Genomic DNA, 142,788 nt, shown 5'->3' on the forward strand with positions numbered 1-142,788 from the left:
ACATACTTGTTTTTCTCCCTGTAGATATTTGACTGTTTAAGGAGCCAGCGCAAGTGAACATGGACTCTGCATCGAGAGCTCAGAGGAGAAGGATAACCATGGCGGCAGCTGCAGCCCCCGACGGCGGCTACGCCTGGTTCATCCTGCTCTCCTGCTTTCTAGTTTTTGGTCTGACCTTTGGGGTCATTAAAGCATTTGGTGTATTCTACGTTGAGATACATCGATACTTTGAAACCACAGCAACAGGTACATCGTGGATCACCTCTATTGCGGTGGCTACCATTCACATTGTAGGTAACTATCAGCAAGTTTTTAATCTTAAGCATGTCTGTATTTAATACAAGCGTATGGAAGCGAGTGTGGTGAGAGTAGACATCGGAGCATCCCGACACATTTTCCTATTTTGACAGTATTATCTCGATGCGTTTACCCTTTAAATGCCCTCCACTTTTTAAGTTATGGCCACCAGGTGTCGCACTTCTACAATTTAAAAAATGGTTAAACATTTGACACCCGGTTCTTTTCATGCTGAATGAATTCTACTGCATTAATCACAAAACTACCAGGAGAGTACTCAAAATAATAAGATATAATTTTGAACCCAACTGTTAGGATAGTTTGGTTATATAAATTATATAGCTGGACAATAAAGGACACTCTTAAGTCGACGATTAAAATTCTAAGCAAGTTACAGAACAGATTAAAAAGCATCTGTTATACTATGAAGTGTGTAAATGTTGTTATGGAATCAGTTATATGAGTATGTCCTATGTGTCCATTTGCAGCTCCAGTGGCATCTGCACTCAGCGCACGATTCAGCCATCGTGCTGTAGTGATAACAGGGGGTCTGATGTGCAGCTTAGGAGTTGTATTTGGGGCTTTTGCCAATAACCTCACTGAACTCTACTTAACAGTAGGGTTTCTAAATGGTAGGTGATACAATGCACACAAAACCAACCGAAAACACAACACAGAAAATATCATATTTGCTGTTTTTCTTTGCTGCAGGATTTGGCTACGCTTTAACGTGGACGCCCACAGTGACCATGCTGGGCTATTACTTTGAGAAGAGGCTCCCGGTGGCAAATGCCTTATCCAGCTCAGGAGAATGCATTTTTACCTTTGTCCTCACCCCTTTATTTCAGCTGCTGATTGACAGCTTCTCTTGGAGAGGTGCTCTGCTGATCTTAGGGGGTCTGCAGCTTAACCTGTGCGTAAGTGGGATGTTGTTGAGGCCCCTGAAAGCCACCAAAGATCCTACTAATGGCAGTGAGATAAAAGCTGCAGAAGAAAGCTTGGAAATCAGATCAGTCTCTAAAGAGGACTTGGATGAGGTCAAGTCCAGCTGCCATGTAGGGAAAGAGCTGGAGGATGCTGATGAGTGGAGAGTGGAACTATGTTTTGAAGATCCCAGTGACAAACATGATATGACTGAAGAATCAACCAGCAGAACTAAGTGGACTGAACTAAAGAACAAAATTCTTCTGTATGTAGATTATACCCTCATTACAAATGCTCAGTTCATGGTCTACTCTATGTTTGGGGTGTTTGCTGCTCTGGGTTTCTTTGCCCCAGCTCTGTTCCTGGTTCCCTATGCCCGCAGTAAAGGGATCGAGGAGTACCAGGCAGCTGCTCTTATGTCCATCTCTGCAGTGCTGGACCTCTTTGGAAGAGTGTTTTTTGGCTGGGTGGCAAACCTGAGACTGACAGAGACGGTGCGTTCAATGTAATAATGAACCAGACCTAGAACCATACTTTGAAAATCACATGATAGCAAAGTGCTTCTTATTAACAGTATTACAGATCAAACAGATATGCCTGTTGAGAAAGAAATATTGTAGGTGATGGGTGAAACAATAAGTAAATCATTACAACTTAATATCTACGGAAAGGTAAATAATGCATCGATACTTGGGATGTTCCCGGCGACTCATTGAGAAAAAAAATGTAACTAGCCCTCTAGTCTGAAACTAAGAAACACTCTAATGCACTGTTTCCCATTTCCAGGTGCAGCAGCTGACGGCTACAGTGATTCTGCTGGGTACAGTGTTACTGCTATGCCCGTTGGCTACCTCGTTTTCAGAGCTGGTTGCTTTTAGTGCAGTTTACGGGCTGGTGTATGGTGCAACGGTTGCCATTCACATCACTGTGCTGGCTGAGGTTGTGGGCATCCAGAGGCTCGGAAGTGCACTGGGGTTCTTCATGCTTATACGCAGCAGCGGAGGCCTGCTTGGACCACCTATTGCTGGTGAGTTTTTATAGTGAACACTAAAAACAACAGACATGTTAAACCTTCTGTGAATATCACAAAAGAAATGGATTTTTAACTTTATGTTGTTGCTGTGAAACTCATCCATTTAGGTGTTGTGACTGCAAACTAAAAGGTATAATTATTGAATTGTTGCTTTATATTAACATTTCTATTTGCAAAGCTTTAGAAACATTTCAAGGTCGCAGTGTCCCCTCACATTATCCAATACATAAAGTCTTACACAGTGGTTGTGCTTATGCATTTTTCTACGATGTAACTGCAGCGCACTGAAGCTCAGTGGAATCAAATGAGATTTTGATACCTTGCTTACATTCAGTACTGCTTTACAATTAATAATGGATTTCATCAAATGTCCATCTGACAGAATCCTTGTTATTCTATTTACACTTTCTTTTGTATTTAGAGGGCAAGTGGGTAAAAATCACATTATGATGCTACTTTATGTTTATTTTACAGCTGATCGCTTCCAAATATGTCTTTTTCTTGTTAAAGAGAGGCTCTTTCCCACTGATTTTTCCTTCTGTTACACTGCATTGCAACAGCAGCTGCAGTAACTATGCATGCAACGCAGAAAAAAAGAGCAAAGAGATGACAAATGGCAAATAGACGCCTAACTGGAAGTGCATGTGTCCTTTTTTCAGCTATTTCATCTCACCACCTTGCCAAGATATATTTAAACGAGTTGCAAATATGCCATCATACATCTCCAGTAATCTGTCTGCGAATTTAATTAAAAAGGCATTTCTTGAACTAAATTACAGTAAAATGTTTTTCTGCTCCTCTCCTCTCTCTGTGCAAACCAACACATACCATGAGCCCCGCCTCCCAAATCAGCGAGGATTTAACCTGATTATGGAGGTTGTGACTCACATTCACACACAACACTAAAGAAAAGCAGTTAATAGAGATTAGAAAACATCCGGTGTGATTTGGCATGCAGACAGACAGATACGCTGCCTTTGGTGGAAGATTTATGGTTATTTGATTTTTCTTTAAACAAAAGAAAATGTTGCATAGAAAAATATCAACAAATACTTTTCAGTCCTCCCCCAGTTTCTTACTTTCCTGCTGACATTTAAAGAATCTTTTTATTTATTTAACTCCCTAAAAATCTCTTAATTTGGATAAAAGTGACACCCCCCACATTTAAATGTTGAATTAAAGAACACGCTCAAGGCTGAAACTGACCTCAAATATAGTTAAATGCTCATTGAAGTGAAGTAGATGCAAATATAGCCAGTGGTGTCCTATTTTTAACTTAACATGGTTCCTCTGACACAGAGGCTATTTCTAACTACTTCTACTACTTTGATGACCAGAGACTTGATGGATTTTGAGGATGCATCAAAGATTCTATTTATGTTTCCTTCATGTGCGTCGCTGGCTTCATTGCCTTAGGATGAACCTAATGTTAGTGCAATCCAATTTCTGCCTCAGTCTTTTGCTTGTTCATGAACAATAACATAGCTTAAACATTGTTGTGTTTGTTGGTTTTTTGACAGCGCAGGTGAATTCCAGTGATGAATAGATGTTGTCCACCTTCTACTTTTCCTTTTAGGATTCTTCATTGACAAGATGAGTGATTATGGGACAGGTTTCCTCATGGCAGGGGTGTCTCTCATTGTCTCTGCCTTGTTCCTGCTCCTCCTCCACATAACGAACCGAAGAGGTCAGGGCACAGCTAACAAGAGCCAGAGTACACACAAGGACAACAAAGGACAAAGTCTAGGAGGGGAAGAAAAAGAGGAGCAGGACATGACATGATATTCTGCAGTTGGTGAGTTTAAAATGGTGACTGAGCCAAAGATTGCCATCAAAAAAGGAAAAAGAAGAAAGCAAGGACTGGCAAGTTAAACGTCAAAAACTGTCACCCTGCCATATGTTGCTTTTACGTACACAAACGTCACACAAAATTTCCACTGGAAATAAAGAAATTGTCATTTTGTCATTTTGATATAAACACTTCGCAACCCTCTGTTTACTTTTCACAAAGCACAATTTTACAAAGCGATCTGTCTCGTTTTTGTTATTTTCAGTGTTAGCAGTGTCAGTCCTGCAGGCGTGTTTGCAGTCAGTGGATAGGAACAAATATATTGGGGTTTTTTAAAGATGCATTTGAGATTAATTTCAAGAAAGAGCAAGTAGAAACACATGAAAGGGCTAACCGTTTTTAACTGAATGCTCAATGCTTTTTGTACCAATAGACTGACGAGCATTTTGTACGCTCCCCGAAGCACTGGTAGAAAACACTGGGCTGACTCGTCTGCACAAAGCTGTAGTAATGATAAGATTTGACCTGACCGTTCACAAGGTCATTCTCATATGTTAATAAATACAACTTTGTTACTGAACGTCTTTAATCCTTGTATGGATGATGTGTCTGCATGGACGAGTGCGGAGCCGCTACTTTTAAAATGCAACTATGGCTCCCTCCAGTGACAAGATACTGCTATTGCATTTGCAGCCTTCCTAACTGCAGCACTGAGCTGAAAATGCTGATACATACAGATCACAGAGAGGATTACAGACTATTGGGGGGGGGGAAAAATTAGTTGCAGTTAGTTATATGAAATCCTAAACTGTGTGAAGCATCCTCTCCTTTACTTTCAGGCCCCTTGTAAACAGCCCAGACGTTATCTGAACTATTCAAAGCTTCAACATTGGAGTTTGAAACCCACCGGGATTTTTTCCTGTCCTATGCTGTACAATTTTTGGTACATGCAAACCCTGCAGTAATGCAAACACACAGTAACGAGTGTAAATAAATACATCCCTCTTCATAAACCTGTAATAACGAGATCCAAAGTGAGGTTTACAAGCAGTGGCCCACACTGGAATGCCCCCACACTAAGAGGCACAAGATATGCAGACTCACACAGGCCAACACACACAGCAAAGGCAAAAGGCTACAGAAATGAAAACTCGCCACAACAAGAGAGCTGCTCTCAGAATACCACAAAGCTTTGATCTACCAGACAGGAACAAAGACCTAATCCATGTTTCATAGGAGCTCTACATGAAAACCAAACACACACATTCATTCACACACACTCGCAGGCACACAGTACGCCGTGGTTGAGTGCCAAGAGACGGATGCGACTACCTATCGTCAGGAAACGGTTGTTTTCTGAACTGAACAAATGTGCATTTTCAGACCAGTAAAATCAGAAACTAGGGCGGGTTATGCAGTTTTCATTTTCAGTGTAAGGACTGGTTTATTGAACCAGTGATTTGCAGACCATATGAGAGCCATGCAGTTACACGTTGTTCCAAATTTTCACCAGCTCATCGTTGTGGCTGTGAAAACCTCATTCTGTCCCCCGTCCTATTTTGACACTTGTGCACGGAGCACAACAGACAAAAGTCCTTCCAATGTCCGTCAGAGCCCAGCAGAAAGTTTCTCTCGCTCTGCTGGCATCCGCCCACAGGCTGCCTCATTTTTACAACCAATCAAAAACAACAAAGCAAAAGCCTGTGACAGTGATACTGTGAAAGAAATGTTTTTCTGCAGGATTATCTCTACGTAGTTTGAATAATTCGAGTTTACCAGTGTGGATGATTTGAGCTTCGTGATCAGCTTTTGGAATATAAATGATGTTTAGTCAATACCGAGGACCCACAGTGTACCAAGAGAAGAACATGACCCAGCAGCATGTTGGTAATTTGACTATGATTTGCAATCAGACATCTTATCCAGATAAAATATCCAGACTTATTCATTACATGAGATAGGATATTAGTTACAGAGGTCATATAGACTTTGCAGCTTCTTCAGAACTATGGACCAGATGTGGTGTAAAGTGCACTGCAACCTAATAAGTCGACTTTTACATTTAAACAATTCAGTCACAATAAATACGGTGTTTTCTTCATGTATATGAGGGAAAGACCTCGTCGGTGGGATGTGTGTAAAAAGAGAAAGAGAGAGTGTGCGAGGCGGAGAGCAGTGACCTGAGGCAGCCTAAATCTGACCCTTTCAGCATCATCTCCTATAAAGACGGAAGCACACGAAGAGCTTTGAAGTCTAACATGAGTTACTGAAGCACCTCCTGGACACTTTGACCCCACAGTAGAACGTCTGAGCTGTGAGTTGCTATAGAAACTGAATGAGTTTCTTTCTTCTTCTTTTTCGACCTGTAGGTCACGGTGAGGAATTCTGCACAGCTATCCGAGTTCAAAGTTTTTAGTTGCAGGATGAGAAGAGCTGTGAGGCAAGAGGGAGGGAAAAAAGACAACTGTATCTGAGAGATGAGAAACTAATTTGGACAAAAAGAGAAACTTAAAACTAAGGTGGAGCACATGAGGTAGAGCAGTAGGCAATCAACCATAAATAAACGACAAGAGGAAGCAGAAAGACAGAAAAGAACCAATTACTGTATGCCGGGGGAAGCTCTCAGACTGAGCTCACACATCAGACTTTTTGCAGGTTGGAGCTGTTAGAGCAGGGGTGCCCAATCCCGGTCCTCGAGAGCTACCGTCCTGCAGCTTTTAGATGCATCCCTACTCCAACACAGCTGAATCAAATGAATGGCTTGTTATCAGGCCATTTGATTCAGCTGTGTTGGAGTAGGGATGCATCTAAAAGCTGCAGGATAGTAGCTCTCGGGGACCGGGATTGGGCACCCCTGTGTTAGAGGATACAGTATCGTGATATTTTAGTGAACAGAAGGAAATCGAGCAGAATCACATCAGTGAGAAAGTCGTCCTGATAATGAGAAATTAATGAAACAGCTAAAAAGGGTTTAGATTAATTAAGATTTATAGCAAACAGAAGCTCACAGTGTGCACAGAAATCATTACTAAAACATATCAAAGCTGTACACATGAGCAGATTTTTGATTTTAGTTGATTTGAGATGTCACAAGATATCTGTAGTACTTTCAGGGGAATGTTCTAGACTACAACAGACTTAAAAAACCAAACACACAGCCTAGAAGTTTGAATAACGAACACACGTGAATTTGGAGTTTGTTTGACGCGCTCCCTGCCTTGAATAAACGTTCAGTTTGCAGGCGATTAAATCTTTTGTAAATAAAAACAGCCTTTTTCTGATTTTAAGGTTACTGACAGTACTGAAGGGGAGTAACTGTTTGGGCGTCATGAATGCCTTTTTGTCTGTCATCTATCACAAACCCTTCCTCTCCTTTTATCTGCAGCTCTTCCGCCCCGCACCCTCTTTTTATCTTTCCACCTTGATCTTCTTCCTGCGCTAACCCACAGTATTAAACAGCTGCCATGCTTTAAATCATCAGTGTGTTGCTGTATCTCTAACACTCTTAAATAGTAAACCTTTAAGTGCCATACAAAGGAAGCAAGATTTTATTTATAACATGCACCGACCCGATACTTCATCAAAATGCTAATACTGGGTTAGACCCGCTTTTGCATTCAGAACTACTCTAATTCCTCATGGCGTGGATTCAACAAGGTGCTGGAAACATTCCTGACTCTGTGGTCCATACTGACATGGCAGGTTCACACAGCTGCTGCAGATTTGTTGGCTGCACATCCATGATGTAAGCTCAGCTCATTTCAGTTTTATTTATCTGGTGCCAAATCTCAACACTCACTTTATATTGTAAGTTAAAGACAATAACGGAGCGAAAACCCCAATAACCAAACCACCTGTGAGCATGCATTCAGTGACACTAGCAGGGAAGAACTCCCGGCAGAAGCAGGCTCAGTGAGGCCATCTCCAACGACCGGTTAGGGATGACGGGAGGAAGACGGGGAGTTTATGAATAACTAATGATTACATGCACACTGAGTGTGAAAAGAGGTGAAGGGAGAAGCAGAGAAAGGTGACTGCTCTCCCATTCTTCCATTAAACACCCTATAAACCACATGTAAACCAGCAGTCTGAGAGCAAAGTGCTCCATCGTGGTGATATGCTGCTATGAGGTCCTTAAGATAAGATATGGCCTGACTGAGATATAAAGATAAGCAAGTATCTGTGCCTTTGACTGTTTGTTAATGTTAATGCTCCCTTTAACGAGTGGCATCATGTGGACTTGGACAAAGAGCTACGATATACCTGGGAGCTCATGTTTTTTCTACCATGTAATTATGATCATTGCAAAGTTGGCATTTTAAAATTGAATTACATCTCCTGTCATTTGTGTCAGACTTTAGTTACTGGAGCTCATCAGTGGCTCGTTTAGCAAATTAGAAGGAATGCCACTGCAATCCCACAAGTGAGCCTCTGTTTCCTGTTCTTAGCTGACGGGAGCGGCATCCAGTGTGGTCTTCTACTGTTGCCCAACTGCTTCAAGATTAGATGTGCTGCATACCTTGGCTTTAATCAGAGGTTAATTGAGTTAGCGATCTTCAAGCAGCCTGGCCATTCTAATCTGACCTCTTAAATCACCTTTCTCCCCATTCTGATGCTCAGTTTGAACTTCAGCTGCTCGTCCTTATCCCGACTACATGTTTAAATACACTTAATAATAATAAATTGTGTGTGTGTGCGTGCATATGTGTGTGTATGTGCGTTATAGTAGATAAAGATCACGCACATCAAAGGCCAATCTTTGCATGTAGTATAATATTTGCTTCATTTGCTAAAGTTCAGTTTTCAAACTAGAAAACAAAAAAGCAAACACATGAGAACAATCAGTAAAATTGCAATTAAGTCACAGATTTGTGTAACTGATCCCAACTGGTTCCTCAGAGTTTACATTCTGTCAGACACATTAAAACCAAATGCTGGGAAGCAGCGAAAGCCTGCTGGACCTTTTTCAATGTGACTTAGTGAAAAATAAAACAAGGTGGACTTTTATTGCCGTTTGATGTACACAACATCAAAAGGAGTTAAAGTGCTGTAAAAACTTGCCCTCTGCTCTGTACAAGTGCAACAAAGCTCGGGTATCCTTCTGTCACTTCTGGCACAGCATTGCAGGATGAAATCATGTAGCGTGATCATCTAATTACCAAACACACAATTTATTATCAGAATTTTCCGCTAATTGTTGTCATATGTACTGCGTGTGTCAGGGGGTTAAAGCTCATCCAAGTGGAACTTTGACTCCTGTCCACATTCAGCAGCCGAGTTCAAACTAACCAATCGCAGCTGACCTGTGACCTCTTGCGTTGACCCTCTGACCCCAACTGACAGGCCTGATTAGAAATGAATAATCTGACAAGTTTCAGCTTCAGGCTTCAGCTCACTGATACAAACGCAGCCCACACAAAAAGCTAATAAACATTAAAAGCCACACCAAAAAGATAAATGATCTATTCACTCGCAAAGCTGGTTTCACCCCTGCATAACTCCACAAATGGCATGTTGTCTGTCAGTTTATTTGTCACTAAACTATTTCAGAAATGTTTTAATAATTACATTTTCAGCCATTCTGGTTCCAACATCCATGTTTTTTCCAACATAGAACGTAAATGATCAATTGGACCATCTTCAGGTGAAACAAATGTGTCCATTACTTTGTCTTACTTGTTACTGTTCTATGACCAAATTAATGCAATACGTTGTTCAAAGATTCATTTCAATTCAATTTTATTTATATAGCGCCAAATCACAACAAGTCGCCTCAAGGCGCTTCATAGATACAGAGAAAAACCCAACAATCATATGACCCCCTATGAGCAGCACTTTGGTGACAGTGGGAAGGAAAAACTCCCTTTTAACAGGAAGAAACCTCCAGCAGAACCAGGCTCAGGGAGGGGCGGGGCCATCTGCTGTGATTGGTTGGGGTGAAAGAAGGAAGACAGGATAAAGACATGCTGTGGAAGAGAGACAGAGGTTAATAACAGATATGATTTAATGCAGAGAGGTCTGTTAACACATAGTGAGTGAAGAAGAAACACCCAGTGCATCATGGGAATCCCCAGCAGCCTACGTCTATTGCAGCATAACTAAGGGAGGATTCAGGGTCACCTGGTCCAGCCCTAACTATATGCTTTAGCAAAAGATGCACATTTAACATTAAAGTCACATTAAAGAACAATCTTCAGAACAAATTTTAAATATATTTTCTTCTTCCACATATCACTTTAGCACATGTTCACAAAATCTGGTAAATCTTTGGTTTTGGTTCATTTAAATGTTGCCGTGCATTTCGTCCTCCTTACATTGACGCTAATGCACAGAGTCAGCAATAAAGTCTCTGTGGACTGAATCTGCAGAAGCTCATTCCTTTATTGCTAAGATCATGGTAACAAAACATTAGACGTCAGGGTTGGTCCATGTGATTGGAGTAGGTTTACTAGCTGTTGTTGTACTGCTTAATGTTTCTGTAGTACCTCAGTGATTGGTTCATATTATCCCTAGAAGCCTTTGGCAATGTGTTAAAGACCGTCAGCACTAAATAACTCCTCTCCTGCAGTCTCTAAGATTAACAGCATGAGGAATGAACATTTTATCCCATTATTTACTGCAAAAAATCCCAGTATCAACAAGAAATATGATGAATTATATAGGGAAACTCAAGCATCTGTGGTATGAATGCATGGTGTGTGTACATGTTTGGCTACAGTAGACCCCAACCACAAAGCTTACTGGTACTATTTAAATGTAACCTCTGTTGAAACTCACAGATTCTGTCCAGATGCACAAGCTGGCCTTCGCTGTGAAACACATGTCACACATTTACCTCTTTGGCTTCTATGAAATCACACTCTCTGCTCGTGTACAAACATGAAAAAGAGGGGCTGCTCTGTCCGCTGAGCCACATCTGTCTTTGGAGAGCTACCAAACATTACAGCATGAATCAGGCTAGAATTAATCAGAATCAGAGAGGATTTAATATGGAGTCCCCAGAGATTTGCAGACACTCCATCCTCCCAGAAACAACTACAATGCATCTTTTTCTCCAGAGAACAGCTGTCAGATGAAAGGATTTTTTTTTTTTGCCTTTCAAGAGGAGCCTGTCTCTAAACAGACTGCAATCAAAGATTTTCTTTTAGGTGTCCAGCCCCTTATCTTTCTAATTTCTGTCTTATATAGATGACACACATATAACATTGTTTCCAAAATAGTTCAGATGCTGTTCCCTGTAACAGAAATGCAGACAGAAAATGCAAGTATGAATGGATGAATTTAATTTAAAAAGTACTTGGAAATTTCATCATATGTGTGAAAGAAAATCATGGACACTGGTTATCAACCAAAAGTATCCAGAATAATATAGAGCTGGGACTTATTTGGAGCAACATATGCATGCATTTAACTGATGTTGTTTTCCAGGAAAGGCCTTACACGCTTCGGCAATGCCAGCAAGGCTACAGGTGCTCAGCTGGCCACCCTGTAGTCCGGACCTGTTGTGCATTTAAAGCACTTGGGGTGTTGCTAAAAAGAAAAGAGCAACTGAAATTCAAAATCAAACAAATAGGGGGAAAATGTTTTGCTTTCAAAACCACAGTAACTGATCTTTTTGATTCCCAGTGTAGATAAAAGTAGATGCAATAGACTCTTTTTTTGCCACAGACCAGCAGTTTTATTACTTAACTGTATTCAGAGCGATATGTTCTTATATCTTGTAGCTGCTGGCTGGATTGTTTCAACCGTATCCTGATCTCGTCTTGTTTGGTTATACTCGTTTATACTGTAAATTCCACCTTTAGAAAGAAGGGCAGGATGTAGATGTGAGAACATGTCTGGGAAGCACTGCTGTAAACGGGACAGCTGAATTCCACTCCAGCATTCCAGGAGTGTAATTATAACTTAGCATAAATATGGAAGGTAAATGAAACAAATCATTCATTAAATTCCACTATCGTCATATCTTATTGTCCGTGTCGTCCACCCCTTACCCTTTGCATTTTCATTTTTTTCTCCCTTGCTTTTGCTTTACTTTGTCTTTTGTGTAAGTGAGCCCAGGGGCCTCTCTCTCAGTGACACCGGCTCTGCTTCTGTAAAACTAATAATGACTGAGATTTGTGCCGGCTTAGCATTCTTTCTCCCTTTCAGTGCAAGACGCAAAGAATGGGGAGAAAGGTCCGGTGGTAAGGTGGTGGGGTGAGTCGGGGGAAGTGGGGGGTGGGGTTGAGATGAAGGGCGTCCTAGTTTAGGGGGGGGGGGGGATGACGGAGAAAAAGACAGAGAGGCCCCTTTCCCTGGAATACACCACATGCTTTTATTGTGCATGGATCAATGCCACTGAAATCACTGTGAGTGCTCTGCCAGCAAACATTAGCTTGTATTTATTCACACTTGGACACTCATTCAGACAGCTAGGTGTATTTGTGCAATTTCAGACACCTTGCCATATGAATCAGGTGTGTCCTAACTCTGTTGTAATTCAATCTTGGACTGTTAATAGTTAAAAAGCATGTATGAACTCCAGGCTAGCAGTGAAGTCTTTTTAAACCCCGTGCAAAGAAACGAGATAAAATAAAATAAGTCACAAATGCACGCTGACAAAATGCTGTCAAATTTACATAAAGATCACCAGATGTGCTACAAGATGCAACGAGGGGCCAAGGGGCGGTCTCACACTCACTGCCCTCTCCAACAGTCCTCCCTCCCTCCTTTCACCTCCCCTTCTCTCTTCCAGAGACATGTGCACACGCTGTGCCAGCAGACAGTTTCAGCTCTCGGTAACTGATGCACAGACTGCTGCTGTTTCTCCCTTCCCCTCTTTACTCCCCCTAACAATTCTCCTTCCTTTCCTGTACTGCCTCTATTCATCCCCTCTGTACTTTCCTCTACTTTTTCTCTACTCTGTCATTCTGCCCGTCACTTTTCCTCAGCCGGATATAAAGGCAGGACCTGTTGGAGGGAGAGCGCTTGTGTAATTTCTGGCTGCACTTGAGCACCCAGAGTTGTTGCTTCAGCTGGAAAGGCAACAAACCAGAGGACCTACAAACAGCTACAGGACAAACTCCGAGTAAATCTCTGTAATAAAGAGGAAGAAGGAATACTTCTGAGAAAATAAAGGAGAAGAAGGAGGGGGATGTGCAGAACACAGACCATGCCAGGCTCTTTGCTGGTGCTCCTGTCCCTGTTGGTCCTGTCCACAGGAAGTGATGCCAGAAGAATCAGGAAAAGAGGACTCAACCATAAGGTGGGGCACATAACCTCACCTTTCTACTGTACATACGAGTGTGTGTATTTCTCTGTCTCGGGGTTGTTTAGAGAATCTTTTAAAGTGGAAGTCGGTGAAAGCTCACAGCACTGTAGTACAATGTCTGCTCGGTTACAGGGAGGCACTTTGAGCTGTCAGGGCAGTTTTGTGTCTGAGGTGAGAGGTGTTCGAGTAGGCCTGAGGGCTGTGATTAAAATGACCGATAGTGTTGTGGCATAGTACAAAACACATTTACAGAAAAAGTGCATTTACTCAGGTTTTATACTCAAAGGAAGAAATAGATATTTTTACTCTACAATCACCAGCTGGATATTTTAAATCAGATTAAATTGGTAAATAAAGTTATATATTATATCTTGTTTTATATCAATTCCAAAGTCGTGGAGGAAAAACAACAAATTGCAGCTCTGAAAGTTAATTCAGGACTTTTCCAAACCCAGGAGCGTGAAATTAGATTTGTGGCACCCCACATGTCCCAGCTATGCTAACTGTGGCTAGGTAATGACCATGATTTTGATTAAATAGGCCCAATCCACACGATGCTAGCTTTTTTTATATGATCACTTATTATCATCGGGAAATATTGTAGCTTTTAACGGAAACTGTATGAGATAGGCATGCTTGTTAGTTTTCAGATGAAACATTGAAACAAATACATTTTAAAAAATGCTAAAAATCAGATCAACAAAAATGTAACAGAGTAAGTACGTAGTTCAGTCTGGAGAAGAGTCGGTGTTTTGCTTGAGAGAACTTTAACATTTCTTTCACCGTTGCGAAACAACGGTTTGAGAGCAGATGTGCTTTGATTTATAGATGCATGAAAAATCCACTCAGACAGGCGAGTTTTGAAGAGTAACAGAGAGTGTGCAACAGGTTGGAATAAGTAATGATTCTATAGGAGCAGTGGGGGGTATATGGGATGTTCAGCATTAGTTGGTGTGTGTGTGTGTGTGTGTGTGTGTGTGTGTGTGTGTGTGTGTGTAGTGGATTATTAGGGCAGGAACTGAATTTGCAGGCCAGGCCCCCGCTTGTTAACTCAGCTCAGTGTAGCTGATTGATCATCTCTAACAAGGGCTCACTGTAGCGTGCTGCCTTTCCTCTCTGTAACCTTTCATGCTTCAGTGTTCTCACCTTCTGACTTGTTTGTGGCCTCTGTCTCTCATTTTCAGCCTTTCTCTAATACTGTATGTAACTGTTACCATTCCACCCTCGTTCTGACCCGATTTCTCTTCCCCGCTGACCGTGTGCTTCTCTCAGTACACCACCCTCCGTTTTCCCTCAAATATCTTTCTCTGGTCTCCTCCTGCTCTCAGGATGGGCCAAAAGAACTGTCCGTCTGGACTCTGCCTCAAAGCTGCAGTAATTGGAACATGCTGAGACAGCTCTATAGACAGAGTTTGCCTTTTACTCCTTGAACCTTTTCATCTCGGTATCTTGCAATCTTTCTTTTTTTTAAATCTCCCACATACACACACTCAGCCTCATTCATAACGCCAAGGCCATACAGAAAGACAAATTATAGTCACGCAGTATTTAACATACACACTCCACAGAAGGATATTTTGTCTCGAAAGGAAAATTGGTAAATTTGAAATCAACACAAGACCACCAACATGCTCAGTTTTGCCTTTTGAAGCCTTTTCTTGAGATTGTATAATAAGCTTTAAACCATAACAATATGAATACACGATCCGTTTAGATTAACCAAAATTTTTACATGCAAGTAGGTTCGTATATTAATACAGGAGAGGAGGTCAGATTTTGGCAGATGTTTGTTTTAACCTTAAAGAATGTATTTTGGTCAGTAATGGATAGAACACGCTGACATTTTCCCAAAACCAAAGTATCACTTGGATTTAAGAGAAGTGCTACATGCACTGTGTACACCAAGAGTTGATCACTTGTATTTTTATTTTTTATTCCTATTTATTCTATTTATCCCCTTTGTATATTTTATTTATATTTGTCTCTGTATTTATATATATGTGTGTGTGTGTGTGTGTGTGTGTGTGTGTGTGTGTGTGTGTGTGTGTGTGTGTGTGTGTGTGTATATATATATATATATATATAGGGGGGAGATATCATCACCCCCACCCGAGATTGGGTACATAGCCCCAAGTGTGATAGGAGAAGGATCGTTGAGTGCGAGAGGAACTGACCTGAAAAATAGGATCATGGCCAAGCTTGAAACCTGGATCCCCCGTAGCCGGTTACCAAGATTACGTGAAGTACCCTCAGAAGGTCTGCTAGATGATGTTAATGCAGCACTACGGGCAATACCTACAACCACGATTACCGACACTAACAAGCTGATCTACAATACGGCAGCAGTGATCAGTGAGATGCTTGGCTACAAGTTGAACAGCCACAAGGGGCAGTACCCTCCATGGAGAAGGAGGCTAGAGGGCAAGATCAAAGTAGCACGGAGGGAGGTTAGCCAACTAACAGAGTTGCAGAAAGGTGCGACAAATAAGGTGCCTAAGAAATACAGCAAGCTGTCCATACCTGAGGCCTTGGAAACTGCCAAGCAAAGACTCACAGCCTTGGCCAGCCGCTTGAGGAGGTACACCAGAGAGATAGAAGGCAGGAGAATAAACCAGCTGTTCTCCACAGAACCAGCAAAGGTGTACTCTCAGTGGCAAGGGAACAATAAGAGAACAGCACCACCAAGGCTGGAGACGGAGCAATACTGGAAGAGCATATGGGAGAAGGATGCAACCCATAACGGCAATGCTCAGTGGCTAGTGGATCTGAGGGCAGACCACAGCGACCTCCCTGAACAGGGTCCAGTAACCATCACAGTGGCAGATATCCAAGAAAGGGTCTCCAGTATGAAGAGTTGGACAGCACCAGGGCCCGACATGGTTCACGCCTACTGGCTGAAGAAGCTGACTGCACTCCACGAGCGTCTGGCAGCACAAATGAACCAGCTGCTAGTTAACGAGAGACACCCGGAATGGCTAACTGAAGGCCGGACGGTCCTGATCCCCAAGGACCCCAAGAAGGGACCGGTCCCCTCCAACTACCGACCAATAACCTGCCTCAGTACTACATGGAAGCTCCTGTCAGGCATCATATCGGCTAAGATGAACAGGCACATGGGTCAATACATGAGCGGGACACAGAAAGGAATTGGCAAGAATACCAGAGGCGCAAAACACCAGCTACTGGTAGACAGAACAATCAGCCGAGACTGCAAGACCAGACTGACCAACCTGTGCACTGCCTGGATTGATTACAAGAAGGCCTATGACTCAATGCCCCACAGCTGGATACTGGAATGCCTAGAATTGTACAAGATCAATGGGACCCTAAGAGCCTTCATCAGGAACTCAATGGGGATGTGGCGTACAACACTAGAGGCCAACTCCAAGCCCATAGCACAAGTTACCATCAAGTGCGGGATCTACCAAGGAGATGCTCTGTCCCCACTGCTGTTCTGCATAGGCCTGAACCCCCTCAGTGAGATCATTAACAAGACTGGCTACGGATACCGACTACGGAACGGAGCAGTTGTCAGCCACCTCCTGTACATGGATGACATCAAGCTGTATGCCAAGAGTGAACGAGACATCAATTCACTGATCCACACTACCAGGCTATACAGCAATGACATTGGAATGTCGTTCGGACTGGAGAAGTGTAGTCGGATGGTAACAAAGAGAGGGAAGGTAGTCAGAACTGAGGGGATTGAACTACCAGAAGGCAACATTGCAGACATAGAGGACAGTTACAAGTACCTGGGGATCCCGCAGGCAAATGGGAACCATGAAGAGGCCGCTAGAAAGGCTGCAACCACCAAGTACCTGCAGAGGGTCAGGCAAGTCCTGAGGAGTCAGCTGAATGGTAAGAACAAGATCCGGGCCATCAACACATACGCCCTGCCCGTGATCAGGTACCCTGCTGGGGTAATAGGCTGGCCAAAGGAGGAGATAGAAGCCACTGACATAAAGACAAGAAAGCTCCTGACCATGCATGGAGGGTTTCACCCCAAGTCCAGCACCCTGAGGCTGTACGCTAAGCGGAAGGAAGGGGGCCGGGGACTGGTGAGTGTCAGCACCACAGTCCAGGATGAGACAAGGAACATCCAAGAATACATTGGGAAGATGGCCCCAACTGACCGAGTGCTCAGTGAATACCTCAGGCAGCAGAAACCCAAGAAAGAGGAGGGAGACGAGGAACCATCATGGAAGGACAGGCCCCTGCACGGTATGTACCACCGGCAGATAGAGGAGGTGGCTGATATCCAGAAATCCTACCAGTGGCTGGACAAAGCTGGACTGAAAGACAGCACAGAGGCACTAATCATGGCAGCACAAGAACAAGCTCTGAGTACAAGATCCATAGAGGCTGGGGTCTATCACACCAGGCAAGACCCCAGGTGCAGGCTGTGTAAAGATGCCCCAGAGACAATCCAGCACATAACAGCAGGGTGCAAGATGCTAGCAGGCAAGGCATACATGGAACGCCATAACCAAGTGGCCGGCATAGTGTACAGGAACATCTGTGCCGAGTATAACCTAGAAGTCCCGAGGTCAAAATGGGAGATGCCCCCAAGGGTGGTGGAGAATGACCGAGCTAAGATCCTGTGGGACTTCCAGATACAGACGGACAAAATGGTGGTGGCTAACCAACCGGACATAGTGGTGGTAGACAAACAGAAGAAGACGGCCGTAGTGATCGATGTAGCGGTTCCGAATGACAGCAATATCAGGAAGAAGGAACACGAGAAGCTGGAGAAATACCAAGGGCTCAGAGAAGAGCTCGAGAGGATGTGGAGGGTGAAGGTAACGGTGGTCCCCGTGGTAATCGGAGCACTAGGTGCGGTGACTCCCAAGCTAGGCGAGTGGCTCCAGCAGATCCCGGGAATAACATCGGAGATCTCTGTCCAGAAGAGCGCAGTCCTGGGAACAGCTAAGATACTGCGCAGGACCCTCAAGCTCCCAGGCCTCTGGTAGAGGACCCGAGCTAGAAGGATAAACCGCCCGCAGGGGCGTGCTGGGTGTTTTTATATATATAACAATTCTGTAACTGTAACTTCGGTCGTTGCTGTGCTTTTTTTTTGGAAGTCGAATTTCCCAGAGGAACCCACCCGAGGGATTAATAAAGTTCTATCTTATCTTATCTTATCTTATCTTATCTTATCTTATCTTATCTTATCTTATCTTATCTTATCTTATCTTATCATTTAGTATACTTGTAAATCTTTTGAAAGAAAGGTGTTTGCATGACAGTCTTTCCATGTTCCATCTCTGCGCTTCAATAGAAACATGCCGGTCTAAGAATGATTTACATGTAATCAGGGTATTTAGGTAAGAAATGGGCCTAAAGGCTGCAATGGTCAGAGTGATAGAGATGCTAATAGAATTAGGCCAGTTTTCAGTACCTGTCTAATCAGGCTGGAGATTGCCTGTTCTGTTTAAGCGCTTAAAAGGAACAAAAAGGAAATGGACCCACTCTTATGTCTGAGATAAATACCTCAGCAGCGCCTCAGTTTGAAAGTTTTGGATCTATAAGTTTCCCCCTCTTACCAAATCATTGCCCAGATTTTCAGATTCCAGATTTGCTTTGCACACACCCACCACTCAACCAGATTGTTTAGTCTCATATAGCCATAACACAGTCTGGCTCAGACATCTGCCTGGGCATGCCCGTGTGCAAAGCAGTGTCTCACAGTAGCATTATAAATCTTTAGTTTCATCTAAGTGAAGTGATGTGGGCCCTTCTGACAGTATCTGCTATTAAGCAGAACGTGAAACACTTGGGCTTCCTGGCGTTTGTCTGGTCATGTGTTTGAAGGATAAGCATGCAACTGCTGCCTGATCTTTGAGAGATTTGTGGACATTTGTGGCGTAAATGTTGCAGACTGGTGGTGATGGCTTGTCTTGTAATGCAAACAGTTTCAGAGCTAAAGTTTGAACACTTTAATGCAAGGAATATTGTTTCCAGCTGTATGCAATTGCTCTAAGCTCAAAACTCATCTGTTTAAAACTACTTTCCCCCTGTGATCACATGTGCACTGTCTACTTCTAACTTCTTTATTTTTAGTGCTCTTTTACTTGGTTTTTGTTCATTTACTGTACAGGGCCCCTGAGTGTTTTGAAAGGTGCTTGTAAATGAAGTGCAATATTATTATTGTTTATTATTAGGTAAAAGGGGAAAAGTCTGTAAGCCTGGGATTTATAAATGCATGGAAGGCGCTGACTGTAGAAAGACCAGGCCACGTTTGTAGCTGTGAAGTTTTAAATATGGTGACTTTAAACATGTAGATTTGCTTTGTGGAGGCTCAGAGCTCTGAGAGGACAGAGTGTCAATATGAAGGAAACTACTGCAGCCATTGGTCATTAGCTATAAACCATCAGTTATATCATAGTAGTGTAACACTATTCTCGCTTAGAATCTACAATTTGGGATAATTTTTCTGTTATTATTAATATATTCTAATGAATATATTTGTTTTCTTTTCTGAGACATGACCTGTCAGCTATTTAACTCTGCAGCTCAAAGCAGGATTAATTCCAGTTAGATCTGAGTCTGGTGGTCAGCAGCACATTACTGGACATAACACTGGAGCAGATTATTGCTCAGTACCACAAACCTCAAATATAAACTCCCGTCCAAATCATCCCAAACATTCCTTCTGTTGTAAGAACGTTGTGTAAACCAACATGATGTCTGTCAACATGATTTCCCATCATTCATTAAAGCTCTCATGTCTTACTGATTTACAGTTTGTCTGTTTTCCTCACAACTTAGCCTGCTGCATTTGCTCTTCTGTCTTTCTGTCAAACTGACAGCTGCTCTAGAAGCAGGAAATTGGGTCTCACAACACAAAATCTAACCAGATGTGTGCTGTGAGTTTCTTCATTTAGTAAAAGCTGAAGATCTTCCAGATTTAAAATGAAACCTTGAAACCTAACCAAAAGACCAAACACGTTTACCTGTGTGTACACCATGGAAATATATACAACAATCTTTATTTATAGAGCACATTTAAAAACCAACGACATGCCAAAGCGCTTAACATAAAACAAATTAACACAAGTATAAACAGAGTCATAAAAAAATAGAAGTGTAAAATTATGTTCACAGGAAAAGCCACCAATAGAAAAAATATAACTATAGCACAATATAACTATGCCATCAAAACACAATGGCGACAAGACACACACAGCGGAAATAAAAGCATGATAGGAAAATTAAAAGAATAAATAAATCTCTGCAAACAAGGCCAGCATTTAGCCGGTAGAAAAAGCAAGATTAAACAAATACGTTTTAAGCCGTGATTTAAAAGATTGAATAGAGTCAGACGCCCGGATGCTAATCGGAAGGTTGCACAACTCTGGTGCAGCCAGAGCAAACGCTCGATCACCTCTAGATTTCAACCGAGAGATCTAGGCTGCACCAGCAGCCTATATATATTCTTTGGTTTGTTTGTAGATCCAAGTTTCTGTGCATGTGTGTGCTCGTGCACTTGCATCCTTGCACAGACGAAGCAGAAAATGTTAGTATCTGTCTCCGATTTTGTTTTGTCCTTACTTCAAATGGTCAGATTTCAGTTCAGTTAAGGAGCCAGGCGTGGTGGCTTCTCCTCATCACCTCTCTGTGAGAAATTGGAACGAGTGAAAGAATCAGCAACTGAGATCAGACTTTAAAGCTACCGTCGTGTTGCTTTTCGACACCAACAGCAGGGGAAGAAAGAAAATGAAAGCATCAAAGAGTGAGCGAGATGGAGTACAGACAGTGACAGATAGATAGATGGAGGGGAAAATATTCCCACAGATATTCATGAACATCACACACAAGCCTGCTGGCAGTTTCTTTATTGGGGAGAAGCAGCAGACAGGAGTGTAAATAAACACTGTGGAACATCTGAGAGATGTGTGTGAGATTTTATGATAGACTTCAAGAAACAGAGCATGACAGCCCTTCTGGCGTACAGCAGTGGAAAAATCATGAGATGACAACTGAGAACAAAGTGGTTAAAGTAAAAGAAGAGTAACAGATATTTAACCAAAGCACAGTCCGAACCAGCATGGGTGATGGTAGCGTTCTCGGGGAGCTGTAATAAATCAGTGAATGGCTCCTGCAGTGTGCACTTTTGCCTGTATGGTATAATTAAGAGCAAGTTCAAACTACACACACACAAAAGCATGCAGTTGAATAAACAGGAAGGGCACGCTTGAGCTTTTTGTAGGAGAGGTTTGCAGGATACACTGGGAACAGATCGGATATAAGATAAGTTCAGATAGTGTAATAATCATTATGTAATTATCCAGTCTGAGCAAACTTTGTAGTACTCATTCACAGAAGAGATGCTGTGAATGAGTACGGAGCTCCAGTAGACTCCTGTCTGTATGAGGCCAGCATACACATAAAAATTAGAGTGGAATTTAACTAGAAAAGCAATAAAATAATCACTGACCACCGACTAACATCAGAGACAACACCCGCAGCAAACTGACAAACAATATTCTTGTTCTTTGGAGATGAAAAGCTTTACTAAGGTATCCAGTTATTTCCTGTTTCTGTCCATGTGTCAAAACGACTGATGAGAAACAAATTTCAGGCCCAAAGTATCAGGCAAAAGAGGAATCTCATTTCAACTCGGTAAAATAATCGAAATTTCAAATTAACCGAAGAACACAACGTTCTCTCCATCTCGCCGACCTCACCCCGTACACCAAACACCCACCGAGCTCCCAGCTGCCAGAAGAAACGAATTCATTTTTAAAGTGTTTGTGGTGCCACCATGAGTGCCAAACATTTGTCTTTTGTGTTTCACTGGTTGGTTCGGAGGAACAGCCTGCAAACCTGCCAAATAAACAGCACAGTTTTAATGATCGTGTGCCACCCAGAAGCCAATTATCTAATTACAAATCTAGTGTAAGAAGAAACAAAAACAAATTCCTCTTTCTCGCTTTCATCTGCACTCTGGCCCATTCAGAAACGATGCTGCAGTTTCACTTGTTTCTTGCACCGTGTGCTTTCAACATCATGACAAACAGTTTGACAGAGATGCACTACCATGACCAGTTTAGAAAATAAACTCTAGCCAATTAATAAAATATTCCCCAAATATGTTCCTCCGCTCTGGAGGATCCGAGGTTAAACCAAACTGTTCATTTTGATACAGTTAAAAGGAGAGAAAACACTGACGCTTCATCCAGAAAAGTAAATACAGTTCGTGAGAAAATATGAGAGTTGGTGTTTAGTTGATGGCAGCTGTGCTTCTTGGGATTTTGCTATAATAATTTCCATGTGCACAAACCCCCAGAACAATGAATGGTCACTTATTCTGTGGTGCACAACATCAGATATTCAATACCAGCAGTGAACAAAAAAATATAATAAAAAAACAAAACACTTCCCTCCACTTGTTCTTGCCAGAACTGTGTGTGAAGTGGATCTTTGCTCAGCTTCATAGTGGCCTACTTTCTCCCTCTCATTCACCAGGGAAGTAAGTGTTCGGTCCCACACTGAAACACCTGACCAATCCAGGTTAAGGTATTGGTAGGCAGGCATGCATGCAGAAATCAAACCTTCACCGCTCCTGTGCACAGTTCAGCTAAGTGCGTGCTGGATGTGCTCCCTCAGGTGTATTGTCGCCCTCTGCTGGTTGCAATGTGGTCACAGATATTATTACACTGAATGAAACTGTCTCAGTCTAATCTACATACATGCAGCACAGCCAGCACCTATTCTGAAAATACTTCCTGTCTACAGTGAAACTAAGCTTTTACTTCAACTGATCAAACACACACGTCCACACATGTGCAATAGCAATAACACTAAACGCAATACTCTTTTCTGGCATTGTTGTATTATACTTGTATATAGCATTTGTATTCTATTTTATTCGATTGTATATAGTATTTTATTTTTATTTTATTCTATTCTATTGTGTACAGTATCTCATAGATATATTATTCCAGTGTTTTTTCTCTAATTCTTCAATGCAACTTTGCACTGCACTGCTGTAACAAAATAAATTTCCCACACGTGGGACTAAGGTTATCTTATCTTATCTTACTGTGCTTCAACTTTACTAACTGATCAAAGTAAACTTGTATTAGGAGGCCAGTGATTAGCTTTACTTACTTTATTTTGAAATTCATTTATATAACAGCATGTGAAATCCTACAGAGACATCCATAATGTACTTATTATGGTTTTGTTTACAGCGACACCTGCAAAGTTAATGTGACTCCAGACTCCAGAGCTGCATTTTTATGATCTGTTGTCTTTTAACCGTGTTATTAAAAAAATAAAAAGCATATATCTATCTATCTCAATATCTACTAATTCTGAAGTCGGTATCTCTATTTCTTTTTGTGTGTGTTGCCCTCACATTGGCCTCCAGGGTAATATGTTCCAGTACTTTAAATAAAGAAGAGAGGGTATCGTGCATCAAAGTAACAGACCCCATCCATGGTATATTTCAGACATTTATCTGTCTTTCTTTCTCTCTTTCAGGATTACGAGTATCTCAATCATCCCCAGTCCACACAGCACCAAAAGAATGACCGGTGTCCACCGCCGCCCCAGATGTTACCAGAGCGAGCCTGCGAGGTCCCGGGCTGCCGCTCAGACTCAGAATGCGAGCGCCACAAACGCTGCTGCTACAATGGCTGCATCTATGCCTGCCTGGAGTCTGTGCAGCCACCACCAGGTCAGCAGAACCAGCAGACTGGAATTAAAATAGGGCTTCAAATTATATTAAAGTGATTATTGGTTGGCAATATTTTGATGTTCACAGAAATGCAGGAAGTTATATTTTTCCTCGTATTGTTGTTGAGTATTGCAGTAGCTAAGGATGTGTGTGTTTTGAGCAGTTCTGGACTGGCTGGTGCAGCCCAAGCCTCGATGGTTGGGGGGTAACGGTTGGCTGCTAGACGGTCCTGAGGAGGTTTTGCAAGGTGAGGGCACACACCTGAACAGTTAAGGGTAACACACATGTGAGTCCAGAAAATCCATCTGCAGAACATTTTTGAGTTTTCAGTGCAATATTGTGCAGTGATATTTAATCAGAAGTCACTTTCCTCCCTTCCTGTGTGACAATAATAATCACAAACTGTAAAGACATCTTCACTGTAATAGTCCCACCAGTCTCAAATACAACGCTCCACAAATATTAACAGGAGGGCAGACTTGCTGCTCATTTTCCTTTAAAAAAAAAACAACTCTAAAACTTTGAGTTTTTTTCTGAGTTTATATTTGTATGCTGGCATTTCCTGTGGGAAATATTGTTTTTTAATTATTTGAAGGAAAGCCAGAATATAGTGCCACAAAATGACTTTTGCTCTTCTTATTGTCGTTTCCTTGGATACAGAGTGTACAGAGTGTGTTGGTTTTTGTATTTTTTTGCCCACTAGCTGAGGCCTGCAGTACTACTGAGGATGGAGATGAGCCTCTGCACTGTCCTACGGGCTACGAGTGCCACATCATCAATCCAGGAAACCCAGCCTCTGGCATCCCTAACAGGGGACAGTGCATCAAGCAGCGCGGCAACTCTGGTATTATTTTATTTCCCTTGACTTAAATGTTTTAGTGATCGCTCACATGATTGTGATGTGGCTTTAAATGTAGAATTTAACACACATTCTCTCCTATCTATATGTCACTTTCACAACAACCGTCTGATAGAGCTGCTCTCAAAGCTTTGTGCTCTGAAGCGCCACAGGGCAGGATGAGAATGCCAGGCTGTGCCAAGCATTCTGCTCTGGTGTCTCTATCTTGGCAAATGGCACGCTGTTAGATGCCAGGTTTCTCCTTTGAAATAGATCTTGAAATAAACATGCTGGAGTGACCTTGCAAATGAATAGACGGCCACGAGATGAACTGATAACGTGTGATTGAAGCTGTTGGCAGAAATATTAAACCAAGTATTTGACAGAGGGAACTTTATCCATTCATTCAGTTTGTGCATATAACGGTGATTTTAATTACAGATGGACGTAGCTTGAGACACAAATACTTTAAGGACTACAAGGACTACTTAGGTAAGAAGCTCAAGTGAATAAAAGCTTCAAACTGAATATTAAGTAAAGCTAATATGTCTGACATCATTGTGGCTTTTTTATTTGATAGGTACCAGCTCTAACAGTGCAGTGGGCTATGAAAAGCATCACCACAAGCACCTGGGGTGAAGTATGTTCTCAGCCACTCACATAAAAATAAAATCATCCTCATCTGCATTTTCCTGTAAACAGACCCATTTTTTTTTCTCATACCTGCTCAGGTCGACTTGAACTCAGCCTCAGCTTCGAGCATAGCACAACCTCAGACATCAGTCCAGTCCTGTTTGATCCGCTCGCAGCTAAACCGGGATCAGATCTGACCTTTTTTTAAACTACGCCTCCAGCTGCTACCTCCTCTGCGCAATGCCCTGTCTCGCAGCCTCTCGTCAGTCACGTGTCCACAGGGAGACGAGTTTCTCACACTCTCAGCATGCATCCAAAGAAAAAAAGCACTTTTGTCCCTCTGTTTGATGTCAGCAAAAAGGGAGGAGGAGAGGCTTTTGGTGAAGGTAGCGCAAGGTGCAAACTGAAGCTGATTAGCAAAATTGTCTAAGCAACCCCGATTTTTGCAGCCCCCTCCCCCCTCTCTATAATTTGTTCCTATTTTCATCCACTGCCATGCTCTCTATTCTTAAGACTGGTCAGCAGAAAAAATCAAGACCATGTGGGCTTCATTCTTAGCTCTAAATTCCTCTTCTGAAATCTGGAATGTTTTATGGACAAGAGGAAAAAAAATCCAGGTGTAGCCGTGAGTCAGCTAAGAAAATCCAGATGTTTTATATTATGCGCTAATAACTCTTAATTAAAAAATAATACCATGTGAGTATGTGGATCAGTAAATTCAGAACAGCTGCAGGTATGTACAAGCTAACAGATGCTGACTGTGACTTGGAAAGCAAAATAAAGAAAGACAAAACTGTTTATTTAAGAGGCCTATTCGAGATGCTCCCCCTGTGAAAAAGAAAACTTAAATTAACCTACTGAAGGAAAGTGACTCGTTTTGAAAAGACTGATTTCATTTACACTTCTTTGACGACTTATGCAGTAAATATGTACCAGTTCAGAACAGTTATTCATTAACATACTATATGAGAGACAATAATCCCTGCTGCAGTATACACATGATAAAAGAAAGGGATTTTGCTTCCATGTAAATATTTAAATGGTGCTTCGGTAATTGCTGCATATAATAACAGAAGAATAAGCTGGTCACACGTGAAAGAAAACCACTCTGTGCAGAACTAAAGTGATGTCTGAATATTTCCATCTGATTGGTGCTATGTCGCTGCCTTGATTATTCTAAATAAACCACTTTATTTTAAAAAAAGTTGTCCTTTGGTTCTCTTTCCCAAGTCATTTTAAGATGTGTGAAAATACTATTCACATTCTGTCAAGCCAAGAACATTTATGTACATCTGCATGCAGTCAAATTAGCTTTCTGTTCACGATCTAAAAATGAAACGAAAAGGCAAAAATAATATTGCACGGTTCTTTTCCCAAGAGAAACACAGACTTCTTTGTTCTCATTTAGTAGCAGAAACAGCAGAACAGCTTTCAAATGAGCTGCCTCAGTTTGTAGCTGAAATAAGTGCTTTAGACCACATTGCATTTGAAACTGTTTGGAAGTTTGCACAAACAACTTCTGCAAGAATGGCACTGATTTGGTTCCCCATCTTGCTCATGACAGAGAACAGAAATATTTGCATTCTTTAGCACAAAAACATGTAATGTTTGTGCAGTTATACAAATCCACAGTCAGCTTGTAAAAACAAGCTTGAACACTTTCTGACCCAGTGGGTCTTTTTACAAAGCCCCAGTGTTAGGTAGCCAGTGGTAGTGGTGGTTGTGGAGGTGGCCGTTAAGGTCACCACTCCCCCGCTGGACAAACATTTCCTTAAATTAAGACAATTTATATTTAGAGCCTGTGATTTCCATTAATAAACAACACAAGAGAATAAAAGATAAGGCAATATACAGGGAGTGCAGAATTATTAGGCAAATGAGTATTTTGTCCACATCATCCTCTTCATGCATGTTGTCTTACTCCAAGCTGTATAGGCTCGAAAGCCTACTACCAACTAAGCATATTAGGTGATGTGCATCTCTGTAATGAGAAGGGGTGTGGTCTAATGACATCAACACCCTATATCAGGTGTGCATAATTATTAGGCAACGTCCTTTCCTTTGGCAAAATGGGTCAAAAGAAGGACTTGACAGGCTCAGAAAAGTCAAAAATAGTGAGATATCTTGCAGAGGGATGCAGCAGTCTCAAAATTGCAAAGCTTCTGAAGCGTGATCATCGAACAATCAAGCGTTTCATTCAAAATAGTCAACAGGGTCGCAAGAAGCGTGTGGAAAAACCAAGGCGCCAAATAACTGCCCATGAACTGAGAAAAGTCAAGCGTGCAGCTGCCAAGATGCCACTTGCCACCAGTTTGGCCATATTTCAGAGCTGCAACATCACTGGAGTGCCCAAAAGCACAAGGTGTGCAATACTCAGAGACATGGCCAAGGTAAGAAAGGCTGAAAGACGACCACCACTGAACAAGACACACAAGCTGAAACGTCAAGACTGGGCCAAGAAATATCTCAAGACTGATTTTTCTAAGGTTTTATGGACTGATGAAATGAGAGTGAGTCTTGATGGGCCAGATGGATGTGTTAGGATGCCTGGGTCGTTGACCCAGGGTTTTTGAGTTTATTATATTATTTATACTTTCTAGTCTTTGGCTTCTTTGAGTTCTGTCTTATGGTTTATGTCTCTGTCTTCTTTAGTTGCTCTGTCTCCCCTATCACCTGTATCCCCTTGTCTAGTTCGCGTCTCTGTGTATCCTTAGTTCCTATTTCCCCGTGTTCAGTCAGTGTTTGTCTGCCCTGGTCCCACGTCTCTGTTCCCTTTGTTATAGTGCCTGCCTGTGAGTCTGTGTTATGTTTCCTGTTTTACTTTGAAAGTCCATGTCTGATGTTAATGTGTCTGGTTTTGCTTTCCCTTGTCTCGTTAGGCCTGATTTGCCCCAGCTGTGTTTCCCTCCTGTTACCCATTCCCTGATTGCTCCCTCTGTGTATTTAAGCCCTGTGTTTCTTTGTGTCTGTGTCGCGATCTACCGTTTACTTTGCTGTGTGTTTTGTCAATCCGCCGGTGTTAGTTTATTTTTGAGTTTTTCCAGTTATGTTTGCGTTCAGTATTAAAGCTGTTTTGGTTTAAGTTCTGTCTCCGGAGTCTGCACCTTGGGTCCTATTCCTGTTTGCACACAGCCACACCTAACAGGATGGGCCCGTGGCTGGATTGGTAAAGGGCAGAGAGCTCCAGTCCGACTCAGACGCCAGCAAGGTGGAGGTGGAGTACTGGTTTGGGCTGGTATCATCAAAGATGAGCTTGTGGGGCCTTTTCGGGTTGAGGATGGAGTCAAGCTCAACTCCCAGTCCTACTGCCAGTTTCTGGAAGACACCTTCTTCAAGCAGTGGTACAGGAAGAAGTCTGCATCCTTCAAGAAAAACATGATTTTCATGCAGGACAATGCTCCATCACACGCGTCCAAGTACTCCACAGCGTGGCTGGCAAGAAAGGGTATAAAAGAAGAAAAACTAATGACATGGCCTCCTTGTTCACCTGATCTGAACCCCATTGAGAACCTGTGGTCCATCATCAAATGTGAGATTTACAAGGAGGGAAAACAGTACACCTCTCTGAACAGTGTCTGGGAGGCTGTGGTTGCAGCTGCACGCAATGTTGATGGTGAACAGATCAAAACACTGACAGAATCCATGGATGGCAGGCTTTTGAGTGTCCTTGCAAAGAAAGGTGGCTATATTGGTCGCTGATTTGTTTTTGTTTTGTTTTTGAATGTCAGAAATGTATATTTGTGAATGTGGAGATGTTATATTGGTTTCACTGGTAAAAATAAATAATTGAAATGGGTATATATTTGTTTTTTGTTAAGTTGCCTAATAATTATGCACAGTAATAGTCACCTGCACACACAGATATCCCCCTAAAATAGCTAAAACTAAAAACTACTTCCAAAAACATTCAGCTTTGATATTAATGAGTTTTTTGGGTTCATTGAGAACATGGTTGTTGTTCAATATAAAATTATTCCTCAAAAATACAACTTGCCTAATAATTCTGCACTCCCTGTATGCCCGTAAGAAGTAATTTCAAAAATTGTTTTTAATTAAATATATTTCAAGAAAACATGGCATTGCTAGCAAATAAGAATGCTCGATTTTGCCACCAGTCTTCAGTAGACTGGGTGTCTGCATGTTTGTACTGGGCGGCAGGTGTGGGCTTATGCTAGCGCCTGCTTGCTTATTAGAAGTGCTCTGTTTGGACTTTGAATGAAGAGAGTTATTCTGAACTACAGAGACAAATTCTGCATTATTCTTTCTATTTATTTATCACATTACTTAATATTTTAATATTTTATTCAAAGGGCTAAAACGAAACATGGTAACCAGGTTAACATTAGCAGCACTAGTTTCTTTTGAAATTTGGAATCTTTTTAGAAAGAATTTGTATCTTTGTAGAAATATGAAAGTATGCGGGCCCTCCTTTACGCCGTGCTACGTCTCTGTTGCCGGTGTGGTCACTGAGTGCTGCAATATGTGGGAAACGTGTAGCTCAGCGGGTGTCCTCTTCTCCCTTTGTCTCGTGCTCTCTCACACGGGCACACTCGTGCAACTAAGCGCCTACGTCAGAAAAAAGGGAGAACAACACTGTCAGTGAGCACTTGGTGTACAACGGCCATTGTGTTTGGGATAAGCCGGTGGTGGTAACTACGACAGCACGAAGGCTGCCAGCCGTTTGTTATTACCGCCTAAAAACCTGACTAGCGGGCATGCCGCGCATAACCGCTTCATCAACACCACCTTGCTGATCACGTCAACATGAGCGCGCCGAACAAGTCTTCGGAGAAAAGGTTTGTGTGGTCCTCTTTTAGAAGTTTGTGGTATGTAATGCTGTGCACTCTGCATTTAGTGAAATATATAAAGAAGTAAATAAATGCCCATGAAGAGTTAACGTAGACGTTTTTAGTTCGTAATGGGATTTAGAGTCTCTTCTTTACATTCCCTGTTTACCGATAAAGCTATTTAATCCTAGTGACACTTTCAGTTTTATGAATGGACTGGATGAAGAGTTGAATGTGTTTAATAAAAGACAAACTTGTGTCCAGAAGGTGTCAGTGTAGTGTACGCAGTAAGCTGCTGAGGAAGAGTCCGCGTCTGTGTCTGCTGTAAGAAAAAACAAACTTCACAGTATGCAAACATTACATCTGCATGTGGTTTCAGTCTGAAACCGCATGCAGATGTAATGTTGGCAACAAGGATGACAATAATTAGTGCAAGACTTATGCTTCTGAAAGATGAATCAATATGCGTTGGCATAACTGAAGAGTAATTTAATCTGCAGTTGATAAAGCAGCAGGTTTATGTTGTTATACTATTATCTTTTTTTTTCTTTGAACAGAAACGGCCCCAAAAATAAGCTGGATAAGCTTTTAAAGGAGAGAAAATGCACATTTCCCCTTCTGATCAAGGTATGGAAACAGCAATTTGTCTTACCACTGTGCTTTATTATTTCAACTGTATACTAAATCTTGAGAGGGGTTTTTTCTTTTAATTGTGCCATCATGAAAGCTTAATGTATTACATAAGTTAGTGTTGTTGCCAAGGTTTTGTGGGGTGACGGAAGGCCTCCAAGTAACCAAACACCCCGAGTTCATCTGCAGGCCATTAAATAAATGTTATTTGGGTGATTGTGTGCTCTCAGCAGAAGTGATTTATTGGGGAACATGCTCTCCCTTGTAAAGTTCTTGGCCTGCACCATGGAAGCATCTGAGAGATGTGCTCTATTCCCATTTGCTGGGAAGAGCAAAACTACTCGATGGCGAATAGCTATGACGTTACACGCGTCCCATATCTGAAGCTTTCCGCGCGGACACCTGTGTTAACCCCATCATCTCTTCTTCCTGGAAGGTTCCACAGCTTTAAACTGTGCCCTGCAAGGACACATTCATGCAGGGGTGGACTGATTCGCCCACCCCCTCCCTTCTGCATGATGGGATTAGTGTGTTTCAAAGCACCTGAGACCTCCCTCGCTGAGCTCCTATCGGACACTTTTATAGTTACTGTTGATTAAACTTTTAATACAGTTTGGACCTCTTTGCCAATAGTGGACAAAGACCAGTGGAGGAGAAATTACTGCATCCTTTAATGCAACAAAGATCATGCTCACTGTTGTCTTTCTGTAAAGCATCCTGGGTTCAGCGTCATTCAGACTATTTTTAAGTAAAGCAGGGATATTTTGATAAAGAAAATAGATGAGCAAGGTGGAGAAACAAACGAGAGAACATATGAATTTGGGGAATTGGGGACACCAGATTGATATTGCATGTGTGTGTGTTGGGTTTGAGAGAGTGGGAATTTAATGACCTGTGGAGAGGGCCAAATCACAGCAATAAGAAAGCCCATCGTCACTTAAAACAGCACAACCAAGCCAAGCTCGGTTTGTGTCTTCCATGTGGATTACTGCATACTGCAGAATGGGTCAGCTAAACGCATCCTTGTTTAATCCTATCATGGCTCCTCTTATTCTTTGATCCCAACACTTAAAAAAGGCCCTCAAACAGATATCCTTATTAATTAGCAATAGAACTCCCCACAGGTTGTTGAGCTAAAAGATGCCCAACATAAGAAGGCTGAAAAATCTTTGATCATCAGTGAGATATTTGATAGAGTGGTAGCTGAGGCATCATTTGAAGCTGCCATGGATGGTTAGGGTGTCAGTTCAAAAGATTTTTCTGGTTTTCTAAGTTAGGCTATCGATGCGAAGCATTTGCGTCATTGCAAAATACGGACGCAAGCAGCTGCTCTCAACAGATGCTTGCTGAGACTGGAGCAGGCAGTGTCTTTTCAAGTTTGCAGCTTTCGTATATTATGACTCACTGCTCAAGTCCACTTGATCATTTAAGAATGCTTTTTATATCTCACAGTGACTCATGCATGTACTTGGACATATATGACTAGGGTTGCCAACCGTCCCTTAAAATACGGAATCGTCCCGTATTTAGAAACAAAAGTACACGTCCCGTATTGAGCTAATAAGGGACGCACTTTGTCCCGTAATACAGTGAGAATCAAAAGTAGTCTATAAATGTTAATGGAATTAACACTTTGTTGGAAAACATAATTCCCAGCCCCTCTCCTGCTTTGTGACCAATGAGCTGACAGCACACTTATGACAATTCGAGTATGACAATTCAGATTATCTCATTGGTCGAGGAAAGGTCGCTTACAGAGAAAATACCGGAAGACAACAGATGACCACAACAAGAAGCATGGCCAACAGGGAAACAAACGCCGACACTGCGGTGCAAGTCTCGGATGACAGTACACCTAAAGCTGGGCAGACACTGCGCGATTTTCAAACTGCACGATTGACTCGCAGGGGTTAGAAGTTCGTATGTCACGATGCAGGTCTCACACTATACGGCCCGATGCTCTGATGCGACCTGAGTGCTCACACTGTGCCTCCATAAAATGAAGGTTATAACAGAAAATCTGTCGCTCTGTCTTTCACTCACACAGACACACCACCACCATCAACTTTGCTAAATTGCTAATGAAAAACATGATCAGGCAGCTGTGATTGAGCAGCAGTGTAGATCCAACTATTTTCACGGTTGTTGTGGTCGTGATAATTTTGTGATGCCACATCGAAAAGGCTCGGATGAGCTTTCCAAAGTTCTACAAGTTGTGCCTCCATCGCTTGTGTCCAGATCACACGCTGCACAGCCGTGCTGCTCCGTCTTTTTCACCGACGTTTACGTGTTTGCGCGTGCGCAGTGTGAGCGGCTGCGGTGACACCCTCACGAGCGATTGATGATCGGGAGCTGGTCGTGAGGTGTTAATCACTTCTCGTTACCCCACGTATACTACACGACGCACGATGAAGGCCAAAATCGGTCTGATCACCAAATCCGTCGCACGACTCAGAAATCGTCTCAAAATGGGCCAAAAATCGCACAGTGTGAGCCCAGCATTAGAGCAGCAATGTTTGTTCGCTCAGAGAAAGAAAAATAGGCTGCAAAAGCACAGGGAGGAATGGGAAAAGGAAAACACCTGGCTGGAAAAAGTTAATATGGGCATGTGCAGTGAATATCAGCGCTATGTGGCCAGAAGTGTGATAATATAACTTATTTTGTGTAATAAACATCTGCAAGGATAGATGATTACAACAAATAGATCACTAATACATAAAAGTAATACATAGATGAATAATGATGATGAGTTATGATGCGTAATCATGGGAACAAGCGGGTTTACAAACAGGAGCAGCTGATTAGCATTAGAAAAGCTGAAATAATACCTCAACTGAAGCCAATTGTACTAAATGCACTAAATGTGCACAGTTACAAGAATATTTTTCTTTCTATTGTTTTCTATTAATTTATATAATTTTAAGTTAAGCAGGACAGAGTTCTTTTAAAGAAAGATTTACTTATGTTCTCAAAAGTTAAGCATGACAGGCTTCTGTTTAAGAAGGAGACCTGTTTTATGTGTTAATGTTGTCATTTTGAGCTAAAAATAAATGGCTAAATGATCATTAGTTTCCCATGTGTTCATATCACAAAGAATATGCATCTGCTTAAATCAAATTCAAGTCAAATGGTTAAAAAAAATAATTTCACACACAAAAAAAGAGCTACCACACTGGGAAGCATAGCTGGACTGGCCATCGGGCATACCGGGCATTTGCCCGGTGGGCCGCTGGCGATTTTTTGTTTTTATGGGCCGATGGATTTTTTTTAATTTTTTTTAATTTTTATTTTTTTTTAGGAAGGGTATATATAATGAAAGGTGTTGGATTGGCCAATTGGTCATGATCGACTCTGGGCTGGACCAATTACAGCCGAGGAGGCTGGATGCACCCTCCCCCTTGTTTAGCAATCACGTGATTTTCGCGCATTGCATGCCGGGAACTCGTGGCAAAACAATCCAAGTACCGCATCAAATGCAAACATTTGCAGCACCGCAAAACGTTCATTCTCCGGTTCCAATACCTTCTTTTTTTTCTTTGCCGCACAAAAAAGGAATGTACAAAACAAAAGGAGAACAATGCCGGTCCGTACAAAGACAGACTCGACGAAAAGACAAAGAAAAGATACGAGGAAAAAATCAAAGGAGTGAAAGAGTGGACAAAAGACGTCAGCGTGCTGCCCAACTTTCACCACGCTCAGATTTATAATTATACGCTTCTTGGAGTGAGTGCATACACTCATGAACTTTAGTAACTTCAGGTCACTGCAACAAGCCCAGGTACAGTTTACCGACGGATGGGTACAGGACCTTGAAATGCACCGTGTAGAACGAAAGACTATTGTACATATCATAAGTTTACCAGTCTCACAAATCGTCTTCATAAATACACATTCATTAACAGTTTATTAATAGGACCTTTGAGCTCAACGGTAATTAATTAGTAGTGGAAATAATTTCTGGTAGTGTAACAGTGTTTATGTGGTATTATTCCACTTGCCACAAATATCAGTGTAATGGGGAAACAGCGCCCCCCCTCTCGGTGTGGCTGGCTGCAGTAATCGCTGCCAGTCTGCCGTAGCCATACGAGAGGTGAGTTGTATTGTTCCGCACACAATATAGCTAAGTAGTACAGACACATAAAACATGTTTGATTAGCTGACGAGCACCGAGTGTAATAAGTGCTTAGTGGACACATGTCCAACACCAGTTTTATGTACTTTTCATTTGTTTATTAATGTGTGAAACTGCATGCTAAAGCGGAATGCTAATGAGATGTTCTGCCGTAGTGTGCTGTGCGGAGTGGTGTGTGGCGAGCCTGTGCACTGATAATACACCGTTGTTTCCATTCAGGAAATAAAGTGGCAACGATCGATCAGAGACTCCTTGTCTTTTTAAAAACACTACACAACGCAGAGTCGAGGAGTCTGGGCCGAACTGTTGCAGCGGGATGAAGCAGAAACCGGTTACAGTAGCATTACAGAAATGTAGCAGTGACAATAATATTGTATGTTGTAATCGCAATGGACAATTAGTGATACAAAACAACTGTTTTATCTTGTGAATAAAAGTATATGGTTTTGTCAGTGTACCATGGTTATAACAGAAGCGAAACGCAATATTGTGTCAGGACAATTCACTATTTATGCACAATAAACAAAGGAGCATAGCGCGACAATTTCTGTTCAGCGCCAGACTTGCTTGTAATCTATATCACCAATTATGTTAAGAAAAATGACGCATTAACTACTACAAAACTCTGACCTTTGTGGGAATGCTTGGAGCAGACTAACCTGTGAGCTGGAGTGTTCTGGGACGTTATATTTGGTATATCCAGACCATCCGTCGGCTCTTACTTCGGAAACATGGCTTAAAAATTTTCACTTCAACGACGTAATCCGATAAAAAAAAACGATCTCTTTACCCATCGGCTTCCCGTGGCTGTCATGCGACCGGCTATTGCAGTTAATAATACAACAGCTTCTTGCCATTTTTTGGGTTTCTTTTTATCGCTGTGTGACTGAGTTCAATTGAAAGCCTGCGTGCGCTAGTACCTCTTGCCACAAGTTCCCAGAATCCTTTGCGGTTTTATCCCTGAATGACGTCACATTTCAATCTTTATCCTGGTGGGCCGGTCTCTAGTCAAAATGCCCGGGCCGATTTTTTGTCCCAGTCCAGCCTTGCTGGGAAGGGTGAAGACAACTGGGTTGCCCGGCCCTGGCCACGAGGTGTCCCTTATTTATTTTTCAGGGAGTTGGCAACCCTATATATGACTTACATATGGACATTCATCCCGTTACTGAAGCTCAATGTTTGCCTTATACTGGGAGCTTCATGCACGTGCACATCTCTATGTTAAGAGATTTCTTACCCCATGGCTCATGAATTAGCTGAATAAAGTTGTAACATTAAATAGTGTAATTGGAATAGCAGATCTGCAGTTTAAATTTAGCACTGAAATGCCTGCATAAAAGTTTTATAAAAGCTTGTATAAAAACACAGTAGCAGACTACGTTAGATTAAGACCTTGATTATATTTCTTGCACTTCTTGACATGCTTCACTGCATTGCACCTGGTCAGCCACCTCCACAGAATGTGGAATAAGGAGTGTGCCACCCTATTATTCTAATGAACCTTGCCCCTGATAGAGTTTCTCATCACTGCTTTGTTCCTTGATGACACCGGACCCCTGAATAAAAGCCGGTCATTTAGAGAGACATAGGGTTCACCTCTTCTGAATGACAGGCTGATATCGATGTCAGTGAGCACAGAGTTCACACTGTCACTTTACTGCAAAGTTGACTCTGCGCGTAAATTACATCTGAAGTACGATGAGCTTAATTCTAATCATGTCCTAATCAAACGATCGTTTCTTGTTTCTCATTCCGAGCGTGTTTGCGGATCTGCTTTCCTGCACTGTGTTCCCTCGAGTTTATGTTTATGCATGGAAGATGTTGTGTGTGCCAACTGAACGGCCTGCGGCTTGTTTGTCACATGGCTCTCACTCGTGTCAACATGTGAATCTCCATGATCACCAAAATAGTTCCAGCCATAGCAACATTTTCATTTCTGCCAGCGATTGCTATTCCTCCCACTGGTTCCTGCAAGCTGGGCAGGTCTCATACTGCCAAGGTGTGATCCTGGTTAGGCCACCATGTCACGGCTAAATTTCACAATGGTGAGGAGGTGTAGCGATGCTGCCCCGGAGAGGATCAAGAGGCCAGAACACTCCTCGGCCGATAAACATTAATTGGATCTACAAAGAATGCTGTGTAAACAGCCACCCAGGGAGTTTAGTTAATGAGTGTCTGGTTTAGTTGCATGAAGTGTCTGTTTTCCTTTAACAGTGAGTCATGCAGTACCGAGCTGCAGGGTATGCCAACGTCCTCCCCCATCACACCCTTTCGTTCCATCTCCATAGGCTCAGGAGAATTGTTGTGTAATCTGGTCTAATCTAAAATATCGTTATATAAAAGGACACATTTGTTGCGATTGGTTCACTGATTCCTACACAGTTTTACAGTATAATGCAATATCTAAGAATATGAGATGTGACTACTTTAAATCATCTAGTAGTTTTGCACAGTTTTGATTGAAGCAGCAAATTCAAACTTCACTGTTGGCTGAAAATGAAAAGTGTTTTAAAACCCCCCCACTAATAATAAGTATTTGTGTCTTTTACTATGATGATCATTTATGTAATTATAATTGCACTTCCTCTCATGAAAGCTTGTAATTGTATTACATAATCAGGATCACATTAATCAGGATTTACCTTTAAGCCACGCCTGTGCTAGCCAGAGTGTGTCAGTATACACCTGTAGAAATGGGGAAGGACTCAATGAATGTTTCATTCTTCATTGTTTGCATCCATCATGCGAGCCATGAGATTAAATCCTGCAATTTGTGCTAATGATACACTTTGAAGGCTGTATATTGTCTGTCTTTGTCTAGCTCAAACATTGGCTGCTTCGTACCCGGGTGGTGCAAAGGCTTGTTGTGGTAGGTGACAGGAGAGTAAGTACTTTGGGGTCAGAAGTGGACAGTTGATCTTACCTAGGTGATAAGGCTCAACTTTGTCCCACCACTGGGACGCAAAAAGGTTGGCTGGTTGGTGGGTTACCATAACTTAGCTTGCCAACTGATGATTAGAAAGTAAAGGAGGGGATGGTTTCTAGGAAAGCTGAAAATGGAAAATTAAATGCTGTGTTGCCTGGAGATTATAGCTCACTTGGCGCAACATTAGACCCATTTGTAGACAAGGTTTGTGGTCACAGGGCTGCCAGAGATGTCAGGCCATCATCACTCACACAGGTCTGATGGCACAAGCGCGCCGACTCCATCCTCAGGTTCTCAAACCTGGCAGGGCAGAGTCTGGGGCATTTAGGTCAGCGCCCGCACCGCACACGACAGGGGGTAAATCCTGCGGTGTTGTAAACATATTTAGCAGTGAAACATATCACACACACACATTTTGATTATAGAGCTGAACTCTGACACACACATGCACCTGCAAACATTTTACGCCTCAGCTGCCTCACAAGCAGGCCAATTAATTTCATCTTATTGGGTTTATTGAAATAACAGTGCAGCGGTCTGAGCCAGACATGGGGCCCTGGGTCAGGGCTCATTCCAGGGAAGGAATGCCGCAGATCTTAGATGAAAGAATAATTCATGAGGTAAGACTTCCAGCTCTATATTAATTTAGAAAGAATAAGATAAATATAGGCTATGGTGTCTTACTAGAGATTGTATCAGTAGAACTGCTGTAGCGACATCATGACTTTTAACTTGAATGCATTGAATATCTCCAAAATATTTAGTTTTGATGTGAACAGAACAACAGAGCTCGGAGTATCCAAAGCTGGATCCAATCAATGTTGATGAGACTAAACCCAGCCAGGCTATCGACTGTTACTGAGCTAGAATATGTTTTGTGTTTTTATTCTTGTAGTTGTAGGGCATCAGTACAATCGGTTTCCTGGCCTTTTAAAATTTCACAAACAGAAAAGACTTCCAGCGTGTTTTTAATGGTTTTCAGAGAATAGCTGCACAGCGATGCAGTGCGAAGAACAGTTAGACCTGCAGGAGTACTTTTGGCTGTTGACTATGTGTCTCACTGCAGCTCAAAAGATTAAGAGAGGTGAAGAAATAGCAACGCAAAATGTTTAAAAAAGACTATTTTCTGACTGAATCACAGAGCTTTTATGACCACATAACATTTTATTTTAGTTACAGTTAAAATCTTTGGGATTTCTTTCTGTGTTGAGGCATTCAACAAGGGTGCAACGGGTAGCAAGCATTCAGTCTGTATGTTGGATTAATTTCAAACAGTGAGGGGTTTATCTGTCGGTGCCACGATGGGGAAGTATAATAATTCCACCACAGCCCCATCAACCCCCGATCAAGGCCACAGAAAAATGACCTGTGGCCCAATTCTGGTGTTTTCTGTGACAGTCTGTCTGATAAAGGAGGCAGACAGGAAGCTCTTGTATATCTGTTTGTGGTTATTACAGTACATGAAATGGTGAAGATTGTATTATAGTGCATGGGAGGATTATACATGTAGGTGGTCCCGACGGGCCAGCACAGTTGACACAAATATGAAGTAGTAGGTCAGCCTCCACAACCATCGAACACCCCACACAAACATATAAATCACAACAATATAATATTGAAGTAAAATAAATATTATGTGTTTGAAGAGAGTTCAGCAGCTTTTTGTCACAATCTTTCGTTTTTAGAAATCTGACTCATCACACTTTGTTAGCCTCAGATCATATCATGAAATCATATCACATAGTGCCATTTAATTTCATGTTTGTCTTTGATTTTGCTTTTATTTGCTATTTTATGACATACGTTACAACTTAAACATTAGAAAATATTCACTGGTTTGCTTTAAAGGCTTATCCAGTTCAGGGTTTGGAGGAGCTGCGGCGTATCCCAGCTGTCGAGGGGTGAGAGGAGGGGCAGGTAGACAGGTAGCACCTCACACCTTCAGTCTATTTAAAACTGGTAATTAACCGAACCTCTTGTTAGGTGTGGCTGTGTGCAGGCAGGAATAGGACCCAAGGTGCAGACTCCGGAGACAGAACTTAAACCAAAACAGCTTTAATGCTGAACGCAAACATAACATAACTGGAAAAACTCAAAAAAACAAACTAACACCAGCGGATTGACAAAACACACAGCAACATAAACGGTAGATCGCCACACAGAGAAACACAGGGCTTAAATACACAGAGGGAGCAATCAGGGAATGAGTAACAGGAGGGAAACACAGCTGGGACAAATCAGAACTGACGAGACCAAAGAAGCGTAAACTGAACACACTGAGATAAGACAGAGACCTTCAAAGTAAAACAGGAAACACATAACACAGACTCACATGCAGGCACTACAGAGGGAACAGAGACGTGGGACCAGGGCAGACACAAACACTGACTGGATGTGGGGATACAGCAGACAGGGAAGACAGCAACTATGGAACACAGACAGAAAACCAGAACACTAAAACTCTAACCAACCCCACCCAGAGAACCTAAACTAAGAATGATCCTAAAACCCATAAAGCAAAGCTAGAATATAATGAAATAACAAAATCAAAGAACCAAAAACACAAAACACTGGGTCAACGACCCAGGGACCCTAACACCTCTGGGAGAAAGCCAGAAATCCCACTCAGGACAACAAACAAGACTTTGGTCTAAAGCAACAGTGCTAACCACAAAATGTCCCCATTATTGGAAAATATCCTCATTGATATTTTCTTATTATAAATCAATTCATTAATTTATTCATCAGGACAAATCTGCTCAGTTGACTTTGATTGCAGGATGTTTTTGTCAAACAGGGCAGATACTTTTCCAAATTTAGACAATGTTTTACTACAAACGGTGGCTTGTGTTTCTGTTGATGGACACAAGTCGACTTGAGGTTATTTGCCTGTTTTTGTCTCACCGTCTTCACCCTGCTGGAGAGAGCCTCTCCACGTGCCTAATAAGATTTCGCTTGCCTGGGAACTGCTTAATTTTCAGCTTTACTCAAATAAAGAAACACAGACACTAACATAGCAAACATGAATGCAATCACACAGATACAAGCACACAGACCTCCTTATAGAGAATGGGGCTGAGCGGGCTAATATTCAGAATGTGGCTTGATTGTAATTACTTTAATAAAAACAGATTATCAGATGCCCTTTTAATGCAGCGACTCAATGACGACATCGTTATTGTTCTTCAGAAATGAACTCATTTATTTCCACAGTAGGTTTAACAGACTGGGGATCTTAGCCACAACACCTTTGCAAAATTTGCACTTTTGCACAAAAACTGTTTACATATAATGTATGTTACAAGTGAGTTTATAATCACCTGTGTGACTAAAGTGTATGTGGTTGTGCCACCTTGTGAACTTGACCCATATTGCACATGGTGACATGCTGTTACTGAGACGTCTGCTGTGCATTTTAAACTGCAGATGCTGCATTGCACCTGCCAGCCGGGTCACACTACCCACATACCTCTCTGCCATGTGGGAGGGGACACTGACACGGTCTGTTTTGGCCGATAACCCATCTTCTTTCAATTTGCCTGCACCTGGCAGCGATTAGCCAAAGGCCCAACAGCATGTAAGGCACCAGGTTGCAGTCCTCTCAGAGGTGGCAGGTTGGTCATGACTTAACAGACTTACTGTTCGTTCTATCCAGATCAGAGACATTAAAAAGGTATAGCCCAGTTATATGACTGATCCAGCTGGTTGAGGAGCAAATGAATTAAATAATACAGGACAAGAGAATACAGGATGAGAGAAGTGATACAGCAGCTACTGTACCTCAAGTGTCTCAATTGGCTGACTGAGCAGTAATGGAATACAGTACCCTGGTGCTTCATGCTACAGGAATAGCAACATTTTTCCTGTCACCAAAACATGGTGATTTACAGATTTTATTTTTAGTGGAGGGGTGGAACCTGTGTGAGCGCAGCGTGCTTGTGCTTACTGACAGCGTGTCCTTTGGTCTTTGGTATGACTGCAACATTTAATATGAACTGTTGCACTCTTATCTCCCTAATAACTGGACTTTAAATAGAGAGCTCCTCCGATAAATTATTTAATCATCGGCAATAAATTAAAAAGAAATACAGAGAGATAATTACAACACTTGGTTACCCAATGACTATCTGCAGTAAAAAGCTATAGTCAGCATTTGTCTCCTGTCCTGCTGTGGGCTCTGCTGTTTCTGCTGTTGTGTGTAGCAGGCAGGAGGCCAGGGGTAGCTACAGGAGGGTGGGGTGGCTAAGCTGTTTGTTAGCAAGACTGTAGCATCTCACAGGGGTTTGTGCAGCAAGTAAAGCAGCTAAAGAGGTGTAGAAGAGTAGAAGAGATGGAGGGGTGGATAAGGAGAAGCAGGCAGGGGGATATAACATCCCCGTTGTCTTTGTCTCCAGGATACAGTGACAAGTGAGAAGGAAGAGGAAAGTTGCAGGCATCTGTTGAACCACATGGGAGGGCCATTAGAGCTGCACCACCTCCCCATCTGACTTCCCCACGAAGTGCCCACCTGGGAGGATGATGAGCTCTGTACCTGTCTTTTCTCATCTGCCTAGTCCCAGCTCACCACTTCCCACCCCCTGTCCTTCACTCCCAGAGGCCTCTTTTATGGCAAAGTCAGTGCCAGGCCCCTGCTGCTTTGTCTCCGGCTCAGGATGGGTCCCCAGTCAAGTCCCATCCATACGTCACTGGCAGCAGCAGACAGAGAGCACTCCCTCACTCATAATAGCAACCGCACAAAGCAATAGCATCCTCTCAGTGTCTGTCGGCAGTCTGCCTCTCTGTTCTGGATAAAACCTGGGGCAGAGAAAAATACTTTGCAGAAACCTGACAGAGAAGAAACCACAGAGGTTTGGAATATAACCTCGTCTAAATGAATAACTCGATGAAGCAAGGTCCAGATTGTAGAGGAGTACTGTTCAGAGTCACAAGAAGTTTTCAGGGAACTTATCGTTTATGGAAACTTATCATCGCTTAGGTTTGTAGCATCGAGGTTCTGTCAAGTTGGAGAAATTTTTGTTTTTTAACAAATGGAGCTCAACTAGACCAAAAACCTACTGGAAATGCAGGCCTGGTATCATCACTGCAATCATAATCTTTTCATTTGCTCCTCAAACAAGAGGCCATCTGTCGTTACGGCACCTCTGGATGGAAATAGTGTCTAGAGGTTGAGATGTCGTTGAGGCTGCGGCTGTGACAGCATGGAGGAGATGTGCTATGTGGGAAGACGGGACCTCACCTGCCTGCTGTGGTTTTAGCCTCCTCCATGGCTGCTGCTGGGGTAGGAACAGGAGGGTCAACCCAGAGGTATATTTAGCAACAGGACTGCCTAGATGGGACTAAAGGCAATCATTTGTTTCCATTCTCCAGACAGCCACACCCACTTATCTGTTTTTAGTTAGAATTTATTTTTGTTTTTATTGATTTATTTTAAAGAAATGCTCACAGGCTTTACATTTTGTGCTATGACACCCGTCAATAAACTGTGATCCTTTGTTTCTTGATTTTTCTGTTCTCATTGTTTCTATACTCCATATCTGAGTTTTTTACTTCAGGTGCTCTCATGCGGCGTCTAATGTGTTGTCACCTGGGTGACAAAACAGAAGCTGCTTAAATACTCTTCCAGGATAAGTGTGGCAAGGTTTACAGTCCTCTATGTGCAGTCAAGATAGCTGTTTCATCTCGTTTCTAGTCTTTATGCTTGGCTAAGCTGCTTTTATTTTTAGCATGCACATGAGAGAGAAGTCAATATTCTCATCTAACCCCCCTTTTCCAGTCATGCTGCAGTATAGATGCATGGTAATGAGTTTTGTCAATATTAATGAGACTTAAAGGAGTCCTTCCACCTCTGAGAGGACCGCGTGCTCACTGTCACTATGTTCACCTCCCTCTTGGATGGCTTCTCCACCAACAGGGGACAAATACTCTCAGTGGCTCAGCTCTAAACCTTAACTTATCATTGGTAGCACCTTCTTCATATTTGGTCATTGTCCAAAAATAATGCTGCAAGATTATTCAGCATTATTTATCATACAGCTTGATTTCAAAATGAGATGCTAGGTTACTGTCTAAAGTGAAAGGCAGATTGTGAGGATAAGAGCATCTTTCTGTACTGTCTTGCATTACATTTTATTTGAACTACACTCTAGGTATTTGGGAATTTAGTATATTAAATAATTGCTTTATATAGAATTTTAGCTACCTGCTAGTATCGCAGATGCTACCCTGGCTCTTTCATACATAGCCCCTTGTTATTGTTCTTTTATAGACCCAGTCATGTTACTAACCTTCTGCCTAGAAATCTGAATTTGTGAGCTTTGCATTATCTAATTTTCCAATTGTCATTGCCGGCTTAATTTCAAGCATTTAAACGTCTTTGGAAACAGGATTGTATGTCTGACTAAACAAATACAGCAAGAGAAATAAGAGAACAAGAGAACAGATAAGAGTATAATGAGGGTAGTAGCAGCAGCTTCCTCAATAGATGCTCATTCCCAGAGCTGATTACTGAAGTAGCCACTGTTGTTGCATAACTGCTGTCGTCTTATCATATTCATCTCTTGTACTGGTTCCGGGCTAATCAGCACATGGAGCACTGAGTTGTTTCCCTCCTGCAGTGTGGATTAGTCACTGGAAAGCAAATAATCTCGTCTTACATTTGCATCACATGATGCAAATAGGTTTTGTTTTGTTGTAAACAGCAGCCATTTTGACATTTTACAGCAGGGTAAACAAAGGTAATTAAACATTTTAATTGTGTCTTTTTTGGCTCAGTGTAATAAATGATAGTTCCACCTGAGTTTACCTGGCCATAAACTGTCAGAATGGCTGTTGTGAAAGGGCCCCATGCTCTAATATGACTTTGAAGGGTAAGGTGTGTTTCATATGTCAGTCAGGGTTCAAAACACGTAACTGTTGTGTCAAGGTGAAATGAAAGTTCATTGCTATTTCTTCTGGGTTTTATGTAGGGCTGCCACAAACAATTATTTTGATAGTCGACTAGTCACCGATTATTTTTGCGATTAGTCGGCTAATCAGATCATCATCCATTGGACGTAAAACGTACAGCTTATTGCACCAGCAGCATCTGCTCTTATATAACTATCATTAGCTTACAGCTTTAAGTGTTTAAGGTCTGTGCTAACTAAAAATAAAGACAAGATGATAGTTTATTAAATTTTAATGACATTTGCAGATTGTTTCGGTGAAGTTTAATAAACTCCTTGCTATCTAAAATGTAACAGGACACCGGAGTAAATTCTCGAGCATCTCACACTTCTGATAATCAGCTGTCTGCTTGACGTTTATTCAGCTGTGTAAAAACTATAACTTTAATCTCAGCCAAACCGATTTACTCAGGAACAAATGAAAACCATTGGCCGGGAGTCCGGTGTTCTCACCGGCTCTAGTGAGCCTTGAACCCCGGCTAGCTATCGAGCTAGTGGGTAACAGATGTCTCCGAAAACGTCGGAGCGCTTTTGAAAATGTGTATTGATAAACTGAGCAGATATTTGAGGTTTACACAGCTACATTCCCGCCTGAAAATATGTTAAACGTTTATTTTGTGACCCAGGAAGAATAATAAGAGTAACATTAAAACTAACTAGCTGCCGCCATTGTTGGAAACTGAGCTGGGCCGCGCTATGAATTCTGGGATAGGTTGGGCCACGAAGTATTCACCCGACCCATCCTTCAAATCTGGGGAAATGAAGGGCGCATTTGTCTGAGTCTTCGAATTTGGACAGTCTTCGTCGATTCGCTGTAGCGTAATCGGCCTCCAAATGCGGGCACTGTCACTACCCGATCCGTACCACGCACGTGCAAAAAGCCACTACTTCCGCTCGAAGCCTTTTATGATGGTTACGGTCAGATTATCTGTTGAGATGTTAAGAATAATAAGTATCTCTTAAAATGTTTGCAATAATGAAACATTTCAATATAATGTAGACAAAAACGAAAAATAAAAAGATAGTTACGGATCAGGACTCCCCGATCCGTACCGCGCATGTGCAGATGTTCTCTTCTTCTTCTGTTTCGTTTAATGGCAGTTTACTCCCCAGTGTACGGGGATACCGCCACCTGCTGACCGAGCAAATGAACCCTATTGTAAACTGAACTAGTGTCATTACAAACACGTACTCAACTGTGGTTATCGAGTGTTTATGTTTGTCTGTGTGGAGAGGATTGTTGGAATAGTGATGATGATGTCCGCTATAATTGTCAATTGTCAGTAAACACTTAACCTGGCTGATGAATCTTCATGTGACATATTACTAAGTCAGTATTATTAAGTCTATAATTAGGTGCCATTCTTCTTATTTTATGGCACTGTTGTTCAATCGGGGGACGCTCTCTTTTGAGGAGAAAAGCATGAATTTGTTTGTATACGGATTATCCATTGTTTAAATGTCCCGGGCAGTCGAAAAGGAGGCAGAGCTGTTGAGAAATGCTAGGAGCTAACTGGGCGCTAACCGTGTCACTCAAATACATTAGCTGTGTCCCAAAACGTCGGCTGCATCCTTCGGAGGCTGCATTTGAAGGCCGATTACGTCACAGCCAGGCGACGAAGGCTGTCCCAATTCGTCGACTCCTTCAAATGCAGCCGACAAATACGTCCTTCATTTTCCCGAATTTGAAGGATGGGTCGGGTGTTTCCTTCGTGGCCCACCATATCCCAGAATTCATAGTGCGGCCCAGCCAATTTCAGTTTCCAACAATGGCAGCTGCTGCTAAGTTTTAAAATTACTCTTATTAATCTTCCTGTGCCACAAAATAAACTTTTAACATATTTTCAGGTGAGAAAGTAGCTGTGTAAACTTCAAATATCTGCTCAGTTTATCAAGACTCATCCAGGCTGGAGAAACTGATCAGGAAGGCTAGCTCTGTGGTCGGCATGAAGCTGGACACTCTGGTGACAGTGGCAGAGAAAAGGACATTAAAGAAACTGCTGGACATTATGGACAATGCTGGGCATCCTCTGCACACGGCCATAAACAACCAGAAGAGTCTGTTCAGTGACAGGTTGCTTCTCCCCAAGACAAGAACTAACAGACTTAAAAACTCCTTTGTCCCACACGCCATCAGACTGTTTAACTCCTCTCTGGAGGGGAGAGGGAGGGGAAACAGGAGGACAAAGGAGGGGGGAACAACTAAGCTGTAGTGCCTCTGCACCTCACTGTGCAATACCTTGTGCAATACTTTTTGTAAATAGTCAACAGTGCAATAGACTCAATACTTGAAATGTGCAATTCACTTGTATTTTTATTTTTTATTCCTATTTATTCTATTTATCCCCTTTGTATATTTTATTTATATTTGTCTCTGTATTTATATATATGTGTGTGTGTGTGTGTGTGTGTGTGTGTGTATATATATATATATATATAACAATTCTGTAACTATAACTTTGGTCGTTGCTGTGCTTTTTTTGGAAGTCGAATTTCCCAGAGGAACCCACCCGAGGGATTAATAAAGTTCTATCTTATCTTATCTTATCTTAAGACATCGCATCTTTGCTAAAGTGCGCCGACGTTTTTGGAGACGTCTGTTACCCACCCGCTCGATAGCTAGCCGGGGGGTTCAATGGTCACTCGAGCCGGCGAGAGCAGCGGACTCCTGGCTTCATTGTTTTCAGACCCCCGCTGTCTTTCGCTACTAGGGTTAAATATCATATATAAGTCACTCGGATAACATAAAAATGTAATTGTTTGGCTTTTTTCGGTGTTTTATTTGTTCCGGAGTAAATCAGTTTGGCTGAGATCAAAGTTATTAGATTAAATAAAACTTTATTAATCCATCAGGTGGTTTCCTGTGGGATTTTCACACAGCTGAATAAACGTCAAACAGAAAACTGATTAAACAGAAGTGTGAGACGGTCGAGAATTTACGCCAGTGTCCTGTTATATTTTAGTTCGTTTATTAAACTCCACCGACACAGCGGTGACGCAAATCTGAAGGTTAGACCGTCCCATTTGACAAGCCTCACTAGGGATGGGTACCGGTATCCGGTGCCATGATGGCACCAGTTCTGTCATAAACGGTAGTAACCAGACCGAAAAGCAGCGCACATTTCGGTGCTTTTTTTTCCTGAGCTGTGATACACTTTAGATTCTAGCCAATCATTTTACGTTTCCAAGGATAGTAGGCGGGGCCAGGTACGTAGGTTCTTTTAGAGCAGAGCTACAGATTAAAAATGTCCAAGGCGAAGCGGTCAAAGTCTGGCTGTACTTCACAGCAAAAGATGCAAACTCAGCAGCAACAAGTGCTTTAAGCTGATACTGTGATACTGTCAAAGGAGGTAACACCTCAAATCAGATGAAACACCTGGCGACGCATAGCGTTTTTTTTAAAGCCGAGAAATGCACCGTATTTGATAGCTTGCTGCGAGACCTCACACCGAGCACATCTACTGTTATCGGACCCGGAGTTAGCAACATCCCCCGAGAACCAGAAGAGGAGAGTCCTGGCCCCTAGCCCTGCCAGTGTAGCAGAAATGATGAGGATGATGATGCAGCAGCAGCCGTTCTTCTCTGCGTGAGTAGCTTAATGTTGTTCGTGTGTAATTTACGTTGAGTAGGCTAACCACGTTATTACATTAATGCATGTAAGGTGAACTAGCAAACATCATCATAGCTACATGCGGCTGTCTTCTTGTTTGATGGCAGATACTCCCTTCACCCTGGCTAAAAAAGGCTAAAATGACCAAAGAAAAAGTGGAAAACAGTTAAACATGAGAGGTTTTTGGACAAAGTTTGTGTTTTTTTCCATTGTTTAAGCACTGCTTCCAGCCAAGAGTGATGCCATATATGCCCCATAGCTGCAGAAAAGGCTAACATTGTTATCTTTTTACAAAAAACAGCTGAACATGAGAGGTTTTTGGACCAATTTTGTGTTCTCCATTCTTTAAGCACCGGTTTGAGCACCGTTTAAGCACCGGCACCGTTTCAAAAGTACCGATTTGGCACCGGTATCGGATAAAACCTAAACGATACCCATCCCTAAGCCTCACACTTCCGGCCTTCTCGGTCTCGGACTACTAAATTAGTCGTCGACGATTTTGATAGTCGACGTAATCGTGACTAGTCGACTAATCGTGGCAGCCCTAGTTTTATGAAGTTCTTTTAAAGTGTGCTAAGGCTAACAAATGTGTTGAAATGCGTTGAGTGCATTAATCACTGTTTTGACATTCTGTTTTATAGAATACTTCTTATATAGCACTTTTCTGCTCTACTTGAACACTAAAAGGGCTTGGTACAACTCCACTCATTCACCCAAGCCTAATTGCTTCGTATCTATCATTCACACTATGATAATCAGAGAGCAATTTGAGGTTTAGTATCTTGCTCAAGGAGCTGAGATTTTAGTTCATTTTTATCAACTACTTGACCCTGCAGTGCACACACAAATGGCACAGGACTGTAAAACATGGCAGATTTTAGCAGAACTGCTTAATTTTAATTAATGTTGGCAGAAAGACACAAAAGGAATAAGAAAAGTTTTAATCCAGTAAACCTGCTGGATTTATCTGAATGTAGCTACTGTGGAAAACACATCGCGCGTGTGCGTGTCACTTAAAGATGAAGACTCATCTTGAAGAACGACGGTGAGACCGTGCGTTACTTGCGCGCTTTCGACAGCGCAGAGGTTTCTGGACCTCACTTTGAAAATAGTCTACAAAACATTTACAGTACCTGAAGTGAGCTCAAGCATTGTGGCCAGTACGTGCGTGCGTTAGTGTAGCCCTCGCTGCACAGCGTCGGTGTTGGAGAGCGCATCAGTCACACCGCATGGTGTAGGTGGACGACAGCAAACGGATAAAAAAACCAACAAATCTATATCGGGACAGCCCCAGCTGTCAGCGGCAGAAACCTGAACAGGTGGCTCCTCCGGTGTCTTAGCAGAACGCGTCACGGCACAACAGCTTGTCTCGCGGGCTAATCTCCTCTCTGACGACAGTGCATTTACCGTGTGCGCGTAAAACCGGGAGTACGGCAGCTTTGGGTTGCGGGAATCTGATCAGTCATCGGGATTTTCCTCATCAGTGTTGATTCAGTGTTTATCACGAAGTTGGACTTTTGGAAAGTGCGCCTTGTTTTTGAGGTTGGACGGACAGAGTTGGATACAATGACTTGGATTTCGTAATTTCTCCTTTGTTTTTGGATTGTCAAGGCTGATAACACAGCATGCTGCCAGAAATAAATAACAAGGTGAGGAGTTGTTTGTTCGCTGGATACTAGACTGACTGTCTGGTAGCAAAGCAGGAAGTTCTTATTAATCGAATAGGGATCAATATTCCAGTTTACAGGCAGTTCATTGGAAAATTACAAAAACAAATTGACGATACTCATAAAAGTTTCCTGGGATTATTTTATGGGATCATAATGTTGTCTGTGTTATATTGTTATGATACAGACAATATGAATATGTTCTGTGAATATTAATATTATCACTGCTTTATCTCCACTGGCACCAGTGCCAGAGCATGTGTTATCTTCATTTTTAGATGACTTTTGCTCTGACACAGGGCTAACATCCCTGATAATTGTAGGACAGACCTCTAACAGGTAAACTTTTATAATGAAACTATAGTAAAAATCTACCATTTTTATTGTATTCACTTTTTTAAAAACTCATTCCAAGAATATTAAACGTAACTTTGAAATGATTTCCATTTCTCTTTCATAAGCTATCCTACTTGAGTGCTTATTTCGCAGTCCACTCCCTTTCCCCTGAGTGCATGCCAAGTTATGATGAAAAATCTGATCCATTTCTATTTCAGTCGTTGTTTAGCCTACTTACTTCAGTGTTTGTTGTGCTGACAGATTCTGTAAGTCTATATGTGTTCTGGTATATTTTTCACACCTTACATGGGAACTGACATAAATTTAACCTTTGCTGTTTTTGGCACTTTAAAGAATTGTAGCCTTTTTTTTCCTGCATGAGTGAAAAAATGCAAAATTCCTTTTTACAAATTATGTCTAAAACTAAGGACTAGCACTATTTGTGATCACATGGTTTGATGACTATTTACCACCACTTTACATCCATCCTCTTCCTTGTGCTCACATTCAGCATGCGATGTGCAATACAAAATAAATGGAGAGCATGATTAGACATGTCTGACAGATGACAGTGTTCATGAGCAGCAGGTTTTAGTTTGTTGGTGTTTACCTCAATGGCTCCTGGTTTTATTGCTTTGCTTTAACCCTTTAACCAGTTGACCCTAATGGTGGACGGTTTTAAGGTCAACCTGCTCTCATACACCTGTTGAGATGATCCTACATCCAGCTAAGACTTAACCACATCAATAAAGGCATGGCTTTTGCTGTCTTGATTGTAGGTCCATTGTTTATTTGGGATGAGAGCAAATATCCTTTTTGTATATGGTCCCTCCGACCTTCGTGTTAATGGATTATGGATTTACATGGGCAAAGGGAGCACACGTTTATTGCATGTACAATAAAAGTTTGTCCAAGTCTTACAGTGTTACAGTTCATCCACTGTGTTCCAAAAACAGAATTCAATTTATTGTTTTTAAGAAAAAAAAGTGAAAACAAAATGTGCTCATTTACTTATTCAGTGTCAGCTGATGTATATGCATCTATAACAGTGGAATAAAAGGTCACAGGTCACATTTGCCTTATTGTGATGTCACTGGGTTTCCAGTGGCTCAGTACTCATTAGCCAGGCTTACAGCACACCTGTACAGGTGATGTTTAAGAAGTCAACCTGTCACAGTGACCTACATGGCTCCAGCTGTCACTCACTCACAACATTGTAACATGACCACATTATTGTACCCTACTCCTTGTCAGTGTTAACCTGAAGAACTGTATTGATTTTAATGTAAAGGGAGAACCCAGAGAGCGCCTGTATCCAGTTAAGCTTTAACAAAAAGTCGAATCAGCTAGTTGGGTTAATTCACCTTCTTCACTCTGTAGACAGTTCTGTGGTGACGCTGACTTGATGTTGCATTTGCTTCTGAGTCAATGATACAGATTAAGATTGTGATCTGGAAGCTGTTTTCCATCTAGCACCTGCAGACAACAACCCAACCTGGCCTGTGAGTTTAACACATATCCCCGTATGAAGCTAAGCTTTATTTCACCCATATGGTGTCATTCGACACAGTTGTGAGCTCAACCGCTGATTAATAAGGCACGTGTAAGCTGGCTTGGTGATGAAGCGACGCACACAGAATCATCCCAAACGTGTGTGGTACTTTTTTAGAACAGCGTTTATTGCTTCCCTGTAATGCATTCAGTCCAATGATTCTCCTGTGAGGACTGGCTCGGAAGCACGTGCACACCTACTGCAGAGCACATGGATGTGCACATGAGCACATGCTTACACAAACTATGCACAAAGGGAAATTTAAAGTGAGAGGCTTGGTGTTGCTGGGTTTTTGCAGATGTGATCTATTTTAGGATCACAGTGCATTATTTTAGCTCGTCTGGTTTCAGCCCCGCTCAGCTGCCTAGAGGCTGTGTGTTTCTGAAGAGACTGGGGAATCCAGCACAAGTAGACACTTAATTATTATCTTACATGCCTGCTTTAATCTGTCTTTTTTGGTGTAAAGGGATTCCTTAATTTGACTTGGACACGTTGTCCAATTGCATCACGCTGTAAAAATAAGTCACTGCAGGAGAAAAATGTGGTTACCCATTGTATCTATTTTATTTCCAGCTTGTTGGGAATAAAAGGCAGCTATTTCTCACTTTTTGTGTAGGGCATTTTATGAATCATTCTCATTCCTCCCACAGACATCACGGCCAGAGGCCTTTCCTCACCCTCACAGGCTCCCAGCAGAAAGCAACCGTATTGGAACAAATCGGCCCTGCTCACAGGTCAGTGCTTTCCCACCGAATGATGCTTAACAGCTGACCAGAACATGTTCTTTAGCCAAGTCTATCCTCCACTGATGCCAACCTTTTCTTTTTGCATTCAAACTAATGTGCTGTGTCTGACCTACTCTAACAATTTCTACAAGACAAACAAAGAAAAAGATAAACTACAGCCACTACTTTCATCTCTTTTAAATATATATATATATATGTGTGTGTGTGTGTGTGCGTTATTTAAACAACATGGCCCCCCAGTTACGTTCAGGCATGTAACTGTGTTTGCTTCCTTTGCCTGTTGTGGCAGGTGCTTGTGACTATATTTAGCTTATCTCTATGCGTCATAACCAAGTTGGCAGATCTTGCAGCAGGTCTTAACACGTGAGATGAAATATCAGAATTTATGAAAGTGCTTTTTTATGGAATGTTATCAATAATTAATATGTAAGAGTTTAATTTTCATCCATCCATTGCTAAAGGGGATGCAGTATCACTATGGATGTAGGGAATCTCTGTTTTCCGTGACATCTGAGTTCAATACATAAAAACGTGAGAAAAAAAACCCTGTTGTCACAGACGGTTCTGCAGGATGTTCTCAAGAGGACTTGGCAAAGCACAGATGTCTAATTTTGCACCATCACTGCCAGGATTGAGCCTTGCAAGGCAGTGACACATGTAATCATGCTCTCGAAGCAATCAGGGTGGCAGCCTAAGAAAAGCAGGTCAGTGCACCTCACCCTCCTACAAAGCCACCACTGACAGAGTCTGTCAGAGCGCAGACTCATGGGTCTTTGTCCCCCATTTTTCTTTCACCCTGACCGGTAATTCCAGACGCTATCAGCTGGAGGTCCCGGTCACCCAAGCCTCCACCGACAAAATGCATGAAGGGACGATGAAGCAAAACAGATGAGGTGCAGTTTGCACATTCTCATGAAAAAAAATGAAAGGCGCTGCAACAAGCATTTAAAATGAATATTTGGATATCACACTTGCAGCCATATTTTCATCCAATTAATTTGTCGTCTTCTTACAGCTGTCTGTTTAGATGCCTGTGTGTTTCATTCTGTCATATGAAAATGTAGAATGTGTAGAGAAATATCATTTTAGAGGTCCCAGAGCTAGCTTGTTTGTTGACCTAAATTGCCTATTTTATAATAATTTTGTTATTATGTTTTATTTTATTTTTCACTTTCTTCAAAAATCAAGCTTTACGAGTTTGGTAAACTGATCTGATAAAACTTTGCTTTTCTTTTCTAACTCTTATTCCATTTATGTTTCACCTTTTTGTCTTGAATGCACTTACCAAATACACTTCTATAACAATTTATCTGAATCACAGAAGTTCAATTCCAGTGTGGGGACTCTGCCTCAGCTCGAGCCACCAGTGGTCCAGGTGATGGTTAGCAATGCCAAAAACCAGCAGCAGCAGTCAGACAGCATCTTGCCCCAAATTGCCAACAAAGGGGGTCCAAACAACTATCAGACACAATCGGTAAGGCTGTTATTGACTAGGCATCCATAACATGGTGAAGTAGAAGCTGTCTAGTGTGCCGTCAGCTAGTTTATTTAACTCAAAGCTGAGAAATGGCGCTGTAGTTTTAGAATCACTGTGAAAACGTAATGAGGATCCTTCATTACTATTCATCTCCCAAAATGCTAAAAGACTCTTTTATGTGTTACTTAACAGGATGAGAGGCCAAAGCCCGCTCAGCAGTTCACCACACGGTTTGGTACAACAGTCGATAAAGTGGCAGTGTCTCGCAACAGCAGGATTTTCATCAACAAGCTGGAGAAAGAGAAAGCATACGAGGGTCAAAGGTTACCCATGTCACCTGTAGGTATGTTGGTGTCAACCAGAATACAACACAAGTGAATCATAAAGGAAACGTTATTTCATATTTTGAATATATTGTGGGTGTTCCAACAAAAACACGTAACTAATATTTTTCATTGCCTTGATGGAATGAAAATAGCATGCTGGCATTGGAAGGCGATATTTCAGAATCCTCTGCATTTGGCAGATCAACGTGATACTGACTCATCCTGTCTTCCTCCTCATGCTTCCTGTTGCAGAAGCATTGAAGAACTTCCAGGATCGGCTGACAGAGTTTGAAAAGGAAGAAATCATGGATTATTCTGAGATCTGGTTCCTTGGTTTGGGTTCCCAGAAAATCGAGGGTTCCCAAGGAGCTCCACAGAACTCAGGATACGATGATGAACACGGAAGCTACATCAGGGTAATGTTTCAGAGCAAGCATTAGAGTTTTACTGGATTATAACCATCAGGCTTCATCTGTGTTGATGCCGAGGTTTTACAGCCTGCAGGAACTTATATTTTTGACCTAACACAGCAAAGACTGACAGTTAGATTAAATAAACAGGCCTAATGAAGAAATCATATGGTAGCATCTAACAAAAGGTGCAGTCAACACCCGAGTGTAGTTTCTAGAAGTTTCTTTGAAATAGAAAAGGAAAGAAATATTAATTATGATGAGGTCACCATCAGGTTGGGTCAGTTTGTCAAGAGTTTAAGTGACTCCATTCACAAGCACATCCACATATCGTGCGGTTACATTGTAACCGTGGTTCTCTGAGTGAGAGACTATCTCTCCACTCCGTACAAGTGGAGAGATAGTCTCGATATGATAGAGAACCCACATGTAGTATGCAACAGTAGTAGTCGTTATGTAAAAGACATTTGTGCCATTCATTTATGCACCAACAAGCTGGCCAATGAAAACAGTATGTGACCAAACGACCTCCAGCAGCTGCGGGCACCACTCCACCGTTCAATCTGACCATGTATAAATCAGACATGTGATGGACAGTTGTGTGTCAATAGACAATATGCAATGAATGAGCTGTTAAAGGCTGAGTGACTGACCGTTGTTTAGACTCTCATATGTCTGTTGAGGCTCATCTCACTGTTACAGCGCTGACTGACAGTTACAGGAAAGCCACTGTGGCTGATGTGTACAAAGAAGAGAATGCTGCCTGTATTCTAAGACTAATATCACCAAGTTAATATAATGTTACGTTAGTAAATCATGATATTACTTTACATCATTTACTTTTACTGTGATATAAAGATTTGTTTTAGTGCAAGGACAAAGTGCACAGTAGTCTCACATCCTCACTTCTCCTCTCTCTTGCTCTTTCAGGTGTTGCATGACCACATTGCCTACAGGTTTGAAGTGCTGGAAGTGATTGGGAAAGGCTCCTTCGGGCAGGTCCTAAAATGCCTGGATCACAAGAACAATGAACTTGTAGCCATAAAGATAATCCGCAATAAGAAAAGGTATGAGAAATGACAGGAAAATGTAATATGATTTATTTTTTTCTTTTTGTTTGTGATCAATTCACTAAAGAATCAAAAAAGATCCTGAAATTTGTATTTAAAAAAAAGAAAAAAAAAGAAACACTTCCTATCTTCATATACTTCTTGTTTTAAAATTGCAAGTGAAGTAAAGCTTTACAGCTCCCGACCTTTATCCTTGGACTTGCCCTCACACCGCTGTCAGATGGACATTAAACCCCCACTGAACTCATTTCAAACTAAATTTGGTCTATATCTGAATTATTTAGTCTCAACTATTAGCTTAATATTTCACCCACCAGTGCACTACTTTTAGTACCTACTCTGGTATCAGCTATTCTTATTCAGCTACACTAACTGCCAAAAGTATTTGCTCATCTGCCTTAACATGCATATGAACTTGAGTGAAATCCCATTCTTAATCCATAGGGCTACTCACTCACCCATGTTCTTAGGACCTTGCTTTGTACACTGGTGCACAGTCATGTTGGAAGACGAAGGGCCATCCCCAACTGTTCTCCCAAAGTTGGGAGCATGAAATTGCCCGAAGTATCTTGGTATGCTGAAGCATTAAGAGTTTCTTTCACAGGAACTAATGGCCTAAACTCCTGAAAAACAACCACACAGCACAATCCCCCCTCCACCAGACTTTATGCTCGGCACAAACCAGGCAGACAAATACGTTCCGTCCAAACCAGTCTTGTCCATCGGACGGACAAGTGTGATTTGTCACTCCAGAGTAAACCTCTCCACGGCTAGCATCCAGTGGCGGCGTGTTTTACACCACTGCATCCAAGCTTTGCATTAGACCTGGTGATGTGAGGCTTGGATGCAGTTGCTTGGCCATGGAAACAATTTCCATGAAGCTCTCTACACACTGTTCTTGAGCTGATCTGAAGGTCTGCAATTTTATGTGGGTTGCTGACGTTCCCAATCACTCCCACCTTGTTATAATACCACTCAGTCAATTGTGGAATAGTTGTGGAAATTTCACGACTGGACTTGTTGCACCGATGCAATCCACGCTGGAATTCACTGAGCTCCTGAAGCAGTCTGTGTGCCTCTGTGCTTGATTTTATACCTGTGGCCACGAAAGTGATTGGAACACCTGAATGAAATAATATGGATGGATGACTGAATACTTTTGGCAATGTAGTTTTTGTTCACTGACTCCCTATGACAGACCGCCTAATAATTTTAACTGCTTATCTACCTGCCTCAATTGCTTGCCAGTTTTAGCTTTTAATATACTTTTATTACTTCAAATTTCTACTACTTACTTTCAAGTAGTTGTTATCTTTCCTGCTAAAGCCTGTCTACGTCTACTCAATTCTAAATTAAATTGTGTTCGGGTTTTGTCACATTGCCTGTCCAGGTACAACTGGCCCGTGGTCGCTGGGCTACCTCTGGGTGGGAATCACTGCTCTATGGAATAAGTTATTTGTGACATTGAAGAAGTTAACTTTTGTCAGTCATTTGAGATCTCATGCCCCGTTGTCAGTTTTTTTCCCCCACATGTCTGCAACCTGATCACTTTACACTTCAGGACACTGCCAAATAGCTGAGACCTGACTTAGCATGGTAGAAGTCGGCACCCCAATGGTATTATCTTACCTGTCCTTCTTAACTGAGGATCACAGTGGCTGCGGTGCCAGAGTCCTGTAGGTTAGATGCAGGAGCCACTGGGTCCTACCGCTACTTCAATAATGCAGAAAACAAAATAGGTGCAACCTGGCACAGAAGAACTTTAAGCTGTGTCAGATGGCTATCTTAGATCTGATTTCTCTGCAGTGGATATAAAGAAATATCCAGAGATATCAGGAGGCTTTTGTGCTGAAAAGCATCTCAATCAGAGAAATAAAGCTTGTACAAATACAGATCCTCATTTATTTAATGACTCTTCTCCCTTTATAGAAAAGAATATCTTTATTCTGCACTTGTATTATTAAAATATAGAAATGAGTAATGAATCAAATCACTCTTGGTGTGAATTTAAGTGTCAGCTGTAAATTTGTCTGTAGGTTTCATCACCAGGCTCTTGTGGAGCTGAAGATCTTGGATGTGATAAAGAGGAAAGACAAAGACAACCTCCACAACGTCATCCACATGAAGGAGTACTTCTACTTCCGAAATCACCTTTGCATCTCCTTTGAGCTTCTGGGGTTAGTATGTTACCTACATTCAGAAAGCAGGAATGTAAACACACTAAATAATGAAGCGTTTAATCGAGGGGATCCGCCGTCAGTCACCCTTCCCAGGTACAATAGCACGGTGTGAAGACAGTGTAGCTTATCAAAGGCAGTTCTCGCATGTCTCTGGTCTTTACTTCTAAGTAACTGCAATCAATTAGGAGTAAATTGACTACCTGTGTACCTCCAGCCAACCATGTTTTAGTATGGGTCACTACTGATATCTATTTGAGGAGAGAGAACTTTGTGTGTCACTGTGGCTCAATGACCTTTACGGGACGTCTCGAGCTGCTACCTTGTCTAACATTACTGTCACCAAATCCTTTAGTTAAGGCCTTGATTGGGGCCCTATCTCTTACCCCTTCTTGCTTCATGTGTGAAGGATCTGGTTACACAGTCTAAAGAAATTCATGCTCAGAAATAGCAGGGGGATAAAGTTTTTGTATCGGTCTTCCTATGAATGGAGGCACAATCGCAGATTATTTCCAAGTAAGCGCTCAAGACTCAGTGCATGTTTTATTGTAGGTGTCAAGTGACATCAAAATGAGCAGCCTTCTTTTTCGGGGGGTTTATTTGAGGAGCATCTTTTTATAAGTGAATCCACATTGAGTACACTTGGACATGGACAAAGTATTTTCATAAAAACGTTCAGCTAAACGAAGCTTCTTTATGTGTCGTCATCTTGATGAAATAACCAAACGTCACACGTTCTTCCTTCATCTAGGGTGAACTTGTACGAGCTCATAAAAAAAAACAACTTCCAGGGCTTCAGCCTCGCCCTTATCCGGCGTTTCGCTCATGCACTTCTGAGGTGCCTGCAGATGCTGCACAGGGAGAAGATAATCCACTGCGACCTCAAACCGGTACTGACCTGCATCATAAGATAAAAAAATAATATTCGACTGATTGAAACGTAGTGAAGCAATCAAAACTGTACTGCTGTTGATGATTGCTTTGCAAGGATTACTCAGAACAATTTTGCAGATTGTGCTCCACCTTGTGGTGCATCAGAGTATTGCACTGGTACTATAGAAATTGGCGAGTTTTTTGACAGTTTGCTTCTTCTTTTCAACAGGAGAACATCCTTCTCTCTCAAAGAGGGCCAGGCAACATCAAGGTGGTCGACTTTGGCTCAAGCTGCTATGAACAACAAAGAGGTAAGAAGGCAGAAGTGGTTTGATGCACATGTACAATTAAGTAATATCACGCTAGGGAGGTGACAGAAATGTTCTTGTTTCCCTACTCATTCCCCTCTTTTAGTGTACACATATATCCAGAGTCGCTTCTACCGCTCTCCAGAGGTCATCCTGGGTCACCCTTACAGCATGGCCATTGATATGTGGAGCCTGGGCTGCATCCTAGCTGAGCTTTACACAGGCTATCCTCTCTTCCCTGGAGAGAGTGAAGTGGAGCAGATAGCTTGCATAATGGAGGTATGACAAGGAAATAACCTGTTCTGTATACAGAGATTACTGTTCATGCTTTGCAAGTGTAATTGCTTCCTTCTTATTGTGATATTTGACCTGATAGGTCCTTGGAATGCCTCCAAATGATTTTGTTCAGTCAGCATCGAGAAGGAGGTTGTTCTTTGGTGAGATTCTAATAATTTATAATCATTTATATGTTTTATTTTATGTAAAGTATGTGTTTTTAGAACTCTTCAGAGATAGTGATAACTCTGGTAAATCTGTGTGGTATTATCTGTGCAGACTCTAAAGGAAACCCAAGAAATATCACTAACAGCAAGGGGAAGAAACGGAGACCGAGTTCCAAAGAGCTTTCAGCTGTGCTGAAAACGAATGATGCTGTCTTCTTAGACTTCATCAAACGCTGCCTCAGGTACACTTCTGCTTATTTGTTCATAGGTCACATTATGATTCTTTTCTTTGTCTTTCTTAATCGACCACAATTACATTTTGCTTCCTCTGACTTGAGCTGGTAGATCATGACTATTACTTGTACACATAAATGAATTCATCTAAACTGTCTGCGCTTTTCAGCTGGGATCCAAGTAAGCGCATGACTCCTGATGAGGGGTTACAGCATGAGTGGATCCTACAAGGAAATTTCAACAAAGTCCGGAGCAGAACCAAGCCTGCAGCCAAGAAGACATCAGACAGTTCGACCAGCACAGACAAACAAGCTAACAGCTATCCTGGTGAGAATATGATATTTACCACATCGAAATTACTTTACTTGATATCCATGTCACTTTTTAAATTCTTTTGTAATTGCTGCGACCTGACATCTAATGTGCTTTGTTTCTACGGCGCAGCAGAGAAGGTCAGCTCGGAAAGCAACAGCAGCGACAAGCTGAAGAGAGACAGTTCAGAAACCGGAACAAAGATGGCTCCCGCAGAGCGTCTGCGTCCCATTGGGGCCTCGGCAGAAGAGGAGGTGTGTGAACGTGAAGGCAAGCTGTCCACAGATACCAAGCAACAGGAATGCAACGGAGAAAGGCCCATACACATCATCATCAAACCTCAAGAGGAAGATGACACAGAGAGGAAAGATATTCAGGAGCCATCTCAGGATTTGTCACCTGCTGTCTAACAAACGGAGATAAACATGCTACAATCATGACAAATGGGAACAGAGAACATTCAAATAACACGATTGAGAAAGCTGATTTTGAAAACCCTGCACATTCACAAAGTCAGTGAAACGTTACCACTGATAGTAACAGAAATGTGTGATTTACACTCACACACAGAAAACGTCTCCGTTTCCACGTGCCGTGTAGAAAACACTGATGTATGGAGTAGAAACAACAATCAACAGCAAAGACAGACATCGTTTTTATTGTTTAAACTATTCAGTCGTAGTGTATTATCATTTGTTTGGTGAATCTTTGAGTTTTTATGACAGTGAAGTCAATCAACCAGTTGCATTTTTGAATGAAGTTGAGATGCAGTTGTTAGTTTGTCTAAATGTGTCACAAACTGTCTGCCACACAACAATGTACAGATGATACAGCATAAACTCTCTTACTGTTTATGAACCCCAAAAATCTTTGCTGTGCATTGAAAAGATGAGCTGATGTAAAAAGAAAAGAACATTGTAGAAAAAAAGATCTGAAGAACTGTGTGGTGCAATAAAGGCTGAGCCAAATGTTTTCTTTTTTCAGTTGTGATATTCAAGAAATATTTCTCATGTACATTTTAATTATAGTATGAAGTCAATGACATACTGATTATTAATTACTTTATCGCTGTTTATTGTGGAATATATTTGACCCTTTGTTTCATATTTGTTTAACAGTTTAATTCAACAAACATTAAAGATTTGTAACAGAATTTACTGTATATATATATATATATATAAATGTATGTTTCAGCTGTAACTTCTTATACATGTCAACCACAGACCATATTATGAGAAAATATTTCAGATACTTGTGGGGGACTTAGACAAGGTTTTACTTGTTGTCTTGTTACTGTATGAAGAAATTTTGTATGTCTGTGTTATTACCAACATTTTTTATATTAGATACAAAAAGACAATCCTATTATTGATAGTTTGTGCCTTGCAGTATTAGAAATCTTGCACTTTAATATTGTGTGTACACCTGAAATTGCTGAATTCTTACCCGAATTTGATTTAACCTGCCAGGATCCTTTTTATTTTATAAGATCATATATCTTATATAATGTTACAGAAGAAATTGAAAAAAAAACTTGCATTTTATTAGTTTTTTGTTTGTTTGTTTGTTTTGTTTTGGGGTTTTTTAGTCGCCATAAAAGATCTGACATAAATTGCAGATAAGCCCGTGCCCTCGCTTTGTGTTCGCTAAGAAGGCTGAATGCTGAAATAAAGGATTGTAGCTGAAATAAAAGTCCTGATAAATCATTTTTATGACGGAATAAAAGACGAGAAAAAAGCTGTTTCAGAAACCATGTGTTTGATAAATCCTTTTTATTCAACCAGAGATAAAAACGAGGCATGTTCATCACTTTGTGAGCGTCATACAGTTTGGACTACACTACTAGTACAGTAATTAATCTTTTAAGTTAATGTGTTATAGGTGTAATTCGTATTTTCATGATGTAATACTCAGCAAATTAACGTCTTAACGGGTATAATAACCATCAAGTTGGCAGACATGAGGCCACGACGAAACAGCAAATAAATATTTGAATATACAATTAAGTAATAAAACAGAAACGAGACAATACCATTAATCGAAATGTATAATTATATAAGTAGTGTTTTATCAGTTTATGCTAATAAAAAGCTGAAAGTGTGAATAAATTTGTGGTTATTTATTTTAGTGCTTAGTTTTTATTGGCACCAAAATAATAAAAAAGACACAAATAAAGTTATATCAAGTCCAAGCCTGGAAAAGCTAAAATTAAGACAAACTGCCCAGAAAACAAAGGTTCTTTATACAATATACTGTAAAAATATATATACAGTATATTATGGTTTTTACGCCTTCTTCGTGCGGTAGCGCTCGTATTTTGGCCGACAGGGTTTGCCGTAGTTGGGAAGATGGCGACCGTAGTGCTGGTTAGCCGTCCTGCGAGTGTCCTTTCAAAGATTTCAAGTGAGTACCGTTACAATTGTCGCCAGAGCATGTGTAGATGTATGCTTTACAGATTCATATAGCCAATCCCTACATTTGTGCGATTCCATAACAAGATCACACGGAGACGGGACACTCGGCTCGGGTGACCTTGCTAACGGGCTCGGCCGCTAGCAAGAGCTCAAGGTAGCTAGTAGGAAACAAGAACAGTAAAATTAAGTATTTTACCATGAGCTACTGTTGAATCTGGGCGACTGCGTCCCATTGTGGATTAATATATCAAAGACGTGAAGTATGATGTTGGGTCGAGCTGGTTCCTCTGTGCAGCTGTAGCGTATGTTTCGCAGACTGCTAGCATCTCCTGTTTCTCTTTTTGTTTTACTGCAAAATAAAACAACATTTTTGTTGCTTAACAGAATGGATGCTGTCTTTAGACTAACTGCCGAAGTGGGATGATATAATTATATAATTCTGGAAACACTGAACTAGCTTTAGTCCCAAGTCTGCCCTGTAGTTCACATTAGCTGACATTTTTAGTTTCATGCATTTACAAACTGAGAACCAGTGTGAAATCAAGGACAATGTTGTCGCTTCTGTCATCTGCAGCCTCCCCGTATATAGGATTTCCCATTTCCACTCTCTGGTTTGACATTGGTTCAAAATGCAGCTGCTCGGCTCTTAACCGGCACAAAGAGAAGACAGCACGTCACTTCTGTTTTAGCTCCCCTGCTTTGGCTGCCTGTGACGTTTTTAATAAATGTTTCAAAATGTTATTTACTTTTAAAGCCGTCTATGAGTTAGCTTCACAGTAATTTACAGGTCTTTTAATTTCACAATTTGCCTCCAATTCAATGAAGTCATTATTATAACAACATTATAATTATAACATATACATTTCTCTCAATGCCCCTTGTTGCCTAAAAACTAAAGGTGATCAGGATTTGCTATGGAAACGTTTAACAGTGCTTGTAAAGGACTTTGGGCTAAATTCTGTGGTGTTTAAATTAAACTAACTTAACTTTAGTAAAATGCATTACTCTAATATGTAATACCATGCACACTCTATTGTGGCTTTCGGTTGCCAGATGAATGAGGCTAAATTGTAAGCTTTACTACAGTTTTGAAGTGCCAATCATTCAGCTTTATGGTCTTTTCCAATTAAGTCTGTAACTGATTGCATCTCACCTTATGATTAAATCCAACTGCTACTTGCCTTTCTACACCCCCTAGCAGGCAACTCCTACCCTGCCTTGTTGTCAGCTGCATCTGTCACCACAGTCCAGCAGAGGAAGCTGCATCATGCTCTCATCCCTAAAGGGAAAGGAGGACGCTCCTCTTTTAGCGGAATAGCTGCCACGGTGTTTGGTGCCACAGGTTTCCTGGGACGATACGTCGTCAATAGGCTGGGTGAGTTGAGAAAAAGTGGGGAAAATGCTGATATTAATGTGCATTTGCTCATTAGCTAGTACGTATACATACTGCAATGCTGGATTACAGAGTACACACTGTTTAGGGGAAGTTAAAATGTTTTCATGTGGTGTTTTCAGGTCGGATTGGGTCTCAGATTATAATCCCTCATCGCTGTGATCAGTATGACCTCATGCACTTCAGGCCCATGGGTGATCTTGGGCAAATCCTCTTTTTGGTAAGCTGCTTATAGATGCAAATTTCTCTTGAAGAAACTCTTTAAAGTGCATACGGCCATGAATGCAGAACATCAGTGGATATGACAGTCACCTGGTCTTTGTTTATTGTGTTAAAGGAGTGGGATGCCAGGAACAAAGACTCCATTAAACAGGCTATGGAGCACTCAAATGTTGTCATCAATCTGGTGGGCAGAGAGTGGGAGACGAGGTATATTTGCCTGGAAAAAGGCTCTGGTGTTCACATGAAGCTGGTTTGTGCTAAAGTTCCCTTTGAGGTTGGCTATTTAAGGTTTTTCCACCTCTTTCTGTGAAGGAACTTTCGCTTCGAGGATGTGTATGTTACCATCCCACAGCAGATTGCCAGGGCAGCCAGAGAAGCCGGCATCACAAAGTTCGTCCACATGTCGCACCTCAACGCTGACATCCGCAGCCCATCCAAATACCTGAGGAACAAGGTCAGGAACAGCTTCTATACAGACTGGACCTCTTTTTGTCAAAGTCAAACTATGTTTTGAATGGGTTTGTTGAAATTTTAAGCGAATTTTGGTACATTTATATTACAGTTCAGAATTAATGTTTATTAACAGATCTTTGTGTGTCTCATTCTTTAACTGTAGGCTGTGGGAGAGACTGCAGTAAGGGAAGAGTTTCCCGATGCCATCATCATGAAGCCCTCTGAGATGTTTGGGAGGGAGGACAGATTCTTCAACTATTACGCAAGTAAGAAGGCTGTACCTCTGTGTCGTGTAAATGTCAGCAAAAGCTCATTACAGTTTTATAATTGTGGTTTCTTTTGTCCTGCATGTTAGCTACAGTGTTTCCTTTCTTTAATTTCACACAGAGCTGTTGTTCCTCATCTTTGAAGATGAGTGATAATTGGTGTAACTGTGTGATGTAAACCTTCCTCAGATATGCGCTGGTTTGGAAATGCCGTTCCTCTTATTGCCCTCGGGAAAAAGACGGTGAAGCAGCCTGTTCATGTAAGATTTAAAAGCTAAGCAGTGCTTGATTTTATTAACTGCTTTATCTATCAGTTTATTTCCCTTTTAAGATAACACACAAAAAAATTGAACGTTATTGTTTGTATTTTGTTGGAGTGTGGCTAATGGTTTCCATCACATCTGCTGTTTTGTGAGAGCCACACTTGCCACTGCAGCTATGATTAAGTGGCTCCACTGGTTTGATTCATTGTTGCATACCTAATTTATCACTGGGCCATGTGGTTGCAAAACACTGTGGATGACCACACCACTCTTTGACTAAATGCTTCAAAAACTGTAAACAAAATCAACTAAACGCACCGTCTTTCCCCTTCAGGTGGTGGATGTGGCTAAGGCGATCATCAGTGCTATCAGAGACCCTGATGCTAATGGAAAGACATATGCACTTGTTGGGTAAGTGGGCTAATTTGTTAGCAAAGTTAGCATGTTGTAATGTATTTATGCCAGAAAGTTCAACAAATATTGAAATGTTTAAAAGTTCAAATTTATAGCTGCCATTATACCCATTTACACACTTCCTGATTGCTCGCATCAGATTGTTGTTGTTTGTAACGTTTGTTTGTAACACCAGAGTGCCCTCTGGTGGACAAATTGTACAACATCAACAATCATAACATAGCTGTAGGGTGTTTCTTCAAAACCCTACACCCACCCTTTTTCTTCAATGTCTTCTTTAGTTTTTTAATGTACTGTGAAATTGCCAGAAACAGTACGTCAGCAGAAGAACACACGAGGGTTTTAAAGTTCCTAAATGTTGGACTAAAAAATAAAACAGATTTATAATGGAGATGTATAATTTAATGTGATACGTTTTAGGTGGTGTTAAATTCAGTTAAAAAAAACAAAACAAAAAAACCCCACATCAATTCAATGAAAGGATTAGATGTTACAATCCCTGGTAATGCATTGCTTCAAATGGAGAAGGTTATGAGGGATGGCTGCTATGAGGAAGGTGTTCTGCCCTTTATTACAAGCTATTCTGCCATTTTTCCTTTTTTATCTTCCTTGGTTACGTTTAGGGATTAGAGATCTGATCTAGATTATAATATTACGATTTTGGGACACATTGTCAGTAGTCGACCTTGGATTCATCGGGTGTTTCGGCCATCATCACAACATTAACTTAAAGAGCCGGCAACGCCGTTTTACCAATAATGCCAAAGAAACAAAGGAAACACTCGCAGCAACAAAAGACAAGAAGACTACTAAACAAAAAAGGGAGGCACTTCCTACCCTAGTCCTCACCACGGGGAGACACTCTCAGGGCCCACAAGCCCATCTACTCACTAGTCAGAAGGCGGCTGTCTGTCCAAAACCTAACACAAAACCGTGTAGAGCCACAGAGGGAAAAAACACCCTGCTCACAGCTCATCCCCAGTTTAAATAGCCTCATAGGTGATTGCTGACTGGAGTCAGGTGGCAAACGAGGCTAATCAAAAGCAGCTGTGTCCTGGGGAGAGAGGAGAGAGCGAGAGAGAGAGAGAGAGGGGGTAGGAGTGGCAAGAGAGGAGGAGGCGGGGAGAGCGGGCAAACACCCCACCCACACACTCCCACAGCCTCACAGGATGTAACCGTGTGTCTCGCAGTTAGCCGACTGTCTTAGCTGCCCAAGTGATGTCAGCCCTCTTCAGCCATAGCCAGTGATTGGTCCTCTCAGCAGTGTTAGCTAATTCTGTTATAGCCTGCCGTTGCGCCTGTCCTCTGACTCCAATCTAAGCAGTTTTTCTGTTGTATTGGCAACAAAGCCGCTGCACCCCACTTCCACCAGACACGCCTTGATCTTCCAGTCTCTGCCCTCCGCCTCAGCTGCCAAGTTGGCATACCACAGCTTGGTGTAACTGATTCATAACTTATTTAGAAACAGTACTTGTAAAAGCATACTGAAGAAAGATGACTAAGGTTAATTTTGTGCTTAACTTGTCAAATTGAATCAAGTCATTTGTACGATAAGTCTGTTGCAACATGTTTGTCAATGGCTCGAGTCCTGCCTTTGTTACCATGGGTGTGCATGATAAACATTTTTCTCTCGTTCTATCTCTCCTGTTTTCTTTTGTCTAGACCCAATCGTTACCTCCTTCATGACCTGGTGGAGTACATTTACGCCGTGGCGCACAGACCTTTTGTGCCCTACCCTTTGCCTCGCCCACTTTTTCAGTAAGCACCTCATATATTATGTTCAGGGTTCAATATTCTCCTAAAAGAAGTCGTCTTATTTGGGTAAATACTTCAAGGATTCAGTCACGTAAACAGTGGATCCTGAAAAGTATTCATTATTATTCATTATCTAGTAATAACCCAGACTATTTGGAGCACAAAGCAAGATCAGAGTTAGCTTAAAACTGTTTTAAAAAAATATGCAACAAGTGTGATTTATTACTGATCCGCACGCATGCAGAGCTCCTGCTGAGAGCCGCATCTGCATCCAAAGTAGTTTCACTTTTTCTTCTTTTCTTTTTTTTAACAAACACAACAGCAGTCACCTCTGGGGGATTGCACTGCGAGGTAAAGACTATCCATGTCAGGGAGAAAACACAACAATTAGACAAACCCATGGTGTTTGACAACAGTGGCAAAAGCAAACTTTCTAGCAGAACCAGGCTGAGGGAGGGGCAGCCATCTGCTGCAACCAGTTTGGGGTGAGGTGAAAGAGAAAAGGAAGGACAGAAGACACACGATGGAGGACCGAGTTTAATAATTACTAATGAAGAAATACAATATATATGGTTTGGTATTTAAACATATAGATTGTGAAGGAGAAATGTTCAGTGGATCGTAGGAAGTGCCCAGCAGTATAACTGAGGGATGGTTAAGGCTCACCTGATCCCGACTGTGAGCGTTACCAAAAAGAAATTCTTTTTATTAAACTTTTAAAAACTAACCACAAGTAAGATAAGAGTCTGAGAACATATTTGGATATTATCATCTTTAACATATGACAGGACCTGATGATTGTGAATATAACGATTGTGGAAATGAAGGAAAGCTGTACCACATAAATGCTTCGTGCGCATGTTGAATCCATATGGCCAAAAATTGTTCCAAGATTTCTCACAATATTACTGGAGGTCAAAGTAATGCCATCCAGATTAATTTAGGACAATAAAGATACAGAACAACCACTTCATGCTATGTTGAAGTATAGTTATCAAAAGTTGTTTGCTAGTGTTATAAATGATGGTTTGCTCATTTTCCAGCCTGGCTGCCCAGTTGTTTGCAATGAATCCTTTTGAGCCCTGGACAACCCCAGACAAAGTGAATAGGGTAAGACTGCCAAGTATCTGACATTGCCTGAAGGCTGGTGTGAATTCCCCCCTCAGCCTTGTACCAAGGTGCTTTTTCAGGATAATCGATAAGAAAATCCTTTAATGTGCTCTCATTTTCTAGTTTCACACAACAGACATGAAGTACCCGGGACTCCCGGGTCTGGAGGATCTCGGCATCACTGCTTCCAGTGTAGAGCAAAAGGCTATTGAGATTTTGCGTCGCCACCGTCGCTTCCGTTACCTGGAAGCAGAACTGGATGAGACGAAGCCGGCCAAGACCGTCAACTATTAAGGCGACCGATGTGAAATCTTGCTTTGTCTTTAACTGTATTCTGTACATAAATAAAGAATTATCCCCTAATGTGTCTCAAGTTTAGTTTTCTTGGTAAATATTTTCATTAAACAAAGCATGTGTCTGACATGACAATGCTTCTCAAGCGTATTCACCCTTTTTTTTATTTTCATAGACGTTGCGTTACCGTGCTCATGTTTTGGTTGTTGTATTTAATAATAGAAAGTATGACTGTGATGAAGGTGGAGTGTTTTAGTGGCAGTACTCAGAAGGTTTGTTATCAATCCAGACAGCAGGGGGACTAAAAGCAGTGCTACTGCAGTAAATCCCAGTGTTAAAAAAAATACATTTTAGCAGTACTCAGTGTTGGTCAAGTTACTTGAAAAAAGTAATCAGTAACTAATTACTGATTACGTCCCCAAAAAAGTAATCCCGTTACTTTACTGATTACTTATTTTCAAAAGTAATTAGTTACTTAGTTACTTTTTAAAAACACGATTTACAACCTGAATAGGTGATAAAGCGATAGATCTTTCAGCCCAATTCTACTTTTTCTGCATAATCCATCATACAAAATGTAATCAAATGGAAAAGTCTCTTTTTAAAACTTGTTTTATTAGTTTTAATCTTTAACTTTATGCATCAAGCAAAAATGTAATTATCTGCAACATTCTCTGACTGGAAGAAATTAGTTTAACATTTAAACCTATTTTCTGCACATTCCAGCTCATAATTTTTTTTGTGTGTGTATTTACACTCAGTCTTTCAAATAGATGCAAGTAAAACACAGCAGAAAAGAAATAGAGCAACAGGACCGCTAGTCTTTGATTTTATTTTCACCTGTAAAGCAGGAGTGGGGTAGGCGGAGGTTTACCCTGGTGCAGGTGTGCCGCGGTCAGTGGAAGAATCCGCGAGTTTCTCTGTGAGTTTCCCATTACGTCGTAGCTACTCGGTGCTTGCTCGGAAGTTTAGGGATTTTTTCGCTGTAAAAAGAAGTTTTCTTCCCACGCACAGCGGACACTAATGTTTTTGTCACTTTTTATGGAATCAAACTCAAAGTAAGGTCAGTACTTCCACGCTTTATACGCTGCACGCTCATACTCTCTCTGCACTCGATATATGATCCATTGTTGATCTGCACACAGCTGTTGCCACGAACGTCGCACTCGCTTACGTCGCTGTCATGAGACATTCTCGCAAAAAAATCACGGTTTTAGTAACGCAGTGTTCCTACGGGAAAGTAACGGTAATCTAATTACCGTTTTTGCAATAGTAATCCCTTACTTTACTCGTTACTTGAAAAAAGTAATCGGATTACAGTAACGCCCATCTCTGCTCACAAACAGCCAGTGCAACAAAAACAATGTTAGTGTTTCAAGAAGCATAAGCTACAACTAATAGGGAAGTTAAGGCAACACAAGATTAAAAGATGAACTACTAACATACAGAAATGGATAAAAACATTCTCACAGCAGAAAAGTCATTTCATCTGTAGTTTTTATCCCTTGCTGTACACTCCAAAAACTCAAAATCTTACCAAGTATATTTGTCTAATTTCTAGTTGAAATATCTCATCACACTTCGATCAGCTACAGCAGGGCTGCCCAATCCCAGTCCTCAAGAGCTACTATCCTGCAGCTTTTAGATGCATCCCTACTCCAACACAGCTGAATCAAGTGGTTTGATTACCTCTTCAGCATGCCATCATGTTTGGCAAAGGCCTGATAACAAGCCATTCATTTGATTCGGGTGTGTGGGAACAAGGATGCATCTAAGCTGCAGGACGGTAGCTCTCGAGGACCGGGATTGGGCACCCCTGAGCTACAGAGTAACATTCCAGTGAGATATAGGAACTTGTTTTTAGACAGTGAATCTTGGATCTGGGGAATTTTCACTTGTTCCATTGGCAGATTTTTCACTTATTTCAGGCAAAAATCTTGTATTAAGTGAAAAAATCTGCCAATGGAACAAGTGAAAGTTCTGCAGATCCAGGTCCTAGAAATGAGACAAATACACTTTTAAGAGTTCTTGCAGTGGAAAAGGCAGATCGGGTATTGTCGCCACCCTGCATGTTTGTAAATGCGATAACTCGAGAACAAAGTTTCAAATTCATGCCGTGGGTGAAAATCTGAATGCAATAATTTCAGGAAAAAGGTGGATTTTCATGTTGATGCTACAGGTCGGGGGTTGGGAACTCCAGGCCTCGGGGGCCGGTGTCCTGCAGGTTTTAGATCTCACCGTGGGTCAACACACCTGAATCAAATGATTAGTTCATTACCAGGCCTCTGGAGAACTTCATGACATGTTGAGGAGGTCATTTAGCCGTTTAAATCAGCTGTGTTGATTGCCAGCATTTTTAAATCTTTACCTTAAATTGTTTTTATACACAATGCTGTTTTTTTTTTTTACTTCACTGCTAAAGATATTTGTGGTGATGCACTTCTCCTGTTAATGTCACAGATCTCTCAAGTTCCAACATGTCACGGAATTACATCAGTGTTTTCAATCAAAGTGCTTCATATACACATTTTTTAATATATATATATATATATATTATCCCTGCGTTCAGCACTTTGGCCGACACTTGATGTCTTTTAAATGTGCTATATAAATAAAGATAACTTGACATAATTACTCATCGGCCACTTTATTAGTTACACCTTGCAAATATAAGGTTAGACCCACTTTTTTTTTTTTTTTTTTTTTGGCCTGTCCCGTTTGGCTCTTTTGCATCAGAATTGTTGTCTAAAGGCAAAGAAAGATGCCCAACGGATTTACTTTACCAAACTGACCATCCCAGCCTTGCCGTAATGGTCCATTTGATTCACCTTTTATTGTTTATTTTATTTTCACTTACTGAATACGGGACAGACTTGACTGGGGGAAAGAAGGGGAGAAAGAAAGAGGGAAAGAGAAACAGCTGAGAAGAGGGACGGGGGAGAAGGGCAAAAGACAAAAACCAACAGAACGGGCAGAGAAAAAAAAAATGCATATATCAATCACCTGGATCACCTGCTGAGAAAGAAAAAAGAAAGCAAGCAGAAGAGAACAAGAGTAATAGAATAAACAACATCACAATGATATATGGGAATATGACAGTAAATACTAAATATTAAACATTATTGTGCAGCACATAAGATCAACAGAACACAGTGTGCTTTGAGGTAGGAGCCAAAAAGGGTGTAGTTTGTGGGTGTGATCACCCGTGTGTACACCTGTGAGCATGGACACGCTTGTTTTTTGTTTTTTTAAAAGGTTCCTTCATGTAATAATCTGCTAGAGGGTGTGGGGGGGCCACAGCCCCGTCCTCCAGGGCATGAAGCAGGTGTGGAGGAGATCAAAACTCCAGACATCCAGAGGCCCCCAGAACACAAGAGACCAAGGAAGACCAACAGAGGGGCAGCCGCGCCACTGTCCCGGAAAGAGCTGAGGAGAGTCCCAGATGAGGGCTCACTCAGCAGCCGCGGAGCAGAAGCCAGGGGGAGTTGCAGTGACGCGCCCGTGAGCTCCGCCGGCAGCCAGCTGCGCCTGAGTGACCGAGCCCCAGGCCGAGAGGCCGGGGGCACCCCACCTCCGAAGTGGCCCGAGCGAGCCCCAGGCTCCAGGCCCCGATAAGCGGCCGCCAAGGAGTGAGCCGGTGTGTACCTGGACGCCCATCCCCGGACACAAAGAACCACCAACGCACCGACACCTGAGGGGGTCTGCCACTGGCAGGGGAAGTGGTGGTAGGGGGAGATAGGCCTCCATACCTTGGAGGGCCTGAGATGTCCCCAGAGAGGTGGCGCCTGACACCCAACCTGACATATAGACACAGACATACAGGCACACACAGATACAAACATCCATTCCCACCCTCATGCTCTCATATGCACTTACTCCACACTCAACCAACGTGGAGGTTAGACCCACTTTTGCCTCCAGGGCTGCCTCAATTCTTCATGGCATATATTCGGTTAGGTGCTCAAAGCATTCACAGGAGATTTTGCTCCATACTGACATCATAGCATCACACAGTTGCTGCAGATTTGTCAGCTGCACATCCAAATTTCCCCTTCAACCACATCCCAAACGTGCTGTACTGGACTGTGAATGTTGCTGGAGTACAGCATTTTTCCATCGCTCTATTGTCCAGTTTTGGTGAGTGCATGTGAAACAGTTGACAGGTGTGGCACCTGGCGTGGTCTTCTGATGCTGTAGACCATCTGTGTTCCATCTTCAGGTGCTCTTCTGCATGCCTTGTATTCTGGGTTTCCTGTCAGTTTAAAATACTCTGTCTGTTCTCCTGACGTCTGACATCAACGAGATAACTACCTTGATAACTAATAGACACCTTACATATATCCAGACCTGTTGTATTAACTACACATTCATCAGAAACATTAGATGAATGAGTGATGCACACAAAATCAAATTACTGTGTTTTATTTCTGTTCCTGGCACTGATTATTTCAGTGCTGACGCTGTCGTGAGGGAGTCGAGTGGCCATCACGAATAGTTAAATGACAATAAAGGTTTTGACCAGCAGGGGGAGTTTTTCAGTCTGCTCAAACAACCTTTCAGTCACTCTAAGCAAACTTTTATGTTTGTGGTTGTTTTTGTAAAAGCCACAGAATTGATACCTAGAATGTCTTCATCCTGCTTTTGTGTAAAAACATCTATTATGACAGTTAACAGACTAATGTTTGCTTGGTTTGTTCTGTGAAGAGGTTTAAGCTTTATAAGCCTGGTTGATGCTCCTGAGGGAGAGTTCAAATTGCACTGTAGGATTAAAGTGCTGGCTAGTAGACTAAGAGCCACGGGCTTGGCTTTGGCTGTAAGTTTGCTTTTGTATAGTTTTCTTCTTTTGTCATTCATACCACCAACCTGAGCTGCCTTGTTATCTGCGCCTGTAAATAAACCGAGTGAAGAGAAGTCCGGCTTCCAAGTGTTCTTTCTCCACTGAGGCCCTCTTACAATAACCATGTGACTTGAATTTAAATGTTTATTTTCACACGCATTTTATTGCTTTGCTATGTTGAAATTTTGGTTGTATTTAATCATAGAAAGTATGGCCATTATTAAGGTGGCGTGTGATGAGGTAGTACTAACCCCTCAGAACATTCATAATCCGGACAGTAAAAAAATGTATGGTGGGTCTAAATGTCAGTAGACGAAGTAATAAAGTATAAAGCTAAACATCATAAACATCATAAAAGACACCTCACATCCTGGCCACTCCCTGTTCGAACTGTTGCCCTCAGGCAGACGGTACAGGGCAATCAGAGCAAGGACTAATAGACTCAAACACAGCTGTTATCCAACTGCAATAACACATCTGAATACTACAAAAAAATGTCCATCACGCCACTCTTGTGTTAATCTATGCACGGTCTGAAGCATGTGTGTGGGAATGTATGTGAATGTTTTACTGTTATATCTTATTAGTATTTTAAGTATTCTATCTATTTTATTTATTGAATTTTATTGTTTTATTTATATTTTGATATTGCTAGGGATGATGCAATGATCGGGGACCATTCTTAATTTCGTTGTTCTCATGACAATGACAATAAAGTTTCTGATTCTGATTCTGATTCTAATGGGGAGGTTAAGGCGATACAGAAGACCACAAAAAGCATAATCTTATCTGTAATATTTAATGCTTCAAAGCTGTCATTTATCCTAAATGTACTAATATTTTAATATCAATTACAACCACAGTGAACTAATGTAAAACAAAGGAGGCTGAGTAAGTTTTACAAGCACGTGAAATTTACTGTGTGCACTTTGGAACCTTTATTGTTAGCCTGATAACGGTTGTTGGCATCACCTCTGCACCTTTACGTCAGTAAAATGCTATTTAATAGCTGTGTGAGTTTTTTTTCTTTTAGAAATGTTTAAACTTTAAGATAAGATGTGCTTTTATATACAGCTTGAGTTTTAAAGCCTGTTCAAAAGGTTGCAGTGTGTGTGTGTTGTTGTGGGGTTGTGGTGGGGAATCCAAAGGGGAAAGATGCATGCTAGATTTGATCTGTATGACAGGTTTTTGAAGAGCACTTGATAAGTCGAAACAATCCTTCTAGCCAATTTCTTCTTCTTTTGCCCCAACAATGAATAACAATTTTCATCCTTCTGTTTTTCAACCTCCACAAAAGCAAAGCTGATCGAGGTTTTAGGTCAAAAGAATTTCACAAATTCCATTTTACGAAATGTGGACAAAGAAGAAGAGAAGATCGTTATGCCAAAGTTATACCCAAACTCCGTCCTGTTTACCAAGTGGGGCGATGGCCTGACAGAACAAGAGCAGAAGGAAGCTGAAGGTCTGTTTCAAATATATGGATACAATGCCTTCCTGAGTAACCAGCTGCCACTTGGAAGGAAGCATCCAGATACCAGAGACAGCAGGTACATTTTATTAATGAGATCCGTGATCCGCTATTAGTGAGATTTATTTTTTATTTTGTTGCTGTAACTGTCAGTGTTGTCGCCCTTTGTCTTAGAAGTGCAAAGGTTTTCCTCACAGTACATACCAGCTCACAGATGTCTGGCACAGAAATATCCCAAAGACCTGCCGAGCATCAGTGTGATAAATGAAGTTCTGTCATTAGTATTTCTTTGCAACTAAAACTCTGTGCAAACAGTCTTGGTATCAAAATAAAGCTAACGCTTCAACAGAGGTGTAAATATTACAGCAGACGTTACTGTGTCAAAGTAACTGAGTCTGGAACATAGAAAAATACGAAGATTTTTTTTCATCGCCTATTTTTTTTGTATTTTTATCGCATGTAACCCCTTTGAAAATATGGTGCAGTACACAATAAATTTCAGAACAAACGTTCAACAAACGAACATTATCTGTGCAAAAATTGATGCTGCTGAAGTGAAACAGAGCAAAGTTACAGAGGTTTTAGTGAAGACATAGCCAGGTGTTTTGCAATTTGTCACAAATTTCTCACATTTTAGCAGAAATGATTTTAATAATACTTTCTATGGGATATTTTTGGAAGAATTACCCACGCACATGCATAATGGGCCTTGTGTGAAGGTAGAAAATGGTCTCTGGCATTTTAAATTAAGATGATCGTGCTGATGAGGCATTGGGCCCTTTTTATTGACGCAGAGGACCGAACATTGATGTCGATAAATAAAGAAAACTGGCTGAGATGGCGGCCATGGAACGTGAGCACGTGGCGGCCCAGTGTTATGGTACCTGGGTCTGGTGACACAGTGGTTTTGATTTTGTTTGTCTATATTCTGTGACTTAGTGTTTCTATTATTTAGTTTCTGTATTTCTAGCTCCCTTTAGTATCTCCTGATTTCCAATTGTAGGTTTTGTTTATATGCCTTCCCTGTCTCAGTGTTGTTCTGCACCTCTCAAGCAGGTAAAAGACAATAATTTTTCAAAGACCATCAATTCAGGTTTTGTTAATTGAGGTTCTCTCATCCCCGAGTCTGTTTGCTTGAACTGTTTTTCCTCAGACTGCTCGTCACGGTGGAAAAAATTTAAAACCTATCTTAGCTAAGCCTCGTCTAGTAAATTCAGAGATGCGCAGCATCAAATTCAAATAAAATTCAAATTTTATTTATTCATTGACCGCACTCCTAAAAACCTGCTGAAGGAGATAATAATAGTGGACGACAATAGTTCTAATGGTAGGCTGGTTATAAAGAAAGAACATCTGTGACAAAAAAAAGTAATTATAGGGCATGCAGATTATTGTAAGTCAATACAGGCTGTTAACATGTTGTTTTATGTGCACGCCTCTCATTTTCCTTTCCTGTTCACATCTGCCAATTCAAACAAACCATCAAAAGTTGAGTGAAGATCATCATGTCACATGTTTGTGACTAGTTTTCTTGTTTGGACGGCTTATATACATATCTGTGAAAACTGGTGTTCACTCTGTGTTGTAGCATTTTGATGACACCCAGTTTGTGCTCCAGTGGATGATGAGAGTCAAACCTTAAATACTAATCTGTATGCGTAGGTTTACGTCAAAGACTGATTTCTAGAACAACAAAGTGACCAAGTGTTCCAAGCTTTTGCATAATTTAAAAGCTGAACATGGGTGTAGTATTTTAATTGTAAAAGACACCAAGTGCAGGTGACTTCCACTTAATACCAATATTTACCAGCTGCCATTAGGGCTGCCACGATTAGTCGACTAGTCACGATTACGTCAACTATCAAAATCGTCGATGACTAATTTAATAGTCGACACGTCGTTTGACGCTTTGTAAGATCCCAAAAGACGCAGGAATAATAGCAGGATTTAAGAGTGTAATAACGGACTGAAACAGAAGATGGCAGCACAGCATGTACAAGGATGCCAGCTGCCGTTAAACCCCGAAGAAGAAGAAGAAGAAGAAGAAGCTGTATCCCAGAATTCATAGCGCGGCCCAGCTCAGTTTCCAACAATGGCGGTAGCTAGTTAGTTTTAATATTACTCTTATTATTCTTTCTGGGTCACAAAATAAACGTTTAACATATTTTCAGGCGAGAATGTAGCTGTGTAAACCTCAAATATCTGCTCAGTTTATCAAGACACCGCATATTTTCAAAAGCGCTCCGACGTTTTCGGAGACGTCTGTTACCCACTAGCTCGATAGCGAGCCGGGGGCTAGGTCACTAGAGCCGTGAGAACACCGGACTCCCGGCAAATCGTTTTCAAACCCACCGCCGCCTTTCGCTACTCAGGTTAAACATGACATATGAGTCACTTAGATAACTTAAAAATGTTATTGTTTGGCTTTTTTTAGTATTTTATTTGTTCCTGAGTAAATCGGTTTGGCTGAGATTAAAGTTGAAAAGAGATTTAAGATGCTCGAGAATTTACTCCGGTGTCCTGTTATATTTTAGATAGCAAGGAGTTTATTAAACTCCACTGAAACAATCTGCAAATTTCATTTAAATTTGATAAACTATCATCTTGTCTTTATTTTTAGTTAGCACAGACCTTAAACGCTTAAAGCTGTAAGCTAATGATAGTTATATAAGAGCAGATGCTGCTGGTGCAATAAGCTGTACGTTGTACGTCCAATGGATGATGATCTGATTAGTCGACTAATCGCAAAAATAATCGGTGACTAGTCGACTATCAGAATAATCGTTTGTGGCAGCCCTAGCTGCCATCCAGAAGTCACAATCAAGCATCATGACGTGATTGAAAAGTATTGAACAAGACATCTCACCAGCATTTGAGAAAATTTATTGTGTGAAATTGTATGAACCATTTCCTTTTTCCCCCTCCTTCATACAGGGCTGAACCTCTGCTGACACAGATTAAAGCTGACCGAACTGTGGTGGCTTCCCCGGTGTTTGATAGAGTCAACTTTGATGATCTCAAAGTTATTAAATATCATCCCAGTGCACACGCCTTCGACTGGGCTCTGTGGTGCATGTATGAGAGTTTTACACCCGAGTATTACAAACTTAATGACGGTTCACTGCCTGGCAAGTAAGTTCAAGTGAAATCAGCATTTAGCCAATGCAACAGCCTTATTAACTTAATTTTTTTTTCAATCTAACTGGTTTATTAAATATTGTTATATCAGTATACAGCTGTAAAATATGGTTCTCTTCTTTGACTTTAGGAGTCCATCTGTCATGGGGATCCTGGTTGCTGATAGAAAGTTTCTGGGGGAAATTGGAGTCCTTGATGAAGGAATGAAAGTGTATGTTGGAGAAAATGTTGAGCTGGGAATTCGTGTGAGTAAAGATCATAGAGTCATGAAGTTCTCTTTCATGGTAAAGTAACTATGATTTCTGTATTTGTCATCTACTTTTTAAGAAAATGCGTATTGTGGACTATAGTTGTAGTTGCATTTTTTATCCTTGCAAAGTGCAATTTTATAATTTTTAAGTTACACTTTGTTCATGTAGGTATGGACATGTGGAGGCAGTGTTGAAGTTGTTCCATGTTCCAAGATCGCCCACATCGAGAGGGCCCACAAGCCCTACATGCCTGACCTGGGTCCTGCCATGAAGAGAAATGCCCTCAGAGTTGCAGAGATCTGGATGGATGAATACAAGCACAACGTTAACTTGGCTTGGAACATCCCATTTGAGGTGTTTTGTGGCACTGACACAAACAGCAAATGACACTTTCTTTAAGGGATATTTTATTCTTCTATTATTCTGACAACGCCACCTAGGGGAATTTCACCCCCAGGAAATATATATTTAAGAAAAATAGATAAAAGGAATAAAAAGAGGCCGCACACATTCAAGGATGCACACCGAGGCAGGTTGGCTCCAATATTAATACAGTTTTATTTATGGTTAAAATAAATGAAATATTAGAAAGCAAAATGTAGCATCGTTGTTGACAGTGTCCTAAAGTGAAAATAAAACAATCGTGGAACTTGGACTTACCAGCAGCCGTGGACCCAAAAGAAAATCACACAAAAAGAACACAAGCCGGTCTGGCTCCCCACAGGCTGAGATCGGCAACTGAGGCAGTTTAAGGTTCCCAGCACGACACTCGGGCAGAGGATCGCTCCAGCCCGATCACAGAGGCGTGGGTACAAGCAGCAATCCAGAATAAAATAAAACCAGGTGAACCAGAAAAAGGTAAGCCTACTTAATAAAAACAGTTTCACGACAAGACAAGACAAGACAGCAGGCTCCACTGAGGAGGAGCCCTCACAACAGCAGCTGGGAAGGTGTTTCACTCTTCCGATTGAGGTCGGGCAGTTTGCCACAGAGATGTGAAGGCAGCAATCAAACCCTAAAACAACAGATAAATATAACCTTAGCCTCCGGTAATTGTGAATGCTAATAAAAGTAGTTTTAACGGCTTACCCCAGGACCGGAGGCGCTATACTCTCACTGGTGGAGATAACTCGAACACCCCTCTCCGCAACGCCGGGATAAAACAGAAACTACAATAAGCCACAAAAACTATATTACTACAGATTCTAGTACTCGGAAACTTTGAGGCTGTCAGAAAATATGAAATAGAATTACACAGTTGTGAAATCTTAGCAGGGTCTCGCCAAGTATATGTCTTTACTATGGTGGCATGAGTTGCACTGCATTTACCTACAACACCATACCTCATGCAGCCACACATGCACACCCTGTACAACAAATCCATTTTACTTCACATATTCTATCCCGGTGCACATAAAAGTAAAATTCATAGGAAATATGGAAACGTCTTTGCCACGCTTTTCTGCAAAACATCTATTATGACAGTTAACGGATTATTGCTTACTTGGTTTGTTCTGTGAAGAGGTTTAAGTTTTATAAGCCTGGTTGATGATCCTGAGGGAGAGTTTGAGATGGCACTGTAGGATTAAGTGCTGGCTAGTAGACTAAGAGCCATGGAGTTGTAAGTTTGCATTTTGCAGCTTTCTTATTTTGTGGTTCATACCACCAACCTGCCTTGTTGTCAGCATCTGTAAATAAATTGCATGTTGGGTGAAGAGAATTCCTGCTTCCAGGTGTTCGTCCTTCACTGAGGTGCTATTACAATAACCATCTGACCTTTCTTTTTATTTTCACACACATTTTATTGCTTTACTGTGTTCAACTTTTGGTTGAGAGAAAGAAGAGAGAAAAATAGAAATGGACAACAAGCATAATCTTATCTGTAATATTTAATGCTTCAAGGCTGTCATTTATCCTAAATGTGCTAATATTTTTACATCAATTACCAAGCCTCATAGTGCAGGAATATGAGGTGAGGCGCACACTGAGGGCAGTGAACCCCAGGAAGGCCACCGGACCAGATGGGGTAACCGCAAAGGTCCTAAAAGAGTGTGCAGACCCGCTGGCTGGGGTCTTCACTAAGATCTTCAACACTTCACTGTCCCAGTCCTGCATCCCGCCGTGCCTAAAGTCAGCCACAATTGTCCCACTGCCAAAGCGTACTAACATTAGCAGCCTCAACGACTACCGACCAGTTGCTCTAACACCTGTTATAATGAAGTGCTTTGAGAAACTGGTCCGACGTCACATCATGTCCTGCCTGCCACCCACACTCGACCCGCTCCAGTTTGCATACAGAGCTAACAGATCAACTGAAGATGCCATTGCTACAACGCTCCACACCACCATCTCTCACCTGGAAGTGCAGGGCCGTTACGCCAGGCTGCTCTTTGTTGACTTTAGCTCTGCTTTCAATACGATACTCCCGGACAGACTAATAGATAAACTGCTGGAAATTGGACTTCCTTCCACCACCTGCCGCTGGATCAGAGACTTCCTCTCAGACCGTGTACAGAGAGTTAGAGTGGGGCCTCATCTTTCCTCAGCCCTCAGCCTCAACACCGGCTCTCCACAAGGCTGTGTACTGAGTCCCCTACTGTACACTCTGTACACACATGACTGTGTTAGTTCCCACCCAGACAACACAGTCATCAAGTTTGCAGATGATACCACTGTGGTGGGGCTCATCTCAGGGGGAGATGAGACTGCATACAGAGCTGAAGTTCAGAGGCTGTCAGATTGGTGTGCAGACAACAACCTGGACCTCAATACCACCAAAACAAAAGAACTGGTAGTTGACTTCAGAAGGAGGAAGTCCGAGCTGCAGCCTGTCAGCATCAATGGGGAGTGCGTGGAAAGGGTCTCCAGTTTCAAGTTTCTGGGTGTGCACATAGACACAGACCTCCAATGGAGCTCTAACACCTCTGCGGTCTTAAAGAAGGCCCAACAGCGTCTCCACTTTCTGAGAATCCTCAGAAAAATGGACCTGAAGAAGGAGCTGCTGACCGTCTTCTACCGCTGCTCCATTGAAAGTGTGCTGACATATTGCATCGGTGTGTGGTTCTCCAGCTGCACCACAGCACACAGAAAGGCACTCCAGAGGGTCATCAACATGGCCCAAAAAATCATTGGACATCCTCTTCCCTCCCTGAAGGACCTGTACAGCACTCGCTGTCTCAAGAGGGCACGCAGCATCCTACGGGACTGCACACACCCAGGACACCGGGTGTTTAAGCTGCTGCCGTCTGGCAGGAGGTTCAGGCTGCTGAGGTCCCGAACAAATAGACTCAAGGACAGCTGTTACAACAGGGCAATAGCCCTGATCAATGTAAATAGCTGACCTGACTGGATACCTCCCTGGACTTTTTAGGGGGAGGTAACAATGTTTAAAACGATAACAATAATATTTATATTTATAACAAGGTGCAATAATAATTAATGTGCAATAATAACAGTGTGCAATACACATACACTTATTCTTCTTTTTTATACTAAGTTAATATACTGTGTTGTGTTGTTTGTTACGTTGTGATGTGTCATATCGTGCCGTGTTGTGTTATATGTAGTGCCGACGTAGGACAGTTTTTCCAATTTCATTGTACTACTGTACTATGTATGACTGTGCAATGACAATAAAGAGTTATCTTATCTTATCTTATCTTATCTTATCTTAAAAGAAAGGAGGCTGAGTAAGTTTTACAAGCACATGAAATTTACTGTGTGTACTTTGAAACCTTTATTGTTAGCCTGATAACGGTTGTTGGCATCACCTCTGCACCTTTACGTCAGTAAAAGACTATTTAATAGCTGTGTGAGTTTTTTTTCTTTCAGAAATGTTTAAACTTTAAGATAAGATATGATTTATTATACAGCTTGAGTTTTAAAGCCTGTTCAAACGGACACAGAAAGCTGAAATGCTGCAGAGGACATAATTACACTGTGATCCTCTGTGAGAAACCACAATGAAGGTAAACATACGAAGAGTTGGAATAATCGGATCATTTCTGTTGTCACTATACATTTTCATCATCTACACAAATAGAAGTTGTACACCCAGAAAATCTATTCCTGAGGGAGTAGCTGATCAAGAACTTTTAAAGAGAAAACTGGAGAGGATCGAACAGACTCTAAACAAACTGAGTGAGTATCAGTTTCAAAGTTCACATTCTCACACGCTGACTTCTTTTCAACATTATTGATAAAGTTACCCTTCAGTGAAATAGCTTAACCTGTTATTAGCTATCACATTGTAAAAATCCACCATTCACAAGAAATGTATGTGTGTCAAAAGTAAATGTGTACTCCCAATCTCATGGCTCTCTTTTTATGAATAGTTGCTCTGTTAAGTCATGGTGGTGTTGGTTGGTGGTTGGTCTGGAGGATGTGCTTCCAGTGTAGAGCAAAATGCTATTGGGATTCTACATCGCCACCACTGCTACCATTACCTGAAAGCAGAACTGAATGAGACAGAGCAAGCCAAGACTGCTAACTATAAGGGTTGCAACCAATGAGAAATCTCCTTTCAATGCTTTTTCTTTAATGCTATTCATTGCATAAAAAAAGAATTGTCCACTAAGGTTTCCTGTGTATAGTTTTCTTGGCGAATGTTGCTGTTAAACACAGCTTGGTCCATCTCATATGGTCTTCAAGCGTATTCATCCATTTTTCATTTCTATAGACATTGCTTTACCCTGCTCATGTTTTGGTTGTTGTATTTAATCATAACAAATAAGATAAGATAAGATAAAACTTTATTAATCCCTCGGGTGGGTTCCCCTGGGAAATTCGGTAATATAGATATAAATATGGCCATGATGAAGGTGGTGTTGTACATTTTTTTTCTTTTTCAATGTTAGGAACCCAAAGGGGGAAAGATGCATGCTAGATTTGATCTGTGTGACGAATTTTTGAAGAGCACTTGATAAGTCGAAACAATCCTTCTAGCCAATTTCTTCTTTTTTTGCCCCAACCATGAATAACAGTTTTCATCCTTCTGTTTTTTAACCTCCACAAAAGCAAAGCTAACCGAGGTTTTAGGTCAAAAGAATTTCACAAATTCCATTTTACGAAATGTGGACAAAGAAGAAGAGAAGATCGTTATGCCAAAGTTATACCCAAACTCCGTCCTGTTTACCAAGTGGGGCGATGGCCTGACAGAACAAGAGCAGAAGGAAGCTGAAGGTCTGTTTCAGATTTATGGATACAATGCCTTCCTGAGTAACCAGCTGCCACTTGACAGGAAGCTTCAAGACACAAGAGACAGCAGGTACATTTTATTAATGAGATCCATGACGGTCAAGTATTTTTAGTTATTTATTTATTTTCTGCTGCAAATTCCAATGTTGTCATCCTTTGTCCTAGAAGAGCTTAAAACTATCTCACTACTCCCAAGTAAACCTCGAAAAACGGGGCTGGGCTAATGGTCTGTTTGAGCTTACTAAAACATTAATCTAATACACACCATCTCACGCCGTTTAGATGTCTGGCAAAGAAATATCCCAAAGATCTGCCGAGCATCAGTGTGATACTCATCTACATAAATGAGGCCCTGTCTGTCATTAAGAGAGCAATACAAAGTATAATCACCCACACTCCAAAGAAGCTGCTGAAAGAAATCATTCTGGTGGATGACTACAGCAATTACAGTAAGCTTACAAAGATAGTCCTCGCTAATGTCACTCAGTATTTTGAACTACATCAGCTTTGTCACAGATCTCTATTTCAATTCCAGATGACCTTGGAAAACCCTTACAAGACTACATAGATCAAATTAACAAAGAGATGCCCGGATTATTGAAGAAAGTGAGACATACGCAACAAATGGGCTTATCACAGTCCCGGATATCCGGTTGGGAGCATGCCACAGCTGACGTTGTGGCCATTTTAGATGCCCATATTGAAGCCACAGAAGGATGGTAAGTACATGTTTTAACTTTATGGTTTGTTTTTTCCCCCAGGAAAACAAGAGTAAAGTAGGAAGTCGAGGAACACATCCTCCACCAATGAAGTACCTGTTTCCCTCCTTATTTAATGAATTATTTCTTTTGCTAGCGCTTCAAGTTCAGATAAAAACAGTAATTTTGGATGAAATCTTATGAACAGAAAAATGACATACTGGAAACTTCTCTTGGTGTCTTATTTGTTCCTCTTCTGCAGGGCAGAACCTTTGCTGGACAGGATCAAAGCTGACAGGACTGTTGTAGTGTCCCCTGTCTTTGATAAGGTCCATTTTGATGACCTACATGTGGAAAGATATATCCCATTTTCTCATGGCTTTGACTGGGCAATGTGGTGCACATACGAGCACTTTAGCTCTGAGTGGGTAAAGAAGATGGATGAATCACAACCGGGGAAGTACGTGAAGCGTGCAAGCAAAGAGGCGATAGAGACAGCATCACAAAATGTATCTCAAGTGACATTGGATTGCAGACAATATAGGTAGAGAATTGTTGGGGAAAAAAACTCATGTGTTGGTTTTTGCACAGGAGTCCCTCTGTTATGGGAATCTTTGCAGCAGACAGAGCTTTTCTTGGAGAAATTGGTGGGCTGGATGGTGGGATGACAGTTTATGGTGGGGAAAATGTTGAACTTGGAATTCGTGTAAGTTATTAGTAATAATATTATAGTCCACGCTTTTAAACTATTTAAGATTGAAGATTTGCCGATCACGGCCGTCTGATCTGTGTCTACTCAGGTGTGGCTGTGCGGAGGAAGTATAGAGGTTGTGCCCTGCTCGAGGATAGCCCACATCGAGAGGGCCCATAAACCATATGCACCTGATCTCAGCCCTGCCATGAGAAGAAATGCTCTGAGGGTGGCAGATATCTGGTTAGATGAATACAAGAAAAATGTATTTATCGCGTGGAACGTCCCACTGGAGGTTTGTATGATGATTTATAATCTAAAGTTTATGTTTAGTATAGAGATGGACCGATCCGATATTACGTATCGGTATCGGTCCGATACTGACGTAAATTACTGGATCGGAGCGAAATAAAAAATGTAATCCGATCCATTAAATATCAAAAAAGCACCTCACAAAACTTGCGACACGCCGTAACTCGCCTCATAACTGTAGCACTTTGGAGCAGTATGCATCATGTGATAGAGCGGTTGTGGCGTGTGAGACCTGTCGGCGGTCTGGTTGAGTATTTGGAGCTTCGCTACCAAACCAGCATTTCACCTCCGAGGAAGTTACCCCAGAGAGAAGTAAAGCAAATGTGTAAGTTCATCTCTGAATGTTTGTAAAGCATTCCAGCGTTAAGCTTATCAACCGATATATGGAGCGACTGCCTCTCTCTCTCTCTCTCCTGCTGCTACTTCAATCATGAAACTGATCAATGATCAGCTGATCGGCTTTTCTGTCGCGAGTCCATGTCTCTTGTTTGTTTTTGGCCCACTTCGTGCCAGAAAGAGGAAACCAGCGGCTGAACAACAGCAGCACGTTTAAGCTTGATCAGCTGTTGTTAGAATGTATTTAATATTACTTTCTACTCGAGGATCTTTTTCTACGTAGCTGACGGCTGTAACTGTGCAGGGGCGGATCTAGCAAAGTTTAGCCAGGGGGGCCGATAGGGCATTAACAGGGAGAAGGGGGCACAAAGACATACTTTTCTTTCTTATTCTCATTTAAAATGTCGAGCTTTTAATAAATAATTATCTGAATCTTACACCCAAAGTTTTAATCTGATGTAAAATGTATAGAAGTCCATAACTGTATATAGTAACTGTTAAGTCTAATATACCCTAGTACAGTACTTTTTCCTTTGGGAAAGTACCATCTCTGCAGTTCTGTTGAAGAAAGATGTTGAATCTATTTAATTATTCTTGAAAAATAATTGATTTCTGTGCATTGTTTTTCACACTGCATCAAATTAAAGTTGATTACATCGATTAAGCATCATGAGGTGGAGGGGGTTCCCTATTTTTTTTTTGCTGGGAGTTTTAGAGCCCGATTAGTTAGGATGCTTACTCTTTAAAATACCAGAATAGGGAGGATGGAGCAGGTTTAAGTTTATTAGATTGATCAGTTTTGCTGAACTATGAAATTTTTTGGGTGCAGTGTATTTTTTGCATACAGGTATAACAGAATAGCTTTAGTGTTTTGTTTTGTTTTTAACTTGAGTATGAACTTATACAAAAAGCAGCAAGATATTAAAAAACAGTTTTATTGATTAAAAAACACACTATATCGGATTCATATCGGTATCGGCAGATATCCAAATTTGCAATGTTTGTTTCCAGTCTTGTGCTAACATTATGTCAGTTTGGCACAGATTTCCTTATATGGTCACTGCAGACATGAGGAGGCGGGGTTTTCAAGCACTGAGTTCTGATAAGAAAATGGTAGCTAATCAATCGAAAGTGGGCTTTCAGGGAGGGGAGTCTAATGGAAAATATAACATGTTACTTCAGACAAAAGGTGAGGCTGTATAAAGTTATTGGTGGAGTCACCATATAGGACGACACATAGTGTGTAAAAGCCACCAACACTGGTGACTCAGAAACTGGAGAGTTTCAAACCTCATCTGGCATTAAGATCAGTGTGCCACGAGCTTAATGGTATTAGTTTCCATGGTCTGCTGTAGGTGGGGTCTCAAACCCCTACTTGTGGTACTTATAGACGTGAAGAAATATAATGCAATTTGGCCCCTGAAATTTTTTCTTGGATTTGTTTGTTGTTGAGTACAATGTTAAAAATGAGTTAATATGAAGGCAATATGAGCAGAGAAACATGTTGAGGGATTGGCTGTGTTAGTTCAGTGACAGAGTCAAAAACTAATGTGTACACTTATTTCTGCATTTTTATTTTGTTAAATAGAAGCCAAATGATAGCAGAAGTGCTGCTACATGTCTGGCCAGAAAGAGAGGACCAAGTGTTTATTTGCAGGGCTCGCAAAATCGCTAGCCCGACATCCAGGGGCTAGCGATTTTTCTGTTCGGGCTACCAAAATCCATCTCAGCCCTGCCCATCAGGTTGTCATAGGAAGAAAAAAATATGTCAATGCTTTTGCATTCTTTGGCAAACGTAGCTGTCAGTATGTGACATATTGAAATTGCGTTTGAATTTCCGCTTGTTTTTTGCTTCACTTTCACTTTGCGATGGCGCAAACTGTGAATAGAGAGCGGCAGCTACTGACTGGTGAGTGACAGATTAGTTGCGCACCAGTTCCTCTGACATCGTCTTATCACTCATTAGCTTACTATTCAAACGTGACAAGTGAAATCTCCCGCAGCAAGCTTAAACCTGTGATGCAGGTTGATTGCGCAGAGAATCGCTGATCATTATGCAAGTGCCTGTGTAAAAGCAGATGGATTTATGCAGGTATTTTAGTTCTGCAGAGCCAAATAAGACAGGTCAGGGTGAAGAAGGGACCACCAAAGAAAAGCCGATCACAAAACGGAAAAGATATGACAAATCAGGCTATGAGGCAAAAACAAAAGCGCAGCTTTTTTTGGTTTCATGGACAAAAGAATTTCTGTGGCTGGAATATGACGAGCTAAATAACATCATGTTCTGCCGGGTGTGTCTTGTTTCCCTTGATTTCTGAGTCGACAAGCACCTTTGTTACTGGGACCAGTAATTTTAAGAAAGACCCCATTAGAACCCATGAGAAATGCAAGAAATGCATTATTGCTCAGTCTGCAGTATCTTTCCCAGAACAAACGCCAATTGCAAAAAAACTACTAAAAATAAACCAAGCACAACAAGAAGTCCAGAAGAAACGCAGAAGAAAAGGCTGTTTAGAACAGCGCGATGCTGCAAAGAGTGAACTACCTTTGGCACAATTTAGCAGCCTTTGCAAACAAAGCAAATGATCTTGGTTCCACTTACCTCTTACCCGTGACTTCAGTGGAAATGTCAGATTCAGGATCTGACACAGACTGATTCATGTTCTACACAGTTCTTACAAGTTCATAGAAATTTCTGTTCAATTAGAACCAAATATTTGAGTTGATGATTGTATTCTTTTACAGTTGTTGTAATTTGTGTTTTAACAATTTTTTAAGTCAATCAAAAAATTGTCCTCTTTTTTTTCAGGCTACTTAAATTTATTTTGGGCTACCAAAAACTGAAGAGTGTCTGCCCGAAGGGCTACCAGAGATTTTGAAATTTTGCGAGCCCTGATTTGGTACTTCAATGAAAGACTTCAGTTAGTTAAGAGGGAGGGAAAAAAGTTGTGTTCACGTTTGCAATTTTGTCTTGTTATACAGTATTTGAAAGACTACATTTTCAGAAATATTTGTGAGTGTTTTCTTGTTTGTTTGGTTGGGTTTTTTTGTACTACTTGAACACTAAAGTGTCCCTCACATGACATGACAGTGCCAGCAGGGGCCCACAGCTCATTTAAGTTTGAGACCCACACAAACACAAACTGCAAATCTTGCAAGGCTACTCTAACAGAGTCCAAGGATATAGATATGGACCCGAACATAAGAAAAGTAGGTATCCAATAAAGTTTATTTCTATATGGACAGATCTGGATCATCACAGCTGAGTATGTATAGCCTATATCAGGGGTCAGCAACCTTTAACACCCAAAGAGCCACTTGGACCCGGTTTCCAAGCAAAAGAAAACACTGGGAGCCGCAAATACTTTTTGACACCTAAAATGAAGATAACACTGCATATATTGTTTGTTTGTTTTTTACCTTTATGCTTTGTGTGAACAACTAAAGTAAGTAAGTAAAGTTTATTTGTTAAGCGCTTTTAACAGACAGGCAGTCACAAAGCGCTGTACACAAAGATTAAAATAAACAATACAATCAATAGACATTATACGCAATGTAAAAGATCAAATGTAAATAATGTAAAGAATATAAAATACGTGGATCAACAAAAGGCTTGTTTGAAAAGAAAAGTTTTTAACTGCTTTTTAAAAGAATCCACAGAGCAACTAAGGTGTGCTGCTTGTGAAATCCATGAAGTGCTACAGAGAAAATTACATTTTATTTATGTAATTAACACATTTTGAACTCTTAAAGAAATATAACAAAAGGAAAGCTGAACTACAATGATCCAGCAAACAAAAACTGTTGTGAGCCGCCCCCTCATATCGCCTTTGGGCTTTTGGAGCCTTGACCTGACTTTTAAAAAGTAATTGGAAAAAAAGCACCATGCTGCTAAAAAAAATAGATATTTGCAAATTTCTGCCTAAATATGTATTTTACCTGAGATGTTGAAAAGTGTGTTCATGGAAACATCGTCGGGTCTGCTGTGGTATGTTTACAATGGGACTTCTGCTCCTGAACCTCTGCGCACAGCGTCTGCAAATCGGGGCTGTACGAAGTCACTTTCATCTTTACGAAGGACTGTAAGCTGTCATCTGTAAGGTGTGAGCGGTGTTTGTTTTTAACATAGTTCACAGTGGAGAACAGCTGCTGGCATAATGTGGATCCGAAGATCCATAATTGGCCTACCTGGGGTTGAAAGTCTCGATAAATGCACGTTGTTTCGGCGGGTACACCGGCTTCCGCGAGTGTGATGCTTATTTTGAGCGATGAAAAATAATAAAATATAATTTTATTTTTATATTTCAATATCACAATAATCTTCCAATTTAGAGCTACAAGTTAAAAAAGAACTAAAGACAAATAAAATACACTTCAGCTAAATACTTCTAATTTATTTTCCCAAACCACGCGGAGCCACACTATAAGGACTAAAGAGCCGCATGTGGCTCCGGAGCCGCAGGTTGCCGACCCCTGGCCTATATTATAAATTACTTTATAATGCAAATTAGCTTACACTACCAATTACAAGCTTAAACTGAGGAATGTCTTTCTTCAACTTTTTTTGTACCTGGCATACTATTTGTCCTATTTATTCAGGAGAGATGCTTCCTTTTAGTGGTTGGCTGTTTTGTCCCTAAATATATTGTTCTATTTAAAAGTTCACTGTATAAGTCTATACAATACAATAAAGTCTATACAATATTTTCTTCTTATTGATCAGAAATATCATCAGAAATAAGAATGTTACTGTGGAAATCATGCTTTCTGGTGTGACATCTGACACACAGGATCACGTGGTCGATATTGGTGATGTGTCTCAGAGGAAGGAGCTCAGAGAGACGCTTAAATGTAAACCCTTCAAATGGTACTTGGAAAATGTCTACACCAGTCTGTCAACATGGGATAACATGTTGGGTTATGGTGTGGTAAGTGGCTTTTTATTTTGCTTTTTGAGCACTTTGTCACAAGGACAAAAATATCTATTAGAGTAAGTTCAAGATAAGAAATGTGGTTGTGTTAAAAGTTCAGTTGTATTTCAGGAGGATTTCCATGATTTAAGACTCTAAATGTGGTAAATTAAAAAAAAAAAAAGTTTAAAAAAACATGTAGTAGCAAAGCCCAGGAGATTTAAATATATATTTGAGAAACTCTACCCACACAGTGAGTATATGATTCAGTACAAAGCAATTAAGCAATTTTGACACTCCAGTTACGGAACGACCTTCATAAGAGCCACTGTGTGGACCAAGGACCTGTTCCAGGAAATATCCCCATCCTGCATGGATGCAACTTCCAACAACCACAGGTAATGTAGAGTACCAAACTACCAGGATAATAAATATGACTAAAAAATAATCTGAAATTATTACTTTTCCTTTTAACAGCACTGCTACTACAACACAGATGGTGAAATAATCATTGGGGGGATTACATCTCACAATTATAACAGTGATCGCTGCCTGGTTGATCCAGGCTCTGGAAGTTCTCCCACCCTGCAGGAGTGTCCACTGGCAAAAACGAATGAACTACACATGCACTGGGACTTCAAACAAGTAAGATCTTGGTCGATAACAATCATGGTAATGTTTAAATGGCGTCCCTGTATAGTGTCTTTTCAGGTGCCACTGGTGGGAGGTGCTAAAGTCAAAAATGTTCAGATGCTCCTACTGACATACTCCAATGTTTTTTTTTACAAACACTTGTTGTGCACTGTTGCCTCATACTTTCTCTCAAACTGTGGCAGGGCCAAGCAATCATAAACAAAGCAACAAACAGATGCCTTGAAATCGCCCAGGGAGCAAACTTTTACTATGAACTCATCATTCAGCAGTGCAGTGGGCAGAGCTGGAGGATCGAGCATCTCGTCACAAGCTTTTAGTGCCGTTTTTAACATGACCGTCTGTTATATTAAAGTGTGTTCAAACTCGATCTCATTTAAAATACATTTCTTTTTTTTAAAAAAAGGTCAAAACCATTTAAGCGTGTTTTTGCAATGACATCGCTGACTACCCTGGAAAATGTTTGCAATTCTACAGTGCTCACTACAAATAACTAGAGTACACATTTTTCTACCTTTCCTGGAGTTTGAACAGTTATGACATAATAATGAACAGCTAATGTGCAAATTCCAGAAATTGACATTTTGAAAAGAGGTTTATTTGATCCATATGTTGTGATACAATAATTATGATATAGTGTTGTGCAAAATATTGAAAAACACAGGTGTGCAGGTGCAAGCATTCAAGTTCATTAGACTGGTGTGTCATCTCTTTTTACCCCTTCTATTGTGCAAATAGCCACAAGTAAAAATAGCTTTATTGCTCCGGTTAAATGTAGTCACGACCTGTAGTCTTTGTCAAGATAATACCTTTTAAGAATTATCTTTCACAGAACTGACATTGAACAGTTGCAGCAAGAAAAACAGGAATGCATGATGACTGTACGGCTTGGACGTCACCTGTGAGTGAATAAAAGGGCTCTTGGTCCACTTTATGTAAACCTGATTGTGCTGCAATGCTAAACTCCAACTCCATTAACTCTGCATAATTTTACAGATGCAAAAACAATACTTTAATTCATTTAAGATTTAATCTCTTTATTGTATCGTGTTTAGATTTGGAATTTTTAAATCTCTTTTGTATATTTAAAATTTAGTTGAGCTCATTCTTTAGTGTACTTTTTCATTCTGAGATATTTATCTTATTGAGCTAAGCTGTGGGTTTTTTCATGTTTTGACTGGTGTAACAGTAATTTCCCAACTTTAAGGACAAATTAGGTTTTTGTTTTCCTTCTTTTTTGACTGACTATAGATTGACTATAGATTAACGAGCAATTTTAATTTTTTATTTTATTTTAACAAAATTATGAGTGAGGTGATGGTGTGATATGTATCTCAGATGCAGTGGAGGGGTGGTCCAGTGGGTCCTGGTGTGTGGTGTCCTGGCAGGCATTGTGTTATTAAGCCTTCCCTATTTGAGTAACTGCTGGAGCCCAGAGAAGATAGAGAGAACAGGACAGAACTGTTCTAAGCACATATTCAGCTGCAGAGAACAAACAGCTTAAAAAGCAACAGTGAATAAACATGCATTTACCTTGTACTGCTGTGTGCGCCAAATCCTTTGCCACAACAGCCTCACTAAATCAATTAACGTCTGGCTCGAAAGGGAAAAACTATGACCAAAAACAACAATTTGCTGTAAATGTATGCACTCAATTGACTACTAAAAGTCAAATGTAATCTGGAAGGTTTCTAGGTGTGTAGTTGCCATCAAAGTGAAGCCATTGTTTAAAACTTTGTTGGATGTGACTCATAAATACTTGGAAAAAGGTACAGGAAATAGGGATGTGTTCAGCTGGAGCACCTATTTTTGCACACACCTATGCATGTGCCTCCCTGTCTGGCTATGGACAGAATTTCTAAATGGAATAATGTCACACAAACTCAAGATGAAGTTAAGAAACTTTACAGGTATGTCACTGACACGAAATTTACAGCTCAATTGAAAGATATGGGTGGTCTAAGACATGCTGCTGATAAATGTAACCTGTTTCATAATGGAACCGTAACAACCGTGACAACATTATACTTTTAACCTTGGGTGTGTCTGTGGTTTTTGTTCCAAGACATGCAGAGTATGAAAGACCACAAAGGCAGTTTTGAAAACAACATTAATCAATATTTACACTCTTTCACTGTCAAGCTTTTACATATTAGGATTTAATTTTAAAGAAAGAAAGAAGGATAAAAGAAACATAAACAAAATATCATCTGATCTTTAGAAGGTCTGGAGGATTTGGGTGTGTGTCTGGGAAGGGTTACAAGTTTCAAATACTTTGAAGTTCATCATTCCACACCGATAAAGATTATTCACGAGTGGAAAACAATGTCAGACACATGCCAATCTTCCCAGGACTGGACATCTCAGCAACATCACCAGAAGGTCAAACCAGAGGTGTGGACTCGAGTCACATGACTTGGACTCGAGTCAGACTCGAGTCATTAATTTTATGACTTTAGACTTGACTTGAAAAAATGTTCTAAGACTTGTGACTTGACTTGGACTTTTACACCAATGACCTGGGACTTGAATTGGACTTGAACCGGTTTACTTGAAAAGACTTGATATTTCACCCCAAATATAAAACTTAACATGCATATTATATAGAGATTGAAAATGTGATGTCATTCAGGGGTAAAACCGCAAAGGATTCTGGGAACTCGTGGCAAGAGGTACTAGCGCACGCAGGCTTTCAATTGAAATCAGTCACACAGCGATAAAAAGAAACACAAAAATGTCAAGAAGCTGTTGTATTATTAACTGCAATAGCCGGTCGCATGACAGCCACGGGAAGCCGACGGGTAAAGAGATCGGTTGTTATCGGATTACGTCGTTGAAGAGAAATTGTTCGAGCCATGTTTCCGAAGTAACAAAGACGCGACGGATGGCCTGGATTTCAGCCATTCAAAGATCAAATATAACGTCCCAGAACACTCCAGCTCACAGGTTAGTCTGCTCCAAGCATTTACACGAAGGTCAGTGTTTTTTAGTAGTTAATACGTCATTTTCTTAACATAATTGGTGATATAGGTTACAAGCAAGTCTGGCGCTGAACAGAAATTGTCGCGCTATGCTCCTTTATTTATTGTGCATAAATAGTGAATTGTCCTGACACAATATTGCGTTTCGCCTCTGTTATTATGGTACATTGACAAAAACACGTACTTTTATTCACAGGATAAAACAGGTTTTTTGTATCACTAATTGCCCAGTGCGATTACAGCATACAGTATTATTGTCACTGCTACATTTCTGTGATGGGTACCAGAAATTATTTCCACTACTGATTAATTACCGTTGAGCTCAAAGGTCCTATTAATAAACGGTTAACGAATGTGTATTTATGACGACGATTTGTGAGACTGGTAAACTTATGATACGTACGATGGTCTTTCGTTCTACACGGTGCGTTTCAAGGTCCTGCACCCATCCGTCGGTAAACTGTACCTGGGCTTGTTGCAGTGACCTGAAGTTACTAAACTTCATGAGTGTATGCACTCACTCCAAGAACCGTATAATTATAAATATGCATATAAATATGCTACGATGAGATAGCTGACTTCATCTAACTAGCAAATGTTGTCCAGGCTACGTTGGTGATACAGTTTTTTTTAATATGTATGATATTTTTGTCATGCGATTTTAAAGCTGGTCCTACAACCGCATCCAAGAATAACATGCAGCTTATCTCAGAACTGTCGGTGAAAATTATTCTTGGAGCTAGGTTTAATTGAGCTGCATTTTAAAGAGGTGCAATTTCACAATTTGTGTATATTTTCTAAGTTCACTATTTTGTCATGTGTTGAGAAAAACACAGATTTTAAAATTACATGGTCTAATATTTACATTTAGCATATAACTGCAACATGCTTTTTTTCGGGGTTTTTTAAAGACTCGAAAGGACTTGAAATTCAAAGTTTAAGACTTGTGACTTGACTCGGACTTTTACACCAGTGACTTGAGACTCGACTCGGACTTGCCTGACATTACTTGAGACTTGACTTGAGACTTGAGGATAAAGACTTGAGACTTGACTTGAGACTTGAGGATAAAGACTTGAGACTTACTTGAGACTTGCAAAACAATGACTTGGTCCCACCTCTGGGTCAAACTGTGCAATGTTCAGAGAAACTGGAAAAGAAATGCACATCGCCGACTCTACAGGGCTCTATTAGAATATTCAAGTTAATGAAAGTATCCAAAGAAAAAGACTGAACAAGACTCGCTTGTTTGGAAGGATTACCAGGAGAAAGCCTCTAAATTCTAAAAAGAACATGGCAGCACAGGCTAGGGTTGGAAAATTGTATCTGAACCACAAGATATCTGCAAAAATGTATTTTGCACACACAAAATCAAACTATGATATTGAGCTATGGTGCACAGTGCCACAATTGGTGAAAATCAAACGCAGCACATAAACTGTCAAGCAGAGTGGTTGATGGGTAACAATTTATTCTTGTTGTGCAGCCACAGGACCTGGGCACTTTGCACTCACTGAGCTGACCAGGAACGCCTCTGTACATCAAGTATTCTAGAGTGAAACGTGAGTCCATCTGTCGGACTTGACCAACAGAGCAATGATGCCAAACACACCAGTCAATCTAAAACAGAATGGCAGAAAAAGCTGTTGCAATGGCCCAGTCAATGTCCAGACCACATTCAAGCCAATTAAAAGGCTGAATGAGCTCTAAAGAAAGCTGCGCACACACAAATGCCCAAGGACTTCAATGAACTGGAGCAATTTTGCAAAGAGGAGTTGGCCAAGATTCCTCCATAATGGCATGAGAGGGAAGAATTATTTTAACTTATTGGTGCTAAAAAGTATTGAATTATGGGGTCTACTTAGTTTACACACTGCTTCTGTTATTTTTGAACCAATAACGAGAAGGTATAACAGGTCACATGTTGTTCATCTGGGATTGTAAAATAAAGTTATTTTAAAACCTGAGGAGGACTCGATTATTTTTTATTATTAAGTAAGTAAGTAAAATTTATTTATATAGCACATTTCACAGACAAAAATCACAAAGTGCTTCACAATAAGATCAGGCATACAAGTTAAAATTAATTAAAAACCCGTTTGTATAAAAATGTCTTCAGCTGCTTTTTAAAGGAGTCAGTAGAGTCTAGACAGCGTAAAGACAACGGCAGGGAGTTCCACAGCCTCGGTGCCTGAAAAGCTCGATCCCCACGTGTTTTAAACCCGGTACGTGGGACCACCAGTAGCCTCTGACCTGAAGACCTAAGTGCTCGGGATGAAGCACGAGGTTTCAACAGGTCAGAGATATACTGGGGAGCTTCACTGTGCAGAGCTCTAAAAGTTACAACTAAAATTTTAAAATGAACCCTAAAATTTACAGGCAACCAATGAAGAGAAGCCAAAACTGGAGTAATGTGTGACCTCTTGTTTGTACCAGTTAAAAGTCTTGCCGCTGCATTCTGTACAGACTGAAGGCGATCCAGAGCTGGTTTGTTGAGACACGTAAAAAAGACCGTTACAATAATCCAAACGAGAAGAGATAAAAGCATGAATCATCTCAAGTTCTGCCTTTGACACCAGTAGCCTGAGTTTAGAAATGTTTCTTAGATGATAAAAACAGTTCCGGACAAATTGTTTAGTGTTTCTCAAGAGACATCGAACTGTCAAATATAACACCTACGTTTCTAAGGGTCTAAAAAACTGATATGCTGCCTAATTTCTGAGAGCATGTGATCAGGTGCAACAATCAAGGTTTCTGTTTTATCTGCATTTAACTGAAGGAAACTGTCATTTAACCATTGTTTGATTTCTGACAGACAATTATTTAAACAAGACAATTTATAAAACTCAGAAGTTTTGAAAGAACAGTATAACTGAATGTCATCAGCATAGAGGTGATAAGCAATATTATTGTAACGTCTGATAATGTGGCCTAGAGGGAGGATATACAGCAAAAAGAGAATAGGACCTAAAACAGATCCTTGAGGTGCCCCAGAAGGCAGAACTGATGTTTCCGACAGCACATGATTTATACAGACAGTAAAGGATCTCTCAGATAGATACGACATAAACCATTTTAAAACGACACCAGTAATCCCAAACAAGTCCTTCAGCCTATTTATCATGATGCTGTGATCAACAGTATCAAAAGCAGAGCTGAGATCCAACAGAACCAGAACGGTGTTCTCTCCAGTGTCTGCTGCCATCAGAGACACTTTAAGCAAAGCGGTTTCAGTGGAGTGCAATTTGCGGAAACCAGACTGGAAAATGTCCAGAACATTGTTCTTCTCCAAAAAGTTGTTAAGTTGTTCTGCAACTGTTTTTTCCAAGATCTTTGACACCAATGCTAATTTTGATATTGGCCTGTAACTGCTTGGAAGAGATGGGTCCATATTTGGTTTCTTTAATATTGGTTCAACAATAGCTTGTTAGCTGGGAACTGAGCCAGTATAAAGAGAAGTATTAATTATTTCCAGAATACAGGGGCCAATAGAGTCAAACACACTAATGAAAAATGATGGAGGACGTACATCAAGGTGGCTTGAGTCAGTTTCATTTGACCAAGCAGAGCACTGATGTCCTGTAAGGTAACAGGAGTAAAAGAGGACCAGATATCAGCAACGTGTCAGTGTGATACTGAGAGGATGGTAAATGGCCTGTATTTGTATAGCGCTTTTACTAGTCCTCCCTAGGGACCCCAAAGCGCTTTACACACCCAGTCATACACTGGTGGAGGCAGCTACAGTTGTAGCCACAGCTGCCCTGGGGCAGACTGACAGAAGCGCCATCGGCCCCTCACCAGTAGGCGGTAGGTGAAGTGTCTTGCCCAAGGACACAATGACCGAGACTGTCCGAGCCGGGGCTCGAACCGGCAACCTTCCGATTACAAGACGAACAAGACGAACACCCAACTCTTGAGCCACGATCGCCCCGATCGAGGATGATGGAGAAATATTAGACCTGACGGCAGCGACCTTATTAATAAAATAGTTTAAAAATTCATTACAATCAGATTTAGTATAGACTGGTACATGAGGAATATCAGGAGAGACAATGTTTTTAATTGTATCAAACAATACTCTGGGATTTTTCTTTTTTGAAGCTATTAGATTAGCAAAATATTCAGTTCTGGCATTTTTTATCATGTCGTTAAGTGAGGAAATTGATTCCTTGAGATGTACCCTATGGACCTCAAGCTTGGAAGCCTTCCATAAACGTTCTAATTTGCGACAATATCTCCTAAAATTTCGAATATTTTCATTTATCCAAGGACAGAAATTTGAAGAATGGACAACATTTAGTTTCAGAGGTGCCACCGTATCTAAAATAGATTTACATTGACTGTTAAAAGACAAAATAAGTGAATCCATATCATTTTGAGCCATGCGAGGGTCAAACATGGCAGAGAACCTTCTAGCAGCATCCTGGTTTATAATCCGCCTTTGGATCATCAATTTAGGAGGTGAAGGATCCACGTAAAATGACAAATTAAAGAATATACAACTATGGTCACTCATGTGGACATCTTCCACACATACATCATGTATATTTAAACCCAGGAGAAAACAAGATCCAGTGTGTGGCCCTTTGTATGTGTGGGGCCAGAAACATGCTGCTTAAAGTTAAAAGACTCAGTGATAGTGATGAGCTCAGCAGCAGTGTTACAGGAAGCGTCATCAATATGAAGGTTTAAGTCTCCCAATATTACAACCTTCTCCAGTTTAATGATCGATGTCAGAAGGTCGTTAAATTCAGTTAGAAAGACCCCAGCAGGTCCAGCAGGTCGATAGATTAAAATACAGTAAAAGGTTTTCAGAGAACCGACCTTCATCATCTGTGACTCAAATAAAGAAAAGAAGTCCGAGGTCATCGGTTTGCATATGAGTCTGTCCTGGTAAACAACAGCGGCATTAATATGTCCTTATATGTAAAACTTAGACATACGTTTATGTTATCAGTATGATAAATGCAGAAATGTACAGCCTCTCAGTCATCATTTCACCATAATTTCTTTCTTTAATCCAGTCACATCTTACAATCAGTACTTAGAAATATTCAGGGTTCAGGGTTCACACATACTTAGAAATATGAATAAAAAAGAAAAGACACAGTTTACTTATGGACTCGTAATATTAATGAGATGAAGTAGGAGTTGATTTTTGTCATTAGATTTATCCTTTAGCTACTGAGGAATGTAGTCATTTTTGTGTGATAGTCTGTTGTGCACCTCCCCTCGTCATCTGGTAATATGGTGGTGTTTTGGTCTTTGCAGACTTTTCTGCAGACCTCTTTTTAGTCCCAAAGAAGCGTGAGGGATACTTATCAAGTCTGAGATTTCTGCCCGCTTGGACTACAGGCTAATTGACTGGTTAGCTATTCAATGAGGAGATGAGAGTTGTTTTTAATTAATTTGGCTGGACCATGTTTATTAACACACTATTCTTACAAAGAATTCTTAAATATACAATATATCTTTTATTGTCTGTTACATTCACGAGGCACAGTCACTTTTTTGGGCAGGTCTGGACGCACAGGGCCCGCCCATGACCCTGACGCTGCTTGCTGCAGGGCGTACCTGCCGCGATGGGCGGGTAGCGATCTTCACGTGTCTGCTCAACTAACGATTTAATAGCATTCACATCAGAAGTTATCAGCTATTTGATCTCGTCCAGTCAGTAGATGAGCTGTGTGTGTGTGTGCTTCTTTGTGTCCTCTCACGTTGGATTGTCTGGCTGGGAGGCTGGTGTGTTATCAGAATGAGGGGAACGTGGATAAAACGGCTGTTGTTGTTAGTGGGAGCTGTGGGGGTCATGCTGTACTTCGGCATCTTTCTGAAGAATGGACACCAACATAGCGTGGACACTAAAAACGAGATGGACACACCGCGCATGAAGACCTCGTCCAACCTGGAGGAAAGAATCAGCGATCTAAGTGAGTTCAGTCAGATTAAAGTTTCTCTTTTAGATGATTATTATTATTATTAAGATTAAATGCTACCCGTGGGTTTTATACAAGAAAGAAAGTTAAATATGGTAATAAAATTAAGCGAAATATCAATTAAATTCAGAGGCAGTTTTACATGCACATGTATTGAAGATATGACATTAAGTCAATGCCCGCCAATGATTTATTAGTAAAAAGTATAGGGGGAAAGACATTAATGAAAGCACCCTTAGTATGGTTATAAAAAGAAATAAATAGGTCTTTTGCAGTTTATTGTTGACAAATGAGATAAAATGATAACACAAGTTTATGTCCCTGTTCAATTAAAGTGTTTGTTGAGCTTGAAGAGTTTTCTTCTTCTTCGGCCATGTTCTCTTAATAATACACTCACTTGGTTGATTACTTTGCCCGTTTCTTTTATTGTTAGCAACACAGGAAGGGAATGAGATACATCATTGCTGCAGTTCGCGCCAACTGAACACACACACGGAACAGGAAGAGGAAATGAAAAAACAATCACCAAAGTAAAATCTCTTTCAAAATAAAATGATAATCAGAAAACGACAATCAGAAAAAACGTCTCTCCCAACATAAAATAAATCAATATATTTACTCATGAGATCACAAATCTAACACCCCCCCTTGTTCTCATGCTATCAACCCATAGCATCTTATGCATTTCCAAAGAACCATTTTTGAAACTTTCTGAGTCTCACTCTTGTGACTGGTTTTGTTAGTATGTCTGCAGTCATTTCTTCTGATGGACAGTATTCAATGCAGATTTTCCCTTCATTTACCGCCTCACGAATGAAGTGATATTTCACATCAATGCCAATCAGGTATGGCAGGGAGTTCAGCACTTAACCAACTACAAACCTGGCAATACCACGTTGACTGAGGGTAACGTGGAGCTTGCAGAGGAGCTGAACCACTTCTTCGCACGCTTTGAGGTGAAGGGACCAGAGGCAGCAGCAGCAAAAACATCGGACAGCAGCAGCCCAAGCCTCATAGTGCAGGAATATGAGGTGAGGCGCACACTGAGGGCAGTGAACCCCAGGAAGGCCACCGGACCAGATGGGGTAACCGCAAAGGTCCTAAAAGAGTGTGCAGACCAGCTGGCTGGGGTCTTCACTAAGATCTTCAACACTTCACTGTCCCAGTCCTGCATCCCGCCGTGCCTAAAGTCAGCCACAATTGTCCCACTGCCAAAGCGTACTAACATTAGCAGCCTCAACGACTACCGACCAGTTGCTCTAACACCTGTTATAATGAAGTGCTTTGAGAAACTGGTCCGACGTCACATCATGTCCTGCCTGCCACCCACACTCGACCCGCTCCAGTTTGCATACAGAGCTAACAGATCAACTGAAGATGCCATTGCTACAACGCTCCACACCACCATCTCTCACCTGGAAGTGCAGGGCCGTTACGCCAGGCTGCTCTTTGTTGACTTTAGCTCTGCTTTCAATACGATACTCCCGGACAGACTAATAGATAAACTGCTGGAAATTGGACTTCCTTCCACCACCTGCCGCTGGATCAGAGACTTCCTCTCAGACCGTGTACAGAGAGTTAGAGTGGGGCCTCATCTTTCCTCAGCCCTCAGCCTCAACACCGGCTCTCCACAAGGCTGTGTACTGAGTCCCCTACTGTACACTCTGTACACACATGACTGTGTTAGTTCCCACCCAGACAACACAGTCATCAAGTTTGCAGATGATACCACTGTGGTGGGGCTCATCTCAGGGGGAGATGAGACTGCATACAGAGCTGAAGTTCAGAGGCTGTCAGATTGGTGTGCAGACAACAACCTGGACCTCAATACCACCAAAACAAAAGAACTGGTAGTTGACTTCAGAAGGAGGAAGTCCGAGCTGCAGCCTGTCAGCATCAACGGGGAGTGCGTGGAAAGGGTCTCCAGTTTCAAGTTTCTGGGTGTGCACATAGACACAGACCTCCAATGGAGCTCTAACACCTCTGCGGTCTTAAAGAAGGCCCAACAGCGTCTCCACTTTCTGAGAATCCTCAGAAAAATGGACCTGAAGAAGGAGCTGCTGACCGTCTTCTACCGCTGCTCCATTGAAAGTGTGCTGACATATTGCATCGGTGTGTGGTTCTCCAGCTGCACCACAGCACACAGAAAGGCACTCCAGAGGGTCATCAATATGGCCCAAAAAATCATTGGACATCCTCTTCCCTCCCTGAAGGACCTGTACAGCACTCGCTGTCTCAAGAGGGCATGCAGCATCCTACGGGACTGCACACACCCAGGACACCGGGTGTTTAAGCTGCTGCCGTCTGGCAGGAGGTTCAGGCTGCTGAGGTCCCGAACAAATAGACTCAAGGACAGCTTTTACAACAGGGCAATAGCCCTGATCAATGCAAATAGCTGACCTGACTGGATACCTCCCTGGACTTTTTAGGGGGAGGTAACAATGTTTAAAACGATAACAATAATATTTATATTTATAACAAGGTGCAATAATAATTAATGTGCAATAATAACAGTGTGCAATACACATACACTTATTCTTCTTTTTTATACTAAGTTAATATACTGTGTTGTGTTGTTTGTTACGTTGTGATGTGTCATATCGTGTCGTGTTGTGTTATATGTAGTGCCGACGTAGGACAGTTTTTCCAATTTCATTGTACTACTGTACTATGTATGACTGTGCAATGACAATAAAGAGTTATCTTATCTTATCTTATCTTATCTTAATGTGTTTGGACCTCTGTCTCTTCACAGGGTTTTTACTCAAAGCAATGGCCCCTTGGTTGTCCCCAAACAGTTTCGTGCATGTGTATCTTTTCTTGTCCATGCCGTTTAACAGTTGGGTTAAGTACATGCTCTCCTGAGTAGTGGTTGCAAGACCAATGTATTCAGCTTCACATGTTGAGAGTGCCACTGTAGGCTGTTTCTTTGTTTTCCAAAATATTACTGGTCCCTCTTTAGTAAGTGCACAACAGTAGCCTGTTGTACTGCGTCTGTCTTTTACAGAGGATACCCAGTCAGAGTCACCGTAAGCAATTAGATCTAGATCCTCACTGCTTTTCTTAAAGATCAGTTCAAAGTCATTTGTACCTTTCAGATACCTGAGGACTTGCTTTGCCATTACTAGGTCCTCTCTCATGGGTTGAGCTAGTGTTTGAGATAGTCTGCTAACAACCCAGCTTATATCTGGTCTCGTACACGTCATGGCATATATCAAGCTGCCCACTATTTCTCTATACTCTCTTGAGTTAACAGTCTCATTTCCATCATTTTCTCCACACGTGGTAGTATCCGTTTTTAGATCACACGGTGTGGATCTGGGTTTGCATTCAGATGTCATGTTTGCTGTTGGTGCAAATGTCTCTTGGTAGTCTATCCCTTGTGTCTGGTTGTAACCTTTTGCTACAAACCTGGTTTTGAATATTTGTCCTTGTTAATTTTCTTTGAGGGCGTAGACCCATTTTCCTCCAATGGTATTTCTACCGGTAGGTAAAGTAGTCAGTTCGAATGTGTCATTCTCTTTCAGAGGGTTGATTTCTTCTGTCATTGCCTGTTTCCTCCTTGGTGCTTCTGGTGATTTCAGCGCCTCTTTATAGGTTTGGGGGATTCCACAGGTTGCTCTGTAACAGTAATCAACACTCACAGAGGTTACATTTGTTAAATCTTTGCAGTTAGATGTATAATCCTCTAGATATTTGGGAGGTTTCCTTTCTCTGTTAGGATAGCGCTCAGTTTGTTTTTGCTCATCATCCTCATGTCTTTCTATGTCAGGGTTTGGTTCGTTTGTGGTGGTTTCCTCATCTCTAGGGGGTCTGTTCTCTGTTGCATTTTCGTTTTGTTGTCCTGTACTTTCTTTTGAGGGTACTACAAACTCATAAGTCTGAATTTCTGAGTCATATTCATCAGTCTGTGTTTGTTGTTCAACAGTGTTCTTCTTGATAAATCTCACAAGCATGTGTTTTGACACTTTTCCTGTGCGAGGGTTATAGACCAGGTATGCTGAGCTATTTTTACTATAACCCACAAATATTCCTTTTTCACATCTGGGATCAAGTTTCTTGTGGTTATGTGTGTATGCATAACAGTCTGATCCAAATATCCACAGTTTTGAGAGATCTGGTCTTTTCCCTGTTAACATTTGATATGGTGTACTTTTAGTCCTGTTACTGTAGCATCTGTTGCGGGTGTGAGCTGCATTTTGAACGGCGTAAGGCCATAATTCTTTTGGCAGCTCTTTTTCTAGTAAGAGACACCTCCCCATTTCAAAGAGAGTTCTCCATTGCTTCTCAGCTGTGCCATTTTGATGAGGAGAATATGGTGCAGATGTTTCATGCTTTATGCCTTTTTCCCTTAAAAGAGACTGAAAGGAACTGCTTGTGAACTCTGTGCCATTATCCGATCTAATGCACTTAACACTGCCGTATGGTGCACAGTCGGCTAGAAACTTTGCTGTGGCCTCTGTCGTGTCACTTTTTTGTTTTAGGAAGTAAACTGACACTGCCCCTGAAAAATCATCGGTAAATACTATAGCGTATTTATGACCACTTTGGCCACTTGGTTCAATAGGGCCGGCTAGGTCAGTGTGTACCAACTGTAATGGTTCACTCGCTTTTGGGTCGCTTTGTCTGTTTCTGTTGTTAGTGAATTTCCCTTCTGTGCACACATTACAATCTAGCATCCCACTGCCTGTGATTTTCATGCCATCTACAACATCAGGTAGTTTTAACACATCGCTAACATTACAATGTCCTAAAATTTCGTGCCATGTTTTTACATCACAAGCCAGATTAACAGTATCACAGGACATTATGTCATTGAGTGATGTTTCAATGTTTACCGTTTTCAAATAGTAGAGTCTGTTGTATTCTTCGATGGGGAAGACTGTCCCATCTTTGTTCACTAGTTCGTTCTGTCCCTTCTTGAAGATCACCTGTGCTCCATAGTTTGTAGCTGCCTTCACTGAAAATATGCTCTGAGGGTAGGATGGGATGAACAGGGCATCTCTCAGTGTGATGGTAGTACAGTGTCCTTGTGTGTCTCGTAGAGAGACGTTCGCGTCTCCCCTCTTGAGTGCAACGTTGTTTGTCCTGGATCCATCAGCGAGCTCCATGTAGTGTTCCCCAGGATCAAAGGTCTCGTCGAACTTTATGAACTTATTCTTCTCCGTAATGATGTGTGAAGTCGCACCACAGTCCACCATTAGTCCTTCTCTCATTATGTCAGTAGTCAGAGGTCTTTGACTGACTTTAAATACAAAAGTCTGCTCTTCTTTCTTGCCCTCTAGTTTTACTACAGTTAGTTTTGCGTCATCTCTGTACTTGGTTTTTCTTCTACATGTCTCATCACTGTGTGTCGAGCTTCTATGGTAGTTACACCACTTAGGTGTTCCCTTTTGGCGACAATCTTTTACAAAATGTCCTTTGTTTCCACATCCATGGCAGGTGATTGATGTTAAATCAACCTTCATCACATTATCCACTTTTACTTTGTTGTCAAATTTTTCTGTTTCCTCGTAACTTCGTAGGTTGCTTTTGAACTGTGTGAATGTTAAATCTTCACTGCTTTGAGTTGTGTGGATAGCAAATGGCTTGTAAGTTTCAGGAAGCCCCTTTAGAATCATAGCGATAATAAGTCCATCACTGATGACTTCTTTTGCATTTCTTAGGGAGGTCACTGCTTTTTCAGCTCGGATAATATAATCTGTCACTGTCTCATCTGGTTTCTCCTGTAAAGACGTCAGCTCTGTGTACAGTGCGATGATTCTGGGCTTGCCTTTACTATCGTAGTGGTCACGTAGTATTTTTAAAGCTTTTCTTCCGTCGTCAGCCGCATCTCTCATTACCAGTGACAGACTTTTATCATCGAGAAACTGTATCAGTTCAGCGTAGCATTCAGCATTCTTCTCTGCATCTGGGTTAGTGGCTGATAATATAGTGTCCTTTAGGCCAATGATCCGCATGTGGCCGAGAAACTTCGCCTCCCAAAGTTCGTAACTGTTTTCGTCTCCGTTGAACACTAACCTCTGCCATCTTCCTCCTGTTGTGTCACGCCTGGGCCCATAACCTGTTGAGCTTGAAGAGTTTTCTTCTTCTTCGGCCATGTTCTCTTAATAATACACTCACTTGGTTGATTACTTTGCCCGTTTCTTTTATTGTTAGCAACACAGGAAGGGAATGAGATACATCATTGCTGCAGTTCGCGCCAACTGAACACACACACGGAACAGGAAGAGGAAATGAAAAAACAATCACCAAAGTAAAATCTCTTTCAAAATAAAATGATAATCAGAAAACGACAATCAGAAAAAACGTCTCTCCCAACATAAAATAAATCAATATATTTACTCATGAGAACACAAATCTAACAGTGTTTAATACTGCAATTTTAGCTTTTGAACGTGCAGTGTATTTTTATTTATGCTTTTGTTTTTATCCTTCTGTATGCATGTAAACAGAGGTAGGAAATGTAGAAGATGAGTGCATGTATGAAAGTTACTCATTCCATTTCTTTGATCATGTTTTTTCTTACATTCTCTTTTACTGAAGACAAAGTACTCAGAGGTTTTGAGAAAAAGCAGGATATATTGGAAGAGGACAGAGAAAAACAAAGAAAATCAGCAGAAGTCCAACAGCCAGCAGTTCAAAAGCAAGCAGAGAAGAAGAAAGATGATGCAAATATCCAACCCCAAAATGAAGCAGATCAAATGAAAAAGTCTGAAAAACTGTTCCCTAACTCGGTCTTGTTCAAGGAGTGGGGGGCAAATCTCTCTGAAGATGACCAAAGAGAGGCTCAGAGCCTGTATGAGAAGTACGGGTACAATGTTTTTCTGAGCGATCGCCTCCCTCTGGATCGACCTCTTCCAGATTCCAGAGATCCTCGGTACAACTTTTACAACTTTTCATTTTAATCTTTCATTCTCTCTCCTGTACATTCAAAGAAAAAAAATTACTCTATCCAGTCTATTTCTTGCTAAAATATTTCAAATTTCTGATCTTTTTAATAAATAGGTGTTTGAAAAAGAGTTACCCCAAGGACCTGCCAAGTCTCAGTGTGGTGCTCATCTACCTGGATGAAGCCCTGTCTGTTCTCCAAAGAGCCCTGCGCAGCATCATCGACCGCACTCCTAAAAACCTGCTGAAGGAGATAATAATGGTGGATGACCATAGTTCTAATGGTAAATTGGATACAAACGATTGGTTATAAGCCAATTCAAATATATCATCAAAAGCTGAGTGAAGACTATCACATCACACATGTTTGGGACTAGTTTTCTTCTTTAGATGGTTTGAATCTGCTGGTATCACTTCCTTACCCACACTTCCTTCAGAAAAAAACATAACTATCTTTTTCCATTCAGACAATCTGAAGGGTGACCTTGACGTTTATGTGAAGTTGCTTGAGCAGGAGAACCCTAATCTCCGTATTGTGAGAGTGAGGCACAGTGAGCAGAGAGGTCTCGCTCATGCCAGAGCATCCGGGTGGAGGGCTGCTACTGCTGACGTGGTGGCCATCCTGGACGCACACATTGAAGTCCATGAGATATGGTAGGAACATGGCAGAAATACATATATTCAGTTGTTGGTTTAAGTCTTATATTTTCTGTTTTCTTTTATCATTATATTACCACATTGTGTTAAAGAACATATCAATGCTGTCTTCATGAGATTAGCTACAAGTTTACCAAATATAAATTGCCATCAGTGATTTTTTGAGGCCATGGATGTGTCAAAGTTTCACGACAGATTTGCTGAGAGTAATACGTTTTTCTTTCTCACATACAAACACTTTACATGTCTGGTGATCTGGTCCTCCTTTCCCCACATCCCCACGGTCTGCCAGCCAGACTGTGACACATAATTCCAGTTTATACCAGTTGCCATAGTCATGCTGCATAGTGTGATTGAAGAGTGTTGACCCAGACATGTCAGCAATTAATGAAATGTACACATTAGTTGACTAACTTTTCCACCTTTTCTTTGTTCCCCTCCTTCATGCAGGGCTGAACCTCTGCTGACACAGATTAAAGCTGACAGAACTGTGGTGGTTTCCCCGGTGTTTGATAGAGTCAACTTTGATGATCTCAAGGTTACTACATATCATCCCAATGCACACGCCTTCGACTGGGCTCTGTGGTGCATGTATGAGAGTTTTACACCCGAGTATTACAAACTTAATGATGGTTCACTGCCTGGCAAGTAAGTTCAAGTGAAATCAATGTTTAACAATATAACAGCCATATTAACTCTATCATTATGATCTAATATCAATGTACAATAGTTAAAATAGAGTTCTCTTCTTTGACTTTAGGAGTCCATCTGTCATGGGGATCATGGTTGCTGATAGAAAGTTTCTGGGGGAAATTGGAGTCCTTGATGAAGGAATGAAAGTGTATGGTGGAGAAAATGTTGAGCTGGGAATTCGTGTGAGTAAAGACCACATGGTTATAAATTCTCTTTCATAGTAAAGCAAACATAAGTGTCTTTGCCATCAGATTATATAGAATATTTGTGCAGATGGACCTTCTGGATTTTGTTATAATCACCACAGGTGTCCGAATCTGCAGATCATTTAAAATGGCTATAAACATACCATAGAAACTGAAGGTGCAGGTAGCAAGTAAATGAATTGCATTATGTAATACAAACAAGGAGATGAGGTCCAAAGTTATATCTTAGCCATGGAAAGAATAGTGACTGAGTTTTATTGTGCTTTTTTTTTTCATGTAGGTATGGACATGTGGAGGCAGTGTTGAAGTTGTTCCATGTTCCAAGATCGCCCACATCGAGAGGGCCCACAAGCCCTACATGCCTGACCTGGGTCCTGCCATGAAGAGAAATGCCCTCAGAGTTGCAGAGATCTGGATGGATGAATACAAGCACAACGTTAACTTGGCTTGGAACATCCCATTTGAGGTGTTTTGTGGCACTGACACAAACAGCAAATGACACTTTCTTTAAGGGATATTTTATTCTCCTGTTCATAGAGTCATGAGGAGATGAGTTATGGGTACATATTAGGCTTAGGCTTGTGTGTTTGAGTTTTAGCTTTTTTTGCATTGACATTTAAGGAAAATCTTTCTTCAGATTCTTCCTCAGTCACAATCTGTGAATCGATTCACATCTTCTTCTTAGTTCCTGCAGAATCATAGAATTGACACAGGCGACATTTCAGAGAGGAAGAAACTTTGTGGCATGGTGTTTGTGGCACTGACACAAACAGCAAATGACACTTTCTTTAAGGGATATTTCATTTGTTTACTTACATGACGCAAAAAAACATTGGTTAATTAACAACTTTATGAGACTTTGAGTGCTCTTAGCTTTTTTTACATTGACATTCAAAGGAAACCTCTCTTTAGATTCTTCCTCAGTCACATGAAACTATAAGCTGATTAACACCTTATTTTGCTTTTTGCAGAATCATGGAATTGACATAGGCGACATTTCAGAGAGGAAGAAACTCAGAGAAAGGCTGAACTGTAAACCTTTCAAATGGTACCTGGATAATGTGTATCCTAAGCTGGATCCCTGGGACGACCTCCTCGCATACGGAGGAGTACGTTTACTTTTCTCTGATGCTTAGTATGTTTGGTACAGAGAGGTCCTGCACAATGTGTGGGAATCTGTGTTTGATGATTTGCCTGTTTCCATTTGTAATATTCATAATGTTCTCCTGATGACAGATGAAGAACCTTGATGCTGACATGTGCCTAGACCAAGGTCCAGTACCAGGTCACACACCGATAGCCTACAATTGCTACTACTATGGACCTCAAGTAAGTGAAGCACCTTATAATTATGTTGATAATCATGATTATAAGGCAGTGCAGTTGTAAAAAACAAAAATCAAAACGAAAAACACTATAAATTGATTAAATCTTTTAACGCATACTGTATCATATTTGATACAAATTTGGGAGTTTTTCAGACTCCCCCCCTCCCCCCCAAACAACCTCAACAAATTGCACAACACAAGTTTAAGCAAAAAATGAAGAAAAAATAAATTTGGAACTCATATTTTTAAAATTTTTAATGGTAAACACTATTTTCTATTTTCAAAACCTTTCTTGCAATTATTTCATGGTTCAAGCTTTAAAGGGTTACAACTGAGTAATTTTGTCTTTAAGCTTGTCTCTTTGTTAAGCTCAGGATTGTTGACAGTGCAGCTGGTATTTTTAGATCGCACCCAGGATGTCTCTTTCAAAACAAGCATTTGTGCGTGCAATTCCATCTGAAATGAATGTCACAGTCCACAGAGATCGAAGAAGTTAATTATTGTTCCTTATTGTCTGTTGTTAGCATTTTTAACATCCTAATATCATTTTGCCCTCTGTATCTCTCTGTCTCTTTCTCTTTCTTCCTTTCTAAGTTCACATATTATCGTGGAACGGGTGAGCTCTACATTGGTGGCATGAAGTCACATAAGTACAATGACAACCGATGTTTAGCTGACACGGGCACAAAAGAAACTGAGCCTGGCCTGTACAACTGTAAAGAGGCTATGCAGAAAGGAATGGGGATATACTGGGACTTCACTCAGGTACTACAAAGTTGTTTGCTGCATCTCAGAACAGGTTGAATGAGCACTGTTAGTCTTAAAACACTTTGCTTTCTTTCCCAGGGCGAAGAACTGAAGAACAGACAGACAAAGAGATGCCTGGAAATTATAAACAAGAAACTTATAATACAGGAATGTACGGGTCAAAGATGGACAATTCAACACATAATCAAACCCTTTTAAAGTGTGTTTGAGCTCTGCTCATTGGGCAGTGGATAAGTTACACCTGGGTGCTCTATTGAGGACAATACATTTACTTTTGCTTCCAATACTTTTAATGTGAGTGTGTGTGTATTACAGATTTTAAAGCCAAGATATTTGTAAAAATACCTTAGATATTAAATAGGTTTTGTATCAAAGATTTTCAGTCTAGAGTAGCACAACAAACTTTGAGTCTTTTCAACATTCAAGACAAAGTTAAACAGTTGTGAAATCCTAGCAGGGTGTTGCCAATTATATGTCTGTACAAGAGTTGACATGAATTGCAGCAAATCCATGTTCACATATTCTGTCCCAGTAAAACTCATGCTTGGTAATTGCAGTTTTAAAGTGATGCTTTACTTATTAAGCTTCAGCTACAATGGAGACCATAAAATAATATCTTTTAATAACACATTTGCTCTGTCTGTTAAAAGTTTGAAGGACTTGAGTTTCCAGTATTTTAACGGTAGTTACCATAGCAAAATCTATAATTCATATCTGTCCTTGTGATGGCCAAACCCGTGGCCACACTCTAAAGTTGGTAACTTTTGTATTTTCATTCTTCATTTGAACATAGTAATACATTTTAGTTTCCAATAACTTTATTGATTGGTTTGGATACATTTGTTCTATTTGTAAGCGCGCACATTTAGTTTACTTATGTATTCATACTACTTCATTTCTTTGCTTTCTGACTAACCTTTGTCTTTTTATTTCTTACCTGCCATAATCCCTGGGAGTTGCTGGACAAAAGATGGTAGCCAGGGTTTGAAACCATTAAATGCAAAGGAAGATAATTGGACCACACCACCACTTCCTGCTGAAGGGGAGAATGTGTGTTTTCTTTACTTTAAAAACAAAGTATTTGTATTTAATTAAATATTTGAGTTTAGGGTTTAATGGGGTTTTTGATTTTCTTCTTTAGTATTTAGTTTATTAACAAACTAGATTGTACTGCATCGTTTGTGATTTATGATTGTGTTTTGTTTGTTACCCCTCATGTGTCACAATGGTCTGATCAGCCATTATATGTACCCTTGTATGTCATTTCATGTTTAGGTCAATTATGTATGTTTGCAGCAGTCATTTGGTTTGTTACGTTTTGTCAGGGTTCCTGGGTCAGTGACTCAGTATTTTCAGTTCACGTTCTCTGTTTATCTTCTGCCTGTTCCACTTCCTGTTTTATTGTGTTAGCCTTGGTCCATGTGCATTATGTTCCGTCCTCTTCCAGTTTATCATTAGTTCATTATGTTCAGCTGTGTACTCACCAGGTTCTAATCTCTCATCACTCAGCCTGTGTATTTATGTCCCTCAGTTCAACCAGTCCAATGTCGTGTCATTGATGTTATTGTGATGTTGTCTCTCCGTCTGTATGTTCAGTTAGTCAGTCAGTGCTTCAGTCAGTCGTCCAGCCAGCCATTTTCTCCCTTTGTTCTGTTCATCCACTCCTTATAATAAATCGTCACCTACCTGCGAGTCCTGCGTTTGGGTTCCTTCTTCCTCGCCTCCACCCAACCGCTGACAGAATGACACGACCCGTGCCACGAAGACACGTTTGGAACCCAGCGGACTCGGACCTCTACGAGCGGCAGGAGGTAGCGCTCTCCTTGTGGGCGGAAAAGCTCAAGGAGAGACAGCGGCTCTTCGCGGAGCGAGAGCACGTCTTCGAGGGCACTCGCTTGGCTCTGGGCGGGCCTCGGAGACGCCGCGTTCCCCCACCTGCTGCCTCACCTGTACCGGAGCATTTGCCGTGGAGAGTGGACGTTCCACGCCGCGCTTCGGCCACTCCCTCTCTCGCCACTCCGCTCCTCGCTCCCACACCCGCCGCCTCATCCGCCGGACCTCCACCATCGCCGCGGCACAACGGCTACGCCTCCCACCTCGGCTCAACGGAGGCTACCGCGCCAGAGGCTCTGCTGTTTTCCCCGGCCGCTTCCGCTTCCCAGAGAAAGCGGCGCACACGCCGCCATAGAATGGACTACTTTCAGCCACTCCCGATGGTGAGCTCCAGTGACTGTTTTTCGCACTCACCATCTGATTATTCACTTAAAACGCACAATAAACCCATCTCTCATTCATGGGATGTTTCCCTCCTGGAGGATTCTGTGGACTGGGAAGATTTGTTCTGCTCTGCTCCCCCAAAGACTGTAAATAGTGGTGGCAGAAAAATCAGAACAATCTCCAATAAACCTGCCAGTAACACACACACCGTCACTATTTCCACACCCAGTATTCAGCCATTTCCCACCAGCACAGGGGCCCAGTCTACGCCCACACCAGTGCCAGCTCCCAGGAGGAGGGCAGCTGCGACCCGGTCTACCTCCACACCCGCTTCTGTTTCTCAGGTGGGGGTGACTGGTGTCCAGCCACCTTCCGTGCCCGTCCCAGCGCCCAGGTTGAGGGCAACCAGAACCCAGCTTGACCTCCCTGGAGGCTTGGAGGAGCTAACCGGTCCACCTGCTACTTCACCACTTCATCCACCTCCTGACCCAGCCTTTCACGCCCTCGCACTATCCCTAGTTGGATTAGCTGAACTGTCCCCTGCCCAGGCACCAGCCTTACGAGCCCAAGCCGTAATTTTATCTCCGTCACTAGCTCAATCTGTAGCTCAGCCAGCAGCCACGCCTGCCTCTGTTCCTCCCTTAGCATCTCCACTCCAGTCAGTTCCCTCACCTGCTGTTCAGCTTTCCCTCCAGTCAGTTCCCTCACCTGCTGTTCAGCTTTCCCTCCAGTCAGTTCCCTCACCTGCTGTTCAGCTTTCCCTCCAGTCAGTTCCCTCACCTGCTGTTCAGCTTTCCCTCCAGTCAGTTCCCTCACCTGCTGTTCAGCTTTCCCTCCAGTCAGTTCCCTCACCTGCTGTTCAGCTTTCCCTCCAGTCAGTTCCCTCACCTGCTGTTCAGCTTTCCCTCCAGTCAGTTCCCTCACCTGCTGTTCAGCTTTCCCTCCAGTCAGTTCCCTCACCCGCTGTCCAGTCTCCTCCTGTAGCTCAGTCTCCTCCTGTAGCTCAGTCTCCTCCTGTCCTCCAGTCTCCTCCTGTCCTCCAGTCTCCTCCTGTCCTCCAGTCTCCTCCTGTCCTCCAGTCTCCTCCTGTCCTCCAGTCTCCTCCTGTAGCTCAGTCCCCTCCTGTCCTCCAGTCGCCGGTCTACCATCCTGTTCAGTTCCCGGACCTGCAGCCACAGCACCCAGAGCCAGCTGTGAGCCTTCCTGCTCCTCAGCCAGGGGTTTCCGCGCCCGCTGGCCCTGCCTGTCTCCAGCCAGAGGCCTCCGCGCCTGCTTCGCCTGGTCAGGCCTCTGCCTCAGCTGCATCCACGCCCGGTCCGGCCTCTGCGCCTGCTTCGCCTGGTCAGGCCTCTGCCTCAGCTGCATCCACGCCCGGTCCGGCCTCTGCGCCTGCTTCGCCTGGTCAGGCCTCTGCCTCAGCTGCACCCACGCCCGGTCCGGCCTCTGCATCGCCTTCAACGTCGCCCGGTCTGGCGTCGGCCTCTGCTGCTGCTCCGCCTGTCTTCGTCCTCGTCTGGCCCAGCCTCAGAGTCTTCGGCTTTTGTTTCGCCTGCTGCAGCTCCAGCCTGTGCTTCGCCTGGCCCGGCCCCGCCGTCGCCTGGTCCTGCCTCGTCTGGTCCTGTGCCCACCAGGCCATGGCCAGCACGCCTAACACTGGAGAGCCGCCGCTGCCTTCCGCGCGGTCGGCCCCCTGAACTGCTCCGTCGTCTCCTTCGCCGCCGCCGTTGCCTTCCGCACGGCCGGCCCCCGGACCGCCTTCGCCTGAGTGGCCGCCGTTGCCTTCCGCACGGCCGGCCTCCCGAACTGTGTCCACGTCGCCGCCGTTGCCTTCCGCGCGGTCGGCCCCCGGACCAGTGCTGTTGCCGTCCGCACGGTCGGCCCCCTGCACTGTCTCGTCTCGGCCACGGGCCGCGTGGACGCCCACCTGCACTGTCTCGTCTCGGCCACGGGCCACGGGGGCGCCCACCTGAACTGTCTCGGTGTGGACTCCGTCCCTCCGTCCTGGGCCCCCTCCGCCCGCCCTGTTCTGGGTTTTTGTTTTTTTTTCTTTCTCTTTTGGCCGTCGGGTGCCGGCCTTTGGAGGGGGGGTACTGTCAGGGTTCCTGGGTCGGTGACCCAGTATTTTCAGTTCACGTTCTGTTTATCTTCTGCCTGTTCCACTTCCTGTTTTATTGTGTTAGCCTTGGTCCATGTGCATTATGTTCCGTCCTCTTCCAGTTTATCATTAGTTCATTATGTTCAGCTGTGTACTCACCAGGTTCTAATCTCTCATCACTCAGCCTGTGTATTTATGTCCCTCAGTTCAACCAGTCCAATGTCGTGTCATTGATGTTATTGTGATGTTGTCTCTCCGTCTGTATGTTCAGTTAGTCAGTCAGTGCTTCAGTCAGTCGTCCAGCCAGCCATTTTCTCCCTTTGTTCTGTTCATCCACTCCTTATAATAAATCGTCACCTACCTGCGAGTCCTGCGTTTGGGTTCCTTCTTCCTCGCCTCCACCCAACCGCTGACACGTTTGCAGTCTTTGCCTGAGTTCAGTTTTGTTTCTTTGACCTCCTTTTATGAGCTCAACATTTATTATTCTTGTAAATATAATTTTGGGGGGTTAAATAAATGGAAACTATATTTTTCTAATAATTCCTGGGACTCCTCCTGTTTTTCAACTCAGTCCATCACAGTCCTGTTGGCACTAGTGGGTAGTTAAAAGATTTTGAAATGTATTTTATAGATCTTATGTCTGTTATGTTACTAATGAAAAATAAATGTGGTAAAGACCTATGACGGAATATCATTCAACTGAAATATAATATAATTTAAATATTTAATTTAAACATGACTAACATCAGGATGCATGCCTAAAAGGGAACAGATGTCTGACTATTTTGTAGAGTTCTCTGGAATGTAGTGCATCATAATGAAAAACTAATACAAACACAGTCCTGAATAAAACTGCTCATTTATTTTTTCCTAATGCTTCAGTGTAACTGATTCCCATTACTTTTAAGCAGATCCCATTCGGTTAAAGGTGCTCCATTACACTGTTCATACCGACTCCACATTGCCTGTTTCAATTTTAAATCAAAAACTTTCTACAGTAGACAGACAGACAACATTCCCCCCTCCGTGAATCGCTACCTTGTGTGTCCCAGGGATCCCAGGGGCTATATTGTCGGGGGGGGGGCTTTTGCCCCCATGGCAAATTGGTCCTGGGTGAGAGACCAGACGAACAGCAATTCAAAAGACCCGTATGATTATACAATTAAGGGAACAGTTTACCCTGCCCAGGATAGGGTGACCGGGGCCCCCCCCCAGGAGACAGGCCTGAGGAGGGTGCCCGACGGCAAGCGTCTGGTGGCTGGGTCTTTGTTCCCCGTTGGGCACAGACTGGACATGGGCCCATCCTCCTTTAGGTCCACCACCCGCAGGAGCTGCCATAGGGGTCGGGTACAATGTGTGTCATGCAGCTGCCAGGAGCAGGGGCTCTGGTGGACCGATCTCCGTCTAACAAGACTCACAACTGGGATATAGAATTTCACATCTCTTGTGGGGACGGAGCCTGAGTTAGTGCATGAGGTTGAGAGGTGCCAGCTAGATATAGTCGAGCTCACCTCAACGCACAGCTTGGGCTCTGGAACCAGTCTCCTGGAGAGGCGCTGGACTCTGTCTCAGTCTGGAGTTGCTATTGGTGAGATGCGGAAGACAAGGGTATCTCCTTGGCTTGCTGCCTGTCCTTTGTGGTTTCTCCTGGTGGACGAGAGGGTTTGTTCCCTGCAACTTTGGATCGGGGAAAAGGTCGTCTGTGCTTTGCCCTCATATGGGCAATGACAGTGAGACCTGGAGGGGCGTGATTGGGAGGAAAGGCCTACCGGATCTGATCCAGAGTGGTGTTTTGTTGTTGGATTTCTGTGCAAATCACCGTTGGTCCATAGCAAACACCATGTTTGAACATAAGGGTGTTCATAAGTGCACGTGGCGCCAGGACACCCTAGGTCGCATTGCCAAAGCTGCTGCATTGAGCTGCAGCCACAAGATAGTTTGTGCCTGTCATGACGGTAATCAGGTGTGGGAGGAGTTCCGAGAGGCCATGGAAAAAGACTTTCGGACTGCCTCGAAGAGATTCTGGCACTTCAGGATTGGCAGAGGTACCACCCAAGGGGGACCGGAGGGTGTGTTCTAAATATAGGGGGATCACGCTCCTCAGCCTCCCTGTGAAAGTCTTTGCCAGGGTACTGGAAAGGAGAGTCCGTCCATTAGTCGAGCCTCGGATACAGGAGGAACAATGCGGTTTTTGTCCTGGTCATGGAACACTGGACCAGCTCTTTATCCTCTTGAGGATACTTGAGGGTTCATAGGAGTTTGACCAACCAGTCTACATGTGTTTTGTGGACCTGTAGAAGGCATTTCACCATGTCCCTCAGAGTTTCCTGTGGGAGGTGCTTGGGAGTATGGGGTGTCTGGCGCATTGCTGCTGGCCATTCGATCCTTCTACAACCGTTGCAAGAGATTGGTCCGCATAGCTTCTGCTGTGAAACATTTACATCAATATTATATACATTTAATGCCCTTTGTATCGTAGATGATTGATTTGATACATGAGTTTCTGAGACCTCTATCTCATCAACATGATCAATATTTGCCATAATTTCAAAATGTTATGGACAAAACTCTTTTGCTAGTCTAAAATTAACATTGTTGTTGTTAGCAAAAAGTTTCAAAAACACACGCAATGTTCCCAATGCAATACAAAAAATATATAATAAATATATGTTATATATTGCATAATATAGCAGAAAATTTGAAGGATTTTGTTATAAAGGTTAATAAACATCTCAGTTCCAAAAAATCTGAATTTCTGGCTATTTTTTGATGGGTTGGGTCTTATAGGGTTAAACAAATCCATTTGTACACATTTTTAAGGTTGGGTAAACTCAGGTAGCTTAACATGGACTTTAGAAGGGGTAATAACATTCTCAGAGTTTCAGATGTGACTTCACTCCAAATTAACTGTGACAAACAGATATCTGAACACACTTACCCTTTAATAAACATTTCTTTTACTTTTATTCTGAAGAGCTTGACTTTGGGAATGGCTGTCCTACAGGATGTCAACTGATGACAGATCGTGTAGGGTGTGAAAAGAGTGATGTGAAATGTCCTTACATAGCTTTGTTGCATACACGTCCTGTCCGTGAACTATGATATTGGATGAGTTTAACATAAATGTTTTAGACAGCTATGGTTAGCTCTACATTACTGCTCTGCACCTAAGTTTCTCAGACATCAAGTACTGAGACAACAGAAGTTACATGTTACCCACACGATTGACAATTAACAGCCAGTAAACTGAAGATTATAATAGCAATCTTAATAATAATTACTAGTAATAATTTCAGGTATTTTGTTAAATGAGCCATGACATCAACACACACGAGGAACACCTGTGCCTGTAATGAGCGGGCAGGGATGTCAAAGACTCTGCCTATGTCAATGTAACCCAGAGGTTTTATGCTATGCAAAACAGGTACAAACTAGTAGATGTTGTCAGGTCAGTAGGTGAGTTTTCCGTGTGTGTCCTCTGAGGTGTTATTATCTTTTTAGGCATTCTATCAGCTGTCACTGTAAGGGTTTCATGGGTAAACCGGCTATTGTTCTTTCTTGGGGGTCATTGGGGTCATTTTCAGTTGAATTTACATGAACCCCAGTCTGTACAAACTACTCGATCTCAGCAGTTCAGTAGCTTAGTGTCTCTGAAGTTTTATTATCTGACTAGGAGGTCAGTGTGTTACCACCATCAGGGGAATGTGGACAAGGCCTTTTTTTTTTACTGGGGACCATACTGGTCATCCCCTTTTTGGGCATGTTTCTGAAGAACGGATACAAACATGGTGTGGATACCAATAAAGATTTGGAAACACCGCATATGATCAGGAGTTTTTCCAACCTATCTAAGTGAGTTCAGTCACATATTAATTATGATTTCATGGTACCCATAGTATTTGGGTACCATGAAAGGGAAAGAGATCAAGTAATAAAAGGAGTTTAAATCGTAAAAACAAGTTGACACAGTAAAGGGTATTGCCTGCACATGTATTGAATACATGACAATAAGGTGTGATAAAACAAACAAACAAACAAAAACATTCATGGAAGAACAGTATGTGTAGTTATGAAAGAAAGAAATGGCTTTTAACTGAACTTTTGCAATTTGTTAATGACATACGAGGTCAAATTATAACACAAGTGTTTATCCCTTTTCTATAAATGTGCTTTTTATGCTCTAGTTTTCAGTATTTTCTTGTGCAGTGTTTCTTTTGTTGAGTAGGAACATTAACTATTGAAATTCCTTGATTGTGTTTTTTTACTCGTGTTGTTTTCTACTGAAGATGATGCACTCAGATGTTCTGAATAAAAACAGGATGTCATGCAGAAGATGTTAGAAGAAGACTTTCATGGTCCTGAGTCTGTGGGGTCAGTGGTTTTGTTTTGATTGTTATTATCTTTTGTTTTGATTTAATTCTGATTAAGATTTGCTAGTTTGAAGGTTTGGGTTCTGTGTTCCTTCTGTACTGTCTTAGTTTTGTGTCTCTGTGTTCATGTCACTTCCTGTTTTATTTTGGCAGTGCCATGTCCTCCTGTCTCCCATTCCCTGATTGCCCTGTGTGTATTTAAGCCCTGTGTTTTCTTGTGTGCGTTGCTGGTTCGTCTGTGTATTTCCCTGCATTTTGTGTGTAGTTTCCCTGAATCTCCATTTCTGGTCTTTTCTTAGTTTCTAAGTTGGTTATTTTAAAAACAAACTCTAATTATAGAGTGCAGACTGATAATGTACACAGCAAATCCAGCATGTCCACATTAACAATGTGGACATGCTTGATTTCACCACTATTAAAGTGTCTATATGGGTCCACACCAGAGAGTGTTAATTTAGCTCTTTTTGGAGAGTTGGTACGTTAACTCTGATTTAGTGTTAAACACCAAATCTGTCTGGAGTTGATAATTTAACACTTACTAGGTGTTAAGAGTTTATATATTAACTCTCAAAGAGTATTTTAGTTTAACTGCGTAAGAGTTATCTTCTAATTAATTCTAAAAAGCGGGAATTTTCCTGTTCTGAACTTCTAGAAATTTCTTTTGGAAATAAACATTTACTAAAAAGACGCAAGGCAGTGGTGCCGTTCAGGAGGTCGTCCACAGCGGCGACGACGCCCAACTAGGCCAGGAAAGTGGCCGGCAGAGACGAGGTGGAACAGGACGAGCTGGAACTGATGATGGTGTGGCAACCGCAGGACCAGACGAGGCAGGACCAGACGAGGCAGGACCAGATGCTGAAGCCGGACCTGGTGTGGAAGAAGCCACTGCGGCTGGACCAGACGAGGCTGAAACCGGAGCTGGCTGGGCAGCTAAGCGAACTGAGGGCTGCTGGATTGCGAAGTGTGATGACTGCTGGGCAGCTGACTGCACTACCTCAGTGGAGTTTTTAAAAGACTCGGGAAATGCTGGCTCTTCAGCCTCTAGCGGTCCAGAGTCTGCTGAGGGAGGACACGCAGACTCTGGGGAGGCCCTGGAGATTGTGTCAATATCTACAACATTACCGCTTGAAGTCTTTAAACGAGTGCCAGTAGCCCAAGAAACGAAACATTCGGGCGCACACTGAACAGTCTCTTGAGGTGGCAGTTCAGAGAATAAAACAGTCTTAATGTTCTCAGAGCTGAGGTTAATTGTCTCCGGGGTGGAAGCCGCAGCTTTAGCTGATACAGGGTTAACAGGGTCAGATGGAGCAGAAGAAACATAGTCCTTTTTATTGACATTCCCAGAAGGAGTGCGGGAAAAACTGTCGTGGTTACTCACAGCTGCTGATTGCTCTGGGAAGGGGCTGGAGTGCGGCTGTAGCGAGGAATGGTGATGGTGCCGGTGCCGTTTCCTCCTGGAAGTGGGAGTGGAAATTGCAGAGGAGAATGGCGATGGCTGAGAGACCGACTCCTCATCCTGCGCCCACATGGCCGCAAGGAAAGAGGCTAGCGAGCGACAGTCGGAGCAGACCGGAGTCGGTAGTTCACTCGGTGGCAGCGGCAAGGGGTTGATATCCTGCCGCGGCGATCGCTGTGGTGTCGCAGAAGGCTCCGTGTTCGGCTGCTGCTTCGCGGCGCGCTCTGTCCGCTGCTGCTGTTGCTGCGGAGGCCTTGGAGTGGAGTACTGCGAACGAGCAAAGGCCGCTAGCTCCCGAGCCTGAAGAACCTCCTGGGCTTCGTGCATCTCGTCAATTAAGCTCATGAATCCCTTGAGTTGGCAGAGATGTGGATTCCCCTCGAGGATTGTTCCGATAGCGTTTAATCCGATCGCCATCGCCTTAGTATCCTTTGTGTGGGAAATCCGCTTCATTAGGGCCATGACGCGGGCGGGATCGCGCTCCCGGGATGAGTCCGCTGGGTCCATGTACTGGTCGTGTCGTTCTGTCATGGTTGGCTGTGTGGCAGGCAAGCAGAAGTGGTGGACCCAAAATTGCAGGACTCTTGGAGATGGGAATAAACTGAAAACGCAGCTTTATTGCTGGAGGAAAGATTCACGAAATAAAACTTACAAAAACAAAACTCTAAACCGAGGTGCTGGAGGACAGGACATTACAAACACACAGCAAGTTGAGGGTACGACGCGACACTGACACAAACAAACACAGGGCTTAAATACACAGATAGCAGTAATCAAGGGATGAGAGACAGGAGGGGAACACACCTGGGAGAAATCACAGCTGACGAGACAGGGGAAACGTAAACTGAGCACACTCACATACGACACAGACCTTCACAATAAAACAGGAAACTCAGACACATGGAACCAGACAAGACATTGAACTAAACAGACAGATTCACAAACAGAAGGGGTGACACCATAGACAGACAGATACAGACGCAGACTCAGAGGCAGACCGAATATAACACGTAGAACTCAAACAACAATAATAATCATGATAATAAATTGGAAAATGATAATAATAAACTTAAAGCGCTGGGTCACCGACCCAGGACCATGACAGTTTTTTATGGGAGATCGTTTTCAGGCTTCAAGCAGCACCATTATACCAACATTTCACATTCTAGACATTGTTTTAGGTGTATTTGACCAAAGGTTTGACTGAAAATTCACATGCAAGCTTTTTTTCAAGGCTGTACTATTTGCCAGCAAACAATACCTTTCAGCTAGCTAAAACAGAATATTATGCTATCAGCGAGCAACATGGCTAATGCCTTTCACACAGCTTTGTCTCAACTCCAAAAAGCCACAGAAGTAAAAGCTAATAATAATAATTGAAACAATCTTTGAAAAAAATGACTTACCAAGCATGGCAAACAACTCAAATATGTAGAGCAAAATGTTCTGAAACGGCTTCACTTCAGCTTCGATTGGAGCCTATGGTGCTGGGGGCGGAGTCTGTGAATTTACCCTATTGGTGTCATAGCCCCTGTAGGAGTTCAGAGTTAAGAGGTCAAGAGTTAATGTTTCCATTGTAACACCTCGAGATTTGACAGAGAAACACTCATTTTTAACACTCGATTTTAACTACTATCATTTTACACCTCAGAGTTACATTAAAAGAATGTGACTCTACTTAGAGTAAAATTAACTCTACTTTTGCAAGAAGACTACTAACACCAACCACCAACACTTTTGAATTTGCTGTGTACCTGTTGCCTTATGTAGGGGAGACCGGGATAGAAACTAGAGGTGGGAATCACCATACATCCCACGATACGATATTATCACAATACTTAACGCACGATACGATATTATTGCGATTTTTAAAAAAAAATTTTTTTTGCAATATTCAGATTCTGTACATAAAGGTAAACTTTATCAATATTCATTTTATCTAATATCAAAGTCTCGCACTCAGTCTTTCTCTCATTTCAGTCAGTTTTATTGTTGACAAACTGAACGGTTTGTATTACAGTCTAGTCCAACTTAACTGAATGCAACCATCTGGTACAATTATAGCTATTCTGAACTAAGCAATTTATGAAAACTATGCAGCCCATTCAGCAACTGAAGAATTTGAAGGTAAATTAAAACAAAATATAAATTTACATTAAATAAAAAAGTTTTATCCATCCATTCGCTTCCGCTTATCCTTTTCAGGGTCGCGGGGGGCGCTGGAGCCTATCCCAGCTGTCATGGGGCGAAAGGCGGGGTACACCCTGGACAGGTCGCCAGTCTGTCGCAGGGCCAACACATAGGGACAGACAACCATTCGCACTCACATTCACTCGCACATTCACACCTAGTGACAATTTGGATTATCCAATTAACCTATCCCCACAAGCTGCATGTCTTTGGACGGTGGGAGGAAGCCGGAGTACCCGGAGAGAACCCACGCAAACACGGAGAGAACATGCAAACTCCACACAGAAAGACCCTGGCCTGATGGTGGAATTGAACTCAGGACCTTCTTGCTGTGAGGCAAGAAAAAGGATCAACATGCTCTGAGCACAAAAACCTTTTTAGTAACAAAATATTGATTTCTGCTGTCCCTGTATCGATACATTATTAGCAAACAAAATATCACGATACTACACAGTATCGATTTTTCCCCCCACCCCTAATAGTAACGTGGGTCAGTTGTAACACTTCTAATTTCTCCAGTCAGGGCTAAGTTTTAAATCACGTGATTCATTCTGTACATGCCCAATTCAATTATTCTATCACTTGTGAAAAATCAGCAGCCTTTGACAAATACAGACAGTTTAAGAAGAAAAAAAAACTAATTTGTAAGCCAAAGAGTAGTTTTTTGACTTTATTTCTAATAGCATTATTTGCTTTGCAGTTAAACTCATCAAACTTAAATTATGTTATTTGTATGTCTGTGGGGATATATTCTGTGCATGTCTTTAGTGCTAATGTTTTAGCCGTTAGCTGTAATGTTAGTTAGATTGTGGCTATAAGAGTCTGGGTCAGTTGTAACAACAACAGTCTGGGTTAGTTGTGACAACCATGTTACAACTAACCCCACTATTAATTTAACTAATTTTTTTTTTTTGTTTTCTTTGAATTACAGTATGCCTAGGTCATGGAAAAGAAAGACTGACCGAGGGGTGCCTCTCAGTATTTTGGAGAGAGCATCGGCTGGGCATAGATGGCGGGCGCAGCTACAGGCGGGTGGCGTGGTGAAATTGTTTGGTGAGTGTAATTAATTTTATGTAATTCTAAGTATAGATCCTGCCTGGAATTAGGTAATAGTAACAAAGGCAAATGAATAAACAAAGGATGTTGGAAAGAAATGACACCCACCTCTCCCACAGGGGAATTGTAGAAAAAGAGGAGAGGCAAAAGGGGTACACTGTATTTATAGTATTGCACCAAAGAAGAAGAAGAAAAGATTGAGGAGGGGCTCTAACTGATAATGAACACAACTACAGGCTTGGAGGTCCTAAAAGTCAGGTATAAAAGGAGCAGTTTGGGGGTTTAGAACACATTTTGTGTAATTATAACAATGTGATTTATGACCCTGTTACATTCACCCCCCAAGAATTACACAAAATCTTAAAGAGTATACCAAAAAAAAAAAAAAGTATAAACCCACAATAACAGATACAGTGGCCTCAAACAAATTCACATTACATATACAATGAATTAGATCAGCAACATAGCTTCCTCCAAGGAGGATAAGAGACTTGAGACCCGCTCGGCGCCTAGCAAGATCCCAGGACACACTATAGACAAAATGAGGTGCCATTTACACCACACAAAACAGGCCATAATATCTATGGGCATCACTATCAGACTGCACAGACTGACAAAATACAATGAACTCTGTGCTTGTATTATTCTTTTCCAAAAACAATAGCAATGAAAAACATACAGAAATAAACAAATTCACACATCAATAACCGCTGCTTGAACAGGTTCAACACCAAGGAGTGTTTCAAGTTGAGCCATTGATTCAATCAAGCGACGAACTGGTTTAATGATTCTACCAAAACGTGTGGTAAGTCCTTGATCCACGTCCACATTTTTGGGTTCAAGAGAATGAAAAGTGTGGGATGGGAAAGCAGCAGGGGAGCCTGGGGAGGCTCCATCACCAGCCAGCCCACCAAGATCAGGAACACCCATTATAGGAGGGGTCTCATGAACGCCATCTTCGACCGGGTCAGCGGCGGATTGCTGATGGATCCATGATAGTGTGCGGTCATCACACTCGCCAATGCTGGAGACGGAATCCACAGTACGGGTGGCAGGAGGTACAGCTCCTGTGCCCCCAAAAGATGTCACAGGCCCATCCAGGTCAGACTCAGTGGGGCCACTGACAACGCTCACAGCAGGATGTGCAGCATTGTCACTCAGTGTTGTGTCCAAGGGCAAAAAGTTAACTTGAAGGAGCAGGTTGCGATGCACCACACGCTCATGACCTTCTTTGTCTCTGATACGGCAGATGTGAAGAGCAGGATCCAAGTCAACTACCATGTACACAACAGGTTCCCATTTGTCAGAGAGCTTCCTTTTTCCTCTGACTCCCTTGTTTGCCAACAACACCTGGTCCCCTAGTGAAAGAGGCAGACCCTTCACCTTTCTGTTGTACTGGTCAGACTGGTGTCTCTGCTCCATTGTGCTGTGTTCCTGGGCTCAGAGCATGGCAGAGCGCAGGTCATCCATCAGTGACTTGACATAGGTATCATAGTCACAAATGGTGTCATCATGAAGGACATCCCGAAACATGAGGTCAACTGGCAACCTTGGCACCCTCCCAAACATCAGGTAGAATGGCGCAAAGCCGGTGGTCTCGTGTGCCGTACAGTTATACACAAACGTCATGGACTGTATCATCTGCGGCCATTTCTGCTTACATCTGGGGGGGAGGGACCGTAACATGTTTCCAAGGGTGCGATTAAATCTCTCCGTGGTACCATTACCCATGGGGTGGTATGGTGAAGTGTGGGATTTGGCAACGCCACCCAAAACCAGAAGCTCTGCAAGCAGCTCACTCTCAAAACTAGCTCCCTGGTCAGAGTGAATGTGCTGAGGGAAGCCATACACACAGAAGAATCCATCCCAGAGCTTTTTAGCAACTCTCTTAGCTGTCTGATCCGGGCATTGGAATGCATGTGCTAATTTTGTGAAGTGGTCAGTAATCACCAGGACATCCACAGACTTGTTGTTGCTGTCCTCAGCTGACCAGAAGTCAATGCACACAAGTTCCAGTGGAGCACAGGTCTTAATGCTTTCCAACGGGGCCCTAGCTGCTGGGTCTGGGGTCTTGCTGAGAACACACCTGCGGCAATTTCTCACATGATCGCACACATCCTTCTCCATATCATACCAGAAGAAACGCTGACGAGCCAAGGAGAGTGTGCGAGGTTGACCTTGATGACCAGCATTGTCGTGTATGCCAGACAGCACCACTTGTTTTAGGGAGTCAGGTACCACAAACTGGAATCTCTTGTGTTTGGTCAGTGGGTCCCTCACAACTCTGTAGAGGACACCATCGAGGAATGTGAGCTTATCCCATTGTTTCAGGAGCCGCAACGTATGTTGGTTCTCATGACAGCGCTCACGTCTGGAGGGTCTGCGCTTACGCTCAACATAGCGGGCTACTCTGGAGATCACAGGATCCCCTGTTTGATGAGACAGGAGATCAGCACGGGACAGCGCATAAGTAACATCACAGTCAGGTGGACTAATGGAGGTTAGGTGACCAGCGAGGGATGTTGCACGCTGGCGAGAAGCAGACTCCCACTCACAGAGGGAAGACATGAGAGAAGACACGTCATCAGTTGACAGAGACACATCAAGCACAGCGGAGGGTGGAGCACTGCGTATCGATTGAGGTTGACAGGTCAAACGGAAGGCATCTTGGACACTGGCATCTTTCACATCACTGACTTGCTCTAGCAGCTCAAAGTAGGGCTCCGACAGGAGGCGCTGGGCCAACAGCCTCACAAACGGTTCCCTGCTCAGGGTGTCTGCCACGATGTTCAGCTTTCCAGGAACATACTTGATCTCAAAGCAGTATGGTGCAAGCTTAGAGACCCAACGCTGTTCACAGGCATCCAGCTTTGGCTTAGTCAGAATGTATGTGAGAGGATTGTTATCAGTCCAGACAGTGAACCGATGACCTTTGAGCCAGTGGCTGAACTTATCACACACAGCCCACTTCAGAGCCAAAAATTCAAGCCGGTGTGCTGGGTATTTGGCCTGACTGCGGCTGAGAGACTTACTAGCAAAGGCTATAGGTCTTGCTCTCTCCTCACCAGCTGGCACCTGGGATAAGACAGCACCCAGCCCATCCATGGAAGCGTCAGTTGAAAGGCTGAATGGCCTCTCAAAATCAGGATGTGCCAGCACCGCACAGCTGAGGAGTGCACCTTTGAGTCCCTCAAATGCCTTCTCGCAAGCAGGAGTCCAGTCTTGAGGGGTGAGCTTGCGAAAAGTTCCAGGTTTCCGACTCCCATGGCAGCCTTTAGTCCTCTTCTGACTGGCAGTTAGAGCAAAGAGTGGCTTCGCAATACGAGAGCACCCTGGAATGAAATGCTGGTAAAACATCACCATGCCAAGGAAGGATCTCACTTTCCTCTGAGAAGGGGTGCAACCGTCACCATCCATAAGGTCAGTCTTCTGAAAATTGGCGATAACCCTCACTTTATCCTGATCAACCGAGACACCACCAGCATCCACCACATGACCCAAAAACCTCACAGAGCGTCTGAGAAAGTGACATTTTTTCTGCGCCAGCTTCAGATTGCTGGTCCTCAGGCGAGAGAAAACAATCTCAAGACGTTTTAGGGCCTCCTCTTCTGAAGGCGCAAACACCAGCAGGTCATCAAGATAACACAGGAGGCTGGAAAAGTTCAAGTCACCAAAGATGCTGAGCATCATCCGCATGAAAGATGCTGGGCTGTTGCATAGACCCTGGGGAAGTCTGTTGTACTCATACAGGCCAAGAGGTGTAGTGAAAGCCGTGTACCGTCTGTCAGACTCATGGAGGGGAACGTTGTAGAACCCGGATGTGAGGTCCATGGTGCTGAAGAAAGCATTCCCACCAAGGGCAGCAAGACAGTCAGCCTGATGGGGCAGTGGGTGAGCATCCTTAATGGTTTTGGCATTGAGCCAGCGGAAGTCAGTGCATATCCTCAAGTCACCTGACTTCTTCCAAACCATTACCAGTGGCGAGGCGTATTCGCTGGTGGACTTACTGATGATGCCTTTCATCTCCATGTCTGACAGCACCTCTCGCAACTTATGATAGTGAGCCGGGGGTACTCTGCGATAGGGAAGCCTGAAAGGGCGGTCGTCAGTGAGGTGGATACGATGGACAAAGTCTTTCACCTCACCGCAGTCCAGTTTGTCTCTAGAGAACACATCTTGGTAAGTCAACACAAGCTCCACCAATTTCCTCTTCCACCCATCTGACACTTCACAGCCCTCAATGTCAATATCAGCCAACCCAGCGTCTTTGAGTAGCTGTGCAGAGTCAGGCACAGAGTCCGATGAGGGGGGAAAACTGGTATGCTGGTCGGTCAGAGTCTCGCAGAGACCTTGAGTGATGGGCAGGTCCTCTACAGCAATACAAGGAAAGACATCCGCAATCTTAGCATTGCGACGAAGTGTCACAGGGCTCTCTGTTGGGTTAAGGACTTTCACAGGGACCCAACGATCTCCCCACATGGGTGTTATAATGCGCCACACCATTATGTTCTTTGGAGTGGAACGGGCTGACGTGGGTTCCACAACAACAGTACTTCCTGGAGACACAAGGGCAGAAGGTGGCAGCTTTCCCCAAACTACATGTTCTTTTTGTGGCAGGAGAGTGACACTCTTCCACAACCTGACTGTACCTACTTTATCTGGCAACACAGGAGCAGACCACCGTGAGATACAGCTCAGCAACTGCAGGAAGTCTTCACAATCAGTGCCAGTGTAATTGGAGTTAATAAGCTCCCAATACTTTGTATCAGCCTTCATCTTCTGAATGATGGGCCGGATCACATTGCTCCCCACGATGAGCTCATCTTTTTTCCCAGGAACCACAAATGTTGGTACAAGAAACCTAGTCCCATATACTTCAATGTCCAAATCATAGATGCATTTCGGTTGTGTGAGAAGGCCACACAACACCAGCGGCTCTTAGCTTGCTATCAGCCTCTTCACTTAGTGTGCATGACATACTTCCTGAATCAAGCATGCCTGTCAGGGAACACCGGCCACTGACCGACACTGGAGTGTAAAACAACTCACTAGCCCTGCCAACTCTTTGTGAACCCATAATAACAGTCTTCTCATCAGAGAGGCTACTACAGCAGTTAACATATATGGCTTCTGGGTCTGTTGCATTTGTGAGGGTTTCATCAACACTGCCCATGCTACCCCTCTCGTTACATGGGCTGGCTAGTTTAAAGCAGCATTGGTGGAAGGAGGGACTGAAATGCTTGGTTTCTGGCTCAACTGTGGGCATTCACGCCTCATGTGTCCAGGGTCAAAGCAGCTGTGGCATAGCTTGTACAGCCTACAATGCACATGGGTTGTGTGTTCATGTGAGCCACACACTCTGCACGAAGCACAGTGAGCACTGCGGTGCCCATGGGAATGACCTGTGGGTTGTGGGCACCTAGGACCAGTGTCTAGTGATGCAGTGCCAATGGACAGAACCTTGTCAAACAGTGCTACCATCTGTTGAACACCTGGCTCAGCTGGAGGAGGGCCGGAAACTGGCAAAGATGGGGGCATGACATGAGGAGTCAAAGGAGGACAAGTAGAGGGCTGCTGCACACTTACCATGCCATCAGAAGAGAGAGGCTGACATGTGGCTGCAGAAGGAACAGAGGGCATAGGATACGAGGCTGGCTCATGTGTTACTGGGACTGCTTGAGCACCGCTGGAGTGGGGCTGGCTGTTAACAGCAACAGGGCTCTGATGTGGGATGGACAGACATGCTGTATTATGAGACAAAACACTAGACTGTCTCATTTTCCTCACATAGTTGTCCAGACGGCTCTGAACCTCAGCTGCAGTCCACTCCTCAGGAGCCTTCAGTTGAAAAGACAACGCAAGACTGTGGTCAGGACAGTGATTAATGAACATCGAAACAACCTCACTACTGGGGTCCTCTACCAGCTTGCCGCGCCTGCGGAGACACTCATCAGCAGCGTCAATAGACTTGTTCAACCGGATCCAGTAATCCATGGCATTCTCACCTGGACGTGGCACAGTACTGTAGAAATCTTTCATGGGCAGGCTGGAATATGTCAAGTCGCTGAAGTTAGACCTCAGTATGTCAAACACAGCAGTAATAGGATCATTCCGATTCAACTCAGGGCGGCAACGAAGTGACACCTTGACCACATCTCTGGCTTTGCCAGTCAGTCTAGACATTAATATGGCAAACATTTCTTCATCTGTGTCACAGCTGATTCTGTGCAGATAACATCTCATCATGTCCTCCCATTCACCGATGGGAAATAGATCTGTGTTGTCACCCTTGAAGTATGGTGGAGCTTTGGTGTCTGACTGAACAACAACCTTCAGCTGGGACTGGTCATTGCAGCTCGAGGACACATTCTGGGGAGACTGTGGCTGGGTGGGGGCTGGCTGGTGCATAGAGTTAAGAGAGGATATGATATTTTCCCCAATTTGCTTTGCTAAGTCAGTGATCAAGCTGCTTAACATGTCACTAGTGACAGCCTGGGTGTGTGTTTGGCGTTCGCAAGCAGCTGGTGTGGAGCTAGCTGCTGGCGTTAATGGTGAGTGCATCACTGACTGGTCTACAGTGCGGGCACCAATACCCGGGACTACTGGCCAAAACACTTTGGAGCAATCTGATGACCCCTCCCCAAACCAAAGGTCATATTACTCCCCGCAGAGAACAGATCAGGCAAAGCGCTATCCACAGTTTCCTCACTTAACATGTTGGCCCAAGTGAGATATCACTGTTTAACAGCAAAAAAAAAACGAGCCTAACCCCCACACACAATTATGCAAAACTTCACAAAACAATGAAATGTGGGGAGAAGAAAAAAAACATCAAGGAATCAAAACACCATAGAAAATAAAATCAAATGTTTTCTCCTCTCATTTAAAACAGGCTGTAAAAGCCAATATCAATAGAAAAAATAAATAAATTACAATCCGTGCCTGTATAATTTGAAGCAACAATATGAAACAGTGACAGAAATGATCACCTACGTATTTGCCCTTTAAATTCACACGTGACAGAGATGCCTGCAAGCCAAATTGCGGGGCATCGATCACACAGTCGTTATAAAAACCTGTGAGTCAAAGCGCAGGGCACAGGATTCTGGGACACAGCTGCAGAGAGGAGGCGGGAAAACAGCGGCAGCAGAAGGAGGAGGGGTGGATCGCGGATTGGCGATGTGACGGGTCACGGCACCAAGTGTAACCGGTGTGATTCTGCGTTGTGTCTGATAAAAAAGGTAAAAGAAAGAAAGACCTCCAAGTAAATAATTTGCCCACTCCAGCTCCTCTCCCACAGGGGAATTGTAGAAAAAGGGCTGGCATTTATTTTTACATTAAACATAAAATATGCATTTACACGTAACATATTTGACATAAGATAAAACAAAAACAACAACATGAAATCCGACATACCTGATAAAAAAGGTAAAAGAAAGAAAGACCTCCAAGTAAATAATTTGCCCACTCCAGCTCCTAGACCAAATGCAAACAGTGGGGAAGAGGGTTAGCTCAACCCACCACAGCTCCCAAGCTAGCAAGGAGTATATATTCATGCTAGCATTTATGGCGCCTAAAACACATTTATGATACACACATACTACACACTTATAACATCTTACAAAAACAGGCTTAATAATGACAATAACTGAACTAACATCGCAATCATAAACATCAGGGTGGCTAAATATGAATTATGTGTGTTTCAAGGTGTTGGAAAGAAATTACACCCACCTCTCCCACAGGGGAATTGTAGAAAAAGGGGAGAGGCAAAAGGGGTACACTGTATTTATAGTATTGCACCAAAGAAGAAGAAGAAAAGATTGAGGAGGGGCTCTAACTGATAATGAACACAACTACAGGCTTGGAGGTCCTAAAAGTCAGGTATAAAAGGAGCAGTTTGGGGGTTTAGAACACATTTTGTGTAATTATAACAATGTGATTTATGACCCTGTTACACCTGCACAGTAACAACATTGCAGCATGCTATACCCTTCCCAGAAAGAATGTTAAAGCACCTCCAGCGATGGTAATGAGATTTGTAAATCGAAAACACAAAACTGACTTACTGAGGCAGTCCAGACAGCTGAGAGGAAGCGGAGTATACTTGAATGAACATCTTACAAAAAAGAATGCAGACATCGCCAGACAAGCTCGCATATTACGGAAGGAAAAAAAAATCCAAGCAACTTGGACCAGAAACTGTAAAGTGATGATAAAGCTTAATTCTCAGCCTACATGAAACTAAACCCAACTTTGTCCATTAGAAGTGCAGAGGCTACAAGTCTGGCACGGGCCACCAGTTTTAATAAACACAATGTAGCAATGTGTAGGGTAGCATAAGACCCTTATGAAAAGGACACCGAGGGAACAGTTTACCCTGCCCGGGATAGGGTTACCGGGGCCTCGCCCTGGAGCCAGGCCCGGGGAGGGTGCCCGAGGGCGAGCGTCTGGTGGCCGGGCCTTAGTCCATGGGGCCCGGCCGGGCACAGCCCGAAGAGGAGACATGGGCCCATCCTCCCGCAGGCCCACCACCCGCAGGAGGCGCCATAGGGGTCGGGTGCATTGTGTGCCGGGTGGCGGCCAGGAGCGGAGGCCCTGGCGGACTGACCCCCGGCTGCCAAGACTGGCAATAGGGACATGGAATGTCACCTCTCTGGTGGGGAAGGAGCCTGAGTTAGTGCGTGAGGTTGAGAGGTACCGGCTAGATATAGTCGGGCTCACCTCTACACATGGCTTGGGCTCTGGAACCAGTCTCCTGGAGAGGGGCTGGACTCTGTCTCAGTCTGGAGTTGCCCTTGGTGAGAGGCGGCGGGCTGGGGTGGGTATCCTAATATCCCCTCGGCTTGCTGCCGGTACGTTGGGGTTTTTCCCGGTGGACGAGAGGGTTTGTTCCCTGCACCTTAGGGTCGGGGAACGGGTCCTGACTGTCATCTGCGCTTATGCGCCGAGTGGCAGTTCAGAGTACCCAGCCTTCTTAGAGTCCCTGGGGGGGGGGGGGGGGGTGCTGGAGGGTGCTCCACCTGGAGACTCTGTTGTCCTGCTGGGAGACTTCAATGCTCACGTGGGTAACGACAGCCAGACCTGGAGGGGCGTGATTGGGAGGAACGGCCTCCCTGATCTGAACCCGAGCGGTGCTCTGTTATTGGACTTCTGTGCTAATCACAGTTTGGCCATAACGAACACCCTGTTCGAACATAAGAGTGTCCATAAGTGCACGTGGCACCAGGACGCTCTAGGCCGTAGGTCGATGATCGATTTTGTAATCGTATCAGCAGACCTGCGACCATATGTTCTGGACACTCTGGTAAAGAGAGGGGCTGAGCTGTCAACTGATCACCACCTGGTGGTGAGTTGGATCAGGTGGCGGGGGAAGACGCTGAACGTCTAGCAGAGGCCCCAGTCCGCGAGATCTTCAACGCACACCTCCGGCAGAGCTTCAACAGCATTCCGAGGGAGGCTGGGGACATTGAGTCCGAATGGACCATGTTCAGCGTCTCCATTGCCGAAGCTGCTGCATTGAGCTGCGGCCGCAAGGTGGTTGGCGCCTGCCGTGGTGGTAATCCCCGAACCAAATGGTGGACACCAGAGGTGAAGGGAGCCACTAGGCTGAAGAAGGAGTCCTATCGGGCTTGGTTAGCCTGTGGGACTCCGGAGGCAGCCGACAGGTATCGACAGGCCAAGCGGAATGCGGCTCGGGCAGTGGCTGAAGCAAAAACTCGGGTGTGGGAGGAGTTCGGAGAGGCCATGGAAAAAGACTTTCGGACTGCCTCGAAGAGATTCTGGCAAACTGTCAGACGTCTCAGGAGGGGAAAGCGGTGCTCTACCTGCACTGTGTATAGTGCTGGCGGAGCGCTGCTGACGTCGACTGAGAAAATTGTCAGGCGGTGGAAGGAATACTTCGAGGACCTCCTTAATCCCACTGACACGTCTTCCGAGGAGGAAGCAGAGTCTGGGGATGAGGGGAATGACCCGCCAATTTCCGGGGGCGAGGTCACTGAGGCAGTTAAACAACTCCTTGGTGGCAGAGCCCCTGGTGTTGATGAGGTCCGCCCGAGTTCCTGAAGGCTCTGGACGTTGTAGGGCTGTCCTGGTTGACACGCCTCTGCAATGTTGCGTGGAGATCAGGGGCAGTACCTGTGGACTGGCAGACCGGGGTGGTGGTCCCCATCTTTAAGAAAGGGGACCGGAGGGTGTGTTCCAACTACAGGGGGATCACACTCCTCAGCCTCCCTGGGAAAGTCTATGCCAGGGTGCTGGAAAGGAGAGTTCGTCCGTTAGTCGAACCTCGGATACAGGAGGAACAATGCGGTTTTCGTCCTGGTCGCGGAACACTGGACCAGCTCTTTATCCTCTCCAGGATACTTGAGGGTGCATGGGAGTTTGCCCAACCAGTCTACATGTGTTTTGTGGACTTGGAGAAGGCATTCGACCGTGTCCCTCGGGGTGTCCTGTGGGAGGTGTTGCGGGAATATGGGGTGTCTGGCCCATTGCTACGGGCCATTCGATCCCTATACAACCGTTGCAAGAGCTTGGTTCGCATTGCCGGCAATAAGTCGGACTCATTCCCGGTGGGTGATGGGCTCCGCCAGGGCTGCCCTTTGTCACCGGTTCTGTTCATAATTTTTATGGACAGGATTTCTAGGCGCAGCCAAGTGGCGGAGGGCTTTCGCTTTGGTGGCCTCAGAATCTCATCTCTTATTTTTGCAGATGATGTGGTTCTGTTGGCTTCATCGGGTGAGGGCCTCCAGCTCGCACTGGAACGGTTCGCAACCGAGTGTGAAGCAGCGGGAATGAGGATCAGCACCTCCAAATCTGAGGCCATGGTTCTCAGCCGGAAAAGGGTGGAGTGCCCACTCCGGGTCGGGGATGAGTTCCTGCCCCAAGTGGAGGAGTTCAAGTATCTCGGGGTCTTGTTCGCGAGTGATGGGAGTAGGGAGCCGGAGATCGACAGACGGATTGGGGCTGCAGCTGCAGTAATGCGGACGCTGCACCGGTCCGTCGTGGTGAAGAGGGAGCTGAGTGTAAAAGCGAAGCTCTCAATTTACCGGTCGGTCTACGTCCCTACCCTCACCTATGGCCACGAGCTGTGGGTAGTGACTGAAAGAACGAGATCGCGGATACAAGCGGCAGAAATGAGCTTCCTCCGAAGGGTGGCTGGCCTCTCCCTTAGAGATAGGGTGAGAAGTTCGGCCATCCGGGAGGGGCTCAGAGTAGAGCAGCTGCTGCTCCACATCGAAAGGAGCCAGCTGAGGTGGTTCGGGCATCTGACAAGGATGCCCCCTGGGCGCCTCCTGGGTGAGGTGTTCCAGGCATGTCCCACCGGGAGGAGGCCCCGGGGCAGACCCAGGACACGCTGGAGAGATTATATCTCTCGGCTGGCCTGGGAACGCCTTGGTATTCCCCCGGATAAGCTGGAGGAGGTGGCTGGGGAGAGGGAGGTCTGGGCCTCTTTGCTTAGGCTGCTGCCCCCGCGACCTGGCCCCGGACAAAGCGGATGAGGATGGATGGATGGATGGACAATGTAGCAATGTTTTTCAAAAAATTTGATGAATTGCTAAAGAGACACAACTTAACTGCAAATGACAGAGTGATTGCAAAACGTGGCACTAAACAAGTTGGGGCAATGACATCAACAGAGAGAGGTTCACTGGTCACCCTTGTATGTGCAGTCAATGCCACTGGCAACACAATTCCTCCAATGTTTCCCACACATACGTTATGCAGACCACTTTGTCAGAGATGGGCCAGTAGCAAGTATTGGCAGTGGAAATCAATAAGGATGGATGCAAGAAGAAGAGTTCCTCATCTTTCTGAAGCACTTTGCAAACCACACCAAGGTCCGCCATGAAAAAAAGTGTTTCCTCTCATGGATAACCACAGTTCACACCTGTCAGTTGCAGCCATTGACTTCTGCAAGAGCAATGGAATTGTGATGCTCACAGTTCCCCCTCACTGGCGTCACAAACTCCAACCACTCGACAGGAGTGTTTATGGCCCACTGAAAAAGATGGTGAACAGTGCAAGTGATTCCTGGATGAGAATGAATCCAGGAAAGACCATGACAATATATGAAATACCAGGTCTCGTCAGGATGGCACTTCCAGCAGCAGCTACGCCAAAGAATATACAGGCTGAATTCCAGTGCTGTGGAATTTGGCCATACAATCCAAACATATTTGAGGAAAGTGACTTTGCTCCATCACAGGTCACAGATTGTCGTTCTCCAACAGTCCATATGGACATTTCTCCAGCTGACCAACAGTCCGCTCTTCTTGCTGCTCATCTCACCAGTCCTACAGCTGACGACATGACCACTCCTCCAGATGCTCACATCTCCAGTCTTCTAACTGACCTCCAAGCTGCTCCCTCATCAGGCTGTGATGAAAACCCACAGACCTTCTTGGGCTTTAACCCAGGAGATGTGCGACCCTTACCAAAAGCTGGATCTAGAAAAACCCTTTTAACGGGAAGAAAAAGGAAACAAACAGCAATACTCACCGATACACCAGTTAAGATGGCCCTTGAAGCAGACCAGAGAAGGAAAATAAGTTTCCCAAAGAAGAGGCTGTGCCAGAAACAAGGCAAATCCACTTCCACAAATCTAAAACAATCCAAGCTTTCCACATCACGAAAGAAAAATCTAAAAATGAATAACACTGAACAGGACAACACAGATTCCTCAGATGCTGTTGAGAATTTCTGTATTGTGTGCATGGATAACTCAAAGCCAGAAGAAGCTTGGGTTAAATGCCTGGCCTGTACTCTGTGGGCTCATGAGGCCTGCACTCCAGGAGTGCCATACATCTGTCACCACTGTGACAGATGTATGGTGATTAATCTGATGGTGATTAAAAACTTGACAAAAACACATGCAGATCAGTTGATGAAGCTGGTCCAAAGCTACATTTTTTTCAGCTTCATTATTATGTTCAAATGTTAGTGCAAGAGTTGTAGGTTATAATGCCCACTGAGCCAATGAGGCCAAACACAATGAAGGCCAAACAAAATGATTGAAATATTCAGTCGGTGAAAAGTTGCCTTTTTTTGTTAGAATATGTTCAAAAGCTATATTTCTGCACTCTGTCAAACACTCCTACACACACACACACACACACACACACACACACACACACACACACACACACACACACACACACAGAGAGAGAGAGAGAGAGAGAGCTACATAAATGTTTATAAGTGCATTCAGGTGTTGAATAAAAAAGATTACATGTTAAGATTTTGTCAGTACCCTTGTTTCATTGTGTTACATCTCACCCCAGGGTATGTTACAACTAATCCAGACTATAGGGTTAATTGTAACATTTCACTCTTTGTGTTTGAGACGATGCCATGCGATTATCAACTGCGTTGCAGAGAGAATAGCTCCACTATTTAATAGCAGAGACATGTAAATACTTTGCATTGTATTTTGAATCCACTACCTTAAAAGATCTCCAAGATACAGACAGAAATGTCACAACTGTCCCCGGTCTCCCCTACATGCCTATCACATTCCTTTCCTGTTTATGTCTACTAGTTCAAGCTAATCATCAAAAGGTAACTGAAGATTATCTGTTAGATGCACAATACACTTCTAATCATTCACAATATATTTACAAACAGATAATTACAAAACACTGAATCATACTTGGTCTCTCTAATCAGTTAACCTTTAAAACAGTGGTTTTGCAAATACACTTTTCCTGCAGAAGCTGTGACATGTCACACGTTTGTGGTCAAACTAGTTTTCTTGCTTGGTTCATTTAAAATGATCCACCAATCCAGCCAGTTAGCCATTCAGTTTTGTTTGCTTATCCAGTTCAGTTTCATGAGAGGGCTGAAGCCTCTCCCACCTGTCATACAGCAAGAGACAGTGTACACTCTGAATAGGTCTGCTGTGATAAACCACGGCAGACCGGGCAACATTTTTTTTTTCTGCCTGTCCCATTTGGTTCTTTAGCCATCAGAATTGTTGTCTGAAGACCAACAAGGATACCCAATGGATTTACTTTGCCAAATGGATCATCGTGGCATTGCCGTATTGGTCCATTTGGTCGATCTTTGTTTTTATTATTTATTATATTTTATTTTCAGATGTTACAGACGGGACAGACATGAGTGAGGGATAGGAAAGGGAGAAAGAAAGAGGAAGGAAAGGAAAAACAGAAGGGGGGAGGGACAGTGAGAAAGGGGGGGAGAAAAAAAATAAAAATCTCCTGGATCACCTGTTGAGAGAAGAATAGAAAACAAGCAAAAAAGACAAAAAAAAACAAAAAACAAAGCAACATACTAAACACAACACCATCGCATTAATCTAGCTAAGTGTAAACAGCAGTAAATACTAAATATTCAATGTTGTTGTGCAGCACGCAGGACAGATGTGCTTCGAAGTAGCAGCCAAGAAAGGTGTAATTTGGGTCTACGAGCAGTGAACACCCGTGTGCATACCTGTGTGGATCAGCATGCTTGCATTCCAAAGGTTTCTCCATGTAACGATCTGCTAGGGAGTGTGGGGGGGCCGCAGCCCCGTCCTCCAGGGTGTGAAGCAGGTATGGAGGAGATCAAAACTCCAGACATCCAGAGGCCCCCAGAACACAAGAGACCAAGGAAGACCAACAGAGGGGCAGCCGCGCCACTGTCCCAGAAAGAGCTGAGGAGAGTCCCAGATGAGGGCTCACTCAGCAACCGCGGAGCAGAAGCCAGGGGGAGTTGCAGTGACGCGCCCGTGAGCTCCGCCGGCCGCCAGCCGTGCCTGAGTGACCGAGCCCCAGGCCGAGAGGCCGGGGGCACCCCACCTCCAAAGGGGCCCGAGCGAGCCCCAGGCTCCAGGCCCCGATAAGCGGCCGCCAAGGAGTGAGCCGGTGTGTACCCGGACGCCCACCCCCAGACACAAAGAACCACCAACGCACCGATGTCTGAGGGAGTCCGCCACTGGCAGGGGAAGTGGTGGTGGGTGGAGATAGGCCTCCAAACCTTGGAGGGCCTGAGGTGTCCCCAGAGAGGTGGCGTCTGATACCCAACCTGACATATAGACACAGACATACAGGCACACACAGACACAAACATCCATTCCCACCCTCATGTTCTCATATGCACTTACTCCACACTCAACCAACGTGGAGACAGACATAAAGAGACGCTGTACACACGATCACACTCCCCAAGCGTACTCTACAAACCGGGTCTAGGTGCCCCCGCCCCTGGAGGGGGGAACTGCACCCAGACCCAGGTGGTGTTACCCTTTTCCCTGCGGTGGGGGGAGGCAGACCGCCCCGACTCCGCAGCAGCAGGGAGGCCCCACACTCCAGACCGCAGTCGGACGGCCAACTCCTCCTCCTAGCCCCCCCGCTCCAGCAGGCCTCAGAGAATGGGGGTGGGAGAAGACTCCAAACCTCCCTCCACCCGCTCATTGTAGTGTAGATGCATGTGTGTTCTAAGGTGCAATTAAAACCCAGGAGGGCATGGAGCTACCTGCCAAGGAGCAGCAGGTAAGCGCATAGTCCCTCCTGATAGCTCTCAATGTCTAAGTGTGTTTAAAATTGAGAGGTGGGCAACGACGCCAGGGGTGAGGTGTACACCCTGATGGTAATTTGGACTCCGTGATTGTGCCCATCCCCAAGATCCTATATGTATGTGTAATGAGAGTGTGAATAATGTGAATGTCTAAGTTGTGGGATAAAATTGAGGCAGAGGCAGCCAGAAGGGGACAGGGGGGGGGGGGGGGGGGTAGCCTCCTCTGCACCCTGGTGGTGTTAAACACACACGAACCGGCACAGCTTTCCTGCTGCCAGCCGCACACATCACCAACACAACAACTCAAACTGAGCAAAGACTTCTAAGTTGGCGAGGCATGATAGTAGATGCCATGCAGGTGCGTCCATCTCACCTGCAGCAGCATCGCAGACCACGCCCCGCCACAGTCGCCTGTCTGTTGCAGTGCCAAAGTATGACTCACTGACTGTAGTGTCAATGACCCACCCAAAAACCCTGGGAAAACAAAAAAACAAACAAAAAGTTCTACGAAGGATCTTTTTCTTTATACAATTCAGAAAATCTGAAGGGTGACCTTGATAGGTACATGAAGTCGCTTGAGCAGGAGAACCCCAGAGCATCCGGGTGCAGGGCTGCTACTGCTGACGTGGCGGCCATCCTGGACGCACACATTGAAGTCCATGAGATGTGGTAGGAACATGGCAAAAGTGCATGTTTTCATTCACTTGTTCATTCCACTGATTTGAGGCCATAGCTGGCTGGTGTCACGGTTTCAGAATAAACTTGCTGAGATTAACATGTTTACCTTCTTAAACACACACAAGCGTTACACACAGTTGCAACTTCCCAGTAACCCACTGAGCAGTGATCTCTGTACAACCACACTATGGTCTTCAAACCATTGAGCAGATTTACTGAGACACTAATTAACTTGTGTTATGGGGCTGGTGGTGATGACGCAGATGCTGCTTAGACAATCTTTTTGTTAAAGAATTATTTTTAAAAGAACAAACTGTCACAGCATCCCAACCCTGTGCATCAGTTAAAAGTTGACAGGTGGGTGTATCTTTTGAAAAATAAAAGAGATCACGTGAAGTGACCATTAAATGCGACAGCTGGGTGTGTGCTTCCACTGAAGTCTTTAAGGGTGTGACTTCCACTTATTATGTAACATTTTTTGAACCATCATTTTTTCCCCTCCTTCATACAGGGCTGAACCTCTGCTGACACAGATTAAAGCTGACCGAACTGTGGTGGTTTCCCCGGTGTTTGATAAAGTCAGCTTTGATGATCTCAAGGTTACTACATATCATCCCAGTGCACACGCCTTCGACTGGGCTCTGTGGTGCATGTATGAGAGTTTTACACCCGAGTATTACAAACTTAATGACGGTTCACTGCCTGGCAAGTAAGTTCAACTGAAATCAGTGTAACCAACATAACAGCCTTATTATCTCTCATTATATTTCAATTTATTTTTTATTATAACAGCAATATACAGTAGTTGTAAAATAATTTCTCTTCTTTGACTTTAGGAGTCCATCTGTCATGGGGATCCTGGTTGCTGATAGAAAGTTTCTGGGGGAAATTGGAGTCCTTGATGAAGGAATGAAAGTGTATGGTGGAGAAAATGTTGAGCTGGGAATTCGTGTGAGTAAAGATCACAGAGTCATAAAATTCTCTTTCATAATAATGATTTTAAAGAGGAGTTGTGGAGCAGTCATGAGTGATGAAATATGTATTTGTTTTAAGGTGCACTTTTTTTTCATGTAGGTATGGACATGTGGAGGCAGTGTTGAAGTTGTTCCATGTTCCAAGATCGCCCACATCGAGAGGGCCCACAAGCCCTACATGCCTGACCTGGGTCCTGCCATGAAGAGAAATGCCCTCAGAGTTGCAGAGATCTGGATGGATGAATACAAGCACAACGTTAACTTGGCTTGGAACATCCCATTTGAGGTGTTTTGTGGCACTGACACAAACAGCAAATTATGTTTTCTCTAAAGGATATTTCATTCTCCTGTTCACAGAGTCATGAGGCCTTTGAGAGCTCTTTGTGTTTTTAACATCGACATTTAACGAAAATCTTTCTTCAAATTCTTCCTCAGTCACAATCTATGAATCGATTCACATCTTTTTCTTTGTTCCTGCAGAATCATGGAATTGACATAGGCGACATTTCAGAGAGGAAGAAACTCAGAGAAAGGCTGAACTGTAAACCTTTCAAATGGTACCTGGATAATGTGTATCCTAAGCTGGATCCCTGGGACGACCTCCTCGCATACGGAGGAGTAAGTTGACTCTTCTCTGTTGCTTAGTAAGTTTGTTACAGTCGAGTCCTGCGGGATTTGTGGGAATCTGTGTTTTTCCATGATTTGCTTTTATCCATCATATTGACAGATGAAGAACCTTGATGCTGACATGTGCCTAGACCAAGGTCCAGTACCAGGTCACACACCTATTGCCTACAACTGCCACTATTATGTTTCTCAAGTAAGTGAAGTAGTGACATGTTTGTCCAGAATCATGAGTAACAGAGGTGCATTCATAAAGTTAAGATAAAAACAAACAAACAAAAAACACCAACAAAAGTCAACCATTTTAAACCTTTGTTCAACCTGAGACTGCTTCCAGTGCGGCTGGTATTTTTAAATCACGCACAGGATGTCCCACTCCAAGCACATGCATTTGTGTATGTGCAGTGGCATTAAGATAATTTCTTGTCCACAGAAACACAAAGTTGCTTAAACTGAAGTTCCTTCTTTGCTACACACTGGTTGAGCTCAAGAACCATCGCAAAGGCACAAATGTAAAACAAATGAATGGGACTTCCAGAGAGTGATGTTTAATTTTGCAGTCCTGCTGGAAGCAAGGAGGGCGGAGCCAAATTCAGATTACGTGTATTTATTATGTATATTAAAACACATACATACATAAGTTACACATGCTTATGATCATCCCTT

At 42.6% G+C, this 142,788-nt stretch overlaps 8 protein-coding genes across 12 annotated transcripts in view; all 8 read left to right on the forward strand.

Moving 5' to 3' along the window:
* Nucleotides 1-4,362, forward strand: part of LOC146704196 (monocarboxylate transporter 13) — a 6,179-nt gene extending 1,817 nt beyond the window's left edge. The window contains exons 2-6 of the mRNA XM_085461192.1: nt 25-294; nt 786-929; nt 1,009-1,715; nt 2,008-2,248; nt 3,831-4,362. Coding sequence (XP_085317318.1) covers nt 60-294; nt 786-929; nt 1,009-1,715; nt 2,008-2,248; nt 3,831-4,036 — 1,533 coding nt within the window. The 5' untranslated portion in view covers nt 25-59 and the 3' untranslated portion in view covers nt 4,037-4,362. The remainder of the gene's footprint in view (nt 1-24; nt 295-785; nt 930-1,008; nt 1,716-2,007; nt 2,249-3,830) is intronic.
* Nucleotides 4,363-12,791: 8,429 nt separating this feature from the next.
* On the forward strand, nt 12,792-26,658 carry wfdc1 (WAP four-disulfide core domain 1). Its single transcript, XM_085461193.1, has 7 exons — nt 12,792-13,290; nt 23,788-23,983; nt 24,147-24,230; nt 24,687-24,827; nt 25,263-25,313; nt 25,402-25,461; nt 25,553-26,658. The coding sequence occupies exons 1-6, from the start codon at nt 13,180-13,182 to the stop codon at nt 25,458-25,460; spliced, it is 642 nt and encodes a 213-aa protein (XP_085317319.1). The 5' UTR covers nt 12,792-13,179; the 3' UTR covers nt 25,461; nt 25,553-26,658.
* A 3,353-nt stretch (nt 26,659-30,011) lies between these two features.
* dyrk4 (dual-specificity tyrosine-(Y)-phosphorylation regulated kinase 4) lies at nt 30,012-61,397 on the forward strand. 4 transcript variants are annotated; one of them, XM_085461195.1, is made up of 15 exons: nt 30,012-30,250; nt 30,799-30,868; nt 52,689-52,772; nt 54,106-54,258; nt 54,454-54,604; nt 54,840-55,003; nt 55,928-56,064; nt 58,104-58,244; nt 58,996-59,134; nt 59,347-59,428; nt 59,532-59,704; nt 59,802-59,862; nt 59,981-60,110; nt 60,272-60,429; nt 60,550-61,397. In XM_085461195.1, exons 1-15 carry the CDS (start codon nt 30,219-30,221, stop codon nt 60,822-60,824), a joined length of 1,950 nt encoding a protein of 649 aa, XP_085317321.1. In that variant the 5' UTR covers nt 30,012-30,218; the 3' UTR covers nt 60,825-61,397. The 4 variants fall into 4 exon arrangements, with proteins under 4 accessions (XP_085317321.1, XP_085317320.1, XP_085317323.1 ...); XM_085461194.1 differs by having other exon boundaries at nt 30,013-30,250; nt 60,547-61,397; XM_085461197.1 differs by lacking the exons at nt 30,012-30,250; nt 30,799-30,868 and adding an exon at nt 43,129-43,233 and having other exon boundaries at nt 60,547-61,397.
* Nucleotides 61,398-62,726: 1,329 nt separating this feature from the next.
* ndufa9a (NADH:ubiquinone oxidoreductase subunit A9a) lies at nt 62,727-69,067 on the forward strand. Of its 2 annotated transcripts, none has more exons than XM_085461199.1 (11): nt 62,727-62,817; nt 64,027-64,203; nt 64,344-64,441; nt 64,559-64,650; nt 64,756-64,897; nt 65,060-65,162; nt 65,352-65,422; nt 65,760-65,836; nt 67,502-67,597; nt 68,638-68,704; nt 68,828-69,067. In XM_085461199.1, the coding sequence occupies exons 1-11, from the start codon at nt 62,763-62,765 to the stop codon at nt 68,996-68,998; spliced, it is 1,149 nt and encodes a 382-aa protein (XP_085317325.1). In that variant the 5' UTR covers nt 62,727-62,762; the 3' UTR covers nt 68,999-69,067. The 2 variants fall into 2 exon arrangements, with proteins under 2 accessions (XP_085317325.1, XP_085317324.1); XM_085461198.1 differs by having other exon boundaries at nt 64,030-64,203.
* Nucleotides 69,068-76,140: 7,073 nt separating this feature from the next.
* LOC146704200 (putative polypeptide N-acetylgalactosaminyltransferase 8) lies at nt 76,141-79,287 on the forward strand. The gene is made up of 4 exons (XM_085465104.1): nt 76,141-76,196; nt 78,238-78,435; nt 78,572-78,686; nt 78,861-79,287. The coding sequence occupies exons 1-4, from the start codon at nt 76,141-76,143 to the stop codon at nt 79,077-79,079; spliced, it is 588 nt and encodes a 195-aa protein (XP_085321230.1). The 3' UTR covers nt 79,080-79,287.
* A 3,367-nt stretch (nt 79,288-82,654) lies between these two features.
* Nucleotides 82,655-91,818, forward strand: LOC146704201 (putative polypeptide N-acetylgalactosaminyltransferase 8). Its single transcript, XM_085465113.1, has 11 exons — nt 82,655-82,832; nt 83,709-83,958; nt 84,171-84,337; nt 84,424-84,607; nt 84,849-85,046; nt 85,178-85,292; nt 85,387-85,572; nt 90,716-90,853; nt 91,138-91,233; nt 91,313-91,480; nt 91,672-91,818. The coding sequence occupies exons 1-11, from the start codon at nt 82,655-82,657 to the stop codon at nt 91,804-91,806; spliced, it is 1,815 nt and encodes a 604-aa protein (XP_085321239.1). The 3' UTR covers nt 91,807-91,818.
* Nucleotides 91,819-100,137: 8,319 nt separating this feature from the next.
* On the forward strand, nt 100,138-111,497 carry LOC146704202 (putative polypeptide N-acetylgalactosaminyltransferase 8). The gene is made up of 11 exons (XM_085461200.1): nt 100,138-100,397; nt 106,950-107,283; nt 107,412-107,578; nt 107,762-107,948; nt 108,402-108,599; nt 108,712-108,826; nt 109,131-109,316; nt 109,822-109,959; nt 110,087-110,179; nt 110,773-110,943; nt 111,025-111,497. Exons 1-11 carry the CDS (start codon nt 100,223-100,225, stop codon nt 111,142-111,144), a joined length of 1,884 nt encoding a protein of 627 aa, XP_085317326.1. The 5' UTR covers nt 100,138-100,222; the 3' UTR covers nt 111,145-111,497.
* Nucleotides 111,498-140,183: 28,686 nt separating this feature from the next.
* Nucleotides 140,184-142,788, forward strand: part of LOC146704203 (putative polypeptide N-acetylgalactosaminyltransferase 8) — a 2,894-nt gene continuing 289 nt past the window's right edge. Inside the window, exons 1-7 of the mRNA XM_085465105.1 lie at nt 140,184-140,277; nt 140,359-140,515; nt 141,036-141,233; nt 141,361-141,475; nt 141,599-141,784; nt 141,979-142,116; nt 142,226-142,318. Coding sequence (XP_085321231.1) covers nt 140,184-140,277; nt 140,359-140,515; nt 141,036-141,233; nt 141,361-141,475; nt 141,599-141,784; nt 141,979-142,116; nt 142,226-142,318 — 981 coding nt within the window. The remainder of the gene's footprint in view (nt 140,278-140,358; nt 140,516-141,035; nt 141,234-141,360; nt 141,476-141,598; nt 141,785-141,978; nt 142,117-142,225; nt 142,319-142,788) is intronic.

This window comes from Copadichromis virginalis, linkage group LG7 (genome assembly GCF_057382275.1).
Source record: "Copadichromis virginalis isolate Kocher_CV1m ecotype Utaka linkage group LG7, C_Virginalis_male_GT1.1, whole genome shotgun sequence".
Classification (NCBI taxonomy): domain Eukaryota; kingdom Metazoa; phylum Chordata; class Actinopteri; order Cichliformes; family Cichlidae; genus Copadichromis; species Copadichromis virginalis.

What these genes read in the sequence shown, in the direction of transcription:
- LOC146704201 (XM_085465113.1), top strand. Translation starts at nt 82,655, where the DNA reads ATGAAGGTAAACATACGAAGAGTTGGAATAATCGGATCATTTCTGTTG. An exon ending in ATGTTGAACTTGGAATTCGT is followed by an intron (nt 85,293 to 85,386) that starts GTAAGTTATTAG and finishes GTGTCTACTCAG; the next exon opens with GTGTGGCTGTGCGGAGGAAG. An exon ending in ACATGTTGGGTTATGGTGTG is followed by an intron (nt 90,854 to 91,137) that starts GTAAGTGGCTTT and finishes TTGACACTCCAG; the next exon opens with TTACGGAACGACCTTCATAA.
- ndufa9a (XM_085461199.1), top strand. Translation starts at nt 62,763, where the DNA reads ATGGCGACCGTAGTGCTGGTTAGCCGTCCTGCGAGTGTCCTTTCAAAG. An exon ending in AAGACATATGCACTTGTTGG is followed by an intron (nt 65,837 to 67,501) that starts GTAAGTGGGCTA and finishes TCTTTTGTCTAG; the next exon opens with ACCCAATCGTTACCTCCTTC. An exon ending in CCCCAGACAAAGTGAATAGG is followed by an intron (nt 68,705 to 68,827) that starts GTAAGACTGCCA and finishes CTCATTTTCTAG; the next exon opens with TTTCACACAACAGACATGAA.
- LOC146704202 (XM_085461200.1), top strand. Translation starts at nt 100,223, where the DNA reads ATGAGGGGAACGTGGATAAAACGGCTGTTGTTGTTAGTGGGAGCTGTG. An exon ending in ATTGAAGTCCATGAGATATG is followed by an intron (nt 107,949 to 108,401) that starts GTAGGAACATGG and finishes TCCTTCATGCAG; the next exon opens with GGCTGAACCTCTGCTGACAC. An exon ending in GCTACTACTATGGACCTCAA is followed by an intron (nt 110,180 to 110,772) that starts GTAAGTGAAGCA and finishes TTCCTTTCTAAG; the next exon opens with TTCACATATTATCGTGGAAC.
- LOC146704200 (XM_085465104.1), top strand. Translation starts at nt 76,141, where the DNA reads ATGGCGGCCATGGAACGTGAGCACGTGGCGGCCCAGTGTTATGGTACC. An exon ending in GACGGTTCACTGCCTGGCAA is followed by an intron (nt 78,436 to 78,571) that starts GTAAGTTCAAGT and finishes CTTTGACTTTAG; the next exon opens with GAGTCCATCTGTCATGGGGA. An exon ending in ATGTTGAGCTGGGAATTCGT is followed by an intron (nt 78,687 to 78,860) that starts GTGAGTAAAGAT and finishes TTGTTCATGTAG; the next exon opens with GTATGGACATGTGGAGGCAG.
- wfdc1 (XM_085461193.1), top strand. Translation starts at nt 13,180, where the DNA reads ATGTGCAGAACACAGACCATGCCAGGCTCTTTGCTGGTGCTCCTGTCC. An exon ending in TCCTGAGGAGGTTTTGCAAG is followed by an intron (nt 24,231 to 24,686) that starts GTGAGGGCACAC and finishes TTTGCCCACTAG; the next exon opens with CTGAGGCCTGCAGTACTACT. An exon ending in GGACTACAAGGACTACTTAG is followed by an intron (nt 25,314 to 25,401) that starts GTAAGAAGCTCA and finishes TTTATTTGATAG; the next exon opens with GTACCAGCTCTAACAGTGCA.
- dyrk4 (XM_085461194.1), top strand. Translation starts at nt 30,219, where the DNA reads ATGAGCGCGCCGAACAAGTCTTCGGAGAAAAG. An exon ending in AACAAGTCTTCGGAGAAAAG is followed by an intron (nt 30,251 to 30,798) that starts GTTTGTGTGGTC and finishes TTCTTTGAACAG; the next exon opens with AAACGGCCCCAAAAATAAGC. An exon ending in GAGAAGGAGGTTGTTCTTTG is followed by an intron (nt 59,863 to 59,980) that starts GTGAGATTCTAA and finishes TTATCTGTGCAG; the next exon opens with ACTCTAAAGGAAACCCAAGA.